The sequence below is a fragment of the Scleropages formosus genome, chromosome 9, assembly GCF_900964775.1.
Source record: "Scleropages formosus chromosome 9, fSclFor1.1, whole genome shotgun sequence".
Taxonomy (NCBI): Eukaryota; Metazoa; Chordata; class Actinopteri; order Osteoglossiformes; family Osteoglossidae; genus Scleropages; species Scleropages formosus.
This window is the reverse complement of record NC_041814.1, coordinates 10,434,839-10,579,017: the sequence shown is the minus strand read 5'-3', so window position 1 is coordinate 10,579,017 and position 144,179 is coordinate 10,434,839. Positions and strand designations below refer to the sequence as shown.

The 144,179-nt window shown below is 40.6% G+C and overlaps 5 protein-coding genes across 10 annotated transcripts; 2 read left to right on the top strand and 3 right to left on the bottom strand.

Annotated features, from left to right (window-relative positions):
- Window positions 1–26,544: 26,544 nt before the first annotated feature.
- Window positions 26,545–34,326, bottom strand: LOC108919087 (cystathionine gamma-lyase-like). The gene is made up of 12 exons (XM_018726850.2): window positions 34,059–34,326; window positions 32,552–32,633; window positions 32,153–32,248; window positions 31,915–32,024; window positions 31,045–31,179; window positions 30,428–30,485; window positions 30,154–30,231; window positions 29,801–29,953; window positions 29,592–29,713; window positions 29,107–29,159; window positions 27,830–27,968; window positions 26,545–26,976 (listed from the first exon to the last, which is right to left on the bottom strand). The coding sequence occupies exons 1-12, from the start codon at window positions 34,230–34,232 to the stop codon at window positions 26,959–26,961; spliced, it is 1,218 nt and encodes a 405-aa protein (XP_018582366.1). The 5' UTR covers window positions 34,233–34,326; the 3' UTR covers window positions 26,545–26,958.
- Window positions 34,327–37,508: 3,182 nt separating this feature from the next.
- On the top strand, window positions 37,509–68,996 carry ankrd13c (ankyrin repeat domain 13C). Its single transcript, XM_018726841.2, has 14 exons — window positions 37,509–37,617; window positions 37,697–38,182; window positions 42,688–42,729; window positions 49,394–49,498; window positions 57,508–57,593; window positions 58,720–58,765; window positions 60,057–60,123; window positions 61,366–61,510; window positions 61,831–61,962; window positions 62,218–62,379; window positions 66,927–67,006; window positions 67,192–67,290; window positions 67,839–67,939; window positions 68,473–68,996. The coding sequence occupies exons 2-14, from the start codon at window positions 37,813–37,815 to the stop codon at window positions 68,601–68,603; spliced, it is 1,566 nt and encodes a 521-aa protein (XP_018582357.1). The 5' UTR covers window positions 37,509–37,617; window positions 37,697–37,812; the 3' UTR covers window positions 68,604–68,996.
- A 2,786-nt stretch (window positions 68,997–71,782) lies between these two features.
- LOC108919057 (serine/arginine-rich splicing factor 11-like) lies at window positions 71,783–80,008 on the bottom strand. 3 transcript variants are annotated; one of them, XM_018726790.2, is made up of 12 exons: window positions 79,665–80,008; window positions 77,919–78,052; window positions 75,411–75,520; window positions 75,195–75,287; window positions 75,042–75,091; window positions 74,658–74,791; window positions 74,468–74,549; window positions 74,204–74,323; window positions 73,617–73,706; window positions 73,393–73,482; window positions 73,081–73,264; window positions 71,783–72,746 (listed from the first exon to the last, which is right to left on the bottom strand). In XM_018726790.2, exons 1-12 carry the CDS (start codon window positions 79,784–79,786, stop codon window positions 72,555–72,557), a joined length of 1,401 nt encoding a protein of 466 aa, XP_018582306.2. In that variant the 5' UTR covers window positions 79,787–80,008; the 3' UTR covers window positions 71,783–72,554. The 3 variants fall into 3 exon arrangements, with proteins under 3 accessions (XP_018582306.2, XP_029110518.1, XP_029110519.1); XM_029254685.1 differs by lacking the exon at window positions 79,665–80,008 and having other exon boundaries at window positions 77,919–78,337; XM_029254686.1 differs by lacking the exon at window positions 79,665–80,008 and having other exon boundaries at window positions 75,411–77,407; window positions 77,919–78,002.
- Window positions 80,009–80,097: 89 nt separating this feature from the next.
- Window positions 80,098–90,352, top strand: lrrc40 (leucine rich repeat containing 40). The gene is made up of 15 exons (XM_018726789.2): window positions 80,098–81,253; window positions 82,280–82,461; window positions 82,617–82,690; window positions 83,024–83,153; window positions 83,421–83,544; window positions 83,969–84,111; window positions 84,359–84,531; window positions 84,846–84,936; window positions 85,023–85,068; window positions 85,402–85,510; window positions 86,541–86,648; window positions 87,464–87,574; window positions 87,800–87,877; window positions 87,978–88,163; window positions 88,716–90,352. The coding sequence occupies exons 1-15, from the start codon at window positions 81,112–81,114 to the stop codon at window positions 88,819–88,821; spliced, it is 1,803 nt and encodes a 600-aa protein (XP_018582305.2). The 5' UTR covers window positions 80,098–81,111; the 3' UTR covers window positions 88,822–90,352.
- Window positions 90,353–94,090: 3,738 nt separating this feature from the next.
- On the bottom strand, window positions 94,091–143,834 carry lrrc7 (leucine rich repeat containing 7). Of its 4 annotated transcripts, none has more exons than XM_018726692.2 (26): window positions 143,625–143,834; window positions 140,956–141,073; window positions 140,366–140,444; window positions 135,735–135,824; window positions 135,225–135,281; window positions 132,437–132,500; window positions 128,461–128,535; window positions 128,049–128,193; window positions 125,781–125,853; window positions 122,931–123,060; window positions 122,114–122,229; window positions 120,583–120,652; window positions 120,269–120,368; window positions 119,643–119,767; window positions 118,031–118,219; window positions 117,683–117,805; window positions 115,402–115,485; window positions 112,255–112,366; window positions 111,427–111,607; window positions 107,672–109,370; window positions 106,221–106,370; window positions 104,876–104,995; window positions 104,126–104,359; window positions 103,378–103,470; window positions 96,171–96,245; window positions 94,091–94,820 (listed from the first exon to the last, which is right to left on the bottom strand). In XM_018726692.2, exons 1-26 carry the CDS (start codon window positions 143,811–143,813, stop codon window positions 94,713–94,715), a joined length of 4,599 nt encoding a protein of 1,532 aa, XP_018582208.1. In that variant the 5' UTR covers window positions 143,814–143,834; the 3' UTR covers window positions 94,091–94,712. The 4 variants fall into 4 exon arrangements, with proteins under 4 accessions (XP_018582208.1, XP_018582209.1, XP_018582206.1 ...); XM_018726691.2 differs by having other exon boundaries at window positions 94,771–94,820; window positions 96,171–96,228; window positions 143,625–143,813; XM_018726693.2 differs by lacking the exon at window positions 106,221–106,370.
- Window positions 143,835–144,179: the final 345 nt, after the last annotated feature.

Genomic DNA, 144,179 nt, shown 5'->3' with positions numbered 1-144,179 from the left:
TCTCAGCAGAGGGATCCCACTCTAGTTAATTACTGTTATTTGGCTACTAATAGCAGCAAGATTAATGTTACACCCGTGTTTTACACCTGTTGCATAGACAAAGTTTGATTAACATCTGGCTCATTTCCTAAAGTGTTGCCCTTTTCAGTCAAAAAAGCAAGCTGGGCTAAGTGGTTTTTAGGGTCATTAGAGGGTCCTGTCTGTTCAGTGTTACGATCACAGAGAAGCAGAACAGCGGGCAAAAGATGAGCTTCTTCATTTAAATTGACAGGTTGCGGCACCCGAGAACTGTGGCAGATGGGAAGATTACGGCTTTTTCATAAACGCTGAAACCGTCGGCCGCGTTTTCCAGTAAGCAGGGATACCGTTTTTGAGTCACTCCCATCAGCTCTGGCCAGGGTCTGAGGATCAAAACGTTTAAAAGTGTTCCTTCATAGTTAAAGGCAACTTTAGCGAGGTTGTTTTTGGCAACAAATAATTCCTAATTGCTGTATCATGAAGAGCACATTTGCATTTACATTTATTTATTTAACAGACGCTTTACTCCGAAGCGACGTAGAAAATACAATGTGTGCATTACCTTAGGAGAATGAGAGACTTAGATGTAGAATGCAGATGCAGTACATATGGTCATTTTTTTCACTGCGTTTTGTTTTACACATCAGCAAGAAGTGTTTACAGAAACAGAGCCGCTGTTGCTACAGAAACCCAGCAATGGACATATCTAACGTCATCCTTATACTAGGTGTTCTGAATGCAAAAGGAACACATAGTACGATTTCCCTTCCCGAAATACTTTTTGCTCAGCAAGTCCTGAGTGAGAAGATCAGCGAAGAAATGTAATATCTGATGCTCCTACCATTACAGAAGCCTTTAAGTTTCGAGTTAAAGTGTTGCTTTAAGATCCAGTTGCCTAGGATACACACTGATGAAAAGGGCAGCAGGCCATTTCAGTGGAAGTAATGGAAGCAATGAAAAAAATAAGGACATCGTGGTGTTTCCTTTTTTATTATTTTCGTGTCTGTCCTCAGTATGCTTTCTAAATGAGCTTCATTGAATCTTTAACATTCTGGATGGTTTCTTGTTTGACGTTGTTCACCTTCATTTTTTATTTGCGCACATTAAATTGCACACGAAATCTTTATTATCAAAAGTAACTGAAACATTACATATCTATTCTATATCATAGTAGAACAGATCCATTTCAGTAAGAAATCTCTGAGCCACTTCTGGTGGAGAGATAGACTTTGGACAGACTGTAAGTCAATAGCATTTATAATACCTTTTCATTATTTCTGCATAATTTCATTTTTGCTGTTAGTGCCATCAATATTTCTTTATTATATTTATAGCTACAATTATTATTTTGTTCTACATGCTGGCAACTAACTAACGCTTGAAATGTCCATCTTCCCTTAATGTTCAATGTTTTACCACGTAAATTTTCAAAGGATTGAGTGGTTTTTAAGATGAGTATCCAGGGGTACATAGGGGTATAAATCAATCCCCTTTGTTGTAAACAGCAGTACATCCATAAATGTATGATGCTCTCTATTGTCTCTATACACATCTTTTAAGTGGTTCCAGGCAATTTTTTCCAGATCATAAACAAATTACAGATCAATTTACCGCAAGAGAGGAATAGAGAATTTATTTGGTCTCAGGGATGATGTTTCACATATTGTAATTAGCTTTGGATCACTGAGCCAGTGCTTTTCAACAGAGCTAAACATATATGAAATCAGTATGGAGGAACCTTCCCCAAACCTCCTTTACTGGAGGAAACTAAAGTGATCGAGACATTAATTTATGCTAAAATGAATTTTCATGAGACAATGGATTTTAAATATAGTTAAATTAATATTTAAATCCTGTAAACAGTACAACCAAAACTTAAAAATCATTAGGAATAATGATTTACACTGGATTTGTTGATGCAGACTTAAAAGTCTATTTCTTTAAGGTTGTGACTTTGCTCTTAAATATTTTAAGATGCATTTGTGTTGTGTTTCTATTATTGCAACATGCTAGTAGTATCTTTGGGATTATATGTAAGATAATAAAATGTTCAATGTTTTCTTCCAACAAAAAAATCCAACAATGTAAAAATATCACAGACATCACAAATTTATTCATGTATGTTGACATAAAATTACTAATGCCTAGTCATAATGTAAATGACTAAGTACCCAAGCAAATATTGCCGTAAAGATTTGGATACTATTTAGTTTTCTTGGTGAGCTCTTATTTTGTTTTGCAGGATAATTGGTAATACATTTTCACCTTTTTTATGGAAAATATAGTTGTTCATTTAATCTTTGGGACCAGAATGAATGCTGATGATACAAAACCTTGAGTTTGCCTTCTGGGAATCACTAAAAACCTCACATTCAGAAATGAATGAGGATGAATGATTTTATTAATAGCATATTAAATACAAACTAACTACAGGATTGCATAACAAGATGATATCACTAACATGTTCCAGAGACAGAAATAAAATAATCAAAATATTAGTTGTTTCAACAAAATATCAGTGAAGAGTTTACCCCAGGTCATCCACAAGCCCCAGAGCAGATGGGAAAGAAGAAGCACTAAGATCAAAAATCTTGTTTACTTACTAGTGTCCACTGGCCTCAGCACAGCATAGAGGTCTTCATAAAACAGTCTGTATCAATGTACCCACCAGTGCGATAGAGTTGGTGCACATGAATTATACACCAGATGGCCAATGTTCGGCCAGGAAAGCCTTGGTAAATAAGGCCAGATTTAGCTGTGGTCGACTGGTGGGTATGTGAGCGTTTCAGTCCATAAAACTTTATGGAATTTCTGTTGCCTCAATAATTAGCTTTTTGTTTTCCTTCTTCTGTTCATGCAGAATTTTTCAGCAAAGCTTTACAAATAATGTTATTCTAGCTTTTTTCTTGGTATGACCAATTCGTCTTTCTCAAGGTTTATAAAGTAATATAATGACCTAGAGCAAACATTTCATTTATTGGACCATGAAAATGCTGTTGTTTTCATGGAATTAGGTAATCGGCCATAGGAAAAAAAAACACTTACAAGGAAATGGAAAGCAGGAACATAATGTTTTAAACTGCACCTTGCATGAACATGCAAAAATATAGTCATCATAGGTATCATAAAAAAATCATTTTACTGGTAATAAAATGGCAGCCATACCAGATTACAACAAGACAAAATATTATTCATGAGTTCACTTTTGGCCTTTGCCACTATTTTGAAATCTTATATTGTATTATATCATAATGCCCCAGCAATTTCATTAAATAAATAACACTGTATGCATTTGAAACTGTGTTTAACTGATTTTCATTGTAAATGCACCCACGAGCAGTTTGATTGAAATGGATCAATTCTGCTGCTCTGTGTTGTACTTTTAATCATGTAAAATCAATAAAATCCTAACAGATATAACAGATATTTCTTAGCAAGGACATACATTTAAACATCTGAGTGTGTGTATGCTGCCAGTGGAACCAAGAGGATACCTGCTTCAGCGAGCTTCAGTTGACAATAGGACTCATTCTTGCCATCCTTCTTCTCTATACATAAACCATAAGGCACTTTATGGCTTTGCCAATGGCTCTTCAAAGGTCACTTGCCAGTAAAACATCTTGGCTTCTATCTCTCTCCCTCACCAGTATCGTTCAAGTGTGGCAAAGGTCAGAAAAGGCCAAGTGTCCTCATTAATTTTTATAAAATCTAGGTCCATTCTACAGTTATTCAGTTATGTGCCAGCATAATGCAATAAGCGTATGCATATGATGATTGTGATTAAGTCAATACATTTTTGTTGTTGAAGTTGGTAGCAGTAGAACCAACAGCAATAGTTTTAGCTGCCATATATTGAAAGTCTATGGCAATGGCAATAATGAAAATAAAACCGAAAGAAGTGACACTACAACTTTATACTGTAGCAGTGTGACAGAATTTCCCCATTTCGCAAAACACTGTGCAAAATAAAACATGTCATTAATTGCACAGATTATATTTAATGTTCCAGATGTTTTTCCAGTAGTTACTCATTGTAGTAGTTTTGCATGTTGTTTATATAGCTTTTCACAGATTACATTTTCCATGCAGTCTGTGAAAACATCTAAATAAATGATGAAATAACTATTTTACCTCTGTGTAATAACTGTAAAGTTCATACATGTTGAATACATGTTGGACATACTAGATATATACAATTCCAGTTACTGTATTCTGTCATCATATCACTGGAGCATTAATATTTTTTGTACTTTGAAGTATGAGATTGCATATATTTTATTTTTAAATTACAAATTAGAAATCTTACACTGTTATTGACATCAAAGAGCATGTCTTTTCAGAAATACAGGCAAAACACCTAATGTCTCATACTCTCCGTCGGTAGAATTTGCAGTTAATACTGGAAATATGTCTTTTGTGAATAGTATGAGATGACCTTGAGTGAGACTGCCTTCATAGGGAATCTGTATAAGAAATAGTTCACAGTTTGCTGTCAAGAACCAGACTTGCTGTATTTATAGAGTGAGCACAACTGCTATTGCTTTCGCAGCAAACTGGCTCCTTTCCAGTTTCTAGCACCATGTGATAAGCACAGCATGCCTGTAAATTCTTGGTGTAGATATCCATGAGATCATGCTTATAGATTAGAGATACATAATACTGTCTTCAAGTGTAGTCTTACCGTAATTTACATTTACATTTGTTCATTTAGCAAACTCTTTTCTCTAAAGTGGTGCACGTCACAGAGGAAAATGCATTGATACTAATGCAGAATTTTTTCTAATATACTTGTGGTATGGATGTTGAGCTACAGATGAGCAGTGTGTATTTTACTGTGGCTCCCATTACAAGTGATGAGGTCTAAAGCAGTCTTGTCAGTGAGTTGCTGGATGGCTGAGTGGCACACATCAAGGAAAGAAGGTATCTTCAATAATTGGAAAGTGGTCTGGGAACGGCTTGTCCTGCAGGACAGAAACAGACTCCACCTGGTCTAGACAAGCAAATGTCTTTTATCAAGAAATATAACAGAATTAGATCACTGACCTAATAAGGTCTTCTTTTGAACAAGTTCATCCTCTGTAATAAGCTTGATATTCCTTGCCTGACAGACTTGGCTGTGATTTCAAGATACTAGTAAGCGCATTAGGTTGATTTCTCTGTAGCTCAGAAATGAAGAAATCTGGACAAAGGGGGGGAGGTCTCATTACAGCACAGAAAATCTATAAATATTACTTTCTTAGTACTGGTGAAGTTTAGCTATAATAAAGTTGAACAGCCACCAAATTGCAATTATACCCATAATTCTTTCTTTGCTCCTTCTTTATGTTTCATTCTCATTAATTCTACTACCCCTCATTTATTCATTAAAATGTTAATGATTTTATCATTCACTTTTGCTTTGCTGTCTATTGTTCATTCATTCCACTTTGCAAAACACACTTAACTTCATAATGGAAATTTTATCCATGTAACACCTGTACTGTTGTCTTCACCCATAGTGCTGGACTGTACTTAGTTTTAACATTTTTGTTGCTTCATTATAACAAAGAGAGCAGTTGTGCCTGTGTTGTTAAATATATTCTATAATATTTTGCTCTGATGGGGTGCGGTGGCGCAGTGGGTTGGACCGGGTCCTGCTCTCCAGTGGGTCTGGGGTTCGAGTCCCACTTGGGGTGCCTTGCGACAGACTGGCGTCCCGTCCTGGGTGTGTCCCCTCCCCCTCCGGCCTTACGCCCTGTGTTACCGGGTAGGCTCCGGTTCCCCGTGACCCCGTATGGGACAAGCGGTTCTGAAAATGTGTGTGTGTGTGTGTATTTTGCTCTGTACAAGGAATGACAACTCCAGTTAGTAAGTTATGTTGTTGTATCCTATTGATTAGACAAATAAGGTTCAAGGTTTATTGTCATAGGTACTGTGTACAAGTACCATGAAATTCTTCTTTGAATGTTGTGGGGGCACTAGCGCTACTGGCTGCACAACTGTATATTCATGTAAAAATGAAAACAACAAGTATCATACTGTGTATGCCAGGTGGTGGCTAGAAGCAGCGTACATTCAACTGCTACACCACTTTCTAATGGAAATGAAAAAAACTGTTGGAATTTCAGAGATGAGTCAGAGATGAGGTGCATAATTGATAAAGGGAAGATAGCATTCAGCATTTTTGCTTCTGGTTTAAACATTTCTACTTATCCATGCGATTCTTTTAATGCTAATGGAATTCTTTTCCCCCAGGAACAGGAGCCTTGTGAGTTACTGCAGCTTGTTGTCATCTCTTGAGTCATTACACTTTTTAAAGGACATTAAAAAAATGATTGTGCTTAATAGCTCAATAAGTAATCACCAAGCAAGAGAATAAGAGGCACATAATTTCAAAGTTTTTACAGTAATGCAGTAAGGTGTCAAAGACGTAACCAAAAATATGGCTCATAGGAAATAATGCCTTCGGACAGCCCTAATGGCAACAATTATTTTAAAGGTTAAAATAAAAATAAAATTATTTTTTGGAAGCACATTTCATTGAAACAGTTGGTGTAACTGTCACTTGGCTTTTGAGGGTAATCTGCGTTAGAACATGGAATTATGTGGACTTGGAACATTCTTCCCCTGAAGTGATAAGACCATTTTCAGTGTTACAGGAAGGTACATAAAGTATTGATTTAAGAGTCATATGTTAACGACTATACATCTTATCTCAACACACTACTCACTCATGCAACAAGTATTCACATTTTCAAAGAGTTTATTTTTCATGTAACTTTTTCCAGATGTCTACTTTTTAAGTGTACATTCATTCATTTAACAAATGCTTGTTAGTAATGTGCAATGATTAATGAGTAACATTTAGCTGACACCATTGTTCAAGGTGACTGTCATGGCGTTGGCATGGTGTTCAGGGAGGCCTCGGACTCAAGCGCAGACAGTGTTTTCCTTTTATTCAGGAAAACGGGGAACAGGCAAAAGGGATGGTCGAGGGACAGGCGATCAGCGAGCGTAGGCAAGAGGACGAGAAAGGAATCGTAGTCGAGACAGGGCAAGCAGAAGTCGGAGAGTTGGAAGGAGTTGCGGGTAACGCAGGTCGATGTGGAAGCAGCGGTTGCTCAGACGAGGTTCCACATTGAGGACTCAGCGGCTCTCCCTTTTATCTGCTATCCCATCAGGGGATGGCAGGTGTTGCTGATGTACAGGTTGATGAAGATGTGACAGTACCCCCCTCCAAAGGGCAGCTCCAGACGCCCAAAACCGGGAAGGCGGGTGTCTGCGGGGAGGGGGGGTAGGTCGATCAGAATGTTCCCTGTAAAAGTTGGAAATCAAGTCAGGGTCCAAGATGTCGGAAGCACTTACCCAGGACTTCTCCTCTGACCCGTAGCCCTCCCATTCTACGAGGTATTGCAGGCGCCCCCGCCATCGGCACGAGTCTAGCAGGGTTCACACAACATAGGTCCGGTCCCTGTCAATCGGCACCAGTGATGGCCAGGTCGCCAGAGCCAGCGGTTGGAGCAGGGAGACACCACAGGACTTTAGGGGGGACACATGAAAGGTCGGGTGCATCTTAAGGTTCAGGAGCAATTGCAGGTGGTAAGTCACTGGGTTCACCTTACGCAGAACCTTAAATGGACCAATAAAGTGGGGCCTGAGCTTCTTGGACAGGACCTTCAGGCGGATGTCCAGGGTCGAGAGCCAGACTCGTTGACCTGGCAGGAAGGAGAGGGTGCGAAGGTGACGATCCGCCTGTATCTTGTACTGGTCTGAACTCTGGCACAGATGGGTCAGCACCGCTTGCCATACCCTCCTGCATTCTTGGTGCCAGGCCTCTACCACCGGGATCTGCTTCTGAGGCATCTTGCTGGGAAACAGTGCTGGCTGGTACCCTAAGACACACTGGAACAGAGACAATCTGGTGGCAGAGTGCGTTGCGGCGTTGTGCGCATATTCCACCCAGGGTAGGAACCTGGCCCACTGGTACTGTCTCTGGGAGTAGTAAGAACAGAGATACTGCGAAACATCTTGCTGGAGCTGTTCGACCTGGCCGTTGACCTTTGGGTGGTACCCTGATGTCAGGCTTACCTTGACTCCCAGTCGCTCCCAGAAGGCCCTCCAAACCCGGGAGATGAACTCCGGTCCCCGATCCGAGACAATGTCTTCCAGGGGTCCGTATAGTCGAAAGACTTGCTGAAAAAGCGCCTCAGCGGCCTCCAAGGTGGTAGGGAGTTTGGGTAGTGGAATCAATCGACAAGCCTTAGAGAAATGGTCGTTCACCAAGAGCACCACAGTCTTACTCTCTAAAGTGGCAGGTTGACCAGGAAGTCCACGGCAACGTAGGTCCGTGGTCAGGATGGTACAAGGAGAGGTTCCAGGAGACCTGCAGGCTTTTCTGAGGGTGTCCGGGTTTGGGCACACGTCGGGCACACCTGCAAATAGTCAACAACGTCATTTATGAGCGAGGGCCACCAGCACCGCTGCAGCAGCACAGAAAGCGTGTGCCAGATGCCAGGGTGCCCCGCTTCGGGGGCATCGTGGGCCCATCTGAGCAAGGAAGCCCTCAGTTGGCTCGGCACGTACTCCTTACTAGTGGGTTTCCCCGGTGGATTGGCCTCAGCGGCCTGCGCAGCTTGGAGTTCCTGGAGGAGCTGCCACCTAACTGGCCCCACCATGCACCCTTTAGGTAGGATTCCCTCAGGCAGGCTTTGCACAGGATTGGGGTTGTAGATCCTGGAGAGGGCGTTTACCTTGGTGTTCTTCGAGCCGGGCCTATAGGACACAGTGAAGTTGAACCAGGTGAAGAAGAGGGCCCACCGGGCTTGCCGGGCGTTCAGCCTGCGGGCTTTCTTGAGATACTCGAGATTCTGGTGGTCGATGAGTACCAGAAACAGGTGAGCAGCTCCCTGAAGTCAATGCCGCCACTCCTCAAGCGCCACCTTGACTGCGAGGAGCTTCCAGTTGCCGATGTCATAATTTCGTTTGGCAGGGGTCATTTTCCTGGAGAAGAATGCACAAGGGAATAGGTTCAACGGGTCACCTTGCCTTTGAGATAAGATGGCCCCCTACCCCGACTGAGGAGTCATCGACCTCTACCAAAAAGGGCGGGGAAGCGTCGGGATGCTTCAGAACTGGTGCCGTGGTGAATCAGGCCTTCAGATCCTGGAATGCTCTCTCCGTCACCTCCCCCCAGGTGAGTCAACGCTCCTTACTGAAGGTGAGAGCGGTAAGGGGCGCCGCCAGCATGTTGAACAATCAAATGAACCGCCTATAGAAATTTGCGAACCCCAGAAAGCGCTGGAGCGCCTTGACCGTGGTGGGTCAGGGCCAGGCAGTTACAGCACTCACCTTCCGTGGATCCATGGTGATCCCCTCCAGGTTCAGGATGTAACCCAGGAAAGAGACCTGGCTGTGGTGGAACAGGCACTTCTCCCGCTGGGCATACAGCCGGTTCTGCAGAAGCCTTTGCAACACCGCTTGAACCTGTCGCACATGTTCCTCGCAGATCCGGGAGAAGATCAGGATGTCATCCAAGTACACGATGACGAACCGGTTGATAAAATCCCCCAGCACATGGTTCACAAAAGCCTGGAAGACCAGGGGATCGTTAGCCAGGCCAAAAGGCATTACCCAGTACTCGTAGTGGCCCAGGGAGGTGAAGAAGGTCATCTTCCACTCATCCCTCTGACGAATCTGGACCAGGTTATAGGAGCTGCGGAGATTGAGTTTTGTGAAAATAGTCGATCCATGTATGTTCTCCAGTGCAGCCCTGATCAGGGGTAATGGGTGTGGATATTTAATGGTGATGGCATTCAAACCTCGATAATCAATGCAGGGCCTTAGCACCCGGTCCTTCTTACCCACGAAGAAGAATCTCATGGAGGCCGGAGATGTGGAAGGCCAGTTAAGGCCCGTGGCTAGTGTCTCGGTGATGTAGTCATGCATGGCCTTCTGCTCTGGCAAGGACAGAGGGTAGACCTGGCCCCGAGGAGGGGTCATCCCTGGCAGGAGGTCAATGGCACAGTCCCAAGGCCGTTGTGGAGGGAGTTCGGCCGCCCGGGACTTGCTGAAGACCTCCTGCAGGTCCCCATGCTCGGGAGGGATCTCCAGTGGTGGAAGGTCCCCAACCCCTCTATGGAAGTTGCCCAGCAAGGGAGCGTCAGGCAGGTGGTTTGGCACTTGTCACCCCAGGCCACCAATTCAATTTATTTTTATAGAGCGCTTTTCTCACACAGTGACACAGAGCGCTTTAACACAGGCATAAGGCAAGAAAAACAGATACAAACAAGGAAGACAGTCGACTAATGGCTACCATAATGAAGTACTTTTTATAGAGCTATAAGTATGCCTACTGGCCACCAGGGAAAGGAACAAAAACTCCCAACTGAAGTTTGAGGGAGAAAAAACCTCTGGGGGTCCACGAACCAGTGGTTGCCCACCCCTCCTGGGCATTCCAGAAAGTACAATTGTAAGCCAGTGTGTAACAAGTAATAATGATTATGTTGCTAAATGGCATTTTGGATCCCCAGCTCAGCATGGAACGTGTTGTTCGTCATGTCAAATGGACATCATCCTCTGTCAGCACGGAATTCGTCTGTCACCACTGGCTGGCCTCCTCAGGTCTTATGTAGTGAGGTAGTGCTCAACAAGGAGATAGAACAGAGTTAGTAATTTGTTACTTAAGTAAATTTAATATGCATTTTTTATAAAGGTGATAAAAAACAACAAAGGCAGGTGGAATTACATTTCGAGGTGGAATGCCTGAGTGAACATGCAAGTCTTTAGTTGGGATTTGAAAACAGAAACAGGCAGGGCATTTCTGACAGTAACAGGTGCTCTATAACTAAAGGCGCGACCCCCTACTGAGGTCTTATTAATCACAGGTACTTTAAGGTAACCTGCATCTAATGAACGGAGATATGACCCTGGGATATAAGAATCAATGATCTAAGTCCTTTGTGTTCCACCAAAAAACCAGGTCATGCCGCACCAGCCGCGGGAACCCTAAAATAACCGGGATGTTTGGGGCTCAAATCAAAAACAAGGGCAACTCCTCCTTGTGGCATGCCCCTAACCCTGCTTGGGGTGCCTTGCAGTGGATTGGCGTCCCATCCTGGGTGTGTCCCTTTGGCCTTGCGCCCTGTGTTGCCTGGACAGGCTCTGGCTCACCGCGACCCTGCTCAGGGCAAGCTGTTCTTGACACTGGTGGTAATTTACTTATTTATTTATTCATTGACATATTTCTCCAAAGTGACGTACAGTGTTAAGAAATGTACAGTGATTTACCCACGCATTCACAAATTAGTTTTAACTAGAGCAATTCACAGTAAGTACAACAGTACAGAGATGTAAGCTCAAGGTGACAGCTCTATCCACTTTGCTACCTGCTGCCAAATAGCGTACTTCTATCTGTTACAGATTGAAAGTCATCTGCGTTTCTGCATCCAGCCAGTAGTTAATAGTAAAACGCAGTCAAACAGAGCAGAATGTATATAATATATAATGTATGTCAGCCAAATGTAAATTGTGTCTATGAATTATGTGTAGTAACATTTCTTGACAATTATCTAATCCACAAGGTCCATAAGCAAGGTACAATTCATATAAAGAAACAGTTATGTTTAATATTGAATCCATTTATTTCATTCTTTCAGAATTGGAGTGTGCTATGAAAATACAGCCATTTGTATTTTCATAGAAGAGCAGAACCCATTTTATAAATTGTGATATTGAATGTGTGTGTGTGTGTGTGTGTGATATTGAAATGTCACTGTTTTTGAAATGAGCAATGATCCTACGAAAAATAACCAAAAATGCAGTGTACTCAAGATGTCCCTAAAACTGTATCATTGTCTTCATGCAGCTACACATCCAAACGGGAGGACTTTATAGTTGTGAAAAACTGTAGAACTATGCTGAAAGGAGAACCTCTTGGTTTTTTCCTTCTACCACCTGCAGAGAGCTGGTTTTTGCCTCTGTACCACAGCCCCATCAACATAACTGTCTGTCTTTAAAAAAGTCTCACAGAAGCAGTCATCTAATAACTGGTATAACCCAATACATCCTTATTGGATGTTTGGGAAAATATTTGGATGGTTAACATTAATATGCACCATAAATATCATGATAAATTTCTAAAAGAGTATTTTACAACCACTTTATTAAATAAATGCTAAGTAAACTAATGTCCTGTGAACATAAAATGAGAAATAATGAATTTATATGAAATATTAAGTGTTTACAAGGTCGTGAACCTAAAGTAGACTCATGTAACTGGTAATAACTGTTTAATTTTATTAAAACAGATTTATGAGTACACCAAGTCTCAGTGATTTATGACTGCTTTCAGGATTTTTGTCAGTTCAAAGAGTCTTTTTTCATCACACATCTTGCAGTGTACCTGAAAACATCCTCAGTGATGTAACCTGGGGTCAGAGGGTCTTTCTGTTCTTTCAGCATCAGACACCCTTACCCAGGTGACCCAGACAGGGTTGATCAGACCACAGTCTGTGTCCAATTAGCACTACGTTGAACCCACAGCTCACCTCCCCTGAGCTACAGTCTGGTGTTCTTGTAGTGCAGCATGGTGGTGCAGCAGGTTGCATTGCTGCCTCACAGCACCTTAGCTGTTCAGGCACAGGCTTGAATGAAGCCCAGTCTGTGTGGAGTTCTCATGTTCTTCCCAAGTTTATCTCAGTTTCCTTCCTCCAGTTTCCTTCCACAATCCAAACACATGTGTTTCATGTTAAGTGGTAACTCCAAATTAGCATGGATTGTTACCCTGCTTGGCCTGGAGCTCTGTGCTTTCAGGATATCATCCACAGCACTGCCACCCTGACTTGGATGAGGTGTTAAGTGAGTGAGTGAGATTATAGCTATGATTGCATTGCTTTGGATATTAGTTAGCTCAGTTATTATGTGAAGGGATCTGAACACCCTTTAATGCTAAAGAGCTTTGTTATGCACAGAAGCAAATTTGGGAATATAGCAGCCACATACTTTTTTAGTAAATAACAGGTCATACTTCCATGGGGGGTGGTGGCACAGCGGGTTTGGCCTGTACCTGCTCTCTGGGGGGTCTGGGGTTTGAGTCCCGCTTGGGGTGCCCTGCGATGGACTGACATCTCGTCCTGGGTGTGTCTCCTCCCCCTCCGACCTTGCACCCTGTGTTGCCGGGTTAGGCTCTGGCTTGCTGTGACCCCACTCAGGACAAACGGTTTCAGTCAGTTCATACTTCAAGGCAGCAGGGTGGTCTGTCTGGGTTTAGTTTCAAAACCAGCTCAGTCTGCTTGCAATTTACATGTTCTCCCTGTGTTTGCATGAGTTTTCTCTGGGTGCTCTGGTTTCCTTCTCCAGTCCCAAGACATGATGAAGTGAATTAGATGCTTAGTGTGTGAATGTGTGTATGTGGCAACCCTGCAATGGACTGGAATCCCATCCAGGGAGTACCCCACAGCCTTGTGCCCAGTGACCCTGGCGTAGGTTCCAGAGCACTGTAACTGACAAGGACAGGTGGTTAAGTATAGTGAGTGAGCGAAATTGCATTTACAAAAAAACTGCACAGAGTAATTCATAGTTACAGTCACTCTCTGAAGACTTCTGTTGCTTTCTGAAGCAAACAACTTCTTTCTAACAAAAATCCAGAAGAAATCACAATACACACACACACACACACACACACACACATTTTCTGTGCCGCTTGTCCCATACGGGGTTGCTGGGAACCGGAGCCTACCCGGCAACACAGGGCATAAGGCCGGAGGGGGAGGGGACACACCCAGGACGGGACGCCAGTCCGTCGCAAGAAATCACAATGGAAAAAGCTAATAATAAATCTTAATCATGATTTAAATACATAACCTCTTGTTGCCGACCTGCTCTTATTACAACAAGCAAATGCATCACAGCACATTATTCATAAACACGTCCCAAATGTCAATGTTCTAGTTAATTACAAATGCAGTCTAATAAGGCTGTACTTCAATAATCCTTCTGTTTTTAGTGCTTTTTTCTTCCGCTATTGATTATTACCTTGTCCAAAATGTGGTTTGTCAACAAATACACACAAGTGCCTATCATTACATTTTGCAAGTGACTAATCAAGGGTAAATAATAGATTTTGTAGCCCCACAAATTCGGATTTATGCTGAAATACCTTCACTTTGCTGCACGTAGCTCTGTAGAGGCCATGCATCAAAGTGTAAATATCCATTATGTGATGCTCATCCCTGCAGCAGGACTCCCTTCCACTTCTGTTTTATGAGGGATAATGGACAGGACAGACTGAGTCAGTTTACATACTGAGAAGGATTTCAGTGGCACTGCGGTTATAATGGGTCCTAAATGAGAACTTGGCTGTAGAGCCAGGACTGCGAACTCTGCTCCTTTGATAAGTGCTGCAGGTTCTTTTATAATCGCAATGAGCCTGGGCTGCACTTTAATATCTCTTTCAACAGGCAATGTGGCCTGTGTTACATGAGGGCATTTTATTTGTGGCAGATTAAATAGTGCCCACTGCTGGCCCACAAACACCACTTCTAGCAGCCACTGCCTTTTCCATAGTGCTCTCAGCAGAAGTACCAAGGCCCTTCAAAGCTTCAGATGTTCTCAGACAAGTATTTTTGGGCACTATACCAGCCTCCTCTCAAGGTAGTCAAGACTGTATTTTTGTGATTCACAACACAGATGACATTTTTTGAATGCATGATATTTGATATTTCTTATGTCAGTTCTGCTGTTGTTGGCGTCCCATCCAGGCCACACTCCGTCTTGTGCTTGGTATTTTCAGGATGGGCTCTGGACTACCGTGGTCCTGCACTCATAGGAAATTAGTGATTATGAAAAATTTGCAATGTTTGATTTTGTGGAGGGGAGCGCAGTGGCACAACGGGCTTGGCTGGGTCCTGCTCTCTGGTGGGTTTGGGGTTCAAGTCCTGCTTGGGGCGCATTGTGATGGACTGGCGTCCCGTCTTGTGTGTGTCCTCTTCCCCTCCAGCCTTGCACCCTGTGTTGTATGTCAGGCACCGGTTTGCTGTGATCCTTCTCAGGACAAGCCGTTGTTGACACTGGTTGGTAATTTACCTATTTATTTATTCATTGACATATTTCTCCAAGGTGACGTACAGTATTAAGAAACATACAGTGATTTACCCACTCATTCACAAATTTAGTTTTAACTAGAGCAATTCACAGTAGGTGATTTTACCTTTTTAATTTTAATCTAGCTTGAAGTTAATAAAGGTTTCAGGAAGTGTGTGTATGTGATTTTGTGAATGTTTTGCAAAACGGTTCTTGAACAAAGAAATTTAAACCAAAATCCCAAGGAATATAAATTGCAGGTGGTTGGAAATAAAATATAATGAAGTATCTCTATGAAAGCACATTATCTTTCTTATATAGTTGTCCAGAAGAAATATATTTAGTATAGCAGCATTTCTGTTTGCATAAGTAAGAGCACTATAATTCATGACAGACATTATTACGACTAAACTAATGCACAGGGTGCTGCTGACTCAGATCTTGTGGTCACTGCACTGCAGGTGGGACTTTCTGCTTTCTATATAATGCTGTAGCCTTTTGATTTATAACCTCACTTTATAAGGCTTTCATGTTTTACTTACGAGGTGTGCTGATGAACAAGAAAAATCGTTGTTCATCTAATCAAGATAAAGCCAGAGGCCTGGTGTGTTGTTCCACTGGGAGTATTAGTCTTCATCCAATTATTTTCATGGATTTAATTTAATTTAATCAATGCGGTTATGGATGGATATGAGATCCCTTCAGTCCGAAATACTGTTGTCCAGTATTTGTGCTCTACACAGAAATTTTTAAAAGTTTTCCCATGTGCGCATTATGTTTACCATCCTGTTTTGACATGGGACCTACATATGCAGTGGGATGGCCCTGCAGTAGTCATCAATCAGGATGACTGGCTGAGTTCCCAAGGGAACAATCCTTATGCCAACAGATACAAATCTTGGAAGCACTAAGACCATCAGGAATAATTGGAACACAACCATCAAGTGTGATTCTACCAACGGTAGAAACCATGGCATAGACCCAAATTAATATAGTACCCTTGAGCGAAGTACATACCCTAAATTGCTCCTGTAAAAATTACTGAGTTGTATAAATCGATAAATCATTATAAGTAGCTTAGTTGCTTTGGAGAAAAGTGTCAGTTAATCTTTCAGGGAGATGTTTCACTTAGTTCATTAACATTTTGTTGTCAAGGACACCCCTATTGTAGCACACAGCACCATGGGTTTGGATTGGGCAAAGAAGGATACAGAAGTGGTATTTATCTCAAATGGTTATTTGAACACCAGCACATAGGGAAATAAGGTTTTTGGTGCAAGGACCCCCATTTCCTCCAGGACTTGCACCTCAAGTCAGCCTTCCAAACCTGCTTAACACCCCTAGGCTCTCTCCTAAGACACTGGCAAACACGGTCACCCCATTATTTCCCCCAGAAGTGCCCCCAGTGGTTGTACACCTACATTACACATTTTTTCCCATAATGCAACTATTTACACCAAACACATCTTCCCGCCTAAACACGTTAACGCAGGTCGTTACAATAATAATGATAAAGTGTGTCTTTCATTCTCAGTTACAGATTCAGGCTTGTAATACAGATACATTCCTCCCATTAGGCATGATGTACAGCTTCTTCAATCCTTCCATAAAATCATATAGTGTTCATTACCGAAATCAGAGATGTGAGATTTGTGGTGGCACCAAGTAGACAGGGAGTAGATGGGCAGTATTTTACATGTTACTGAACTGACAGTTTATTATTCGTGGACATTTCAAGGTCTTACAGTGACCTTGCAATAGTTGTTGACATATGGGAACATGAAAAGCCAGGTTTGATTATCATGGTGCTACAGTTACACTCAGTGCAGTGATTTCTAGTTTATCAAACCAAATGGGGGTTTGGTACATAACAGGTTGATTAAAATGATTCCTGCTGAAGGCCCTAAAACATTAAATCTACACTCTCTCCTTCTAATTAAGTTAACTTACAATGATTTTGGATAAGAAACAAAGATGTATGCAAGATAAAAGATTTAAAATACATACAACAAAAAAGCATTTTATGTTTTTGCAAAACCTATTTTGTTTCATCAAGGACTCACAGCTCTATTAAGAATGTTTTCACTGAATGTAGAGACAACAGTATTTTTTTCATACTATCATGTGGAGAGGAAGTGAGTAAATTGACATTGCTCTTATTTTTTAGATACGCTCTATTTTTTTAGTTCATAACTCATTCGGTGTATAATGCTGCAGTAAAACAGTAGCGTATTTAATGAATTGCACAAAAAAAAATTTGAACAAAGGTGATTCATTAACACTGACTGCCTTTTCAGCATGTACTTTCCATTGCCAGGCTCTTTTTAAAGCTGTTTTATTAACACTTTTTTCTACACACAGTACTATTTGTATTAAACTACCAGAAAGTGATTTTAAGATTAGATTCAGTTCTGTATTAATACCTTTTATCTCGGAACATTATCACAACTCAGAGTTTATCAACCTGTAACATGACTTTTTTAATGAAGTGCCCTTTTAAGGATTTTCACCTCTACTAGGACCTCTGTTTCAGATGAAGGAAACCCGTAGATAACATTCTCATCCTGGCAGTTACTCCCAAAAATGTACAGCCCACCACCAAAAGCTGGTTCACGCAAGTAGTCATTTAAAGAGAAGCACTGGTGGCAATGATTGTGATTGTCCTTAAATGAAGGCTTTGTCCACAGGGCACTTTTGACTGGAGTCCAGGGGTTTTGCATCACAGGCATTGACCTGAAACTCAGCCCAAAGTATTGGTTTATAAAACAGCTCAGCTGGAACAGTAGGTGGAACAAATGGCTAAGATGGGTAAGGCAGCCAAGCAAGATCAAACCCAGCTAAGACCAGAGCAATGCAGTACTGTTTGGAGTTGAATCCTGAAACGAATTCCTCCCATTTCAATTTTGCAAAAAGAATGCCTGAAAACCAAAGTCTTACCATGTTAGGCCTTCATGAACACCTTACCACATTCGTAATAATGGTCTTTTCCAGTATTCCAAGATAAAAATCTTTTCCAGTGTTGCTGTATTAATTTTTCATGAACTGCTACATACCTGTGAGAAAATGTGATGGTAAAACCCTCAAATTAAATTTCTAAAAAACAAGTCTCTGGAAAAAAAATTTTGTGAAGAAACATGACGGATGATTTTGGCATGCCCACGGCTTCCACACCTGCCACCGATCAGAGAGGACAGGTATAAAGGGGCCGCGCTGACACACCTGCTCACGGTACCTATTCCAGAGCAACCACGTCTTCAGTGTATCTTCGGACAAGAGACCTTCTTCCTACCTCTCCCTCATTTCTGTCTCCATGATCCTGACCTGTGCTATTCTTCCTCGACCATGTGTCTCGTCTTGCCTTTCAGAACCATGTCTGCAAATCACCCAATCCATGCCTGTCCTCAACAACGGTTTCTGCCTTTCCCCTTTGGTTTGCGCCAAATAAATGCGCCCGCATTTGGGTTCCCTGCAACACCACCTTGCCTTCACCTCTTGCGAGATGACAATTATCATCAGTTTTCCTTGAATACACTATTATTACTGCATTGTTTTTGCAAATAGTATTAATTGACCTCTACACAGCTTCTGGTTCAGGTCATGGTGGCGGACCACTGTAACTCTCTTCTGTCTGATCTTCCAGCCTCTACCATCAAACCTCTTCAACTGATACAGAATGCCACTGTACGAGTTGTGCTTGTCCTGCCAAAGCTTTTCTGTGTGTCACCCCTCCTTGTTTCTCTTTACTGGCTTCTTGTAATTGCCCGTATCAAGTTCAAGACTCTGGATATGGCCTGGAAGACCATCAACAGATCTGATACCTTCAAGATCTGATCACTCATTATGCCCTGATCAGACTGCTACATTCCTCCACTTCCAGCTGCTTGGTGGTCAGATGCATAAGAAGTCCAAAATCAAAAGCCTGGTGGTTCTCCATTCTGGTTCTAATGTGGTACAAGTATCTCCCTTTCTCACTCAGAACTACTGAATCCATCAAAATGTTTACAAAGGGTCTCAGAACACATCTCTTTCAGACTTACTTCTCTCTCTTTACGAAAAAGATCTCCTATCTGCTCCATATAGAGAACACACTAACCAGGCCTTATGCATGAATTTGGTTTCATTGTTATACTGTAATTGTACAAGTACTAATAGTCAAGTCCTTGTTATTAATTATGCTGTATTGCAGAGTTTTTTTCTGTCTTTTTACATGTACTACAATCATAGCTACTGGACATATCTATCAATAAGATACTACAAATCAGCATTTGCTAGATTGCATTCCGAGTTGCTCTCAAATGTGCAGTCAGACCTATAAGGAATAACTATTTGGGCCACTTCCAGAGTGTGCGACCACTGTATTTCATCAGCCACACTGTTTTGACAGAAGTGTAAGAGGCTTTCATTCATTTACAACACACAAACTGGAAAAGCAAAAGATGACTGGAGCAGGACTGCATTTCAGAAGAAAGCTACATCTTTTGATTTTATTTCCCCATTCAGCACCCAGTTACCTTAGTGGGGATTTAGATTATTGTTCAATTTCCTCATCAGACAAAGAGTCCTTTTTAATTCTGCTATGTAATCCAGTTTCATTGTTTTTTAACTTGGGGAAAAATTTTGCTCTAGAAGTTAGGAAATTATTCCATCACCTATAAAGCAACTAGTTATTTACTAGTATTAATATGTTTAGCCTTCCCAAAACTGCACATACTGTTATAAAAACTTTGATCGCCATACCAGTGTTTTAACAACAAAGATTTTTCTAAAACAGATATAGATATAGCTATATATAGATATGCAATGTCTTAGAGCACACAGTTCAGGATTTGTACAACACGGCATACTAACAAGGACTGAAGCTATTCTAAAGGAAAGTGACCATAATCTTTGTCAGTTACGCTACGCCTGCGTGTTACAAACCAACTCTCAAGTGTCAGTGTTCAAAGATGGATTGCTGGCCCCTTCTAGTGGTGAATGGGAGCCACACACCCAGGATGGGTCAGCAGCATGGTCCACAGATGGCCATCAAGTAACTGGCTGCCATTCGTGGCTCCCTTCTTTATCTCTTTCTTTTCCCTCCGCTTTGGGTTACCTTGGAACCACCTGTCATACAGCTGCACAAGCTCTTGTTCACAGACACACCAGCTGTGTTCTTTTCTGCTCAGTGAATCATTCTGGTTCATCCTTAGTTTCCAGTCAGTGTTTTTCTGTAGAGCGTAAAACTCTGAAATTAATTTACATTTATTCATTTAGCAGATGCTTTTCTCCGAAGCAATGTACATCTCAATTTCATATAATTTATATTTCATATATAGACATACATCTTAATCTCAGTTTCTGAGTACACACACACACACATTTTCAGAACCGCTTGTCCCATACAGGGTCGCGGGGAATCGGAGCTTACCCGACAACTCAGGGCATAAGGCTAGAGGGGGAGGGGACACACCCAGGACGGGACGCCAGTCCGTCGCAAGGCACCCCAAGCGGGACTCGAACCCCAGACCCACCGGAGAGCAGGAGTGTGGTCCAACCCACTGCACCACCGCACCCCCCCAGTTTCTGAGTAATTATAAATTATTAGATATAACAGCTTCATGTACCTGTAACTCATCCAATTTTAAGGGTTAGTCATTGCAGTAGAATGTACTTGTGCAGATATTCACACTTGACACTGAAACACAAGGAAATAAATCTCAAGCATAGATTGTAATAACACTAGATCAAAATAAAAATTCAGCTTACTACAGCTGAATCAGTTGCTTCATTTAGATCCTTCAATAATTTACTGCCAAAATTACTGGGCCTGACCGGGACGGATCTATGCACATATTTCAAGAAAGTGAGGAGATACAGGTAGCAGTTCGTTTACTCCTCTCCAAGGTAATCCAGACATCAGCAGTGAAGTCAATACAGTAATTTTGCCACTCCCTGCCACTAGATCAAAAATAATTGGTTATGCATCAGCCACAGCACTCAAGCAAATCCATACAATACCAAGCAATTCACAAGCAAGTAGAGTGTTCATTGAACTACTGTATTAGACTATTAAAAGTCAGTACATAAATCCTAACATTTCCTCATGAAAATATCTGTAAGCTATGAAGTTCAGTATATTGCAAGGTCAAAATGAACCAACATATAAGGCTCCTTAAGTACGCATGTAATATTTTAACATATGTGTACATCTTATACATGCATAGATGATACATTATTCGTTTAATTATATTTTCAAGCTAGTATGAAGCTTAACAGGGACTTGCAGTGTGAGCACGATCCCGAGCCTGGAAGCGAGAGAGGGAATTTGATAGGTGAAACGCAATTCCCATAGTTGCTGAAGAAGTGAGATGGGGGAGGGTCAAGTCATGATGGCCAGCTTAGGGCAGACACACACACGCTTACATATTTATCTGACCTTTCTCGAAAAGTTTACTTGTTAAATGAGTAAAGGCCCAAATATTCTCCTTTTGAGTTGTTTCCCACGTTGAGTGGTCTGAAATAAAATATAACTCGATAACCGTTTGCTTGATGAACAAGTCTTGGAAGCTCCCAATACTGCCAGATCATATTGCATTTATTTTGATTATCAGAAAGGTGTCATGCAATATATGTAGTTTTCTGCAATTTATAGAGAACTTTTAGCTGTGGAATTTTAATTTTTCCGTTTACATATATTCATTTAGCAGACCCTTTTCTCCAAAGCCACGTACATTTCACAGAAAAGGAGGAGAGACTTGGAATGGGGACGCGTGATTCTAAAGTACAGTTAACTTATCACATACCACCATATGAACCAATGTACATCACACAAGTAGCTGCATAATGGTTTATCCATTAAATGCTGTTTTTAAACGCTGAGCATCAATGACTTGATTATGTTGCCCATTTTATATTTTATTTTTATGTAATATTGATTTACATTATGAGAATGTTCATTTAGCTCTCATGTTCTGCATGGAGTGACACGGTTCCATCGTGGGTAGCACTGATGTCTCACAGCTTATGGGTTCATGGTTCAGATATGGGTTGGATCCAGCTCAGTCTGTGTGAACTTTGTATGTTCTCCTCATGTTCACATGGGCTCCCTGAAGCTGTGCCAGTTTCTCTGTACAAACCAGAGACATGTTTAAAGTGAACTGATGATTCTGAATTGCACTTCGTGTGTTTGTGAATAAATGAGTGTGTGACACTGCACACCAATGGACTTGTGTTCCATCCAGGGTGTACCTTGTCTCGCGCCCTATGCCTCTGGGATACTCTTTCATGACCCCAAATTGGATAAACATGTACTGGAATGAATAAATGAATGAATGAATGAATGAATGAATGTAGGGTCAAAATGTTCTGTGGATTTCTTTATGTTTTACTTGTATTACTCTTTTTGGTACACATGATTATAAACAAAGGTTACTATATTCCAGGTCTGCCAGGCTGAACACCTGCTGCAAAGGACAGATGCTTTTTGATAACATTACCATCTAGAATGATTCTGTCCCTCCCATGTTTCTACCCTAATGGAGTAAAGCCATTATATATTTTTCTCCTACCCTACGCAGTGAGAGAAAGCTAGAAGTTTTATAAGGATCTACAACCTCTGTTTGCTCTGAGATGTTTCAAAATCATAAGTCCTATTAGTGTACCAGAGATTACAGGACCCGTAATTCTATCGTTTAATTTCACTTACAGTACAATATTAACTTGAAATTATTATAGGGCACATACAGAGTAGGTGACATAAGAAGGCAATTCTTCAACTATTCATGGCATAGTTGCTTGATGTCTTGCCAAGATGCCTAAAGATATGCTGAGTTATGACAAACTGCAAACCAAGGGAGGTATAGGAGGTACACAATTTATAGCAATGCTGATATGAATTGAAGAGAGAATTCTAGCCATAAATCCCATGTCTCTAATAAATAACTAAAAAAACAGCTAATTAACTGGAATAAAAATCTTTTTCCATTAGGGAACCAAATTAATTTCTCCTGAAAGGGTTTGGCCTGTGCCTGCTCTCTGGTGGGTCTGGGGTTCGAGTCCCAGTTGGGGTGCCTTGCGACGGACTGGCGTCCCATCCTGGGTGTGTCCCCTCCCCTTCCAACCTTGCACCCTGTGTTGCTGGGTTAGGCTCCGGTTTGCCGTGACCCTGCTTGGGACAAGTGGTTTCATACAATGTGTGTGTGTGCATGCGTGTGTGTGTGTGTGTGTGTGTGTGTGTGTGTGTGTGTGTGTGTGTGTGTGTGTGTGTGTGAGAAAGGGAAGTTGCTTTTCCAAAGTGAGATCACCAAAGACATAAAAAGAGATGTCAGTGAAGTGTAACACTGCAGCAATTGTTTTATTTTAGTGCAGAGGTTAGAAGTTAAATTTAAAAAAAATGTGTTTGCATTTAATTTTCAAATCATGGAATTACTCTGCAGTCAGACTTAAATGAAGCAGAACAAGTTCAATCTCAAGTGCAACAAAAAGTGTGGGAACTAAACCACAGCAGCAGACCAGATGATTTTCTTCCATAATTTTTTGCTTTGCAAATGATCCACTGAGGTCTTGGCAGTGAGGGATTGTTATGAGTCGAATGGCAGTGACACAGACATGAGACTATTAAGGCACCATGGATATTGCCAGTTCCTGCCTGTACACCTAAAGAGATTTGAGATTAAGAAGTGGAAAAAATACGTTTAAGATGTAATGAATTTTAGCTCTACAGCAGAATGTGAAATATTACAAGTCATCTTTCTTTCTTTGTTTTTTTCTTTTCTGGGCCGCAAAGAATAGGCCTATTGCATTTTCCATCAGCTCCCTTCCCCAAAACCAATTATCCACCATTATCACATTATTTACTCATATATACTACGGTATATGGCTGCACATTTTCACAAACTTCAAGCTTCCCCAATAAAATAAAACACACTAAATCATTAATGATGCTGGATTTTATCTATGAAGTCCAGTCAACATCTTACAAAATGTGCCAAATTTTTCAATAACTGCAAACATACAATTATACAAAAAATACACCTTCAGAAAGAGAAAATTGCCATTGCAATTTAAATCCAAATAGTTACTGTAATCTGTTCTCTCAAGAAAGCCGACAGAGTGCTGATATGCCAGTTAGTCTTTGTATCCTGCCTGCCTTGGATGCGTGATCCAGTCAAGATGACATTTCAAGTCGAACACATTAATTAGGCCATGACACAGTTCTTGGGTGTTCATTCAGCTGAGCTGGTTTTCACTTTAACAACCCAGCTTCACAGCTTAATTGCCGCACCATCCACAAAGTTCTTTTCCTCACATTTACTGGCATCAGATAAGCAGTGTGAAAGACATGTATATTCTGAAACAACTGGAAGTCAGAAAAAAATGAAAAAATATTTTTTGTTCACTTTACTGCTTCTCTACAGACCTTAGATGTTGATATGAAAATAGAAGAAATTGCTTGCAAATGATAGATAGATAGATAGATAGATAGAATTACATACTGTACATAACAAACATAAGTATTCATCTAGTTTTGTTTCACTGTATATTCAGCAGGTTGGTATTCTTTTTCAGTTAGACTACAAGTAGCCTCATTTTTTTCTGAATCTTCACTGTGTCTCTAAGTGTTTCTATGGTAGGTTCTCTGGTAACGACAACTGCCTGAAGCGCTAACAGGCATCCTCAAGACATCAGGCGAAAGCACATTGCACATTCTTCTCAGCTACAAAGCAAAAGCTTCAGGCCGGCTGTGAAGGGAGAATGGAAGACATGGAACATTGGATGGAGAGCAATAGCTATGTTTCGATACACACTGCTTCTAAGATCTTCTCGGCGATGCTCATACTCTATTCTCTGATAAAAACTGTAATGTGGTCTGAGGAATCATTGTTTACCATGTCTCAGGAAACGAATGTTGCACACAAAACTTTGTCAAGACAGCCAAGCAGACTCTGTAAATCTGTATCCTCGGTTCCATTAAATTTATGCTGTGACATTTCATCATCATGGCTCAGCTCCACTCATTCCATTACGAAGCAGAGTTAAATACAGTGAAATATGATACAGGCGAGCAGTCATTCACTTTCCATTCCCATTCTGGCACATTTGCCTTCTAGGACAACGGAGTTTATTATTAAAGTTGCATTTGAGCAGCACAATGAAGTTACTAGTCTTCCATTGCCATGCAGAGGACAGAATTTCAGTGTCACTGAACCTTTGCAGAACTGTCTGAAAATATGCACGCATTACTCCCTGAGAGCAATAGCTAAAGTGAATATGTATTATTATTATTAGCAATAATACTTCTTTGTACACTCAACCCTTATACATGGTGTTCTGACAATGAAAAACCACAGTAAGGACACTGTAAATTTGTATCTTTTTTCACACAGCTGGCTTTTTATCCCCTACATGGTATCACTGAATCTATGACATATTTTTGGACTGGGATACAAAGCTTAGTGCCTCTGTAGTGGGTTCAAAACTGAATAGAAAAAAGGGAAGAAATGGCACCCAAAAACAATTTTTTCTTTTGCGTTGCGCTCAGTTGTTGCAGAACAGTTCGTAATTGACCAGTGTGTGAATGCTGTTCAATAAGAGAGCCTGTAGGGGGCGCTGGCAGTGATAATTAACCTCTGGTTCTGGCAAAAGGGTCAAAAGTTAAAGAAATAAAAGTCACCGCCAGAACCAGTTACATGCTAACTCCCAGTTCACTCCCACTCAGGCACCCTTGTCTGTGAGCGGGGTAACACCCCAAACCCAAAAGATTTACAGTGCTCCTTGAAAGTATGTGAACCCATTGTGTCCCTTAATTTTACCACAAAATGGTTGTTGAATGACAGGCAGTTTTTCCTCATCTGCCATAATAGGTGAGTAATTATCAATTCCATGAACTCATGAGTGTATTAAAACAAGAGTAGTGCAGGTACAAAAGTTTGTTGTGAACCCCAAGCTGCATTAGTTTAAACAAGTAGGTAAGTAGAATGAGGTGTGTACAGTAAATCATCTATTTTATACATTTAAAGATTTAGATAAGTTTATTTTAATATTTGATACAAGAATAATGACTATCCCTATAGGGTTGACATACTTTCAAGCAGCATGCTCTAAGTGGCATCAGTGTGGCTATTCTCTGGCTTCAACTTTGTTCTGCAAATAATTTATTTCACCTTCTTTTTGAAAAACCCCATCAGAATTGCTGTACATGTAACTTTGTCTAAATGCTAATGCCCACATAAAGGAATCACAGGGATTTAAACCACACTTTATTCAAGACATGCTGTCAATGACAGTTTGCACACTGCAATGATTTTTAAAAATCCCACAATAAAGAACCAATTTTACAAAGAGACCCAAAATCCTGCTTTATGGGTTTATATATGTGATCACAGTAGCAGCAGAAACAAACAAAATTAGTTTTATTTTGAGCGCAGACCAGAAAAAATATTGTAAGTAAAAATGTGATAACTTTGTGCCACTAGATAAGATTTCATGTAATTCTTTACATAAGTCTTTATTCACAATGTATCATGTGAAGCTTAAAAAAAAAAAAAAACAACAATGCTTTTCCTGCCCATTGATCACTCATTTAATGCCCCTGGACCTTGATGAAATTAGGGTATCCTCAAAATTTAAACAAAAAGATTAAAATAAGTATTACATTTCCCCACACAAGTTTTGCATTAATATGGACAGAAATATAATTAATTTCTTGAATAGTCCGAGTTTTTGACATACTAAATATTTCCAACTTTAAGGAGGTACAATGTTTTAAGTAGGATGCTCCCTGATTCAGCTATATAGATATAACTCACTTTGAAAATGCCCATGTTTGTGAAAGATGGAAACTTTTTTCTGTCAAGTCCTTTGTCTTCTTGATTGAGATACTGAATGAGGCACATCTTATTGAATCTATTTCATCTGTGGATGCTAGAAAAGGAAAAAGACATTTCACGATTTGAGTAAATTCAACACTTAAAAGCAGCTTCAGTTATTTATTATTATTATTATTAAAGTTAAATCTGCAGATGCTAAGTCGAAGAATCTGCAAATAATGTTACTACCACTGTACAAGACAGGGTTACATTTTCTTCAAGATCAAAATAACCTATTTCAATTTATTAATTATTTCAAGGGCACCTGTTTTACTCTGTGTAATTATAGTATTATGTAAGGTTCCAAAGAGAATAATGATTGTGCAAAACAGTTGGTGTTTCAACTACAGGTAACTATATCAACAATTACTAAGCGATTCTGTATCTTCAAGCTGTTAGAAAAAAATGCAGGGGGGAGGTGTGTATAGCAAAATATGGCCATTCTCCATTGACACGAATGCACAGCGCTCTCTCCCAAAGCCAATACACTGCAATTGCTGTGTCAGCTTTGTGTAGGTTTCCAGGGCAACCGTATGGTTGGACCATAAGACCAGGGGATACCCCAGGCGGCTTTTTAGTGCTGCCTTCCTTTAAACAATGAACCACACAAAAGAAACAGAAAAGGGCTGGAAGTAAGACAAAAATGCCTGTACCAGAACACATTTTCCATAACTCAAAAGAGCTTCTAAATTACAGACATTAATTCTCAGTTCCTTTATGTGTTCCATAAAGCTAGGGAACAAAACTTAGATTAGAGCAGACTAATTTTTTGGTCCATGAGCAAAATATCACACCAAAAATATGTGAAGATTTGCCACTGTCTGGTGATATAGTCCCTTATGCATCCCCTGCACATGTCTAAGAAGAAGCATTATTGCTAAGAGGAAATTGCGATTCCAGGCACTTACAGTTTTACTCAGAGCTTGATCCAGATCTTCTATTATGTCTTTTTCATCCTCCAGCCCAACTGACAACCGGATGAGTGTGTCACTGATACCCAGTAAAGCCCTCTCATTCTCAGGCACAGAGGTATGTGTCATCATCCCACTAAAAGAACAAGACGAACAAAAATAATGAAATCGTTTTGTTAACATTTTACATTGCAAGAATAAAAAGTTGGAGTTGGAAGGGGGGGAGGAAAAAAAAAAAAAAAAGCTCTGTTCATTATAAAGGAGGTGTGGTGGCACAGCGGGTTTCACCGGGTCCTGCTCTCTGGCGGGTCTGGGGTTCAAGTCCAGCTTGGGGTGCCTTGTGACAGACTGGTGTCTTGTCCTGAGTGTGTCCCCTCCCCCTCCAGCCTTACGCCTGTGTTGCAAGGTTAGGCTCTGGTTTGCTTCGACCCCACTTGGGACAAGCAGTTTCAGTCAACCTGTGTGTGTTTGTTCATTATAACTGACTGCATAATAGGGCTGAATAATTAATTTTGCAAAACAGGCCAAGTAATCTGGCCACAAAGGACTAACTTTCATATTCATAAGACCCTCACAGCAGTCCATCAGCAACTCTCTGGAGGTCACTTCCATGATAATGCGCCTCTTGTCCGCAATATTATGGTTTCATTAAACTCCTTCTCGGATATGCATTGTTTACTATGTTGGTGAACTATATAGCGAAAATTCAGGGAACTCAAACAAGCACAAAAAGAAAATGTCAAACATCTCACACACGGACTGAAATCACTTTCAAACCTACAGTGTTGAAGATGAGAGAAAACAACTGTCCCTGCGAGCCACATGTATTATGAATTTTCAGTGAAAGGCAGACTGTGGTTAGACAATGATTACGTTTCTTCCATGCCTGCATGAAGGTTAAGTTCATTCTCAACCCTTTAATAGTTTTCAATGGGGACAAAGTTGAGAGCTCATGAAACTTTTATTGCTTCCATTGTGAATTCATGGATTTACTATTACAAAATAATAACATCCCAACCTGCATTGTGCCTTTATGATCATTAAACTCCTTTCTTGTATATCAACCTCATTATCAATAACTGGCAGCAATTCATTTAAGCTGGTGGCAAAGTTTTAACATTTGCATTCATTGCGGGAAAGAATAAATATCCCTTAAATCAAGGTGTAATGATATTTACAACTCTTGACTTAAGTTGTAAATAGACCAACTGCCCAATCCTGTGTTTGAGAATAAAGGCATTAAGATTAAGTTGAATAACTGACACGAAACTTACGGATGCTCCGCCAGGCTTTCATAACCTCCAAGGCTCTCAGCAAGCACAAACATCTGCAAAAATATAGCACATGTATATAAAATGGCATCAACTTTAGCTGTAAAGGACACTAAGGGCATTGAGCAGGTGGAACACTAATCCTTTAAGAACAAACCAAAGTCAACTTGCCTGTACAAGGAGCCAGCAAAGTGATTGCAAAGTAGGCACAATTCATAATGCAGACTAACTTATACTTAATATTTTTAACCCCCACTACTGAGTGCCATTTAGAAATTCTTTAAATTATTTTCTGGGGCTAATTTTCCCCAAAGATTGAATATCGACTGCTGCTGTCCTTGATCTTTCCTCATGTCTTTAAATTGCCACCACAGACAAAATGAACTGCAAAATATAACCTCTTCAAGTGATTACTACAGCAAAATGTCTCCACTTAGCCAGAATTTAAATTGAAAAGATGTACAAAATTGTTGTCATTTTCATGTCACCTTCAGCTGGCGGAGGAATATGATGGCATGTTCCAGATTTCCTTTGATGTAGAAAGTGACCATTCCAGGGCAGCCTGTGCATTGCTTCTTCATTAGCTCATGCTGCGGGTGTGACGGCAGGCCTGTAAAATGCAATGAATTGAAAAGGTCAGAAAAATTACAAGGTATCAGAAGTGCCATGTCATCATACCATTTGCCTCCTTAGCAACCTGGAAAGATGACTTTTTCCACCCGTGGATCAGCCTCCAAAAACTGTGCTACTGCCATGGCATTGCTGAAGTGCTGCTTCATGCGCAGGTGAAGAGTCTTCAGCCCTCGGTTACACAGGTAGCAGTCAAATGGGGATGGGACAGCACCCAGAGCTTTGGGTGGTAAAGGAGAAATGGGGAGAATCAAAAGTCCGTTAAAAAAATAAAGTCACTCCTCAGCTCAGTTAAAACTCACATATACAAAGAGCTGTAAATCAGCAGTGTCAAAATATATTTGTTCGCAAGTTTATAGTGAGCCACCTGAAGGTGATTTGACAATGACATTTGACATTGATTAAATTAAAGTTTCTCACCATTTTGCAAAAATTTCAGCCGTTCATATAGGTGGTCTTGGTTTAGTGACAGAAGTCCCATAACAACATCACTATGGCCTGTAAATTCGAGCAGAAACACACACACACACACACACACACACACACACACACACACACACACACACACACAAAGAGTAGGTGAGGATATACACTGCTAGCCCAGTTCATTTAAACGAAATTCAATTTGCATTTCATAAAAACAGTAAAAAAGGTAAACTTAAAAAGAAACAGGTTTAAAAATCTTTATATTTACCATTCATGTACTTAGTTGCAGAGTACATGCAAATGTCTGCTCCAAGGGCTAGGGGGCGCTAAGGACAGAACAAAAATGTGCAAACAAAAACAGAAGTTTTTAAAGAGTTAAACATGTTTTTTTTCATCCCTACAGTACACATACAGTAGCTTATCCAAGCAGGCTATTTTTTCTACTAGATAGAATGAGTTATTTCTGAGCAACTTTGCAATTGCAGACATTTAAGTCCTGATCAAGACAAATTAGAGTATGTAATACAGGTGGTCTCCGACTTATAATGGGGTTACGGTATGTTTCGTGAAACCGTAAGTTGAAAATATGGCAAGTCAAAAATGCACTTAATACACATCTCTGCGTGACAGTCTGGGAGATGCAGATCGTTGCCGCTACCCAGCATCGTGAGAGAGTATCGCACCACATATCACTTGCCCGGGGGAAAAAAAATAAAAATTCTAAATTTGAAGTACCGTTTCTACCGAATGCCTATCGCTAACTCACCATCGTAAGTCAGGAACCACCTGTATAGCACAATTATAAATATAGTCAGTATTTTAACATTAAAACTCCACAACCAATTCAAAAAACATTAAATCAGCATATATACATAAATACCTCACCTGGAAGTAAGCAGACATGAATGTGTTGTCCACCACTACAAGAATGTCCTTGTTGTACTCATGGGCAATCTTAGAACAGGCCTCGATATCCACAACTTTCATGGTTGGATTTGTAGGAGTTTCAATCCAGAGTAACTAGAGAAAAGAATTCCGTTGCTGAACGGTCCACTTCACTTACAATGGGAAGTCTAAAGTCTGCACTACATTTCTTTTAAAACAAGAACTTATTAGAAAATGATAATGTTCTTTAAACAGTGTTTGGTTATAATAACCTTCTTATTTTGGACATGCTGGGGCAAAAATGTGGAATAGTTAACAATTACAGTAACTGAAGTTAACAACTGTTAGACATTGTATAATGGGGTTCAGGTTCTGTGCTCTGTCCTGAGCTGAAAACTCTGCTCAGGGTGGTAAACATGTATTGACTGCTTGCTCATGTCATGTGGCTCCTGGTCATTATATTACCATGACATAGTTGAGGCGAGAGGAGAAAAAACAAGAAGGTGAGCACAGCACTTTCTGTAGCATACTATACCTTCTTAATACTGTTTTAGGGGATATTTTTCACAGATTTTTAATGAAGCTAATTGCTGCTAGTTTAAAACAGCCACCCTTTCCCATTCTCCACTACAAAGGAATTAATAGATTGCCAGGAACTTCACTTGTTCTCCTGCAATTTAAGAGACATGACTGTTGTGTGTATCCTATTCAGGTTGTAGAAAGTTGCTTAGTTTGTAACAATTCAAGGAGAAAACAACATAAACTTGTCTTTGTTTTTCAGTTTCAGTCTAAGATCACACTAAACTCATTTAACGCTGAACAAAAATGGCATCAAATGGACACAAATGTGGTGCCCAAATGCACTGTTACCTTTGTATTTGGTTTAAGAGCCGCTTTCAGGACGTCATGCTGCGTGCAGTCAGCGAGAGACACTTCAAGGCCAAATTCAGAGGCAACTTTGCTGAAATACCTGTTTGTACCTATTAGTGAGGTAGCATTAAAAAATTATAAATTGTCTTTACACTATTATTTTCATTTGCATACTGTGACTGCTGGTTAAAGTAGCGATATGAACATCTGTACTATCACTTGCTGTGTAATTACTGACCTCCATACACATCGTTCATGCACACAATGCCATCTCCAACCTTCAGCAAGTGTGTGACAGTCATCGTAGCAGCAAGTCCTGAGGCAAGAGCGAGACCTGAAATAAAATTGCACTTTAATGCATCTGCTGTGCCCTACTTAATACACAATTAATAACATCTGGTCAAGCGGTTCTGAAAATGTGTGTGTGTGTGTGTGTATACAGGTACAAGTATTGTACAGTCAGCGTACTATTCTAAGGCAGTCTTTGAATACACACACAACAAATCACAAGTCATGATGATTACAGCAGGCACATTGACCAAAATTATTTATTAATGAAAGAACAACAGATGAGATAACTGGGCACAGCTTGAGACCATACTGTTGGCTTATTACTACATTGAAGCAAACAACTCACAGTATTTGGCACCATCTAGTGCAGCAACTGCTTTTTCCAGACAGTTCCGAGTTGGGTTTCCACTTCGACTGTACTCAAAACCCTGGAAAGTGGTAAAAAGAGATTCCATGAGTTCAGAGATACAATACAGTTATATGTGTGTAATAAAACTATAACAATAACATGTCACTTGTGGCTACAGTTCCCTAGGAATGGAAAATCATTACTGAAATGTTCTGCAGTATTTGTCTAAGTTGAGGTATGTGAGATTGTGCAAGCAATGTTTTTTTTTTCCTTTTTCTTATACAACACCTGATTCCTTGAGGCACTAAAAGCGGTGAATACCAACCATTAGCTATTACGTTAAGTACCCAAACTACTACATATTCACAGTAGTCATCATGACATAAGTAAATATAGGTGTTCTTTAGCAAACTGATGAATACACCTAAGTAAATAAGTTGTTTAATCGGACTGTGTTGTCCCAGAAAAGCTAAACATATTCTTCATTATCACCTTTAGTAACCAACTATTTATCGTGACATTGAACTACCTACGATAGTAAAGAATCACAAGTCGAAAGCAACAGGAACCTGTGTGTTCACATCGAGAAAGGATGGATTTTTGTCACTCTGTCTGTTAGACTGTGGTTAGCGTGTAGCCACCGTCGTGTGTCGACGGGGGAAACGTGCACGCGCACCGCACAGTGAGCCTGACAAAAAGAGGCGCGCGGACGGACGCGCTCTTCCTATCTGCCGCGCTCAGCAGCTCACTTCAAAAAACAAAAAAAAAAATAAAAAGGAAAAGAAAAAAAAAGCCCAGTTTAGCTTTTCTCCTTCAGCCGCCGAACCTGCTATGTCATTAACACAAAAAACCTGCCGTAAACATATTTTATGTACTTATTTATTTTAAAAAATAAACTCGCGGAAACGTTTAAACTAAGTGTCGCTCGTTTCGTTTGCAGCTGTGAAGAACCACACTAGCAGCTGCCCGTTTCTTCCCAGAACTCAGGAAACTTTACACCACGGTAATTCTGAAAGTACAAAAACAAAATCAAAAACAAGAACAAGATATTAAAGCTTTAATAAAAATATATCAGGCCGGGTTTCAAATACACAAAACTAGCCTAGGCTATCATTTCACAATGTATGTGTTGAGTAATTTATCTGGTAACGTGTTTCTGAAAACGTTCATCATGTTAGTGTTACATCGCTTTTGCCGCTTAGTTGGATAAAACAGCGTCTGCTAAATGAATCAAAAATGTACATGTACGTGTAAAACGTAGTAAACAGCTAGAGAGGCTGCTGCGTGTTCAGTCTCGTGTCATCTGTGCTCTGCCTATGCTGCTGCTCTGCCTGTGTCCCCGACGACCCGGCGACCCGTGGCACGAGCCGCTCGCGTCAGCCTCCACGAGACGGCCAATTATCTCCACAGGGCCACTGCACAGCGTCGGCGACCTAACGGCTCGTCTATAACAAATAAGCCACGGTAGCTGTGGCGGCTAACACGAGTTTCTGACGCAACCCACCGCATGGTTTCCCGGTCCGAACTGTTTGAAGGTGGTTGACAGCGATATGGGCGGCACTACGGCCATCGAATTCCACTGCTCCGGCTCCTGACCGACGTGGATAGCGTCAGTTGCGAAGGACTTAAATTCCCTCTGAAAGCCCTCCATGAGATCGGCCGCCCTGAGAGAATCCATGCGGTCGATGTGCGCTCGAATACAGTGCTACCGAGGTATCGGGAAGCTCGGACTCTGAACGTCAGCGCTGGTGACGAGAGAGACAGGAAATTACTATTTACCTCATGTTGAACGGTAATGACAGGGTCGATGACAACCAATCAGAACATCCGGAACGAGAATGACGTCTTCATTGGCTTAGAGAGAGGCGTGTAAGGACCCATGTGACGCCCGCGGTGCGGAGACCTTGCAGTAAAGTGTCATATAATGATGATGATTCAATAAAACGGTGTCCTTTTAAGCTCGCCTTTTTTTTGTGGAGAAGCACTACAAAGATATATTAAACAATTACAAAATACAAGAACACTATAATAACAACAAACGGGTAGAATACACAGAAAAAAATCGAGTTTAGCACATACACGCAAAATGTTCATCATAATCTGCGACTTTCTTAGGCTTTCTTATTAGAGGAGGTTTATATATATATATAAAAAAGTAGGGCCTAAATTTAATGCAACTTGCTTTATGAAAATGAAAATTTACCCAATGAACTGATAAGATTAAAATGCATTGTCCAAACCATTGCTGCCAGTTTCCCCAGCAAGAAATGAACCCCACACACACACACACACACACACATTTCCTGAACCACTTGTCCCATACGGGGTCATGGGGAACCGGAGCCTAACCCGGCAACTCAGGGCGTAAGGCTGGAGGGGGAGGGGACACACCCAGGACGGGACGCCAGTCCGTCGCAAGGCACCTCAAGCGGAACTTGAACCCCAGACCCACCGGAGAGCAGGACCCAGTCCAACCCACTGCGCCACCGCGCCCCCCAAGGCAGAAAAGAACCATACAGACAATAATATTAAGACTGTAAAAAGAGAAAAAACGTTACAGCAATTTGGTCCCAGAAATATTTGGAATGTGGACAAAAACAAAAACGGATGAGGGATTCTTTCCATTTCTGCTGAGCAGAAAAAACTGAAACTAAAGATATGTTAGTTAAATTTAAGTATATATTCCGTCCGAACCACTTGCCCCATACGGGACATGGAGCCTAACCCCGCATACAGGGCGTAAGGCCGGAGGGGACACACCCAAGATGGGACGCCAGTCCATCGCAAGGCACTCGAACCCCAGATCCACCAAAGAGCAGGACCAGGACCAACCCACTGTGCCACCGCACCCCCTCTTAAGTATATATCACAAGGGTAATATTAATAAATAACTTTGAAGTGTGTCTAATTTTATTATGGACCATATTTTGTGGGGAACAAACTCACAATATAATGCTGACAACTTACAATAAGCCTTTGGACTAGCCTTCTGCTGCCAATAATGGCCTTTCTGATAAGTGAATTGGGGCATTTAACATCTGAAATGCAAACGCCAGGTTGATAAGGGAAATAGACCAAATATCATATCCATATATCACAGAGGATTTAGTGAAAAGAGGAAGATTAGTGGGAAAGCACTTCAAAAGTTTAGCATATTCATGCTTTAAAATGGCAGCCCCTGATTCTTTAGCAGTCATTGTAGGAGCAAATGTTCCAGTACAGACAATATTGTCCCAACAAAGACAATATTGTAACTGATCCAGTCCTGAGACTATAAACTGATTATTCAAAATAATGTGGAGGGAAAACTTGTGTTTGAAAATTAGTTTTCAGAATGAAAAACTTTCTTGGCTACATCTAATTTGCTATGAAAATTCAAAGTTTTTTCCAAAGCAGATCTGCTAATAGTACTGGCATAATAACGATCCATGTTTTTAACCTGGATTCCATTGACAGAAGATGCAGATGAGCGGTTTATAGTGGTACAAACATTATTTCACCCTTACTGGTATGGAAAGAGTGCTTTTTATGTAATTCTCTGGGATGACCCAACAGATGGAAGAAAGAAAAAGTGAACAAACATTACTTTGTGCTTTTACCCAAAGCAGTGCTTTTTCCACTGTAATGACTTAGGCCTCAGAATCTTCCTCCCTCACTCACTCACTTACGTTAACCGCTCATCTGGGAGCCCATCCTGAGATCACAGGGTGCAAAGCAGAGGTACACCCTGGACAGGACATGGGTCCAAGTTAGCTGCACATGCACATCGGCAGTTAAACAGCAATTCATCTGAAAAGCACTTCTCTGAGAGGAAACCAGAGCATCCAGACAAAACCCATGGAGACACAAGAAGAATCTGGAAACTGACAGAGGTGGATTCGAACATATGCCCAAACAACTCATACACTGTGAAACAGCAGTGCTACACACTGTGCCACCCAATCTCAGAAACTTTAATTAATTTACATTTATTCATTTAGTGGATGCTTTTCTCAAAAGCAATGTACATCTCAGAGAAAAATACAGTGAGAAGAAGAGATTTGGGTGCAGACATGATTCTAAAGTACAGTCCATTTATCACAATCCACCACATGAACCAGAATACATCAGAAAAGTACCTGCATAAATGCTTCTGAATAAATTATTTTAGAAATATTTTAATATAATTAAAATATAAACTATAATAAATATGTCTAAACCTATGAGTTCATCCGATTATGCAGAAAAAATTTAAATACTAAGGGAGAAAAAATACAACAGTTGCATATTTCCTCAGTATTTCAGGTCGCCAACAATGGATAGTAATTTTTAAAACACAGTGAGCTGAAAGATTTGAATTATTACAATATGTGTGCTGAATTACCAAAGCCTATGGCCTCATCTTTCAAGAGCTACATAACATATGACAGTAAAATTTCCTCATGCGGCCACTAGAGGGAGGAAGTGCGCTGTGCAAACTCTAAAATCACCATAGCAGCGGAGCCTGCAGAATCAAAGGGTGCAGGAATCACATTAAATTTTCATATTTAATGACCTCATATCGTTTGTAGTGTATACTTTTTCTCCCACCAGTGCACCAAAACGTAGCTACTGAAAACCTGCCAGTCTAGGCGTGAAACAACGTATACATTAGAGGTGCTACTTCTTCGCATTATTTGAAAATGATCTATTTAGAATGTGAAATTCGTGTGACAGGTGCTTTGTTTCGTGTTTTAACCAGTTTTACGTATTGCTCAGTTTTGAGTCAAAGATTTTAGAGTCTCCAACAACACAATTCAAAGCTCGCTCCTGGGAATGAAACATTCCTTTTTTCGTGCTGCGACCCCAAGTTTAAAAGGTGAAACGTTGTAGGTTCGACGTTTAAAAATACTGTATGTGCAACGGCGCTCCCTCGATCCCTCGCGATAATAGAGCGGGTCCCGCACCAAAATCTCGCGAGATTATAACCGCAAGATGGCAGTTACAGCTGCTCTGGAAGCGGAGGCTATGCCTCGTAGGAGCCGCCAACGCTGGGACGGAGTAGTCTGAGAGGCGAAGTGCGGTCCTTTTGCCTACATTTACAAGTGAGATTTTGCTGCCGCGCGGTAAAGCTGAGTTGTTTGCTGTGTTCATGCTGTTCGACTCGCGGGTGTATTTCGTCAGTATTCTCCAGGCAGCCGAGCACGGCAGACCAGGCAGCCAGAGCAGAGGCAGTCGACGGCTCGCGCCTCCTCCTGCTCTCGCGGATTCGCGCCCCTGACTCTCCCTCCTCGTGAGAAATGACCGGAGAGAAGATCCGCTCGCTGCGCAAGGACCACCGGCCGAGCAAGGAGCACGACCTGCTGGAGCCGGACGAGGAAGCGGCCGCGGGGACTTTCACGTCCTCCGGCGGCAGGACTAGTAAAGGCAAAAGCAATAAGATCTTCAGCAATCACAAACTGATCCGCTCGCCGTCGAGCCCGCAGCAGAGCCCGCCGCTCAACGCGAACACTAAGACGGCAGCGGGCGCGCTCGACGACGACAACAAGAATCCGGTGGTCGCCAACTGCGCCGCTTTCTACCCGGTGCACGAGTGTGTTTTCAAAGGGGACGTGCGCCGCCTGTCCTCCTTAATCCGAACTCAGAACATCGCCCAGAAGGATGTGCACGGTAAGGCGATTAAGCGCCGCGCAGCGGGAGACGGCCGGGCGGGGGGCCATCAGCACCGGCATCTCTCCCGCTCTCTCTCTCTCTCTCTCTCTCTCTCTCTCACACTCACACACACACACACACACACTGCTCAGTATTCACGCTGTGTCCAGTCTCGTCGCCGGCTCATGATTCTTGGCTGTCCTGCTCCTGAGTGTTCGCTATGATTTGCGCAACCGACTTGACGCGTTATCGCCGTACATGTAACACGGGTATATCAAAGTGGAGACGGAACGCGTTCTGTGGGCTTTCGCTCGTGAGCCGAGTGACGGGTGTCAGCGCGCGCGTATGTGTGTGTGAGGGAGAAGGTGTGGCTCTGAGGTGGGTTGGGGGTTGTGTGACAGGCAGGGCCACCTTGACTCGAGTCCTGCTTTGTTCCCATTCATTCCCTCCCATCCGCCAACACATCTATTAATAAGAATAATAATATTTTTTTTATTAAATATGATTAATTTAACCTTTATCTCGCAAGTTCGTCCAAACCAACCTACTGACTATAAATGTTAACTTTACATTGAGTTACCCATGTATTTATTCTTGGTGCATCATCATCGATCAGTTCAGGGCAGTACCTTGATCATCAAGGGCAGTACAGCAGCAATGGGATTCGAACCGACAGCCTTCCCTTGACATGTCGTGTTAGTATGTAATTCAAAAGTTCATGGCTACAAGTGCAGATGTTACTCTTTCAACAGTTGCAAAGTTGATTTTATTAAGAATGTAAATTATCAGATTTTTTTTTCTCCCCATTGAGCCTGTTTACAGCTTGTACTCACTACAGTTGTTGACTGCGTTAAGGTTTATTTATTTTAGCTGAAACTTTTCTTCAAAGCAACTCGTGATCCTAAGTTACTTTCAATTATCTACCCATTTATACAGCTGGGTAACTTTACTGGAACAATTTAGGGTAAGTACCTTGCTCAAGGGTACCACAGCTAAAGGTGGGATTTGAACCCGCAACCTTTGGGTGCAAAGGAAGCAGCTCTGCAATACATACTTGTTTGCGTTGTCATTGTTTTTACCTCCGCATCCAAATACAGCAGAGTAAACCCTGGTTTTCCCAGCCATATTTTACACAGTCTCATGGATAAATATGTGTGGTTAGTTGCATTATATTCTGTGTAACAGTGGCGCACCAGGTAGCACTCCTCCTCAGTGCCCGAGTTGCTTGGGTGTTGGTTCGACTCTAGGTCAGTCTGTGTGGCGTTTGCATGTTCTGTGTGTGTGTGTGTGTGTGTGTGTGTGTGTGTGTGTGTGTGTGTTTCCTGAGTGCTCTGGTTTCCTCCCATATTCCAAAGACATGCAGTCTAGGTGAATTGATGATGATTTTAAATTGCCGTGTGTGTGGGGCAACCCTGCCATGGAGTGGCAGCCCATCCAGTGTACCCCCCCTCAACCTTGTACCCATTGATTCCTGGATAGGCTCTAGTTCGCTGCAACACTGAGTAGGGCAAAGTTATGGAGAGTGAGTGAGTGATTGAAAAGCAACCGCTATAATGAAAGCTTTTAAGAGTCCTCAAGGTCAATGACTGTAGAAACTGTTGTTACAGCAATAGCAGAGCACTGTAGAGCTTCATTTACCAACTGTCCTAAGTAGCTGCATTAAATTGACTGCATACAGAAAGACAGTTGTTTGGCTATAACAGAGTTATTGAGATGATTGTAATTGTGTATATACTGAGGTTAAATTGCTGTAATGCTATGAGCAATGTATTAACATAATTGCTTGCCCTTTATCCTTGCAGAGAAAATGAGTTATATTTTAATTTGCAATTAGTAGTTTGCTTACTGGTTGGAGAAGTTAGTGCCCTTGATTATTTTCCACTGATTCCAGCAGGCATAACAAGAAATACTGTTGCATAATTGAAGTGCAATGTTTGTTCTGTATTACACATTAATAGCCTTGGCTGTTACTGACTTGTTGCCTCCCCACTGGTCAACAGAGTGAGTTAAATTTGATTGTCAATGGTTTGTGAAACAAGGGCAGGACTGGTGGGTTGTAATATAGAACCAGTAAGAGTGGTTTTTATTTTCACTCAGGAGCCCTTCTCCTAAACTTCCTGTCATATAGAGTCCTTTGAATGGCCTGCACTCATCTGCCAGGCACATAACTCCATCATCATTAAAACCTATAAAATGCATGAATGTTATATGACTCGAATAATCTCTCTCTTATGTACTGGGTGTGCAGCCCACTGGTGCTTCTCGTACCTTGAACAGGTACGATTCAACTTTGCATACACCGTTTTCACAGATGGTTACATCTGTGGCGGGTTTGCATTTGACCACTGTGGTTGAGCAGTCTCGTATAAAACCAAGGAAAACAACAACAACAAAAAAAAATGTTCTTCTCAGCTGCTACCACAACATCTTTAATGAGAAGTAGGCCACAGTCTGCACTGGATTTGTGAAGAGGAAGCGGTGCAGACAGCACTTTAAACAAAGAATTAGTGGTTTGAGGATCTCCCCAGGAGCTTTACCTGCAGAGCGTCCTCCAGAATGACTGCATAAATGCCCTGTGGGCATTTTCTGGCTGGTATTATTTTTAAACGGACTCTGCTGAGCTTGCTGTGTGTGGCCCACAGCATGAATAAACTTCACAGGAATCTAACAGAGCTCTGAAGTGTCTATTAGAGGGGGCAAGGAAGGCCTAGGCAAGCACTATTACAATGCTCTGCCCCCCCCCCACAACAGACCGTGGATTATTAATCACCCCTCATGTGAACTGTATCTTAATTCGCTGTTGAGAAACCAATCTCTGTTGGAGTCAGCAGGGTAGAAAGGTGATGTAGCTGACTTAAAAAAAATAGAATAAATAAATAAAAATACTGCTAATGTTGACATCTGGGCATCATACATTTCTAGATTTTTGTGCATGTTGGTAAACAAAAGCCTGTTACTCTTTTCATGTTTGCAGTTTTTCCTTACTTGCCTGTCTGAGAGTGTAGAGTGAGGAGTGTTCAGGTCTGAGATCCCATGGAATTCATTGATAATGCAGAGTTTTTGGGTATGAGCTAGATCAACTATATTGATTGTAGAAAACAGGGCTGTGGAGTCGGTACACAAAACTTCAGACTCCAGTAACCCAGTAATTGCTTCCGACTCCACATCACTGGTAGAAAATGGCAATGGCTTCAGATTTATTCTGCTGAATTGATAACAAAGTTTCAGTTCTCTGCAAGTTACTTCTACCCATCAAGCATACCTGCATGAGCCTTTTCAAGTTTAATGGGTGTCATTTGATGGTTCACAGGAAAATATGTGTACTATTTTTTTTTTTTTAAAAAAAAATCTCCATATGTAACGTAAGACAAGTGCTTAGTTTTGCCAACAACCGGTGCCACTGAAGCCCCGCAGCAGTGCAAGGAGCCCACATGTGGGGCTTCTGACTGAATGCTGCCAGAGGACAGTGGTGATGTGGCTCTAAGGTTTTACAGGAGGTTGTAAGATTTCACATACCACTGTTAAGTCAAAATCCAGTATGTTTAGGATGTCTACAGCTATGTAAAAAAAAATTGTGTGTTTGTGTAGATATATATAAAAATTCGCTGTATGTATGAACATACTTGGCAATAAAGCTCGTTCCGATTCTGAAATGCTTTTTCCTCATGCCAGTGTGATCTGGCCATAAGCCAGAAGCATGGTGGTGCAAGAGGACATGGGTTTGATCCCACTCAGTCTGTGTGGAGTTTGCATGTTCTCCCGTGTCTGCGTGGGTTTCCTCCCACAGTCCAAAGACATGCTGTTCAGGTTCCCCATAGTGTGCGAGTGACACAGAGAGAGTGTGTTTCACTGATGAATAGATGAGTGACCCTTTGTAAGTAGTGTATCTAGCAGTGTAAGTCACCTTGGTGAATAAGGGGTGTGGGCTGATAACACTACATAGAGTTCATTGGAAGTTGCTTTGGGCAAAAGCGTCTGCTAAATAATAAAATTTAAGGTGTAAACCAAATCATTTTACTTAAGCATGTGAGCTATGATAGGTGCAGGTTGTCTTATTGCATTGTAGTTTATGCAGATATATTTTAATTACTGTTTCTCTGTTCCAGTTTGCATACAGTTTTGTTTTGTCAAGGCTGTGTACCATTTTTTCTGGAAACAAATGCATATAACAACTGCAGAACCAACTGGAACAGCCATCTGGATATTTTTATTTTATTTATTTGATTTTTCATTTAGCAGATGCATGCCAACATGTTGAAGTACAGTTGGCGTATGGGGTGGAAAACAAGGTTTCAGACACTAGTAACACACTGATTTTCACAGAGCTGAGGTGATGCTCAATGTTTGGTCTCAAACAATATTCACTAAAGGGGTCAAAGGAGCTCGCAGTCATATGCTGTTGCACGCCTTGTGGATGTGCCTAGAAAAGGGTTGTAATATGACGGCTGTGAACAGCTAGAATGGATAGGGAACGCTGCAGTCATGTTCTGATTGTGTCCTTGTCTCTCTTCTTTTTGCCACAGGAAACACCCCTCTTCACCTTGCTGTTATGATGGGCCACAAAGGTAAGCAGGAGTCCTCTTGCGCTGTGTGAATTTTTTTAAATATGTGGCTCAGTTAGTTTCTAAATCATTGATTGGAAACCGCTAGTTGTCTACTGATGTAAACAAATGTTTTTTTCCTTGTCATTTCCTATCACAATTGTATCAAGGCATTTGTGACTTGTCGTTTTGTAAGTGCTGCTATACCTTCTTCGTTCTTTTAGTGTGCTTCGTGTACATTTGTGCAGTAGGACTCAGAACTGTTGTCATATCAACAGGAAGGATGTAAAGGCTGTCTATTTTGAATTCAGACTTCTGTAAATTTTCCATTCTCTACCAGAAATGGGAAGTGGAAAGTTGTTTTCCATTCAATAAATAGAGTACTTGAAGAGAATAGCGTTGTACTTGAATGGATGCTACCAAAAATTTTAAAAGAAAGAAATGCCTGCAATATACATGTTTGGTAGTTCTGTCTTGTGGAAACTGTAGAATTACTGAACTATTTCAGACACATTTTGCCCATGGGTGGAACAGGCTCACTTTTTTGCTAAAATAAGATGCTCACTTCTGTGTCATTTCCAAAATGAATGAGAGCATATAGACTTGGTGTTTCTTCTAATAGCAGTTTTAGCATTGGGACTAATGCAAGGAGGACTTCATGCAGCCCTTTTGTGCTGCTGTTTTTTCTAATATTTCAAATGAGCTAATCACTGATTAAATAACCATTTTTATTTGTTGCATATTTGTCTTGAAATGAAACATACGTGCATAACATGCACCTTTTCCTGCATATTTTATAAGGCAATATGCATAGGAGGCAGTAACAGCAATATATCCTTTTTTTAATGGCTAATATGTAAAAAATATTTTGTACCACAGCAGCTCTCGGAGGCTCCTCAACGCAAGGTCTGATCACACTTTGCTAAGCCTGCAGAGTCATATTGTGTTTATTGAGCCTCAGAGTTGCTTTGTTCATTGTTTTGGGTCTGGAAAGACAGATAACAGAATTTGTGGCATTATTATTATTAGTATTATTACTGCTTGCTCAGTTCTCACTTTAGTAAAGTTCACTATTTTCCATACTTGTACAGCTATTTGACATACTGGAGCAGTTGTCTCAGCTGAAATGAGTGAAACTAAAACTTAACTTAGCACAACCTTGTGAGAATTAAAAAAAAAAAAAAAAAAAAAAAAAACTAGAAAATACTTTCTGCTTGGCCAATGGATAGCAGCGAGGTGATAATCTGGCAGCTGAGAAAATATAATTTTGTATTTTTTTCTTATCCTCATTTCACCCCATAAGACTTTTGTCTCAAATGTAGTCCTCTTCATCAAGGTGGCAAATGTGTAGTATGTAGTCCAGTAGACTGCCAGATTATTGCTCTAATTGTTTCTAAGAAAGTGCTTCAATAGCACAGGTATTCACAAGTAATTCCATTACACAGATACATGATGTGTTCATCAGTTTCTATCCAATATGTGAGCCTTTATGCTGTTGGAAGAACAGTTTGTTTTAGAGTTTTCATTTCATAAAGGATTTCGGTTGCCTTACTGTGCTCCGATCTGCAAGTGCAGGAAAAAACATCAGTGATTAAGCCCACAGACAAAGCCAGCACAACTTATGTATGATTCCCGTAAAATATAAGTTGTGTGCAATTCTAACTCTTTCTACAAATAATCCTTCCCCATCCTCCAATAAATGTTCCCGGAGCTCTTTGGCTGGTACTCATCCATTGCTTAGAAAGGCTTTTATATAAATTAAAAAAATCTAAGTGGTCCATTTAACACAGCATATTGTTTTGGGTGAATTTTTTTTAATTATGAAATTTGCGGACAAGTACAGTTTATTCTGGCACTTGGAACTTTAGAGCACATTAACGATTCAACATGGAAATTGTTGCCTTCTGGCTTTTCTTCCCATGCTTATTAAGTATCTTAATTATTATTACCTTGTTAATTGTTGCATGACTGATATTTGTATTTTCATTGTTAAATGCCCTGAGGCAACGTGTTGAGAAGGGTACTGTACAAAAATAAAGTGAAATCTGAAATGGTTGGGTAGATTGCCATTATAGTAACAGTGACTGCTAGGATTCATACCTCAGCTTTTTTTACTGTGCACAGAAGCATCTGTGGTCGTTGAGTCTCGTTTTTCTCTTTGACTGAATTCATGGTTCATAGGACAAGGTGAAGCATCACCATTCAGTATTATACTGTATGTGTCCCTACTTGTTGAATGGAGAGTAGAATTGAATAAAGTATTTCTGTGCACCTTACAGAGAACTACAGCTCCTCATTCTGAGAGGAAGTGTTGAGGGTACAAAATAAGGAAGCGGTTAGGGAAGCAGCCCAGTTTTTACATTTTCTCAGTGACCCAGCCAGAATAGCGGTTCATATCAAGTTCCATCATCTTGAAACGTAGCTGGCTGTGTTCTTTTGTCTAGTGTACTTTACACCAGTGACTCTGGTCCATTTAAATTTCTTCAGCTGTGACAAAATCCAACAAAGATGATAAACATAAATTGAATAGTAGACAGCTGGTAGCGTAGTGGTTAGAGCTACTGCCTTTTGGATCCAAAGGTCGTAGGTTTGATCCTCACCTCCGGTTGTAGTACCCTTGAGCAAGGTACTTAGCCTAAATTGCTCCAGTAACTTTACCCAGCTGTATAAATGGGTAAATAATTGTAACCTTATTGATGTAAGTTGCTTTGGAGAAAAGCTACTTACAACAGCTAAATGAATAAATGTACAAAGATGTAGTTGTACAAGTGTCCCGAAGAAGAACATGAATGATTTTGTGAACTGTATGCACCAGTATCTCATTTTGCTGACACTCATACAGATGTTCACTGTTCCAGACTGTCATGCAATATTTTGCACTTAGTAACGTTACGAAACTTGATAATAGATGCATCTAGTATGCTAATTAGCACCTCCTTGACAAACCTTCGAATAATTTTATTAATGGTTACGTATGTTTTGGGCAATTTTTGAATTAAGTCGTGGCAGTCCTAGAACACATGACAAGTTCTAGTAAGAAAGAGAACAGGAGTAATATCGGGAATAAGCTTCTTTGCCATCTGGGCCTCATCTTGCAAACAAATAGCCTCAGAAAACAGAGATAATGGGTGTGATCCATTTTATGTGAAATTTCTATGAGAAATGTCTTGAATGCAGTAACGCAGTGCATGCTGAAAGTGGAGAATGCAGAGAAGCGGAGGACATCCAAGTGTATGTTAGTGTTTGGAATGTTTGTCCTTTGCAGTCTGTGTGAGTCCGTCCTATTACTCTTGTTCTCAGCACTTCTGTTCCACTGCGCTCAGGTCGATTGGAGCTTTAGCCTAGCTGACCGGGAGGGCAGTCCAGCTTGCGGTGCAAATGTAACGTAGGTTTCTGCTCTTTGGATAGTCCTCAATGTGTGAGATAACCAGATCCTCTTAGCTCCACAAATTAAAGATCAGATGCCTGTTTTCTGCAGCTAAACATGGTCTTTTTATTTTCTAGAGGTAATATGAACTTAAAGGATTTGAGAAAATGAACCTTTAAGCACAGCGAGAAGTGAAGCAGTGTTAGATAGAAATTTGCTCTTAAACAGCAGTTGATGGTTGAACAGGAAAATATATTGTCAAATCAAATGGAATGGGAGTTCTGTATTGGGAATTGAACATTGCTTATTTATTTTCTATGTAAGCACCATTTTTCTGAATTGTTACGACAACGAATAGAAGTTTTGTACACTTGTATTTGAAAATCTGAACAGCCAAGAGGTTTCAAGTGTATTTGTGATTTAGCCAAATGAGAAATCCATGTTTTCTGGTTCAGTAGGAATAAGTAAATTGTTTTAAACTTTCTGAACTGTACAGAGAGAGAGGTTTTGTCACTAACTTTTGAAAAGTGAATATTCCCTGCAGTTACATTTAAATTTATTTTAGCAGACACTTCTCCAAAGCTGCTTCCAATGAAATCTATGTAGTGTTATCAGCCCACATACCTTGTTCACCAAGGTGACTTACACTGCTAGGTACACTACTTACACTGGGTCACTCATCCATACATCAGTGGAACACACTCGCTCTATCATTCACACACTAAAACTATCAGTCACACAGTTATTAGGAATACTATAAAATGTAGAGCTGCATAACATTCCCCCCATTCTCTGACATTTACTGGGTGCTTCTAGAAGTTTATAGAGCTATCTTTTTTTTTCATAGCTTTTGAGATGTCACCTATTTTTATAAAAGTGTGTAAAAGAACTCATGCAAAGAGGTATGCATTGCTGAGGATAAACTGCGGGAGCTGTTGCTGACCTCCATAAGTCAAATGACACCTCTTCTAAAATGTTAGAGATGGTGATGTTTACAAGAAGCTGAAACATGCCATCATCTATCATCAGGTTCCGCTGAACATCGTTCCACAGTTTCTGACCTGCCAGAGGTCTTTATTGGATCTCTCAGAATACATTTACATGGCTAATGTTTTTGGCAGGTGCCGTAGGTCGTGTATGGAGTATGTAAGTAATCGCACTCCATTGAAGTTCACCTGTGCAGGGCTTCTTGTAAAACTGCATGAGTAAAATACTTTTCAGTGATGTTAATGTTTTGTAGCAATTTTTAAAAGGTTTAAAAAAAATGTACAGAGTGGTGCAATGGGTATTGTTTCTGCTGTTATAACTACTTTGGGTTTTGCTTTAAAGGGTTTTTTGGGTCTGATATAAATTGTGATCATGTACTCGGGATCTTGGGCACTCTCACCATCTTCACTAGCTACAGCTTCAGTGAGTTGTGCAAAGATTTACTTTTTAAGTGTTTTTCTAAGTTTATATATATTTATTCAAGAAAATAGTTTCTCTCAGTGAAGCTCTTAACGGTGAGTTTAATGGGGGGGAAGATTTTCTAAAAGTGAACCCAGGCTCAGTGTACTGCAGCCCCCCCCTGCCAATTCACCTTGTGCTGGCTTTTCTGCCCCAGTTCACATTGCGTATCTTTCAGCCTGATGTGATGGATTACTTTGCTGGGCGTAGCAAGGGAACTTCCTTACTTTGGACACTCGGGTGCTTGTTGCGATTGTGACGAGTCTCTGGCAGCTATTAGCTGGAGCACAAATGTGGATTTTTGTGCATCTTTTGTGTCAGATAATGATATGAAATCGGGACTTTTTTGTAAAATTGAAATCACTGATGAGCACATTTTAAAATGATATAGAACACTTTGTTGTTGCAAATGCTTGTTCACTTTTCATTTATGGAGGTTTTTTTTTAGTTGTGCTTACTAGATTATCTTTTGTTTTTGGTAAACTTTCCTTTTTACCTTATATATTTATCTGTTCCATGAGTATTTCATATGTAATGTCAGTAGAACTATTTTTCTGCAGGAAGAGCATGGATCCAGAGATTACTGAACTAGTAGAGAGTAAATAAAGTAAAATTTGGCACCATTTACTTGAAGTTGTGTGCAATATATTTTTTTCTAGTCTGTCATTGACAATACAGGTGGTTCCCGACTTAGGGTGGGGTTATGTTCTGCAAAACCCATCATAAGTCGAAAAAAATGCATTTAATACACCTAACCTACCGAACATCATAGCCTAGCATACGTGCGATGGCCATTACGGGCTTGCTGCCTTCATGCTGGGCAATTATCTTGAGTTTCTTCTCAAGAGTAATTGCCTCCTCCTCTTCTCATCTGTAGCAGGAGCCACAGATGGACATTTCTGTGACATTATGGATGCACAAAAACACAATGTAGATATAGGGGGTACCTGTATAGCGACTGCGTGGCAGACTGGGAGATTCGGATTGCTGTCGCTACCCAGCATCGCGAGTGTCGCACCGCATATCACTTCCACGGGGGGGGGGGGTCAAAATTCGAAGTACAGTTTCTTCTGAATGTCTGTCGCCAGCTCACCATCATAAAGTCCAAAAATCGGAAGTCAAACTATCGTAAGTCAAGGAGCATCCGTAGATACATGATTACCATCTTGTAAAAAGTTGCTTGGAAGGAAAACTTATGTATATTGGACATGTAACACAAGTATACTGGGCCATGAATGGTCACAACAACTTAGCATGCACAATGGTTTACTATTATATTACACACTCTTCTGTTAGGTGCGAGTATTTTCCCTCACACACTCCCTGAGTCGGTGTCAATGGTTCTTTGTCATTAGCAGTGGAGTGAAGCTTGTCCTGCTTGTGCTTGTCCTGCAGTTGTACCCCAACCTGTAAAGATTTCTTCATTTTACTGTGCGAAAGATGAATATCAGACCACAAATCTATTTGGAGTGACAGTCATCTTAAATCTGATTATTTCAGCTTATTGTTTAATATTTTATCATAAACCAGTCTTGAGCCACAACCATAGAAGTTGTCCAGAATTTGGCTGAAAACTTTTAGTAACTAAATGCAAATGGAATAAATACTGAGTATTGCTGGACTTAGACCCATTTTTTTGCCTGGGTGTATTCAGTGACTGAAAATAGCCCATGTAGAAAAATGCCTTTAAAATCTGTCTTGTCATTGATATTTAATCATATATTATTGCTGAATCCCCGTTCAACTCATGTCTGTGCGGTCGAGTACTTGTGGAATGGCCCAACTCACCACTGCCACTTAACCAAAAGGGTCGTTCTCCTGAGGTGTGATGAGATTGGAGTAATGTGTGTGTTATGTTTCCACCTGTCCCTACAGAGTGTGCCCATTTGCTCCTCGCCCACAACGCTCCCGTCAAAGTGAAAAACGCTCAGGGATGGAGTCCGCTGGCCGAAGCCATCAGCTATGGAGATCGGCAGATGAGTAAGTGGATGGGGGAAGGGAACCTCTGTGGGACGTGATACGTCTGTTCTGCACTCCGAAACACGATGCACTCCTTCTTCCACATTCCTTTGCATTTGTGTCATACACCCGCTTTTTTGTTTGTGAGAAAAGGAGCATTTCTAGAGGCCTTTTGTTTTGTGTTCCACTGAACGGGAATTCCTTTAAGCTCTTCAGTAGTTTATGTGTAGGTTGATTTTGCACACTATTGGTTTTCTTTTTCACTTGGCAGTCAAATGCATGTGTCACAGGGGGTCAGTTTTCTTTTCCACAGATGAGTACAGGTTGTTTTGGTGTTAAATCAATGACCAAAACACAGCCAACTATTATGTAGCATGATGAATAGTACCATTATGTGAAACTTAAAAAATATATATAAAGACATGGGATTATGAAAATTCAGAGAAGTGCTTTGAGCTGATTTGATCTCGCTGTTTTGTAAGGAGAACAAAGTTTTTCCTGTGAACAGCCACGTATGAGTTAACAGCTGAGTCCTCTCATTCAACAGGCAGATGGAGATGACTTTTTCTGCTTTTGTTTTATTATTTTACCTTATGTTACTTGAATTATGTAGCATCTTGAAGCAAAGTAGAAAGTTAGTGTTTTTTTTAAATGGGCAGTGAAACTTGTGTTAGAAACACTAGCTAATAAATGTTTCATTTTCTGTTACTGCACCGTGTTCCTAGGCTGCAGTGTGTTGTTAAAATGGGGGTATCCCTAAAAATATCTCCATTGTTCATGCTCGTTTCAGAGTACCACACTACACGAGAGTTCTTACTCCATGTTCAACATCCTTTACCAAGTTCTTTGCAGGAAGTCAGTTGAGTGATGTGATCGACTTTCTTTTCCCAGTGTTGCCGTTGCATTAGCAGAAGGAATATTGCTTTTTTTGCAAAGTGTTTGTGAGGTAGTGTGGGGAAAAAAGCAGTGAAGATGCCCTATGGCACCAGCACATGTGACTTAATGTGATGCAGTATAAGGCTAGGCTACATAGTACTGACCATAATATTGACTCGTCTTTCTGTTACAGGAAAAAGTGTGGTCAAAAATAAGAACTTAATTTAGTTTTGGGTCCGGTTGCCATTACAGGATTGTTCATTTAACATTCTAAATAAATTTTTGAATTCAGTGGCGCAGTACTGTCTGGTCCCAATGCCTTTGAAGATTTTAGTGGTTTTGAAGAAAATTAAGTGTTCAGTTTAAATTTTCTTTTTTCCTATTTTGAAAGTAAATTAAGCCTTGCAGGGGCCTGTACGTATGGGAAGTGTCCTTTTTTCAAAACCACAGATCTGAATAGAAATGGCATGACATGTGGCCAGTCTATTCAGAGTTTCCTAAGCACCAGTGTTTTTGGCATTTCTCTCTGATTATGGAAGGGTTTCAGTTAAATGCAACTTTTTTTAGTCTTGTTCACTTTAAATGGGATTTTGTACCTTCTATCAAGCTCCTTCTTTTATTGTATGTATTTTTATTCTTTTCCCCCATTTATTCCCAAAACCTGTGACCTCTGAAGTTTTTTTTTTTTTTTTTTCTTTTTTTTTTTTTTGGTGATTAGTTTTGTGGCTTCCTGCTACTGAAGACATTCATCATCTTCCTCTTTCAGTTTAAAGCTCTCTGCTGTGCCCTGAACATGAGTCATCAAGTTGACTGAGTCCACTTTGTTTTTCAACTGCCAGTAAAGTGACAAGTTCCTTCTGTACATCAGTCAATATCCCGTAAACGCTTAAGTTGAGGAGAAAAACACCACTCCCATTGTTTGGCCTAGCTTGGACTGGTTGCCAGTGTGACTAGTTCCACAGACTGCTGAGACAAAAACTAGCACACTGGGCCATTAGCAGGACTCCATGGCTGTTTGGAAGGTCCACAGTTCACAAAATGCATTATAAATGGCCTTGTTATTAATGTAATGAGAGTGGTTGTATTCTTCTGAATGTACACAAGTGGACATACTGGGACAGCCAATAAGTTTGTTTTTTTTTCTTTTTTTTTTAAATTGATTGACTCTTAACATATTGGTTTCTCCTTGATGATTGCTGTAGCGGCCGTTGTATTGTTTTAAATATATCTGACTGAAGGATGGAATGCAGTGCCTCACAGCTCCTGGATTTTTGATTAAGCTAGGGTTGTAATCTGGTTTGGTCTCTGAGGAGTTTGCATGTTCTCAAAGTTTGCATCATTTCCTCTCATTGCTGTGGTTTCCTCTCACAGTCCAAAGATAGCTTTCAGGTGGATCGAGGACTCTAAATTGCTCATAGTGCGTCACTGTTTGAGGGGGCACGGTGGCGCAGCGGGCTTGGCCGGGTCCTGCTCTCTGGTGGGCCTGGGGTTCGGCTCCTGCTTGGAGTGCCTTGCGGTGGACTGGCATCCTGTCCGGGGTGTGTTCCTTGCGTGCCGTGTTGCCGGGTTAGGCTCCGGTTTGCCATGGTTTCAGCCTGTGTGTGTGTGGGTCACTGTTTGAGTGACTGAGTTTGTGTAATTACCCTGTGATGGGCTGATAGCCCATCTGGGGTATACCCTCCCTCATGGCTTATACTTCTGGGGTATAACCTGCATTGGACTAGTGGGTTACTTACAATGGGTTGATTACTCCTTCAATTTCTTCAATGAAACATTTAGGATCGCTAATTTGCAACATTTAAGTTTAAAGTCAGTGTGATTATATGCAGCCTTAGTTGCTTATGTGAAATTATTACTCAGATGTGAAAAGTAGATCAGGAATGTCAGCGAGCTACATACTGTATCTATGTAACTTCATACAGGTGATGCTATCGGGTTTAGTTGGAAAACTGTTTGATGGCTTTCTAGAAAAACAGGATGGTAGACGTCAGCAACCCTGATTTGAATAAATCTTTGAGCTACAGGGTATCTTTGGTCATTTCATTGTATTGCTAGGGTGAGTCTAAGTATGAGAATATTTTATTAATATTTTTAGTTTTGCACTTAAAAAAAAAATTGTATTTAAAAAAAAAAAAAAAAACCATACTTTAAAAAATTAACTCCATGCTCACATAATTATGACTAGAAGGAACAAAGAATCTTGGTGCCTACTGGGAAATGAAAGTATTGGCAATCAGTGTTGAATTCAGGAGGTACACTATAGACAAGGGACCCCCATGGGTGCTGGAAGGTGAAGAGATTTGGGTGTCTGAGTTCGGAAAGTCTCATAGTACGCACAGTACTATGTTTATTCTGGCAAGGTGGTTTTCTCAGTCCCTCAACTTGCTGTCAACCCTTCATATTGAAAATGTCCACATTCCCATATTCTAAGGACCAGGCAGTACAACTTTGGTGTGGGGATTCAGAGGTCTTCTGTGACTGCTTTTTACAGGTTTTCTTGAATAGTGTCTCAGAAATGGACAGTTTGACTTCAATATTGTAAAATGGATAAGGGGAAACTTTATTCATCTTTCAGTGGGATTTTGGCTTCCAGGAGTAGTTTAGAGAATAATACAACTGTTGAATGAATATTAAATTCCTCTCACTTGTTTGATACTAATGCTGATTTCCATTACAGTGTGTGCTCGGATTATATGTCCATTTACCTTTTTGCTATTATAGCACATGTGTAGGGTATAATTGCATAAAGTAGGAACATCATTAGGAATTGTTGACTTATTGGTATAAACCTTTATGCAGTTACGTAGGTGATGTACATTGGTTCATGTGGTGGAAAGTAACAAACTGACTGTACTTTAGAATCACGCATCTGCATCAAAGTCTCACTTTTTGTTAATGTAATGCACACATTGTATTTTCACCTTTGAGAAAAGCATCTGCTATATGAATAAATGTAAATCTTACTCTGGTTGTTCTGTATAGGAAAATATAGGCAGAGATAAACTAGAGATGTTTGTTTTTCTTCTTTCTTTCTCCCAGAGAACTCTAAATCCAGCAGATCTGGAGCATTCTGTCTGATCACTGGCTTAGTGTGAGCTCACAGTTAAGCTGTTGTCCAATAAGCCTTAAGCTATCGAACTGAAATCAGGTCTATGCTGATATGAATACCTTTGTTGTTGTCGTCCTGTGGTACTGGCACAATTATATTTGTTTCTGATATGTCATATTTGGCCAGTGACATATATATTTTTTGGGTATAACACCAACCACATTCAATGTGTTTATTCTGCATGGGGCTGCTGGTAACATAATATAATATACAGTAGTGTGAAGGTTCCCATTTCAAATTCCCCACCTGCTGTAAGTACCCCTGGTCAAAGGTGTCGGGAAAAGGTGAACAACATGGGCATGTCATTATTAACATTTCTGTTCAAGTGAGATTTCCATGCTGAGAGTATGCAGTCCAAATGAGTTTCACACAGTGTTATGACACTCAAGCTATTAATAATTTTGCAGAACACATGCTTTTTGAATGTTTTCTTTGGTCTTGCTGATTAGGCCATTTCTGGACAATTTAATGCAGGACCCCTATTAAGAAGGAATGTCAGTCTTTGTGTATCTGATTGGATCCATTGCGTAGTTCACGAGGTTTGGAGAATGATTCCACTTTTCCCCTCTGTGTGGTGACAGTGATATAAGCAGTCAGCCATTATCAAAAAGCTCCTATGTAAAAGGGGGGGGGGGGACCTTTCATATCTTCTCACCACATCATCATTGGGCAATGGTACACATTCTGCAATAATTATTATTTTACATACCCTTTACTGGAGCAATTTGGGGTAAGTGCTCTTCATGAGTTCTACAGCAGGAGTGGTGATTTGAACCCAGGCCCTTCATTAGTTCTGTCTAGTACAGTACCTTCTACCCTAGTGATAAAATTCAGGGCCCACGTATGCATTTCCATGTCCTATATTCTTATCAATTTTATTCTGCACAATTTAACAGCAGTACCCCTTAATTAGTTTTGCGTTCCTCCATCCGTCCACAGCACTGTCCAGGAAAGCCACTGACCACCTTGGCCTTCGTGGCAGGCTGAAGAGACTGGAGCTTGACCACCCTAACCCACTTTTCCGTCTGCAGCTTCTGCTCCCTGTCTTGTCGTTTTCACTCATTGCAGAAAAAGAAATAAGTGCTCGTAAATGCTCATTTTCACTGTCCTTCACCATGTTTCTGGGTAATTGCACTAAATAAACAAATTTGCAGAATGGTTATGGGCCTATCATATAAAATTGTCCAGAGTTTGTGTGTCAAGTGATGGTTTATTTCTGGAAATAGATTAAACACTACTTTTTAGACTGCAGGTTGTGCATAAGTTAGATGTGTCACCTTGCAGTCAAACTCATGTTCAAATTCTTCTCCTGCAGACATACCCTTGAGTAAGGCACATACCTTTAATTGATCCAGTAAGAATTACTCAGCGGTATAGATGGCTAAATCATTGCCTACTGCAGTTAATAAATTGCCCATTACAGGAATCTAATATCGTAAGTTGCTTTGGAGCAAAGTGTCCGCTGATTGAATAAATTAAATTTATACCTGCTTAGACCTTTTGTATGGCAACATACACAAAATTCAGATCTCTAAGGAGAAAAATAACCTTTTATTTCCAAGGCTGTGAATTGTGTCTATATATTGTATTTATACAACACAAAAAACTATAACACTCTTTAGGAATGAACAAACAAGTCTGATGCTATTGAAGACATTGTTTACATGGTGTAGTCAACAGATCAAATCTCTGCAGTCATCGCTGTAGGCAGTTATACCACTCGCTGCAAAGTCTGTATTTGAGGTAGTGCAGGGTGTGAAATGCTGTATCTCATTAAACGGTACGGTTCTCCGACAGCTGCTCACGTCTCCAGGTTTCACCGTGCACACGAGTGAACAGTAAAGATTGCACCTCCTCAAAATGTAAACCTTGCTGATTTTCGCTGCTGCATATTTCCTCCTTTTTAACCTCACAGGAGCTCTTTTTTTGCTAGTTACTACTCAGATGGGATCACACAACATGCCCTTACGTTAAAATTAAAAAAAATGGGCAGAATAAATATATATGTATATATAAATAAAAACATAGTTCAAAGCTGTTTTGTTTTTCTCTATTTATCACTCAGCCAGGATCAGATTTTCGGCAGGGACATTTGCATGGCATTTGGTCAGGACTGCATTCCGCTTTCCTTATCCAATACATGTGATAGTTGCAGCAGTGATGCCACACTGAGTAGCAAGTGACTGTCCATGGCAGGATGCACCCTCAGAGCTTCCTCCTGTTGCAGTACAGACACACCACTTGTCCTTGTGTCTCAGTGTGCAGTGTAATTCCCCCCCTCACGTGCACCTTCAACAGTCTGAGCAGCGAGTTCTTCACTGGTGTAGTTGAGCTGTTGCACACGTCGACAGGTTTGAACATGCCCATTCGTTCAGTTTGCCCATCAGTTAACCTGCGTTCCACTGCGGGGGTCCTTCTCAGGAACAGGCTGTTGTGGTCTTTGCTTCAGGAACACTCATGTTGCTTTAATTCCCCCCCCCCCCCACTGTTGTGCCATTTCTAACTTGTAAAGTCTGTAGTTTGTTGTACATTATCTGAAGATTTTACTTTTTTTTTTTTTTTTCCATTTAGCTGATGCTTCTCTCTGAAACGACTTTTTTACCCTTTCATACAGTTGGGTAATTTTACTAAAGCAATTTTATAGGGTAAGTACCTTGCTCAAGGATACTACAGCTGCTGGTAGGATTTGAGCCCATCACCAAGGTTCAAAGGCAGCAGCTTTAACCACTATGCGACCAGCTGTCCCATTTTATAACAGAAAAGTCAATTTTTTTTGTTAGTCATAAATCTAAGATTTACTGCATTTGTATTTCATAAGTGACAATACTTCTCTTAAATATTTATTTTCAACAAATAACCCTCAACTTGTCAGTCTTGTTTTAACCCTCTTGGTGGTTCATCTTGAAAAAGTTTTCCCTTTTACCCCCTAGAGAACATTTTCATCTCACGTTTTATAAAACAAGCTTCCAGCTCCAGGTATAGAAACAGCAAAATGAAGACTATTTGCGAGCGAGTGTTGTCCTGTACCCACAGACTTTCTGTCCTCAACAAGTGATGTGATGATATTGCCTGTGTTAATCTCCATCTGTTGCCTGCAGTTTTTATTCGGCTTCTACTTTTATGCACAAATTGAGGTTGGAATAAGAGTAGAAGATTAGAGAGGGTATGAAGTTAAGACAACGAAGGTTTAATGTCCAACTGTCTCATTCGTGCTTCTTTGTTGGTCTTTTTAGGATTTCGGTTCACTTGGGTTGCCTGTCATTTGAGGGAGATTGCAGTAAAACACTCGGAAGAACCATATCCCTTTCTCCGAGTTGGTTGACAGCCCTCTGGAGTTTTATACACGTTTGCAGTTGTTTAGATGTCCTTTCAAATGAATTGAACTCAGAACAGCAGCACAGGCAGGTCTTTAATACAGTTCAATGGCCACAGTCAGCTTTAAAACTGCATGTTTCACATCATTCATGCTCACTCTTGGCTTTGTGTTTTAATTGCATCCTATTGTAGAACATGGACTTGGTAGGGTCATTAATTTTCTTTGCAGTTTATTTTTTTTTTAAATGTGGTCTTCATGATGCACTGTCAGATTGCTGGAAAAAAGTTGCGTTTTTATGTTAATGAAGTGAAAATGAATGGTCAAAAATGCGACTGCACAATTTGTGATGTGCTTGTGTAATTGATATATAATTATACCTTTATTTTTTTTAAAAATGTCCTTTTTGAAATGTTCCCAGCATTATAGTAAAACACAAACAGACTTTTTGAAGTGTGAGGGGGTTTGTGTAACCCTCTGCTTTCTTGTTGCTGCCATCATTCTTAAACAGCTGTATGTCAAAGCTTCTGACACTGGTATAAATATGAAGTCTGAATTTGGTCTGTTCTTTATTTGCACAGAATTTGTTTGCAGTTTATTGGAAGAAATTTTAGTCTTTTTTTCCATAGATGAAGTAAAAAGCAATGCTGTGTGAAATATCTAGTTCCAAACCTGTCAGACCACATTTTTCTTCCTTCATAATTGACCGCTGTTTTTGTTTTCCACTCGTAGTCACAGCCCTGCTAAGGAAACTGAAGCAGCAGTCCAGAGAAAGCGTGGAAGACAAGAGACCTCGACTCCTGAAAGCTCTTAAAGAGGTGATGCACCCCGTTGCCACCATCACCGAGACTATCTGTACATCTGTCAGTCAAGAGCCGTTCTGTGTTGGCGTTTCAGCTGTGCTCCTGTGATAAGTGTCAAGTTCTCCTTCTAGCCCAAGTCGCAAAGACTTTGGTGTAGGAATTCTTGCCTGTTGGCATGTTCAGGTGGGGGTATGCACCTACTCGAGCAATGAACATCGGTGCATCACGTGGAGAATGACAAACTAGGTTTACTTAAGAATCACATGTCTGCAGCTATGTCTCTTTCTCTTAATGTAATGCACAAATTGTATTTTTGCTGAGAGGTATGTCGCTTTGGAGAATAAATGTAAATGTAGGTAGGTCCATCAACAGAGAGGCATACCTGCTTGGAAGAGGTCTTCCCAGATGGCCAATTGAGGCAACAGGTAGCAAAGTGGTAGAAGTACCATCTTGCAATCTGAGGACTTGAAGTCCAGTCCCTCTTCCTGCTCTAGTATACTTGAGTACTTACCAAGGTACTTACCCTGAATTGCTCCTATATAAATAATCCATCTGTAGAAATGGGTAAATGTAAGTCACTTTGTCAAAAAGCATTAGCTGAATAATGGACAAGAGCTGAAGGCCTGTTCTGTTGGCCGAGTACCTGCCCTGCCCACATTCTTATTGGCTGCTGTATCAACAATGTAGTCGATCCTTGGGAGGGACAAGAGATACCCAACACACAAATTCACCATGCCAGTAATGAATGAGCACGAAAACAATTTTTTAAAAATATTCCTCTTTGAATCATGAGTGTGAAGCCGTTCTCAAAGGCTGTTTCCAGGAGGATTTGGATCTTCTATAAGATACGCTGAAGGATTATCACGCTTACAGTTTGTACTAGAGTACAAAGTACTGTTCATCTCTGGGCGCTCTCAGGTGTTACCAAAGCATTGTATTTAATAAGTCAGGATGAGTGTGAACTCAGCAGTTGAATCCTGCATCCCCCATTTATCCATAATACCTCCAGATCAGAACAACATGACACATAATAAAGCAACATCATTTCATTAACATCTATATATTCACCCATTTTACAGGCCTGGAATGATTTTTCGGCTTATACCGCTGTCACTAAACTAATTGAATGTTTATTTTTCAGTTGGGAGATTTTTACTTGGAGCTCCACTGGGACTTTCAAAGCTGGGGTGAGTTCTAAGCTCAATCGATAAATATAGATATAATTTGAGATTGTGAAGGACTTTCACTTTCATCCTTCTTAGCTTCTCACAGCTAAAGACTTTTAATGAATGGAATACAGTTTACCTAGAAATATTTCACAGAACAAAGCCTTTAGGCCCTCAAGTGTCAAATTGTGACAATTGAGGTCATTAAGTTTTCTAAAGACTTTTACTGTCCATTTTATACAGTTGCTTAGTTTTAAGATGGAAATGAATGAATAAATGTCGGTGAACTGTTTTATGAATCTTTAATAAAGAAGCAGAAAATATAACTCCAAACAGGAGTTGCAGTGATAAACTTCAGTTTTATTGCATCTCGGCAAATTCTCGTTTTCTGTGCCGTAAACAAATTTTGCAGTGATACTTTGTATGTAGAAACCTTCAACACTGAAAGTTGACGTTCACTCTTGAAAGTCTTAACAGGGACTAGTAGTGAAGTGAGCTCAAAAATTCACTTATTTTATGCTCATTGAGCTGTTCAGGAAAAGTTTTCTAAAGGCTATAGCATTAACATATGGAAACATTGTTCAATGTATGAAAATTACTAATCCATGTAGTCTCCATCATATCCCACCAAAGGTACAGAGTTACAGGAGAAAGGGTGGCAGAAGGCGGCCAGTAATACAGTAACGATACAGAGCTGCAGCACCTTTGAGTACAAGGCAGCAGTGTGTGTACAATATGTTCCTTTAAAAAGGTTCTACTGTATTATTGATTCTTTTAGGGTAAAGAGGAAGTCACTAGGCAGCTGGGGTTTTTTTTTTTTTTTTGTGCAGTGCTCCAACAAACTGTTTTGTCCACGATTGAGAAGTGCTCCATCATGTGGTTGCTTAAAGAGGTTCTTTGTTTTTGTTTTTAACATTGGCGGTGCTGAACATTTTCTCTTTTCATATGATAAACATTTAGTTTTGTAATTATTTATTCATTGTCTAGTGGTATTTTGCGGAAGCTCCTGTATTTCTGAAGAATCCTAATTTGATTGTTTTGAAAAGAGGAGAAATTTTCATGTGTGTTACAAATGAAAATGTTATTTACAGCTAAATAACTTGACAATTTTAAAAGTACATATTAATCATTTACAGACATGATGATTGAAAATCAAGTCCTTTGAAGCTGGGAAAATACAGTATGAATATTTCTGTGTAAGGGAAAATGTTGGTGTACTGCTGTCGAACACATAAATGTGCAAGTAATATTTTTCAACATTCAAGCATTAACTAACCTAGCTTTCATTTTCATATTTATCTTCCTGTTGTAGTGCCTTTGCTTTCCCGAATTCTGCCTTCTGATGCATGTAAGATCTACAAACAGGGGATCAACATCAGGTGGGTTTTTCCTGGATCCTTGTTTACTTTCCCATTAATTTCCACCTTCCCCAGTTTTGCCCTTGAGGGAAATGTGGGTAGTAGATTGGTGCTGAAGTTGAGTGGGACCTCCCATTTTTTGTATCTTATTTATTTAACGGTGTTGTGCTTAAACATCGTTGCAGGTGTTTACTCTGAACTTGAACTTTTTGAAGACCTTGGGGAACAGGAAGTAGCAGGAAGAATGCAATATTGAGGGGAGGGTGGGGGGGCAGTAATTTCAGTAACATATTGGGAGACTTTGTGCAGGATTTGTGCTTGTGCACCTGGCCCTTTGCTGCCTGCCAGGATATGTGCTCTGGTCGCAGCTGATGGGGTTTGGTTCCAACGTAGGTATTGTCTTGTTTTGCCAACGCATTGGTTCATAGACCCTTGCAATGTTGCTTCTGTATGCAGTGATGTATTTTACCAGAGCAGTTCAGCTTAAGTATGTTGCTGAAGAGTATGTTAAGCTCCATGCTACCTGTGCGTATCAATGGTAATTATAGTCCGATTGTTACTAATCAAATGTCTTGAAATATTAAGTCTCTGCCAGTGTTAAACTGCCAAATTCTATTGTTTCCATTGTTTAAGATCCTTTTATTCCCTTGTACATTTATGTAAATGCACTCGCAACCACATTAGGGATCTAGTGCTGTGAAAACATGAGCTACAGCACTTTCCATCCATACTCCTAAAGCATAGGCTTCAGCTTTGCAGATGTTTAAAAAAAGACACAAAATTAATTTACATTCCATACTTCATGAACTGCCTCAGTTCTTTGAAGCTGCAAGCAAAGATGCATATTTAAGCTGTAGCTGTGTAACAGTCGGACGTAGGACTATCTCTCTTCTGAGTTGTAGTTTCTGTGCCTTATTGGAAATTCTGCAGGGCTCTTCTCTCTCTGCTTTCTTGTTCATTACTGCTGAGCATCAGAGACACTAGGCTAGGAAATGGTGGCCTGAATTATTTAATGCTTATACCAGTTGTATACTGGCTTTGAGTGTTCAGCTCAGTGTGTTTTAGAGTGGCACTAATTTATTTTTTTTTTTAATACCTGAGTGAGTGTGCAGCCCCCATTGACAAATGCATACGGCCAGATGTATGTAAACCAAACATCTTTTGAGAGAAATGGGTGTCAGTGGGTGAATCAGAGTTGCTGCATCAGTTTGCTTTGAGAAGTGATATTCTTTCCATGCTGCAAGGTCTCATTGTCTCCTCCAGGCTGGACACCACACTTTTAGACTTCACAGACATGAAGTGCCAGCGTGGGGACCTCAGTTTCATCTTCAATGGAGACGCTGCACCCTCCGAGTCCTTTGTGGTCCTTGATAATGAGCAGAAGGTCTATCAGAGAATACACCATGAGGTTAGAGCATGGGGGATACATCACAAGTTATTTTACACTCTGAATCCTGAAAGAAGTCCGTCTTCCTTCAGGACCCATTGGTCATGGATTATGAGAACTGTTTTGTTTCAAACCAGTAGGAAATTTACATGGATCTGCTGCCATTATTTACTATAATTTAAATTCATAGTGTCCTCTTAAGGTAAAACTACACTGTGACCACTAAACAAATAAGGTATTATTGCATTAATATATCTGGTTGCTTTCAAAGAATTATGTAGCTTGTGATATTTGCCGTTTTGGTCCCTTTCTGCATGCTAATTTGGTCAATTTTGTTTCAGGAATCTGAGATGGAGACAGAAGAAGAGGTGGACATTTTGATGAGCAGTGATATTTATTCAGCAACCCTCTCCACCAAATCAATAACCTTTTCCCGAGCCCAAACCGGCTGGCTCTTTAGAGAGGACAAGACGGTGCGTTGTTTTCATTCCATCTTTATACAGTTCTATCCTAACTGTAAACATCTTCAGAAGTACTTCATCTTTTTTCCCCAGGTTTCAAAAGTAGTTTTTGTGGGTGCACAATATTGATGTCTGTGATTTAATGAAAGACATATCTTTGGTCCCTCCTGGGGGCTGCACATTCATAAATCAATAGAGTTTAGCCCAGATCTGTTTTGTCAGCTGCTTGATGTAATAAAGGTCTTGTTGTTCCCTTTGTCACTGTAGGAGAGAGTAGGGAACTTCCTTGCAGATTTCTACTCTGTTAACGGTCTAGTGCTGGAGTCCAGGAAGCGGCGGGAGCACCTGAGTGAAGAGGACATCCTGAGGAACAAGGCCATCATGGAAAGCCTAAGCAAAGGGGGGAACCTCATTGAGCAAAATTTTGAGGTGAGCCTCAGTTTTCAATGCCCTTAATCTTGTTTTTATACTAATATGTCAGTACCCCTTTAACCGGTCCCTGTGAAAATCTGATGGTTATTGGCCAACGCACATGGCAAACCAGTCATCAGCAAAGCAATGGGAAAAAAACTATGAAGTGTGCCCCATCCCATAATTAATTCCATAAAATCCCTGTTAGGCAAAAGTCTGTTTTAAGCAGATCAAATTACCATTATTTTTTTTTTTGCGAGAGAGGAATAATTGATTCCCAAATGAAAAAATTAAGCAAATGCCAAAATGAAAGGTATTTTTACACATGAAAGTAAAATCAGTGCATTTTTCAATAATTATTCCCAGTTTACCATTTAATAATGTGGATACCTCCATTATAAATTACTGCTTGTCCACTGCAGGGTTGCAGTGGTTCAGTCTACCTTGCGAGCACAGTGTTAGACACAGCATGTTTGACAGCCATTGTGATAATGTGGCTTATTCTTTAATGTATAATAATAAAAGTTCCAAAGAACGCTTTCATAGTAACACTGCAAAGCACACAGGCACTGTGCTGTTCGAGTCACTATTTAGTTTTACAAACAAATGTTTCACTGTCTTTTCATTTCATCACAAGATGAAGGCTTTATTTACACCGGTGTGAGAGTGCTGGTTTTTGTAAACCTGTTTATATGATTGTGGAGCATAACCATAAAAGCAGAACACTAGGAGCGAAGAGAGACACTGTCCTCATCACCCTTTATTTAAACCGTCCCCTGGCAGTAAGTCTGTGTGCATCCCTGACAGATAGAACCCACTCCTCATCTCTGTGTCCTCTGTCTCACTGCTGTCCCTCCCCAGTTGCCATTTCTGTAAATGCCATGAATAAAACACACGTTTCATACGCAACTTGCCTCAATCCTCAGCCCTCCTCCCAGAAAAAAACATATTGTCAAAATGATTTCGGATACATGTGTATAGTTTATTTCTATAAGGATTCCAAAGACCTCAGTTTGAATTCCACCTTCTGTTGTAGTGCCTTTTAGTAAAGTACTTTGCCTGAATTGATGCAGTAAAAATGTCCATGCTATCCAAATTGGTAAATAATTATAAGTAAATGAATTAATAATGATGGATCTGCTCCTTCAGCTGTGATGTTTGACATTAATTGATGCTTGTGATTGGTTGAAATTGTCAGTGTGATAGGACATTGTCCCGTGTTGCCTTACACTAGGCATACCCTTCTGTACATAGTTAAATGACTTTATTGTATTCTGTAGTTTCCTTAAATGTTCCTGTGACTGCTCTGAATTTATACGCGGAGACCGGCGTTTTGTCGGGAATCACATTTGTGGGGTTGACTGCACTTAGGTGGTTCTGCTGTTTGTAGCATCTTTGTCAAGATGGCAGAACACATTTATGGAAAAAGAATGACACTGAAATGTGCAAGAAGGCCATTTTACAGAATTTATAGGTCAGTTATATGACAGAACAGTATATATTCTTAAGTCGTCATTGTGAGGTTTCATTATACGGGACCCCATTATGTGACGAATGAGTGTATTTGGAAGAGCACAAATAGAAACCTTTCCTCTGTCCCAGTTTCCCAGTATGCATCTAGGCCTGCACCGTGAACACAAATGAGGGTGAATCAGCCATAGCAACAGCTGAGACTGTTTTGAGGAGAACAACAGACTGTTGCTGGCACATTGAGTCCCTGTCACATGTGGTTTTTAAACATTTGTTGTATTTTTGTGGTAAGATGTCCATAGATACAAAGTCTTTGCACTGCCATTTGCAGCGTTCCGCAAAAATCAGTGTATCAATGGAGAGTGACATGTACAAATGTCCAGCGATGCAGCACAGCCTTTAGCGATGCGACGCATTTTAGCAGTGTGCTAATGAAGTTGAGCTCAGGTTAGTCCTGACATCATCGCATTGAGGTATCCCTTTAGGAACTGTACGCTCCAGAAAGCCTGGTCAAAAAAGAGCTTGTGACAATAAGGAATATGATTTTTAAATAACGCTTTGTAGATGGTGCTCTGTTTTTCAATGTTGCCATAGTCTAACTTCCCTCTTCGTGTTAAATATTTGTTGCGTTTCTTCACTAGCCAGACTTGTTCATCAATAACTGTGTCAGATCATTACTTTTTGGGAATTGTGTGCCCTTGGGCTGAATCTTTTAGGTCCAAAAGAGGTGCTAACAGGTGGTTCTATAGAATCCCCATCACTTCTGCGTATTGTCTGAAGGTCCTGCTTGGGTTCGTTTCTGGAACATGACCGGACTCCACCGGCCAAAATGTGACTTTCCGTCTGTGGAACTGTAGCCCGGGTTCCGTCTTTCTCTAATCTTTTTCTCAATCGCAGATCTGTCTGAGCCCAGACATCCCCTGCTGCAGGACACTACACGCCAGTTATATAAAAAGTCATCTTTTGCATAGTTTACCTGCCACTAGTTTCATGTTGGTCCCCACCCTCTCTTTTTCCCTGGCTTGTGACTTGTGGCTGTAATGAAAGAGATTCCTCATTGCCTGCTTGGAATGTTTTTATTTGTGTATTGAGCTCAATGTGCCAGGTGTAGCACTCCCTGCAGGCTTGTAAGGTGCATCATACATACAAGGCTCCTCAGCTCCCATGGCCCTGTGAGCCCAGCTTGCTGAAGTGTCTACATCAGTGTGTGTACAACTACAGGCTGCCTCATCCTCTTCAGACATATAGAATGGGTTTAGCAGAGCGGGTGCACTTTAACCATGTTGTTTGCTTATACTGCTGCTCTGTAAAATAGTCCCCCTCGAAAGTGTTACTAGAAGTGTTTCCTCAGTCTGTATTCAGCAGTTAGCTTTTTTTTGCACTTGACAGTGCAGGCTCTGTATCACTGATGTTACTCATAATGATGGACTTGTGCACCCACAGCTAATATCTGTGTGAAGTTTTCACAGGTTGTGGGAAAGTGGAAACCTGGGTCTTCACACTCATGTGTTGAGTGTTTTTCTGTTGAAGCGGATCAGAAGGTCATTATTTTGCCTGTTAACACAGTAAGGGGATGTCTGGGTTTGAACTGGGTTTCACCATGAGCCCAAACTATTGATTCAGTGGATGAAAATTAAATCCCTGCTGCTGCGAAACGGGGCGCAGACGGGCAGTGGCATACCAGGCGACCATAAGGCCGAGGCTCTGTGTACTCTATCCCGTCACAACATAGCTAACAGGGACCACAGAGACAAGACGGGAATCGCCCAGAAGCACACGGTCTGCCCCACAAGCCCAGCGCAACTGGGGTGACAGGCGGCACTGACACCAGCCTAAAATCACACAGAAGCAGCATTTCTACAAACGTAAGACAAGTTTCAGATCTCTGGTTACAACTAATACAATATGTTGACTTGATGTTTAAATCTATTTACAAGAACGCTGGTCCTCATTGCCGTTAACGTTCCTCAAGTCATACTAAAATATTGATTTTAGGCAAGTGTTGAATTATTTAGGAGCCTTTTGGATGGCCCGTGGTCTCATTTACTGGCTATAGCGGCAATCGTATGAATTACATTAGATTTGAAGAACGTGGAGAGTCGCTGTTAAGCGCAGGTCTGCTTTGACGTCAGAACGTGCACAAGATTACATGAATTGTTTTACCGGGGTGTTTCGGAAGAACAGAGGACAAAGTGAAACGGGAGGAGAGCGGATGGATGAGGGATGTGACGAAGACCAGGTGGAGTCGACAAATAAAATGCGCTCAAATGCTTGGACGGGGTCGAGTACGAGAGGAGTCTCCGCCAAACCCGTCGTCTTGACTTCAGCTCGGTTTGCCTCGACATTTCCAAGACCTGCGTGTGTGGGACCGGTCCCATTACATTACGTGATGTTGGAAAGGAGAGTGAAAACAGCCAGTTGTTTGTAATAAGTTTATCCCTTTAGTGCTGTGAACTGTGCTTGGTTGTACAGGCTATTAAGCAGTATATTCAACCTCAACTGAAAATCAAACAGCCGTGTCCAATTGGTGCTACACTGGGACACATTCGCAAAGCCTTTGTTTTGGTTCTCAATCAGACTGGGCCTTGGGGTAATTCCTCTTTAATTTGCTAGCCTAAATCTTGTTTGATTGTAAATCAAATGAGAGAAGAAAAAAAAAAAAAAAAAAAACTGCATAGAAGTATACTACAAAGAAATGGAAAAGCTCCAGAAAACTTGATTCTTTTTGAAACACTTTTAGTGCTCTAGGAAGAACTAAATCTGATGACACAAAGCTTGAGTCCTTGTATTAGACTTGCTTATATTTAAGAGTAGTGCTCTTGACTTAACTATTTATACATTAACTTTTAAGGGAGGCTGTTTATTTTGCCTTCTGCTTGGCAGTAAATAATCAAATGTCTGTGCGGTATACAGTATTGGAAGATGTGGTCTTATGTAAGGTGAAATTAATGACATCTGGATGCTAACAGGAAGCAGGAGGAAAGCAGCTCAGGTTGTCTGTGCATCTAGCCGGGCCTCCCAGTATAAACAAGCCACAGCATGATCCTAATCGAAATCGTATTTTCTGGTGACCTCAACACTTTCTCTCCGCTCAGCCGGTGAGGCGACAGTCTCTTACAGCACCTTCACCCAACACCATCTCCTGGGAAGAGTACATCAATGCAGAAAACGGCAAGTATGTATAATCAGAAGGCCTTTGGATTGCTCTCTTGATGCAGTATTCTTTTTCTACTTGTAAACGTCTTGCATATACCTATGCTTTGGAATAAAGACATTTTTCTTACTGTTTGACATGTGCTCCAGTTGACCAACCTTCTCTGGAACATTTGTATGAGATGTGAACTTTCCTCTCTGTTCAAGGGCTCCCCATCTAGGGCGGGAGCTGGTATGCAAAGAAAGCAAGAAAAGCTTCAAAGCAACTGTGGCCATGAGCCAAGACTTTCCTCTTGGCATTGAGTCGTAAGTGTTTCTGCCCTTTCTGCAGCTCAGCATTGAAGTGCTCGATTTCTTCTTCTAATTCTAACGTGACCACAGCAGCCAATGACAGCTTGGCACCCAGAGCACAGAACTAAGAAGGCAAACTTAGAACATCTGACATGTAAACCATATATGTCTAAAGGTGAACGTTTTTGTAGTTCTTCTGATAGTGCTACTGTCAGTTTTCCCCGAGAGCCAGCGTACCTTCTTTTGTGATAGTAATTCTGTTTTCAGCAGCTAAAGGTAAATTTTATTTAGCGTATATATTTTGCTATAGCTGATGGTCCAAGCCTACACCAGTACTGCTCAATAAAGTATATTATTTAAAAACTCGATAAAGCCTCTAATTGCTAGATTTTATTCATTAATGGTTATTCTGATTATTGTCATGAGAATTTTAGCATTAAGTGTTTGTTTGTCTGGATGATTATACGAAATAGCAGTATACAACGATGGCCAAAGTTTGTGGCTGTGTCCTTTGGTACAGAAAATGTTGTATTTTGTTGTAACAGTGTTCTGCCTGTTTTCAGGTTATTAAATGTGTTAGAAGTCATTGCACCCTTCAAGCACTTCAACAAACTCAGAGAATTTGTTCAGATGAAACTCCCGCCTGGTTTTCCGGTCAAGTTAGGTAAGTCTGTTGGGCCCATGTAGTTTTGTTACATGCCTTATATACGTGCTGAGAGGATAGTACTTTTCAGCCATGAGTTTGTACCGCGCTTACTATATTTTACAGTGTATATACATGGACAGACCCAGTTAACAAATATTTAAATACTGTCACGTTGCACATTTGCCTTCAGCTAGAAACACCATTAAATGAAGGGGTCAAAGTGTCACAAATGGAGTACTTATTGAAACACAAGGATGTCTGTCATTTTACAGCCAATAGTATGGTTTTAATGTTCCAAATTCTAAATGGAAAGTATCTTTACAGAAGTGATAAGGCAGTTAAGTTTGGACTGTATTGTGAGTTTAGTGACAGTTTTATCCCTTTCAGCTGACATTAGCTGTGACTGTGTGGTCATGAATAGTCTTTAGTGATTCATTGTTTTAATATATAATAGTGGGAATTTTATGTTCACTAATCAATTGTTTCTTGTTTCTAAAATGGAATGCTGATTTTGTGCCTTTTAACTCGTGATTCGTCTCCCTTCTGTGTAGATATCCCCGTGTTTCCAACTATCACAGCAACTGTGACATTTCAGGAGTTTCGCTACGATGAATTTGAAGAGTCCATTTTCACCATCCCTAATGACTACAAGGAGGACCCGAGCCGCTTCCCAGACCTTTAACTTTCTTCTGAGTAGCATCTGGGGCCTCCCGTTCAAAAGTATGGAACTGTACACAGAGGCAGCCATCGGTAGGCCATTGGGATAAGCAAAATGCTCTTAGTGATGTTCATAAAGGGATTGTGCTGAAATGACCTGGACTGTGGCACTGAATTTGTGTAAGATTTCTTACATGGTAAAGAATACTATGTCTGTCTGGCTTTTAAGGTTATATGTACTTGGGAGCTTGAAGAAGCTTCTTCGAGTTTGTGACACATGCACTACTTAAAGTAAGCACTTTTCTGTGCCAGTTTTTACTCTTTGGTACGTACTTTCAGAAAAGTTAGACATACGATCATTGAAAAAATTTCACGTCTTGACAATACTCAACAGGTGTGCGTGTGCGCATTAGTGCGCTTGCGTGTGTGTAAAAAATAAATATATATGTGTTAATTAACAATTCAAGTAACAGAACCAGACAGTTGTACACTTCAAGGTAGAAAGTTGTTTCTTAGATAATTAGGGAAGAATAGCAAGACCTAAGAACAGTGTAAACTGACATTTTTACAATCTTACCTGTTTTTTTTTTTTTTTTTCTTTTTCCAACATGCAAGGTGTAAATACCTTGTTTCAGTTTTGATAAGTGTCTTCAATTTTTGACATTTTTCATTCTGTGTCTGAGGTAGAGGTGGAGATCCTCCTGCCTTTTTTTTTTTTTTTTTTTTTTTTTTTTTTTTTGTTTTGTTTTTGGAAAAGATGGACTAGCAGATGTTATTTCTGCAAAGAAATGTATGTGAGTATGATAACTGAAAGTGGTGGTATTACTGTGGTGGCCAGTCGATGTTTTGTGCATAGTGTGCTCATCCATTGTCACGTCTGTGCATCGTTGGGAATGGTTTGGACAAGCACGCTGTTAACGTGTACACTAGTGTGTCCTTTTTTCTTCTAGAAGGAATCACACAGTTTGCAGGAAGCCCTTAAACTGCAACAGAAACCCCAGCTTACAGATAACAGGTACCGTGCAAAAGGAAAGTTCACCAACTTTGAGAATTTGACAGGTCTTCACTATTGCAGTCATGAGGTTAGGTACTCTAAATGTTTTCAACAAAGTGCTCTTCACTGTATTAATGAATGGATTTTGATAAGAGTCACATACATGAGGCTGTAGTGGAGCAACCTGGTTATAGGCCTTGGAAAGCTAGAGCCCTGTGCACTTGGGTATTATTGTAGTGGCTATTTTCCCTTTTTTCTTTGCTTGATGGGTGCATTAACTGCAAGCTCTTTTCATGCCATAACTTTTTATAACATTAAGCTGCAACTTTAATTGCAGAAAGGAGGCTCAGTTTAGAGGATTGTAAGATTACCAATTAGCTCCTCAGGAAAAGGCACCGTGGTTTTGATATTAATTTATTTTTGCTGTGTGCTTTGACAACTTGAACAAAAACTTGTCTTGATAAGTAAAGCACCAGCGGTTTCCATTTCTTGCCCTTCATAATGTTATGCACATTTTTGATGTTAAAATGCATGCTATGGTGATTCTATTGCAGTTGTTTGTTGACTACCAATATGACCAGGAATATCTTAAATGGTACCATTATATGCTTCCATGCCTCACTACTGGATAGTGTAGGTATTTTCTCAAACTGAAATGTTCGGTTTCATTTTTTAAATACGAAGTATCCTTGTGATTTTTAAGTTGGTCTTATATGTCTGGTGTTCAGTCATTTTTCCTTAACCATTGCTTGAGCTTTTAGGTCCTAATATATACACTTTCATGTATACTGGCATCTACATAAAGATTGTACAGCAAGAACATTGTATAAGCCTGACACTATTTTCATATGAAAATGTACTAAATAAAATATCAACGTCAAGGTGTTTTATTTAGTCTTTGCGTTAAACGTAACATTTCCAATTTAAATGATGTTTTGGAGGGGCAGTCATAAGTATGTTGCTACTACTATTCTGTTTACTCTCTTTAAATGTGTTAAGTGCTACTGAATTAGGTAGAACATAATTAGATCTGGATTTTTGTTCTGGTCAGTTGTAGTCAAGCACAATTTTGATATAGTGCAGGAACCTTTAAATTTATGACTGATTGCACAGCAGCATTTGGAACTGCAGTCCAGTTTATATTACTTCTACACAGCAAATAGAATGTGAATTAACTGCATCCTAACAAGATATGTAGTTATGTGATAGTGCTAGATGACATTCAATGTCTCTAGTATTCAATATCTTAGTTCAAGTTACAAGCAGACCATCAGATCTAAGACAGGATATCAATTCACTGCAAAAAAGAACACAATATATTCCTTTAGTTATTGGTTCAGTTTGACTGCATGCCATGTGACCTGTTTTCATAAAATACTTCTGGATCGCTGTAAACTTAGGTTTTTTGCTGTATGAAGCACAGAGCAGATGAGTAAGTCTTTTATTAAACAGGAACACATGGCCTGCTATACAGAGAAATCTTATTTTGAAACACTTATGCACAGGTGATTATGGAATATCAAATCTAGCAGGAATTCCCTAGAGTATGTTAAGGTTTTTCCTCTCCAAACACATTTAGTGAAATCTGAAATTCCTCTTTTTTTAAAACAAGCATGCTACTGTTAAACCTGCAATACTGCTCTTTATTCCTTTTCAGATGCAGATACGAGCAAAGGGAACACCGTTTTTAAATGAAATGTTGCATTGTGTTCTCCACTTGACCGATCCTGATGATCTCAAAGTACCTGTAGAACCAGTTTTCCTAGTTATTCTTCCAGTGCATCACATTGTAGCCAAAGTCCCAATTCTGACTGAGCAGCTACTAACATCCTCCATTATCTGGGTTGGATTTAATTTCCACTGACCTATTAATCTACATGTATACAGTATTCAAACAGCTGTTTTTTGTTAAAATTCATGTATCCTTTACCTTCAAGGTGCTGACAGAAAAACTGTATAGTCAGACTCCATAAGTACTACACTAAGTTACTTACTATTATAGACCAGTAAAGGCTGTTTTGAGTAATTTCAAGTGAACCTGTCTAGGAGAGGATTAAGATGTTTCCCCTTTAAATAATGGTAAGGGCACCTTTCAGGAATGGATCAGGTCTGGATACCCCTGCACCACTTTGGCATCTAAATTTGTTTGCAAGTGTGCTATAAAGCAGCTCTAATAAAATGACACCACAGTCACTACATCTCACAGCAAAGCCTTTTTCTATCAAGTTTTATTATCAAATTTTAACTGATGAAACATTACAAATTTTACACTGACAGTCTAACCCACAAATGTTTTAACTCCATATGTATTGTGTCAGTGGGAAACGGTATATGCCTTTAAAGAAATCACAAGACTTAATAGGGACAGGTTTGAATTCACTGAGCATAGCATAGTTCAGCCCAAGTCAAATACAACTGTGGCAGAGGTTCAAGTGGTGGAAAAAAGTGAAAACAAGCTCCAACTAATCTAATTCAGCAAAATATTAAAGTATACAAGACATGTACTGGAACAACTTAAGTATTTTGCAACATACTGAGATCAGACTGTTTCACCAATTAGTATTGTACAAGATTAAGTCAAAGCAAAAAATAGGATTTATGCAGGAATATCAAGGCTCACTTTAATAAATTGGCTCTTGATTTAATTACAGCAGTAAGAAATGAATGAATATCATTTCTAATAATGCCATATTATCACACTGCTAATTTACAAGTGTAAATCAGGACAAAAATCCAACATGCACAAGTCATTCTACCTTCTGCAAATGAAACCAGCTAATTCTACACTGTATTCTGTGAAAGATGAATATTGTATTAAAATATTAAAAACTATACACTGTAAATAAGACTTCACCTGCTACCCTTTAAGGACTGCAAAAGGTTTACCATAGTTGTTGCTTTTAAAAGGAACAGAAAACCTGACAGAGGAATACTATCTTCTAGATACCTGTTCACCCTGAGGGTGGATTTCAGGGGGTTTCTTCATTCACTCATGTCCATGTCTTCCTCGTGATGATCATCACCATTCACTTTGGGCTCCTTCACAACCTCGCCTGTGCCCTTCTCTGGTGACCCCTTGAGATCAGGGGACATGGCAGGGTCCAGATCTTGCTTCTCCCCTCTCTCCTTTTCGCTGTCATAGCCCTGTTCTTCCTCATCGTAGTCTCTGGTTACCTGAAGCAATGAGAAGACTGGGGTTATTGTCACAGAAACAACAGCAAACCAGTTTTGCTTTCTGTTGAGGAGGAAAAAAAAAAAAAAAACCAGGTACTTAGTTGTGGTCCACACATTTCTACTAACCATAACAACTGTTCATAGCAATTCTCTGTCCATTTCTTCTTAGAGGGCCGTGCCAAACAATAGCTTTGACCCTCACCAGCTGAAATTTACTCAAGTCAAAACCAGAATCTTCCAAATGTTAGCTTTACCAAAAAGACAGGGTATCAGTCACGCTACTTGGTCCATTAATACATGGAGAATACACCTGACTAGCGTACAAAACACTTACCTTAACGTCCCCCTTTTCACTGTCAGATTTCTTCTCCCGGTCCTTGTCCTTGTCTTTATTCTTCTTCTTTTTGCTGGTGGACCGCTCTCTTTCCCCTCTGTTCCTGTCCTTCTCCTCCTTCCTTTCCCGATCCTTGTCACGCTCCCTCTCTCTGTCCTTGTCCTTCTTCTTTTCCTTCTTGTGCCTGTGGCAAAGTGACAGAATCAGTTAAGGTGAAAAGTAAATGCACCAGGGACAAGTAGAAGTACAGTACTAGAGTAGTACTTCCCTACACAAAGTTTATTTTGTTTAGACATTAAGTAGTCAGCTTACCTTCGAGGAGAGGGAGACCTGGAGACTTTTCTCTTCGGGGACCTGGACTTCTTTGGCGATCTGGATGCACTGCGACTTCTTCTGCGCCTACTGCACGGGGAAAACATTACGCTCACAAACACTAATGTTTACAAAGAAATAAGCAATCAAAAACCAACTCCACTAGCTTCCCAGATTTTTTTCAACAGATCACTGACCACCTGCTGACTGACATGGACACTTACCGGCTAGTGCTTCGTGATCTCCTGGTGGTACTGTAGCTCTTCGGGGGGGTTCTAGAGCGCTTTTTAACCTTCTCCTCTTTCTTTCTATCCCTGTGCAAAGGAAACAAGACCATCATGCTCCTGCCACTGTTGCTCTATGAATGTGTACATACACACGTATAAACTGAATAACAAATGCAAAGAAAGAAAATTTTACACAGTAAGACTACTGTATGCTGTGTATAGCCTAGAGAAGAAGTATTTGCCATTTATCAGAAACCAAGTTCTAATACTGTTAGACAAAATGAAACCAAAAACCCCCCTGAATTCCCTCAGAATATTTAATAGGTAAAACACACAAGAAATATAGCTATTTAATGTCACTGCCACATGAATTCTCTGTGTTAAAAAGGTAACATTAAAACGTGTTTACATATTTACTTACGATGTGGAGTGAGAAAACCACTTACTGAACCGAAAATAAATCCTGCCTGCCACACTTTTCATAGTAAAAATATGCACTGATGTTTACGAAAAAGCCTGCTGCTTTCACAGAAATCAGAGCTAAGGCAGGTTTACAAAGTGGATGTACTGCAAAGATTTCATACCTGGATTTACTGCGAGACCTCCTGCCTCTCTCCTTTGAATGAGACTTTCTCCTCCGAGGACTTTTCGAGCGCCTTCGACCCCTTGAGTGGGACCGCCGTCTTGATCTGCTCTTTGATCTCCTGCAAACAAATAACAGCCCCTCAATACAATCAGCATTTAAAAAAAATAATGTTGATACCACATGCTTTATAATAGCTTTTCATATATGTTAAATACTTTAAAAGAGTATCCCAGGAACCCTTCTTTACAAGACATAACCTTACCTATGTCTTGACCTAGACCTGGACCTCCTTCTTCTTGATCTTGATCTGGAGCGTGAATGCTTCCGTTTTTCATCCTTCTTATCTGGTGTTGAAGAAAGAACACTGTGAAATGTCTATCAAGTTACTACAGAAATATGAGTTGAATATAAAAAAATATAAGTTCTTAAATCAACACTTTCAGAAAACTCACTTCCAGGTTCAATTGCAGCGGAAATCAATGACTGTGCTTCCCTAACGCGCTTCATAGCCTCCTCGATTTCTTTGCTGGAGGAGTCTGCTTTCAAACCAGGATTGAGATTCATTCCTGCAGCCATATGGTTCAACCTAATGCCAAAAATGCATTCAGTGGGTTAAATACATCCAGAATACAGCACAATTCTGCAATTTCGCATATGTAGACAGAGCTTCACAAATATCCAGAAGTTAACAGTTCAACATTTAAGTGAATTTTACTGCAAAATTCAAAGACCCAGTTGGAAGCTTTACGTAAATCCATTTAAGAACTGCAGAGAAATACTATCACAGGTATAAGCTGGAGAGGTGTCAACAGCGTAAATGGAAATAAAATGCTTACTTAGGATCAACAGTTGTCATGAGCTTCAGAAGCTGATCAGCAGTAAGAGACTAAAAGGGAAAAAAAGATTATATGTCACAGTTTATACAATGATTAGAGTTCAGGATTCTGATTAACAATTTTTTCCTTTTTAAATTGTTACATTTAACTAACCTGGGAATTCATATTGGACCCTGGTAAACCCAGTGCAGCCAAGGCAGGGTCAAGAGTGGGACCTCCAAGGGCCGCCAACGGGACACCCCCGATCTGCAGCAAAAAAAACTTTTTCAACTCTACATGTATTATGTATCTTCATTTACATGTAAGTTTGAAGAAATTTTAAACTATACAGGAGGCAGCATAAAAACTGAACCAGAACAGAGGACTGACCGATGCCAGAGGGTTTGGAGTTGGAAGAAGACCTCCACCAGGAAGAAGTCCTGCAACAGCATTGGCTGGTGCCAAAAGTGACAAAGCCTTGGCCTCATCAGGAATGACTCCTGCAGACAAACAAACAGGAGTTAACAGATGCCAAAGTAAGCATCCAAGACACATAACACACCAAGAAATGTCAGCTCCTTAGGCAACTAATAAATCTTGTGAAATACATACGTACAGATATCCCTTTCACATCTGTAAGTCTGAACGTGTTCCCTCATTCTACGCATTATTGTAGAAAAACTAAGAGAAAAAAAATGTCACAATACACACTACTGCGGTTAACACTGCCAAGATTTTATCACCTGTACTTGTTTTTTAAGTCATGAACCAAACGTAAGCAAGCACAGCCGGATCTCCAGTGGGGTGTGCTCTCAAGTTTCATAAGATGTTTTATGAACAAGCGACTCGCGTCGGCTGCTTCGCTATAAAGTACACAAAAAAATCAAGATACACAAAACAAAAGTTTATGACTTCGGAGTCAACAGCATGGTACAGTTTACTGTTAATGGTTTATCTTACCACAGAACAAAGAGAACATTTAATAAAATCCTCTATTGTCTTTTGCTGGCAACTAGTTTGCTCCAGACAAGTCAAAAGACATGTCAACATGATTCCTTTTTCCTTACCTGATAAAATGAATGTCATCCCCTTTCAATAACCACTAAAGTTTAATTTAGGCAGTCATTAACACTACACTGTAGACTTCAAAAAGCATTTAACATGCCAGACAGAAAGACCAAGAGCACAGAACACTGTACTCGTTCAGAAAACTAGTTTAAGAGCCAGCAAAAGCCATATCTATAGAGAAGGACATATGTCCAATGCTGAAGGAAAAAATGAAGGCAATTTTATGAGATGGTCCATGGGTGTGCATAAATCTGAAACCAATTTAACTTCAAACACTGTCATCTTTACAGACACACACACACAACACAGAAAAGGCCACTTGAGAAACAGGATTAGCTGCTGAAGACAAAACTGTTGGGTGGTATTTTCAGCAGGGCCTGGTATATGACTGGTTGAACCAGGAAAAAGAACTGTAAAACACAACAACAAAAAAGAAAAACCACCGTTAAATATGGTATCAGACCCTTTTGTTGGTGTCATGTGGAGTGGATTAATGAGGGCTTTCTACACCGTAATGCTGCACAGTGCAATACACGCTGTCAGTGTAAATACCACTTGGAGACGGATTTATATTACATATACAATCTCCCAGCACTATAAGAATGGCATATAAGTAGAGCGCCAAAGTCTCTGCCACATGCATGAACTTACATTTCAGCGTGCATAACGTTCTTCAGGCTAAAAACCAGAACAGCAAACACATATTCACTGCTGTAGATAAAAGGGGCGCTGCTAACTAAAGATAAAATGGAGGTCAAACAATAAGCTACTTATATTTTCCCTGGGCAAACAGAACTAGAAAAAAAAGTAACTTGTTTACATGTCTCTTTTTTACCCAACTTCTCTAAAATTAGAAATGTATAATCCTGGATGAATACATTTGAGGATTAAAATCCCCCCCATATTATTTTAAACATAAATCAAGACTACACTATTCCATGCTTCTTGGAATATGAAAATTTTTGGGAGCAGTGCTATGGAGATGTATAATGACAAGCCTCCACCTGTATCCAAAGCACTCACATTAATAACCAGAAAAAGTAATCTCACTACAAATGCATATTTCTGTTATTTCTTTATAGAAACTATCCTGTGAGGGGGAGGGAAAAAAAAAAAAAAAAAAAAGCTTTGTGTCCACTTTGATTATAATGGATGGTCTAAAACACAAGAGAAGAGAAAACAGTTAAGTGTTTACACCAAGAAAACAGTGAGGGGGGCTTGAATGCTTGCTGGCCTTTTGTAATTGTCTACAATCCCCTGTTGGCTGCAGAGGACCACTTTCAGTCATCAAGGAGGGGGCTCTGCAATTGCCTTCTCCACTACAAAAATCACACACACAAATAACAGAGAGAAGTTTAATAGTGAATAATCTAAAGTGGAAAAGCATGGCTGCACATGAAAGCTAATTCGCTCCACTATGGTGTGCTCAGTCTCAGCATCTCACTATATGCTTTTCCAAGCATCCCCAGCTTCAAGCAGACCTTGGTATACAGCACAAAGTCAAATGAATTCTAAACCACTGTCTGGAAATTAATTTCCAGATAATAATGTATACATACATGAAATAAACACTGTTCTAAGCAACAACTGCGTTAGATACAGAGGCCTGTAATGTCACAGCTGAGAAATTCTACAGTGAAGTGCTTTTAAAGTTACTGTTATGAATTCACTACTTTTGTCAGGAAAATCTATGGCAGACTAAACATTTACTCAGTTATCCATTATGCTGTATACCAAGGCACCGCCAACAGAACCTATCTATTTCAGCGCATTGTTTTACAGGGAAAAAGAAATCTTACAGATTGAAAAGAAAGAAAAATTTGCACCAACCTTCAGCGTAAGGAACGACGATCAGGGCTCTGTCCACGAAGACTGTGTTTGTCAAATGCTGAGAAACTCCCACCGACTCAGACTCAAGGAACTTTACAAAACAGACACGTGAAGTCACTGGCAAGGGAGAGTCACTGGAAGAAAATACAGACTGGTTGTGCAAGAAATACAGACAAAGTGGACAGCATGTTTCACATTCCTGACAACAGCAGCTCTTGAGAACAATATGGCTTTGCATCTCTCTGCGAAACCTTAAACAAAAAAAACACACACACATACACACAACGTTATCGTTAACGGTACCACTTCCTGTTCCAAATACAAAGCTCACTAGTCATGCTCAGCTGACTTTTGGATTTCATTATATCCATCACTGTTGACTGAGTAGCATTAAGGGATCAACGTCAAAGGCTGTCTCTTGTCCTTGCCTTGAGAGTGACAAGAGATGTCTCAGGCTTCCTACCTTCAACAGCAGTTGCTATGAGGTGCAGCCAGTTGTTATTCGACAGGTGAAAAACAGCAAAAGCACAGAACACAGACATTAACGTTTTGCCTTGCTAACGCCACAAAATGAATGTATACCCCCAATGAGATGTTAGGAAGCTCTCTGCAAAAATACACGCTCTCTATAGGTCACTGCACTACTTGGAGTCTCTGCACAAAGACAGAAAAAAAAAAAAAACACTATGAAGCTTGCAAAAAATAAACAGCACAGTGAAACACATGAAGGCTGAATTTACACAACTTACACCACCCCCGCCCCAATAAATAAATAAAAAAAAAAGATGGAGCCAAATCATTTTTGTGGACATGCCAAGATAATGCTAATCCATGTTCACCCTAAACTGTGGGAGGGAACCAGCTGTCATCTGGCCCTCATCCCACATGGAGGAGTGAGCTTCTTGGGAGGACTGCTCCAGGGACTCTTTCATTGCCCCTTTCTCCACTGCCACGCTACAGTACAGCGGAAAACAGTACGATCGGACTAAAAGTAACCCTCAATTGTTTGAAATTGAACGGAAACGTGCTCTCGCACACGCCACACACACAGGTCCTCAGCCCGACACCCTCGACAGACGAACGGGTTATAACGATCACGACTTTTCCTCGGCGGTGCGGGCGGACGGACGGACTCGAGTCGCTGGTTGAATGGAGGTGCGAAACGTCGCACGAGAAGTTGAAGTGAAAGCAGAGTACAGGAGAGTACAGTACACTGCTCCCGCCGCCACGATCACGTGCCAGGCAACACACAGGAAGAGCAGAGCTCCGGAAAGGACATCGCGTCACACATCAAATGCTGCTTTATGTGCCATATATGCGGGTTCATGTTCCCGAAACGTCCACGTCGCACGTGACGGAAAGCTTTCTTTCATAGCGGGAGGGAGCCGGGGTGCATTCGGAGCGCGCGGCCGGGCTACGGCACGCTTCGTTCACGTCAGGAGGGGGGGGGGAGAAAAAAAAAAAAAAAAAAAAACTACAAGTATTTTTGCGTCACCCCAAAAGACGTGTATTTAATTTTATTCACGCGAACAATATCCTACATCCCCTGTTCTGTTGACGTATTCGAGAGGTTTAGAGCGGGGCTCGTAGGAGTACTCTGAGGCGGCCGGCGGAGGGGTGGAGGGACGGGAGGGCCCAGCAGGCCTCGACGGCCTCCTCTCTCCGCACCGCCAAGAGAGCGCCTACAAAACACACCTCACACACCGCCTCACTTGGCCACAATCTCCACTGCTCTCTTTTACTTACTCTGGAGGAAAGAGTTTGAGCTCTTCGATTTTGCCCAGGAAGCCGAAGAGCGTCCTCATCTGCTCCGACGTCGTGCTGGGAGACACGTTCGTCACCTGGATCACGTTCGTGTTCGAGTTCATCTTCGGTTCCAAGCTCTGCTTTGCGGTTGAAAAGGAAAAAGGAAACACAACAAGCAGAAAGCTCTGTCGAACTTATTTCCCTCGTGACGATATATACAGTCAACGAACGCGCCGCATGTGGATGGCTATGTGGTAGAGAAGAAAAAGCGGTGACTCGATGGGCCACAGGCTCGCGTTCACTCGACCGCCATTGAGCTTTGAGGAAGGAGCAAGTGCGCATGCGCGGCGGGAGAGTGGCGCGGATGAATACGGAGCATCTGAAGATGTAACGGGCATCTCTCGAGAAGTACCGAATCCGAGTATCTGAAAATTAATTTCGCAATAATCGATCTACGAGTAATCCTACTTCACCTTGACCATGTTCTTTACTAGTTTAGTATTAACCAATATGTTTGCAAATATACCTCAACTAATATTATCTTAATTAATAGCCTCAAACCATTGCCGAGAGAGTTGCTGCATTTCGCTAATTAATCCCTAATTCTGTCTGCCCAGTTAAAAATTTACACATATAAGAAGTTCATCGCGCCTCGGGCCTTATCAAACATTTCTGTTGCTATCTCCGTCTGAAATTTTTATACTTTATAAGTGCCAGAACCTTACCGCGCTGTAAATAACACGGCGTGTTTGTTACGCAGTCCTGGCGTCAGCTGTGAGTGGTGCGAGGCACTGGAACCTACTCGTTACAATGACTCTCCACGTTAAGTCTCGTGTGTAATGGCCAGTTCAATATCCCTTTTTTGGTATTTTAAACATCCAATTCAAAAAGATTTAAAAGTAACAGATGAGTGTATAAGGACTAAATTAAAAACGTTATGTACGAATAACCGGCTTCCTCAAAATCCACTAGTATAGTAAAAACCAGTGAACTAGTGCACTAATAAATGAGTACTGTACTGGGTTATCCTGAACATGGCCATTAAATCCAGTAGCGAAACGGAAATGTGGGACTGCGGGATCGGTGCTGCGCATGCGTATCTCTCACTTCCCGTGGTACATTGCGGCGTGCCATCAGATCGCCGTGGGCTCCGCGAGCGGTTGCCCCTTCAGTCAAATTCGCGCGTGAACCGAGGTTTAAAGAACCTGTCAGTTGTCTTTATTGAATAGATATTGGCTCCGTTCGTGTATTATTGCTTCTCGATACTAGCAGACGTAGAAAACTTCTGAACGTTGTCTGGGACGCTGCATCACACTGAATTAGTTAGTCTGTAAACATAATATTTTTTGTTTTTCTGGTTCCGTTGGCGTTGACTGAGTCACTCGACTCGCTGCCACTCCCCGTCCCAGCCGGCGCAAAACACACTGACTGACTGACTGACGACGTGATGTCGCGTTTTAAGAGAGGGGCTCACATCGACTCAAGAAGTGGGTTTTCCAGGGAGAAGGAGCCCCCTGTTCCATACGGGCTACTGAAAGCAGCGAGGAAAAGCGGGCAGCTCAACCTGTCTGGCCGAGGACTCACAGAAGGTGGGTGAGAGGGGCGGCATGATGATGGCGGACAGTCGTACCGCTCAATCGATGCGTTCTGATTCTAACAAATCTGCTGTACACAGTCAGTGATCACAGAGTGTTAAGCCGGTTAATTATTTACCCATTTTAAGCTGCGTAATTTTACTGGAGTAATTCAGGTTCAGTACCTTGGTACTACGGAAAGTGTGGGTATCGAACCTGCAACCTTTGGGTCCAAAGGTAGTACCTCTACCACTAGGCTACCAGCTGTCCGCTATGCAGCAGACATGATTGCTACTGAATGCTGTCACTGCGCTGCACACAGTGATCACGCTGGTACTCTGCACACTGACAGCTGACAGTACTGGACACCTGTATGAGCTTTATCGTGGTGGACTTGCACTCTCTTCCATCATGCACTGTTCTCTGTTGTTCTGATGGCTGTCAGAGACTCACTGACCATCTGTGCAGGTTTTTTGGTCACTCTTGGTGTTTTGCATCAGTAGATAGATTGCTGTCGCTCATGGGACTAGAGGATTCCCCGGTGTGATGGAGCTAACGAAACGCTGTTTAGGCCGCACGCTGCTGTGGGGAAGAGCACTGCAGGAATTCTAACACATTTAGCACAGATCGTATCTGAGAGGAGCCAGCTGAGGTGGTTTGGGCATCTGGTAAGGATTTCCCCTGGGTGCCTCCCTTTGGAGGTATACCAGGCATGGCCAAGAGGGAAGAGACCCTGAGCTTGGCCCAGAACCCGCTGGAGAGTTTGTATCTCCCAATTGGCCTGGGAGCGGCTGGGGATCCCCTGGGTTGAGCTGGAGGAAGTTGCGAGGGAGAGGGACGTCTGGGCTGCTCTGTTCTCCCTACTGCCACTGCGACCCTAGAAGGACTAAGCAGCCTACAAAATGGATGGATGGATTTAGCACAGGTCATATGTTGGCAGCTGCTCCTCTGCTCACTTGCTGCCCTTTTGTATGGGTACAAATCTCCCATGTTCATCTGGTTCTGTCATTACTGTAGTACGTTGTGTTACCCTGTTTTCAGTCCCACAGAGTGTGTGGAGGCTGAATATAGACACACCGCAAGAAGCACAAGAGAACATATCATTCGGAGGTGCAGACCGATGGTGGGAACAGACAGACCTCACCAAGCTCCTCCTATCTTCAAACAAGCTGGAGGTTCTGTCAGAAGATGTTCGCTTGCTGGCTGCTCTGGTTGTTCTGGACGTAGGTACCAGTATTTCGCACGCAGCTGTCACGCAGCCTCGGTAACATCAGCGCTTTCACGTTTATGTTGCATGGCTTTTCTCACTCAAAAAAATAATGAAAGCGTCTTTAATTCTGGAACATCCGTTTCAGTTTGTCTTTTCAATTTAATGAAGGTCCATGACAATCAGCTTACCGCCCTCCCCAAATCTATTGGAGAGCTCCAAAACCTGCAGAAACTCACTTTGAGGTATTTATTTATTGCCGTTATTCCAGTGGACTTTACTAAAGCACGTGATCACATGTAATCACTTACTGTCAAAGAATTGCCATTAAATGTGTCTCATTTCCATTAGTTTTGTTAATTAATTGTTGTAATAATGCCTATAATTACATTGCAATGTGTACGCAGGCAATATCTGTCGTATCTTGTCATCTCCTGTCATTAACGAAAAGCGCTTTGCGTTCAGTAGATGGTAAAAGGGAAGAGGTTTGCTAGGACAGTAGAAAATGATGGCATGGTGTTTCGTTTAGAGTCTTTCCTGCTCATGGATCGTGGTGTGTGTGTGTGTTTCCTCTGTAGCCACAATAAGCTGAGGGAGCTGCCTGAGGAACTCTGGGAGCTGAAGAACCTTCGCAGCCTGCAGCTACAACAGAACCTCTTGGAGCATCTCCCCCAGGGGGTGGGAGAACTCACCGCTTTAGATGACATTGTGAGTCCTCGGATAGATCCGCCCACAGCCTCACATTCCCCTTCACCGCGGTAACATTAATTGTGTGCGTTGCTGTGATGTGTGGACCTGACAGGCTGAAACAGCCCTTTCACTGGTGAAATATTGTTGTAGATCAGGCAGCAGTATGGCGTGTTTAATCTTTTAAGTGAGTTTAAAGGAGCTTCTCCTTCAAGCACATAGCGATCGTCTGATATAGAGGAATTTACACTGTAATTAACTCCTGCTGTTTTACTGTGTGGGTGGAAGGATCTCTCTGACAACCAGCTGACAGAGGTCCCTGACAGTCTGGGCAATCTGAGCAACCTTGTGAAACTGAATCTTTCCCACAACAAGCTGAAGGGCCTTCCTCTTGGGATCAGTGGCATGAAGAGTGAGTTTTCTCTACACAGCGCTGTGTAATGAAACGCACTGAAGCTGCGGGTCTTTAGGAAATGTTCAGCTTATTAGTATTCAGATGCAGCAGTCTTCACAATACAGCAAAGATAAAAAGTCAAGTTAGAATGCAAAGTAATTGTTACTGTGTGTCGTTTCAGATGAGGACCTGTGAGGGACTTGCTTTAGCGAAGTATCCCAATGAACTGTGGAGCTTAATGTGACACTTTAGACATAGATGGTGTGTAGCTTGTAGGCAAGGAAGTTGTACTTACAGTATGTACTTCACCTGGAATCAGATTTATGGAAAAAAGGCCAACATTGGAGAGGAAAGATCAGTAGTGACCATGTGGTGACAACCTTGAGCAGATGGAAAGCTGTACAAGATGAATGATCAGTGTGTGTGTGGTAAATTCCTGTAGATCTAAGACTTCTGGACTGTACTCGCAATCATCTCGAGAGTGTCCCCCCGGTGCTGGCTCAGATGACTTCTCTGGAGCAGCTCTACTTGAGGCACAACAAATTGTGCTTTCTTCCTGAGCTCTCCTCATGCAAAATGCTCAAGGTGTGTCTGACCTGGAAAACTACTTTTTAGTCACAGACTGCTCCATGCATTAAGCTAGCATTTTATCTGTATTATCATTGGGTTACAGGTTTATTGCTTTTCAGTTACTTCATGGGAAAAATATTAAGTGTGAAGTCCTAATGTGAGAAAAAATTACTATTGCCCTCTCAGTTTAAGTTTTGAAATCTGTACGTTGTAGACAATTTGGTCATTTTTCCTTTTTCCTCCTGTTGTATTGTTGTGGCAGGAGCTCCATGTAGGGAACAATCAGATTGAGATGGTGGAGGCAAGGCAGCTGAAACACCTCAGTGCTCTGAGTGTCCTGGAGTTGAGAGACAATAAGGTGAAAACTCTTCCTGATGAAATCACCCTCCTTGAAAGCCTGGAGCGACTCGACATTGCCAATAACAACATCAGCAGGTTTATTTGGCCGTAATTTGTATTTTTTTGTATCTTATTTTTGGGCAAAGGACCCCAGGAGTTTTATAAAAGTACATGCTTTCTGCTAGCACTTAATTACAATTACCATTTTAATTGTTATTTTAAGTAGCATATTGGCTTTAGAGTCTTTTTTTCCCCCAGTTTGTTCAATAGTTACTACTGATACTCAGTTTTGTACGGCTTTTATGGATCTGTTTATGTTCAATTGGTTAAGTTCATTGGTTTATATAATCAGACTACATTGCGCTAGCAGTGTTCAGATAGTTGTTTCTCCCTCCCTATATTTGGATCAGTCTTCCTTGTGCTCTTGGCAACATGCCCAAGCTAAAGATCCTGGCTCTGGAAGGCAACCCCCTGAGAACTATTCGCAGGGATCTCCTGATTGTGAGTTGAACGCAACCGAAGTCATTAGCCCGGCACATCTGATGATACTGCAGCATAAAAGGAAGCCTTTTCTGTTTCCTTTTCAGAAAGGGACTCAGGAACTTCTGAAATATCTGAGGAGTCGTATTCAAGGTAAAATGATACTAAAGAATTATTTTACTTGCCCCTATGCTTAGTCCAGATTGTTTATTAAATTTTGAGAGAAAACAAAAAATGTGGTATTTATATTAAATTATTTTATGTATTTCTTTAGCAGACTGCTTTATTTACATTCATGTTCATTTAAAATATAAGAAATTGCATGTTCTGTTTTTTAAATGTCACAGTATCAAGCAGAGAGAAGATTTTTATTAACACAAACATCTGCAGTAGTTTCTCCGGTTCCTCAAGATTACAACACTTGCTAGCTAATATGGTGTACTCAGGCTTTGTGACATTTCATTTGTATTTTTGCTGCATGTGTAGAACAACCAGATGTCAAAACTGAACAAGATTCTCATACTGCAATGACTCTCCCAAGTCAAGCCAAGATAAACGTGCACGCCATTAAGACACTAAAGACACTGGACTACAGGTACTGTGTAGTCGTGTTTCATGACATCCTCACAACCAATCACTTATTCAAATTTACATTTATTCATTTAGCTGACGCTTTTCTCCAAAGCAACTTACAATGTTAAGGTTACAATTATTTACCCATCTGTGCAGCTGGGTAATTTTTTTTACTGGAGCAATTCAGGGTAAGTACCTTCCTCAAGGATACTACAGCTGGAGGTGAGGCTCAAACCTGCAACCTTTGGGTCTAAAGGCAGTCACTGTAACCACTACACTACTAGCTGTCCAACTTTTAACCCAGACTAATAACCATCAAGGAGATCAGCCGTCTGTATTCCTCCTCCAGAATGGTTACAGGTTGCCCTTTGCACAGTTTTTGACAGAAAAGGGAGGAGGGAGACTGGCCTGTAGTTCTGGACTGAGTCTAGATCCAGAGTGGGTTTCTTTAACAGTGGTGAGGTGAGGGCAGTTTTGAAGGCAGACGAGAGCAAGGAGTTGATGGTTATGGAGATAAAAGAAATAAATTGTAGAGAAATGGCCTGTAGGAGAGGTTAGGGGATAGTATCAAGGCAGCAGGTGGTGGCTCTATGAAAGCAGAACAGTGATTGGGGTTGAAATGTGGAGAATGAGGCTTTGCAAAGAGACCCACAATAACTAGGGTCGGTGGATGCTGAGATTTTGTCAATGATGGACTTAACTTTGTGTCACTGCGTGAGAAGAGTGCTCTATAAAAAATAAATTGAACAAGGTAAAATCTTCAGTAGTAAGATAGGAGGAAGGACAAGGTCAAAGTAGAGAAGAAAAGATGGCGAAGAGGATCGTTGACTGTAACTGTAGTTGTTGTGGAAGAAGGTAGTTTTGGCTGAAGGAACGGTAGAGTGGAAGGACACAAGGAGCTCCTTGTAAAAAGCTAAGTTTCATGTCAGTTTATGGTCAGTAACAAAAATTCCTCTGACTTTTTAAATAGTAATTATAAAATCTTTTTGATAGACATGTGACAACCATGGGAATGAGTCATAAGTTGATTTTCTAAATGACATCTTTTCTAGCGGGAAACAGGAGGCATCAGTCCCTGACGACGTGTTTGATGCAGTTGGAAGTGATCCTGTTTCCGTTGTGAATTTCAGCAAAAATGAGCTGAGTGCAGTGCCACCCAGGTACTTCAGCTACCATCCCCCCCTAACATTTGTTAGAAATATTACACAGCTCCTCTAAAAACATAATGTCTGTCTGTTTTACAGAGTGAAGGGAACACACTGATTTTATCAATTTTTTTTTTTTTTTTTAAATCATAAACATCACTGAGCATAGTTATGAAAGTGATATGTCCAGGGTGTATCCTACTTCTTGCTTGTGCTTCTAGGATAAACTGCAGAGCTCTCTGTTACAACAAACTTTTGAAAATAAATGAATGAATGAAAATATAACATTAAAAAGTCAAGCTAAAAATATTGTAAAATAATGCATCACAATGATGTCAGCTTATCTTGACATTATCTTAGTCTCTTCATTTTTAAGTGGTTTAACTTTGTTCTCATAATAATGGTAATTTGATCTCCTTATAAAAGGAATTAACCTAACCATATGATTTTATGGCATTAATTAAGCGTTATGTGAAGAATGGATTGATTTTTGTTTTCAGAAACTTTGTTGGTCTTGATAGTAACTTTTATTTTATTTTATATTCCCTATTTTTGTTTTTTCTGCTGCTATTTATTCCATGCTCTGCATGTGTTTTCTTTTATGGTCAAACACCAAAGTCTCATGTAATATTTTTGATTTTTAAATGTATTTTAGAAGTGAACTACCACAATTTTTTTTTTTTGCTCAAGTATTAAATTTAACTGCTGTCAGATTAGGAGGAACAGGTTGTGCTGTGTTGTGACGGTGTGTTTCTGATTGGTGTCAGCAGGGAAATTATAAATCATAAAATTTCTTATTTTATGTAAAGGCGTCTCTCATTTGATTGTAGGATTATAGAGTTGAAGAGCACCGTGTCCGACATTAACCTTGGTTTCAACAAGCTAACCAGCATCCCACCGGATTTCAGCATGTTGCAGAACCTGGCACACATCGACTTCAGGTACAAACAGCAGAGAAATACCATCCTCATAGTAGGTCATACAATTAAACTTAGCAGTAACCGCCTGGTGTGAATGACCAGTGAATGATTAATTCTCTGCTCATTCTGTTTCCTCTTTACCAGAATTGGTGTTTAGCAAAGCCAGTTGTACTGAAGATATTAGAAAACTCTCAATATCATGTTAAGAAGGAAACAAACAGTAACTGACTTTCTGTTTCACTTCAGGAACAACTTGCTGGTATCACTGCCTGAGGAACTGGAAGCCTTGAGCAAACTTAGAAGCATTATATTGTCTTTCAATCGGTGAGTTGTGTGCCCTGCTGAGCATCTCATCTACAGGGCAGTGGTGAAGCAGATGGATGGAAATGCAGGACTCTTCTCATTGAGTGTGACTATTCCACAGGTTCAAAGTATTCCCAAATGTGCTCTACCAGATTCGAAGTCTTGAGACCATTTTAATCAGCAACAACCAGGTGGGCAGCGTTGACCCCATCAAGCTTAAGGGCCTGGAAAGACTTTCTACCCTAGACCTGCAAAATAACGACATCATGCAGGTACCCCCCGAGCTGGGAAACTGCACCAGTTTGAGGTAGGAGCAGCACGGCATTCAAACGTTCTCCTCAGGTCAATGTTACCCGAGATACAAACATTCAACGGCATGTACAGTTCATTATTTACTGTGTAATGAGGATATATTCTAAGCAAATAAGAATTAATAATATTATTATTATTATTATTATTAAGTATTTAATAGCTTCTGTTTTATAATCTCAATTATTTTTGACATTTTGGCTTCAGTGTTAAGAGGGGTTGGTAAAGCATAAGGTCTTGATCTTGTGTGCAGAATCGTTGTCTGTGGCCAAGGCCTTTGCAAAAGTTCTGTAATGTAGCACTGGTTTACTGTTGTTTGTGAAAGTGGATTTCCATACAAACACTGTACCGATTACTTTTGGTACATTTCCCATGTCTGCTTAATGCCAGCTCTAGCCTGGTAAATCTGGGTGAAGAAACTCACCTCATTGCCCGGAATATTCAGCTTTCTCCTGTGGAACCTAAACTGTGTGTGTTCCTTTGGGTAACTTGCTGTGGGTGCTGCTCTTCTTGGGGAACTTGCCTTCTCTCTTCTGGTTTGTCCCAACAGAGCGTTGATGCTGGATGGAAATCCTTTCCGCAATCCCAGAGCAGCAATTATTGCCAAAGGGACAGATGCACTTCTGGAGTACCTGAGGAGTAGAATTCCTGCTTAATTGTTGGTTAAGTGCAGCAGTAGCAGAACTTTGACCGAACCACCACCTTCCTGTTTGGTCATAGAACTTGCGACATTCATGAGTGGTGCTGAACACCAGAAAGTTTCAGTTACACATTAAATACGCAACAGCTCTGTTTTGTTTTCAACTGCCAATTCCAAGATATTATAAGCATTTGGTTTCAAATTCCATACACTTTCTTAAAGTATGAACAATGTTACCATTCCTAGACTATAATACAGCACTTACAATAAGTGCAATAAGCAAAAATAGTAAGTGTAGTTGACAGCAAAGCTCACAGAGAGAAATGACTTGGCACAGTCATTAGACTGCCATTGAGTAGGGAGCACATACTTTAATCACATTTTAAAATTGCAAATTGACTTTTCTATTGTTCAACATTTTCTATGAATGCAGCGTCATTACACTACACTGAGCCGTATTTGATAGTAGTTCTAAGTTTTCCAAATTCCATAATGAACTGAATTAAAATGATATTTTGACAGTAGAGCTTGTTGTAGTTTTCCTATGGACTTTTAATGGTTGTTTTTCAAATTAATTAGCTTTTGTGTGAAACTGATAATTGAATAATTTTTATTTCAATAAGACAGTTTTCTGTAAAACGAATGTCAGTCCTGATTTTAAGGTAATGTTACTTTAAGGATAATATGTTTAGAAATAAACATACCTGTTCACAAGCTACAGAACCATGTGCATCCGAAGGTATTTGTACCAGATTCTATCCATCCATCGTCAACAACCGCTTGTCCTGAGCGGGGTCACAGCAAGCCAGAGCCTACCCAGCAACACAGGGCGCAAAGCCAAAGTGACGCACCTAGGACAGGACTCCACCCCAAACCCCTCCACAGAGCAGACACCGGCTGAACCTGCCATGCCACCACACCCCCCTGTACCAGATTCACTTCTGTTTTTTTGCCTCTTACATTAGCTCTAGTATTTTTGTTTACACACCAGTATCTACGTGTACAAATGGCAGTGTTTGATACTGCTCAATGTGTTTGTCTGAACTACATGAAGGCCAAGTATCATCTGGTTCCTTTTCTAAACTTGACTTATCAAAATGAACAGATGAAGGGAAAAAGTGCAGTACAGTCATACCTCAAAATACTGATTTAATACCCCTTTGGCTCTCATTTATGAGAACTGAATTTGGATTTTGAGCATCTTGCAAATCAAGAAAAGAGCAACCCTGTGATGTTCTTTGCAGTTCTACAGTGGGTATCTGAATATTTCATTGAGTTGTCCTCTCAGAGCACTTGTAGGTTGCTAGTTTATAGCAGTGATATTCTTGTGCATCATGTGCCCCTGAAATGGACAGTAAGGAGCTCGAAAAGCCAAAACCGTTGTGACTGTCCTTGCAGTCTCTCTCCTGTCATATTCTCGCCTTTCTACACAATGTCAGTGTACAGCGATAATATTGCGTTGTTTTTGCTGTTGTTTTTTGCACTGAAAGCTGAATTACATAAACATTGTCTTGTGTATGTTTTGTTTGTGAGTAGTCAAGTGTGCAATACATAATATCCACTGCTGTAAAACAAGTGCACTGTTACAGCGAGTAGTGATGAGAAAATGCCTAATGGTAGCTAATGTTAACTACTGAAGTAATTGTACCCATTTTAATAGGACTTGGGTGACATTTACCATAAATGGGTGTACATTGTGGCAGTCAGGCATACATAGAAGTTTTTAACAAATGAATAGTAATTACATTTTTGACTTATGAGAATTTTCTCTACGAGAAAGGTATAAATGTATTACTTTTATAGGGTGGGGAAAGACTATCAGCTAAAAATGCACAGGCACATACTTACTACCAACATACAACTACTACCACTCAGTTTCCAGCACAGTTTTCCTAAAGAACCCAGCTGTGGCTGATTTACCTCCAAGAACAGCAGCATTTGGAATTGTGGCTAGAGTGGAGAGTTTACGGCAAGATGTCCTTCCTGACGTCAGCCTTCACCATGGGAAACCCACGCAAACTCCACACAGACTGAGCAGGGATCAAGCTCAGGCGCTGTAAGGCAGCAGTGCTTCTGGCTGCTCCACCGGCCAGCCACATAATATTGCTACAGAAAGTTTAAAAATCATATCCTTGATGCTATGAGCAAAAAAGTCCACTTATACAATAAAGTGACATTTTTATTTATACAATACTTTCATACATTATTCAAAACACTTCTTAAATACTGAAAAAGTTTCTGTACTTTCAAAGCCGAAAATGGCTTATTTGTTGCACAGCATTTTTGTTTTTCATAATTTTATAACAACGTCTTAAATATGTACAGATAGTATCTGCAAAATGCATTCTAGACATGGAATATATACTTTACCAATTACATGTCTTTTTCAATACAGAAATAAAACTGGAAGGTTTAAACTTGCATGTGCAAATCAATGAACAGGATAATAAATTCTCACTAAATCTCTCTCAACTAAATTTTTTTTTGTTAAAATTACTTTCTTGCACATAAAATGAAGCAGCATTCAAGTCCAATAAGTCTTCGTACTGCAAAAGCTTGTAATACATTCACAATCTATATGAATAAATAATTTAAATGTTTTCATTCACAAATATTTACATCAATACTGCAGTTAGACTGAAAAGTACCATATATTTGCTTTTTTATATATGCAATTGTATTTTAACACATACAAAAATGACCGATTTTATATTCATGTACATATATATATATATGTATGTATAACACAAATTCACAATTACTGTAGAAATTTTACAGGTTAAATACTACAGCATTTCCCCCCACATCCTGAATGCTTTTCCCCCCAATAGTTATAGAAACTTAATCAAAGTATATCAATATTTACAAATAACCTGAAAATGCTCAGTAAAAAAATCAAACAAAGTTTATAACTTGGCCATTTAATTTACTGTAATTGATTTATCTAAACTTAACTGTACCCTGTGGTACCTTGTGCCAGCTTAACTAGGTGCAAGTTGTTTGTATATGGTGTCACAATTAGAATAATTAGATTATCTTAAATAATGTCACATTAAATGCTACATTTGTATATATTAAACAAGTTGTGAAACATTTTCAGGGTTTTGTTAGTGATACACTTTCATCGGGATATGACAAATTTTAACTGCCTCCTGCATGTTCAAAACAATTTTCAAGTTCCAAAAAAAGAAGTGTATGAAACAATCTTAAATGTCTACTCACAGAAAAAAAGATTTTAATCAATCACATTTCAAGACAAAGTAAAAGCATGCTATAAAGCTTACAATGGAAACTGTGTTTAAAAGAAATGCCTTCAATATGGGAATGTGAAAGAGAATTACTGGTTTTAAACAAATACAAAATCATCGATACCCAAAGTGTCATCTCTACTTTCATACAGCAGCATCCGATTCTAAGCTGTCAGTTGCAATTGGAATATAACTTGGAGAAACACAATTTAATTAAAGAATTTTTGACATAAGTTGTTCGGACAGTTAAAACATTTCAGTTTAAACATTATCTAACCAAAATTCATATGGGTCCCGCCTGACAGCAGGTAAATGAGCTACAAAGTATGGATTCTAAACATGATGAGCAGATAAAAACAGTGGAACAGTGCAGAGCCCTGACCTCAAAACACTTTTCCTCATTACTGGGAATGCAGTAGTGGTTTTTGTCCTGATTTAAATGAGGAGTAAAGGATAATATCACCAAGTTTCTAACAGAAATTAATACAACGTCTGACATAAGACAGTGACATCATCGAGGGTAGAGGTGAATCAACATGCAACTGGTTTCTCAGCATAAAGATGTTTTATTATTCTGTACACCAGGCCCTTTTAGGGGCATGTGTAATGATAATTAAGCAAACGCACATAACCATATGTAGTTCGGACAAGCGGTTGTTGAAAATAGATGGATGGACAATGATTATGTTTCTTGCTAGATTCTTGAGGCTTCTTCTGGTGTTAGTTGTTCAACTGGACACACATCTGTTTTCATAGTGCGCTAAACCATCACCCACTGCCCCTGAATGGTTTTATCCCTATGAAAACACATGGCATACTGTGACATATTTTGTGTCACAGCTTTTGTATTAAATTAAGCAAGAAATGCTATGGTATGAATTGTATTCATTATATTGCTGCCACTCGTACCAACTGTCACAAAAGAACATAAGAGTGTCCTGTCTTTTTGGATGTATGATATTGACACCCACAGTGTCTTCAGACAGCACTGCAATACGGAATCTGAAAACAATTGTGTCAGAGTATTTAGGGTTCAAGACTAGCAATACAACTTCAAGTTCCATCTTTTTTTCAAGTTTGTTTAAGTAAAGATTCTCAAATCAAAATTTAAATCAGAAATTTAAACTGTTTAACTATACAAATGTTAATAATTACAGCCAATATATATTTATTGTATGGCTTCAGCAGCATGATCACTTTAGTAAGGAACACAGTTCCTGGGTTTGAATCTGGCTCTGTCCATGCAGAGTTTGCATGTGCCAATCCATGTGTTCACATAGGTTTCTTCCCAGTCTGAAGATGTGAGTGGAAGGAGGCCATGGTAAACCACTTCTGTACCCTTGCTTACCATGAAATCCACGAGTGCTCACTATGTGTTAACTTTTACTCAGCAACACTTAGCTGTAAAAAGTCATTGTGAGAAGATATGTTGACCTTTATCTTTCAATGTGTCTGTCTGATGACAAACTCAAGTAACATCTGAAAAGATGCCTTTAGCGTAAATGACGGTGTTCGCAATGTTTCAGTAGCTGGTGGCGATCATCTCTTGAGGTTCACCAGCAGTCTAGCTGGCGTCACTCACAGCTATAATTACTATGTCTGAAATGATACTGCCTTTGGTATCCTTTAAACTAAAAGCAAAGTGATTCCTACCTGCAATGTGATCGATAGTGTTTCTGACAACTGAGGGTGTCCATTCTGCAGATACTTAATGCAGGGGAAAAACTGGAAAAATTCCTTTTCTGCTTCTACTGGGAAAACACTGGAAGCTGCAATATGTTTTACGAAGAAGAAACTTGGATCAGGCTATCCTTTGATTCTTCAAGATACAGTATGGCTACTGTCTAAAAAAACCTTTCAGAGTAAATGTTTGTGTAACAATCAATTAAACTTTCTTTTCACAGACTGTTCAACAAAATACATTTAAAACATTCTAGTATATGGCAAAAACAATGCAGTGACTGGTTTAATATACTGATGAAAATCAATATATTTGTTTTTATACATATGTGATTTGCAAAAGAACTGGTGGTGTTAGTATAAATGGTCATAAAGGTATTTTCAAAATGTATTTAAAAATTTTTAGCAGATTGTATTTAATGTCTTAAAATGGCACTGCAAGATAAATTATTTGGTAAAGAAAACATACATTTCTTCCATTATCATCCTGAACTCAATTCTCTCCAACCTTAATTTCATATTTTTAATGTATATATTTACAAAAGGCATACACACAGTTGAGGCAGTGTTTATGGTGAATGTAATTCCTAGAGCCACTGTGCTTTCATGCGCCAAAATATAAATTAAAAGTTCCATAAAATAAAAAATGAAAAACAATTATAAATTAGGACATTAGAAAGTAAAAGAAGAATCCAAACGAAATATACAAAAAAATCAATAATTGCACCAATCTACAGCCCGAGGCTGATGGAGACACAGTAAATGAATTGCACTCACATCAACATAATATTTAAACAGTTCTTTCAATTTGATCAATGTTTAACACGTGACTTTATAGTACATTTGGCACTAATATTTGCCATTGGTCCAGCAATTGGCAAATGTTACTATTCCTAGATAAAAACAGATTGGAGTAACTTATGCACATCTCAGCACTCCATAGTTGTAATAAGTCATGATTTAAAAAAGAAAGAAAAAATTACATTGTGCTCTCCCTCAAGATTACCAAGTCCACAGTTTTCTGGAAATTCTTCAGCAGAGAGACAGCCGTTTCATGCTCCATGTGTAAAAAACTATGTCCGTTGGCCTGCAATGTAAGAGCGAAGCACACAGTGAACAGTGAGAACAGGGATGGCGGACGCAGGACAGGAGGCAGGAGCTTGGTGGAGGTTAAAGGAGACATAACACGGTCACTGTCAGGGAGAAGAGAAAAGAGCAACAAGTGCACAAAGGAAGAAGGAGTCATGCTGTAAAGGAGAGAAAGGGAGAGAAAGCTGGTTTTTAGAGGTCTTTTCTTCAGCTAATACTTCCAATCTGTGGAGAGAGCAGAGAGATGCCTGGCTCCTCAGGCTGCGGTGTACGGGTGGGCCTCTACTTGCGCACATTTAAAGCCACACAAATACTAGGACATGCCAGCAACAGTTGGGAATCATCACATTCCCATACAGTCACTTAGGCACAGAGATAATTCGTTCATGTAGGCTGTCATGCAGGCTTTTTTAAGAGTCAGTGAAAGAAAGTTCCTGAATTGGAATGGCAGCCATACATGGACTGAGGGCCTGCAAACCACTGCAAAGCCACTGATCTCTGAAGGGAAACCCAGCTTCATAATATCACCTATTGGTGGGACTGACAAAGTTTTTACTAAATATGAAGTAGTGTGCATTTTTTTATCTATTACCCGGTAAAGCATTAATAGTGACTAAATGCCATCTCTTTGCTTCCTCTAACAGGAGTTGAAAGCTGAGGACAAGTTCATTGAGCTATACACCTTCTGAGCCAGTGGCACTGGAGAACACAATGTGGCAGGAGTGGAGTAGCAGTGGCAAGAATGAGGGAGCCCTTTATTGGTTTTTTGGTAAAGCAATACCAATATTTACCACTTTGGTCACAAGGGCCTATGAGGATATAAAATTCTTTGCAATCAAGTGCAAAAATGAAAAGATACAGATGGAGGGGTTTTTGTAATCTATACTGGTCTCAAAAGGTTGAAGGAATGCTTTAATCCAGCCCAGTATATCCTTTTGAATGGTACTGATATAATATAATACATCAATCTGATATAATACATCAACGTTACATCTGTGAATGGCAAAAATGCATGTTCACTAGCAACAAAATGTGTTCTTGAGAAAACAGAAATATTTAAATGTACTCCTTACACATAAGTGAATTGCTGTGCATCACATATATAAATACATTTTTCTTTGTGAGTGTTAGCACAGGACAGACACACACCAGTTGGCCTGGTAAGAAGTGTGACTAAAAACAATCTAGCCTTTGTAAGTAAGACAGATACAGATGTAGAACAACATGCAGACTCACTGAAGCAGCACGAAGCAGGACATGCTGCAAGCAAAGCATCTACTGGCAATGTGTTGGGCAATGGCAGGTTAAACACTTGTGAACAATGCAGCAGGATGGGGAGCAAGGTTACCTTCAGAATTTTGTCCCCGGGCTGAAGAATGTTGGCGGCGGGTCCATCAGGCTGTACCCTAGTAACAAAGATACCCTATAAGTCAAAAGTGATATGAGGTTAGGAATCGCATGGTTATGATGGTTTAGAATTTTGCCCTTTACTATGGATCTATTTTGGAAAAACTACTATTAATAGTGTTTTTGTAGGTATCAATAGTATGTGGATCAACAAATAGAAAGATCAGATGACCAGAAACAACAACCAGATGTTAAAATACGTTTCTTCGCGCTACAACCAACATTACTAAGAAGTTGAAGCAGTTCAAAAGATAAGACTGTTTTAAGAACAGATCAGCTCATGTATGATATTCTACATGATTAACAGTTTTGTGTGATTCAGACAGAGGTACAGACAGATGTTTACAGCAAACCTGCCGGTGCCCAGGCAACAATAAACTGCAATAATATGAAGTAATTATGAAATGTCTACAATCCTCACTTATTTTCACAAAACCAAAAGACATTAATGGACTCAGTTGTAATTCTTCTCTGTAGTGTAAACAGTTTTTTGTTTTTGAACAGTTTGTGCCAAACAAAATACAGTGAATTTAACATAGCTGTACAAAATGTTAACTGTGGAAGTCAAGATTTTTATTTGCCTCAGACATCAGAATAAGATAAGTAAATAAGCTTTGTTTGAGAATATCTTAAAAGCCTTACATTTTCTCAAAAGACCTGCAGCAGGGCTGCGGCAGACTTTTCCATGAAGAGAAACTGTTTTTGTGTAACACCCTCCCCGTCAAGACAGAATTCATCATGTGGAACTGTGACCTGCTCCACTAAGCCTGCCCTGGCCTGCAAGTCTGGATGAGGTCAGGTCAACCAGCAGCTCAGCTGCTCTTCATCCTCTCCTCTGCTCAAGGCTCTAGAGAGGAGTTGGACTGTGCTCTATGGGAGGGGGTCCTCACTTAGTCCCATCTACCGTAGTGATACAGCTGGACTGCCCACACATTTAGTATAACCCACTCCAAATGCAATATACTGCTTCTGCTTTGGGTTCCACAAGTAGAAGCTATTAATTCAAATACAGCATATATTTTCAATAGCATAATTATGACCAGTTAAAAATGCAAGCACAAACCTAAAAAGGAAAATATATCTTCATTTTGACTTGATACTTGAGAACACATAAAAACAATAAACAAGGATACAAAGGATACTGCATGTAAACAACTCTGGGGTGTTATCTTTTACAACAAGTCGAGGACACCTACACCACACGCTGCCTCAGAAAGACGATGCGCATCATGAGAGACCATAGTCACCCCACACAGGCACTTTTCTCTTCCCTGCCATCTGCAAAACGGCTTACGTCTATTCGAACCCGCACAGCTAGGTACAGGAAGAGCTTTTACCCCACTGCTGTAAGACTATACAACACTAACCAATGTGCCACCTTTAGTAACTAGCGTTGGACTGCTGCACACAAGCACATTGGTAAATTACACTGTGACTTAAAGCATTCTCATTCTCTCGTTCTGAGTTCTCTGACTGTCAACTGGCATTATTGTTACTACTGTTACCATTATTTATTGTTATTGCTGTCATTGCTGCTATTGTTATTTACTGTCATTGACACTGTTTTGTTTGTCATTGTTTTGTTTGTGCAGTATTTCTATTGTCCTTGCCCATAGTCTGTGGAGAAGCATTCAGGAAGATTTTCATAATACATGTACATGGTACTTGTATCTATGACAATAAACTCGAAACTTGAACAAAAGCAAAAATGAGAACTTGAAACAAGAAATTACTGAAATCAAAGTTGCATGATTCATTCATTCATTCATTCATTCATCTTCCTCCGCTATCTGGGGCCGGGTCGCGGGGGCAGCAGTCCGAGCAGAGTCCTCCAGACTTCCCTCTCCCCGCACACCTCCTCCAGTTCCTCTGGGGAAACCCCAAGGCGTTCCCAGGCCAGCCGGGAGACATAGTCTCTCCAATGTGTCCTGGGTCTGCCCCGAGGCCTCCTCCCGGTGGGACAAGCCCGGAACACCTCCCCAGGGAGGCGTCCAGGAGGCATCCGGAACAGATGCCCGAGCCACCTCAACTGGCTCCTCTCGATGCGGAGGAGCAGCGGCTCTACTCCGAGCTCCTCCCGGGTGACTGAGCTCCTCACCCTATCCCTAAGGGTGCGCCAAGCCACTCTGCGGAGGAAACTCATTTCTGCCGCTTGTATCCGCGATCTCATTCTTTCGGTCATGATCCAGAGTTCATGACCATAGGTGAGGGTAGGAACGTAGATCGACCAGTAAATTGAGAGCTTCGCCTTATGACTCAGCTCCCTCTTCACCACAACAGACCGGTACAATGACCGCATTACTGCGGACGCCGCACCGATCCGTCTGTCAACCTGCCGCTCCATTTTTCCCTCACTCGTGAACAAGACACCGAGATACTTAAACTCCTCCACTTGAGGGAGCAACTCCCCCTAACCCGGAGGGGGCAATCCACCTTTTTCCGACTGAGAACCATGGCCTCGGATTTGGAGGTGCTGATTCTCATCCCCGCCGCTTCGCACTCGGCTGCAAACCTCCCCATTGCACGCTGCAAGTCTTGACTTGATGAAGCCAGCAGGACCACATCGTCCGCGAAAAGCAGAGACGAGATCTCGCGGCCACCAAAACAGGCACTCTCTGTTCCCTGGCTGCGCCTAGAAATTCTGTCCATGAAGATAATGAACAGAATCGGTGACAAAGGGCAGCCCTGGCGGAGTCCAACATGCACCGGGAAGAGGTCTGACTTACTGCCGGCAATGCGAACCAAGCTCCTGCTCCGGTCATACAGGGAACAAACAGCCCGTAACAGCGAGCCCCGAACCCCATAATCCCGAAGCACCTCCCACAGGATGCCACGAGGGACACGGTCGAATGCCTTCTCCAGGTCCACAAAACACATATGGACTGGTTGGGCAAACTCCCACGAACCCTCCAGCACCCTAGTGAGGGTATAGAGCTGGTCCAGTGTTCCACGGCCAGGGCAAAAACCGCATTGCTCCTCCTGAATCCGAGGTTCGACTATCGGTCAGATTCTCCTTTCAAGTACCCTGGCATAGACTTTCCCAGGGAGGCTAAGGAGTGTGATCCCGCTGTAGTTAGAACACAATCTCCGGTCCCCCTTCTTAAAAAGAGGGACCACCACCCCGGTCTGCCAGTCCAGAGGCACCGTTCCCGAACTCCATGCGATGCTGCAGAGGCGTGTCAGCCAAGACAGCCCCACAACATCCAGAGACCTGAGAAACTCGGGGCGGATCTCATCCACCCCCGGAGCCTTGCCATCGAGGAGTTTTTTGACTACCTCAGCAACTTCAGCCAGGGTAATGGACGAGTCCCCCTACAAGTCCCCAGCCTCAGCTTCCTCTACGGAAGGCGTGTCGGAGGGATTGAGGAGATCCTCAAAGTACTCCTTCCACCGCCCGAGGACATCCTCAGCTGAGGCAGCAGCGCACCACTTCCACTGTAAACAGTGTTTGTGGAACACCGCTTCCCCCCTCTGAGTCGCCGGACGGTTTGCCAGAATCTCTTTGAGGCCGACCGAAAGTCTTCCTCCATGGCCTCACCGAACTCCTCCCAAGCCCGAGTTTTTGCCGCGGCGACTGCCAGAGCCGCGCTCCGTTTGGCCCGTCGGTACCCGTCAGCTGCTTCAGGAGTCCCATGAGCCAGCCAGGCCCGATAGAACTCCTTCTTCAGCTTGACGGCATCCCTTATCTCCGGTGTCCACCACTGTGTTCGGGGATTGCCGCCGCGACAGGCGCCGGAGACCTTATGGCCGCAGCTCCGAACCGCTGCCCCTATAATGGAGGCGTGGAACATAGTCCATTCAGACTCGATGTCCCCCACCTCCCTCGGGACCTGGTTGAAGCTCTGTCGGAGGTGGGAGTTGAAGACCTCTCTGACAGGGGCCTCCGCCAAACGTTCCCAACAGACCCTCACTATGCGTTTGGGCCTGCCAGGTCTGTCCAGCTTTTCCCCCCGCCATCGAATCCAACTCACTACCAGGTGGTGATCAGTTGACAGCTCAGCCCCTCTCTTCACCCGAGTGTCCAAGACATATGGCCGAAGGTCAGAAGAAACGACTACAAAGTCGATCATCGACCTCCGACCTAGGGTGTCCTGGTGCCAAGTGCACTGATGGACACCCTTATGCATGAACATGGTGTTCGTTATGGATAAACCGTGACTAGCACAGAAATCCAATAACAACTCACCGCTCGGGTTCAGATCAGGGAGGCCGTTCCTCCCAATCACGCCCCTCCAGGTGTCACTGTCGCTACCCACGTGGGCGTTAAAGTCCCCCAGTAGAACGACAGAGTCCCCAATGGGAGCGCTTTCCAGCACGCCCTCCAGGGACTCCAAGAAGGCCGGGTACTCTACACTGCCATTAGGCACATAAGCACAAACGACAGTGAGAGACCGTTCCCTGACTCGAAGGCGCAGGGAGATGACCCTCTCATTCACCGGGGTAGACTCCAACACATGGCGGCTAAACTGGGGGGCTATTAATAAGCCCACACCCGCCCGCCGCCTCTCACCCTGGGCAACGCCAGAATAGTGGAGAGTCCACCCTTGGTCGAGAAGAGTGGTTCCAGAACCCAAGCTGTGAGTGGAAGTGAGCACGACTATATCTAGACGGTATCTCTCAACTTCCTGCACCAGCTCAGGCTCCTTCCTCGCCAGTGAGGTGACATTCCAAGTCCCAAAAACCAGAGTTGGCGCCTGAGGTTTGGGTCGGCCGGGCACTCGGCCTCGACCACCGCCCAAATCACAATGCACCGGCCCCTTACGGTCTCTCCGGCAGGTGGTGAGCCCACCGAAGAAAGTTGCATGATATCAAAGTGAAACTAAGGAATATATTTATGAGCAATGCACCATGAATTATGTTTTAGGTTTGCAGAAACAAATTCTTTAAACATGTAATCACAGTGATAAGATCCTAATGGTTTCTCAGTCAGTGACTGGTGCTGTATGCAAATACAATTCTTAAGTTTACTTAAAAGCTAACTTTACGAATGGAAGTGTTTCATTTAACTGTTTTAGCAAACAAGAAATGACCCTAATGATGTCACATTCAGTTAACAAGCAAATTTTGTTTATCAAATAAAGATATGCTTATAATATCTTTATATTGACAATTTTATCAATCACTAGAATTAGGGACAGAACAGCTTCTGTTGGGAAGCAAAAACAATGTCTATATTGGCTTAAAAAATTATGATCAAACCGAGGATGAACAGATTTTGCTTGGGCATGTAAAATAGACCCTATGCAGAGATTTGGTATAAATTATCTGGATACAGTATAATATAAGCAGTACTTCCATTTAGTTGCCACTTTTCTCCAAACCAACTTAGAATGTTAAGGTTACAACTACTACAAGCTTTCAATTATTTACCCATTTACACAGCTGGATAACTTTACTGGAGCAATTCAAGGTTAAGTACCTTGCTCAAGGGCACTATAGCTGGAGATCAAACCTGCAGCCTTTGCATCTTAAGGCAGCAGCGCTAACCACTATACTATCAGCTGTCCTCATTTCCAGAAATTCAGCAGCTTGCTAAAATTCTGATGACTGATGTTTTAAGTCAGTCCTAAGGTGACAGTGTTCACAGTGTCTGCTCTAACAGTGAGAGAGTAACAGGACCTGTTATTTAAAAAGACTATGTCTTGACAATTAAGATACTTTCTCAATCAATAAGGGGCTGTCACATATAAGAACACGCTCCATTTCCTACAACAGCACCTACCTGCATTAGAGGGGTAATTACTTGATTAGGTCAAAATTTAGCAGTTTAATCTTTGGCTAAAATCTCAGTTCCATCATTTAGGAATTCACTGAAGTAATCTGGCTAGACTCAATGAAGTTGCTCCCTTTAGAGTTGGTGATAAAAATACATCCATCTGTCTGACTATGAATGACCTCCTATTGGAGGAGCGTCTCACTTCTCAGCACAGACCACCAGAAAAGTTCACACATCTCTGATAAGCATTTAGACAGTAACACACTGCCCTGATGAAACAATGTCCTGGATGAAACACTTTAGGCACTTGACTCACAATTGGTTGACAATTACAGTCAGACTCAAACTACATTATATACAATTGTATAAAACATGAGCAACAATTCTTTCTGAACCACAAGGAGACCCTCACATCTGGACCTTTTATTTAAGCAATTCAAGTTAAGTATGTGTTTTTTACACTCACAAGGAGAGCACCACTTTTCCCTCACACATTTTATAATCTCAAAATTTCCCACACAAAGATTTGTGTAAACCTGTTGAGGTTCCCTCGATGAAGGAAGCCTGACATACTCCGCCTGCTCACAGACATCAGGTATTGCTACAGTAATGAAGAGGGATCATGTTCTCAAGGGCAATCGGCTTCACTAACCCTCCTCTACCAACTCTGTGTCACTTGTTGACTGTTATGTGGCTGATCACTTCTGCTGCTTTCATATGACCAAAATAATCCAAATTCCTCTGTTCAGCTGCGAGTACAAACATCAATCCTCAATGGAATTAAAAACCTTCTTGAAGCTAACTGAAGATAATTATGAAGGGGAGACCAAACAAAATAATGTTAAATGCTTTCATCTTCATAACAGCATATGATAAAACAAAAACACTAGAATTAAATTAACTACATAAATCTCAAAAGGAACACCATGCATTTGTAAAAGAAATTACTGATACTAAACCTGACGGAAGGAATCATAACACTGAATATTGATGTATTACTACATAAACATTTATTTATGAACATGGGAAGTTCAGCAATGTGATTTGAAACCACCTTATGATAAACAATCTAATCAATTATTCATATGAAAACAATTATAATAAATGCATTCCTGGGGGATGCAATTATAGAAAATACTGCCCAAATACTTGTCAATATCTGGCCCTAGAGTTGCTTCCATTTGCAAGAAAGAACAATGACAGTTCAAAGGCAATATACTAACGTAATGTGCAGTACTCTGCAGCAGTGGCTGTTTCCATGGCAACTGTGAATTTACCTGGATTCATTTTCCTTCAGAGCAATACAGGTTTATAATTCATTTTAAAAAGAACTGACAGTTCAAATCCTAGTGTTAACTTCATATGCACAGACCTACAAAGAGTTGTGAATATTAATATCCAATCACAGCAGAAGAGAAGGACTCGGTCTTACCATGTCTGAAGGCTTGAAGGGGTTCCCTTGCCCACTGATCCCCCCTGAGATGCTGAAACCCAAGCCTGGGTTTTTCTCTATCCGAACACACAGCTAAACGCAGCACAAAGATAGCAATAGAGCAGCACTGAGAAAACGATAATTTCCAGCACCAGCAATACTGAGTAAATGAGCTCTCGGCATAGAAATATCCTAATTTTCCATTTCTTGTTAAAAACCCACCGCATTACCTGTGACAGGGCACAGTTTTCTATGCTCTGAAGATGTACCACAAACCAGCACAGTGACCAGATGACTGTTAAACAACCTGATGAGCAACAAATTTTCTGTTATATCTCTAACTTTTTCCATTATACATTTAGGAAGGGAATAATTTTATGGATCTTAAGATCTTCTGCATGCTTGAGTTCCACAATCTTACTTATATGCCAATTAAAGTATGTGCTATTCACAATAACCTGCTTTACAGTAAGCGCATTCATCTCCACTGTTGAAAGGTCTTCTAGTGCTTTACCCCACTGCAAATTTATAAAGGGTTTTAATGGGTTCAGTCACTTCATTAAGTTGGATCAGGTGTCAGGAGGTTTACTACCAGGTGGGAATAAAAACTTCCTGTACTCAGTGTTCCAGTTAAAAAGCTTGTATTATGGTTTTCCCTTCGCAGTGTCAAGGGAAGACGATCTGCATCGGACGATCACTGGCATGTCTGTGTAACAGATAAGGGGCAAAGGCAGATGGTAAGACCAACCTGCTCCTGGTACCCATCCATGCTCTTCTGGCCCTTGGTTTGAATGAGGCAGCGGGCACTCTGGGGCCGGGGGCTGGTGGCAGAAATGGGCATGGGTAGTGGAGACTGGTACTGCTGGATGGAAATCCTGTTTATGGGTCCCTCATACTGCTGGTCCCGGGCAGAGCGGTGTGGTGGCGTGGCGGACACTGAGGTCATGACCATTGTCTGCATCTGGTGGGGATGGCCACCTGCCTGTGGGCAACGCAACCCATCAAGTAAACAGTCGAGGATCTGTAATATGCAACAGTGTGCGGAGAGATCACAGGGAACGTGTAGAGTGTTCTCCCTTCACAGCCTTAACAAACTCCACTGACAACCAGTAGCAGGTTCAACTCACTCTCAAATCACAACTGTGCATTTCTTAAATAAATGTTGACTCTCTCATCCTGCCTCTGTTTTACTTCGAAATGTTTTCTCAAACACTCTGTGTCCAGCAGGAGAACTGCTCTACATTGAAGCATCTGTCACAGCTAGCCTTCTGCATCCTGCAGGTGCCTGCCAGGACTGTAGATCGTTCAAAAAATGAACCAGAATGACAGGAACAAATGAAAATGTGATGATAATAAATAAAAAAAACACCCACACAAAAACAAGTATAGATAAGGGGTTTTCTTCCCATTTAAACATTAGGGGTCATGGCAATGGGTGGAGCAGTTGCAGTGTGGGCCAGAGGTGCCTCCCTCCCCAAACAGTCCCCAGCTGGCCTACCTTTTTTACAATATTCTCTGGTGGTACATCCCTCCTGCCAAGCGAGTAAGGAGCCCACTGGCTGGTTGGGGAGAGCTCCTCCTGACCGTTATCTAGAATGCTGCTCTGCTGCGATGGGGTCTGGCGAGAGATGCGACAGGCAGAACTCAGCATGATGCTGGGGAGTTCAGGGTAGCCTGTAGCCCTTCTATTGTGCAGTGGACTCCACATTAATAATGGCACTGGCAGCTAAAGCAATCTCATAAGAACAGTTTGCTTCAAAAAGCATTGTGTTTGTGTGTGTGTGTGTATGTTTGAGGCTTGACTAAAGGATCACGCACAATTCTGTTAACAATTAGTACTGACCCATTAATACCCTCCCAAATACTGACATCACTTTTCGGGCAGTGTTTGTAATCACTGAAATATAATTTGAATTATGTCTTTTTTATAAAAAACAAACTTGTTTTCTTTGTGTATTGTTTATTTATGCCACTCTTATATTGTGTTAATGTTATAATGTACATAGCCTGTTCCAAATATGAAAGGAAACACTGCCCCTGGAGCAGAGGAGGATGTCTGGTAGTGATACTGTAAATAGTAGTAACCATGTGAACCGGTACAATACCCTACCACATATGTGGGTAGACACTTTGCTTGGGTGGGTAGACATCACTGCACCCATACCCAACAGTGGGTAGACATCACTGCAGCTGACACAGGGTGTAGACAAGCAGCACTGACACTTTCATATATCAGACAGAACATGACAAAAGCTTTTCTTTGGAATGGGTGGGGTTCCTTGTGTTGTTCCCAAACATCAATGTTTGCCATACAAGCCATAAGGCTTGTTCATTACTGTGTTCCTCATTTTAATGTACACTAAATCAGTAAGATAAGTCATAAATATAGGTTCCTTTTCTTCACTTCACCAGAAAATATTTATGGTGTTTCTCTGGTCAGTTTATCGGCTTAATTTGCAGTTTCTGACTGGGGATCTGTTGACCACAACATTATAACAGAGTCTAAAATTTGATTAATGATTCTGCAATATTTTTTGCTTACAAAGAATATTATGTTCCATGTAAGCAAAAATATTAGTATGTATGCAGTTTAGAAGGGCAATGACAGGAATATATTCTAAAGAAATGGGAATATCCAATGTTGCCTTCCATAGACAAATGACTAGAGTTAATGCAAACTGATGTATTTTAACCTGAAAACCCATGGAAAACTAGACCCTTTACAGTTCAGTTGTTTTAATACAAACAATTGCTCTATAAACCCAAGACAGGACTTCTGCACAAATTCAACTATACTGCATTGTGTTGCACTCAAACGTTAACAATGTGATGTTAATACTCACATTTGGAAGAGGTAGCCACTGTGTTGTTTGGTTTTCATGCTTTGCATTATTGTAAAAGTTTATGGTCATGCTTCTGTTGGCATGCGGATCAGCATAGCGTCCAGAATACAGCATGCCGAAGTTTACTGTGTTGTGCTTAAGGGCAGCGCTCTGATTGGGAAACATTCACGTGACATGAGTGAATGAGTGAGTCAGACAGAGATCAAAAGCAGCAGATTTACATGGTAACAGTTACATCATACATGGGGTGTAGCTGCAACAGAGTGAGCTTGACAAACAGGGCAACAACAAAACATCATTAATACTGAACACAACACATTAGTACACACAGCAACACAGCAATATCATATTTGAAAATACAGACAAAATTTATAATAACATTGATAAAATTAGAATGTAACTTCTACAATAAGAAAGCTGATTATCTGTTGCTTGCACTGTGAAATTTAGGTGGAATTTTTTATCTGATCATACTATATTTACAAATATATTTTATATGCTTAAGTGCCTGAAATTTTTACCTGCATATGCTTGGGAACAGCATACAAGTTTTCAAACAGACAGGTAAATAATGTATACCCTTCTCAAAACAATTTTTAATTTAATTAAATCATAAGAAACATTTGTTTCAGCCAGACTATGTCAAAATGAACACTGTGATTATACCCTCAATGTATTTACAGTTTTTAATATAGTTTTGTATTGTAATATTGTTTGCCACTGTACAGTATTTGACACAGCCAGCTATTATATCCAAATATAATGATTTACATATTTTAGAGTTAGTTGATGTAAGTAATCATGGTAGTCATATAAAAAAAAACTGATTGAATATATTAGCATTTTTACCAATAACACTGAAACAAGAAACAATAATAAAGCAATCAATATACCTTAAACAATCAATAATGATGCTCTCTCCAAAATCTTTATGATTCTGTTACACAGTGGGTGTATGTACATACATACACACACACACACACACACACACACACACACACACACACACACACACACACACACACTGTCTGAACCGCTTGTCCCATACGGGGTCGCGGGGAGCCGGAGCCTAACCCAGAAACACAGGGCGTAAGGCTGGACGGGGAGGGGACACACCCAGGACGGGACGCCAGTCCGTCGCAAGGCACCCCAAGCGGGACGCAAACCCCAGACCCACCAGAGAGCAGGACCCGGTTAGCACACTGCGCCACCGTGCCCCCCTCTGTATGTACATATTTAGTGACAAATTGTTGAAGTGCTGCCGAGGTCCTATTGCTTCAATTGCACACTGACACACGCTTGGTACGTGTACTTAAAGTGATGGTTATACAGACTCTGTGGTTACAAAGTGGAGGATCTGACAGAGAAGTTCGTGGCGGTGTGAACTCTGGAAAATGTGCTGAGCCTGGTGATAAGTGTGAGTGGATGTTAGCAGGAGGCATCCGCCTTACCCGGTCTAATCTCTTCGCTTCTATGTGTCTCAGCAGCTGCTGCCTCCAGTCCACTGGCATTTTAGAGGAGACATCCTCGGGTTTCTGCACTATGGACCGGAGCTTCATGTCTGTGTCAGTGCTTCTCTCAGTACAGGTGCTCAGGTTGTAATCCGAAGGCATCTTCTCCAGCAAGGCTGCCATTGTGGGCCTAGCCGACACTGGCCGAGCCTGTGAGGCACCATAGGTCTCTGTGCTGTAGCTTCTGGCAGACAGGGGTCGCCTCTGAGTCAGGCTCTTGGTGGGGTAGCCCATGATTGGCTTTTTAGGCTCCGGGTGCGACGAGTAGTCCTCCTCGTACCTACCATTCCTTCTATGGAACTGGGAGTCCACCACAGGGGACAAGCTGCTCTGATGCTCTAACATTCCCTTGAAGTGTGGTCTGGTGTAGCGGTCACTAAACTGGAGCTCTTGGGCTTCAGCTACCCTGCGGAAAAGTGCCATCTCTGTGGAACTGACCAAGGAGTCAGCCCTTCGCAGGAAGCCTGGTCGAGACCGTTGGCTTGAGAATGGCTGGCTAACAGCATCCTCATTGACGGATGGCTGCGAGAAGGAAAACATCTGCTCCACTGGGGGATAGCCCCGATAGCCCCTGGGACTTACCAGTTCTTTTGGAAGGGTCTTTCCTGGTTGATTCACATACTCAGGGGTGTTGGGGAAAGGGGGTGGGACTCTCCTCTCAGGATTCAAAACCTCCATAGCCCCCTGGGGGTTGAAGCTTTGGTCAAACTGATAAACCTTTTTAGGGATGGAAGGCTTCTGTTGCTGTAAAGTTTTTCCAGTTCCAAAGCCATCTAGGTCATCATCCAGCATAGGCGCAGACTGGCTCCGGGACATGCTCTGCTCCATTGGAGGAGGGAGGTCCGGCCTGTCGACACTGCCTTGATTTTCTATGCTGGAGCTGTAGCTATCCAAGGGAATGCTATATACTTTGTAAGAGCCAATGTCAATCTCGTCAATACTCTGTGACTTTTTGAACTTTGCCTTTACCTCCTTCATCATGGGCGAGAGCCTCTCCGTGCTCTTACTGATGACCATGCTGCTTTTTGCAGAGTCAGGCCTGCACTGTACGTGTGTGAAAACGTTAGAGTGACTCCGCGCCATCCCTGAGTCCCGAGAGTCCAAGAAACCCCATGCTCCCGTGGAAGGAAAGGTTCCAGGCAAGTCACTTATCTCCTGCTCAAAGTCCTTACGGTCAGGATTAGGGCTATTGGCAGGGGTGATCTCCAGCTTGGAAGGGAAGGCTGTGCGGTCCTCAAAAGGGCTAGGGGTCCTCGTCCAGTTCTGCCATGGGTTTGTGGGAGGAGGAGGGGCCTCAGGTTCAGGTGTATTGCGTACAGGGTGGAAGGTGTGGGGGGACTGTTCCAGCTCCAGTGGTACCCCTACTATCCGCTCCTGCCGCAGCAGGGGCCGGCGGCCATGCGCAGAGGAGCTCCTGGGTTTGGAGCCCAACATGGGGTTTCCACTGCTTGACGTCTCCACTGGGGGCTCCTCAGCAACAAAACCCGTGTTGTCATAGTGAGAGGTATCATTCCAGCTGTCAAAGGTGTCGCTAAGAGGACGCCTTTCACTTCTTTGCTGCAGGCTGCTGGAAGGAGGGGTCTCTCTCTGACTTAGCAATGGCTTGGACTCTATGGGCTTTGGGAATGACTGGGCCAGCCTACCGGAGAAAAACAGTTGTGACAAACTGTGCATTTTGACAACAACAGAATTTTTCTGGATTTCTGAGGTAGACAACATATCATGGCCTGCCTAACTGCATGACCACTCAGTAGAAATTCATGAATGAAAAGCATACATTTGGTTAAAATCCCTATTTGCACAACTGGGAGCATGAAAAAATTGACATTATGTAAGCCTTTCCAGCTTTTGCAAATAGCTGACTGGGGACTGGGCCGAAGCTGGAACAAGTTTCATTAGAGTTCATCAGAAACGCCGGGCATTTAATCTGAGGAACATGCTAATATTTCTCTCTCTCTCTCTCTCGCTCTCTCTCTCACACTCACACACACACACACACACACACACACACACACACACACGTCTGAAACCGCTTGTCGCAAGCGGGGTTGCGGCAAACAAAAGCCTAACCCGGCAACACAAGGCACAAGGCTGGAGGGGGAGGGGACACACTCAGGACGGGACTCCAGTCCACCGAAAGGCACCCCAAACAGGATTCAAACCCCATACCCGCCAGAGAGTGGGATCCGGCCAAACCATCACGCCCCCCACATGCTAATATAAATGCTTTAAATTGTTGTAGGAACTGTGTACTAGTGTACATATTTTTATTTGTGTTCTTTATCTGTCCTTTTAAGTAACACACTTAAACCTAAGCAAGAAGAACAGATCTAGAATTCCAAAAGAGGTGAGGTCACAACCACTGTGTCCACTATGGAAGCTAAAGCACTGAATAACAGAATAACAGAAACATGCGAATAAATGTTCAATTCCCCAAAGAAAGGTGAATTTGAAGGTTATGGTCCGATGTTCTTGCTAGAGTTCAAAATAGTATAAAGCACTCTGAAACCTGTTTAATTCAGAAGAAACATTTCTTCTAGGAAGCCTTCATCTTTTACACCCTCTGTCCTCAACTGACAATCAGGGAAAAAGCAGTATGGTTACAGTTAAATCAAATACAGGATACAGAAATACAGAACTAGGATTTGTCTAGGAGAACACAAATAGGTCCTTTGAAGCCAAGTTCCTGAATAAGTAAACATTTTGAGAGCTGCAGTGTACTGCATCTGAATGTCAGTCTCCATAGGGGGAGCCATTCACCTGACCTTCACTTTGTGTGCCCACTGCTGATAAAGGAGACCCATGTGACTGCTCGCAGCATGGACATCTGTGTTAATGAGCAGCTAAGGCTCAGACAGGACATTCCTCTCTGAGACAGCTGCTTGATAGCTGGACGCTCATCTCCTACAAATCAGAGCTGCAGCTGAGGAGCACTCTCTTTGCTCCTGCATATACCATCAGTGACAATAAGGAGGAGTGATATCCTAGGCATTGTTACTAAATCAAAACAATTGCTTGTGGCATTCCCAACTGTCAGAGTGTTCCTTTTGATTCGCAGCCCTCTATGAACGAGGCTCATTTTGTATCCAAGGGCAAACTGTGGATCTTTCAAATGCAAAACGAGACATTCTAGCTCTGAACCACACATACACCGAGAACTTCTTTCAATAAAAGAAATGGTGTGCAATAACATTTTCAAGCAAATGACTCTGTGGACTGACCACATTCAGTAATAATAAAGGACAAACAAGTGGCCTGTGTGGTAATACAGGGCTGTGTCACTTATGTCTCTCACACAGAGTCGACAGAAATCCATGATAGTTATGATACAAAAAACGTGCAGCGTTTTTACAATATAAGTAGCTTCTGACCTCTAATCAACAAACTTCTTGTCAGGGTGAATGTTCTTCTTTGCCAGTGTCAGTCGGGTCTGTACCACTGGGATCTGACAAACTGCTGACGGCCAGCCAGTTCTATAAGGAATTGTTTATGGCTCTCACAGACGAGATGGAGTGGCTGAACCTTCCTGGTCCCTGCTTGCCACCCCATGATATAATACTGTGTGTCCCATAGCCTGATGGTGCCACACATGCCCAAACCACAACCTAACCCATAGGACCAACCCTACAGCCCTGCAGCTGAGTCCCTTCAATATGCAGGAGTTAGTGCAGAACAGCCATACAGAGGCTCTCCACCTGTTTGTCCAGTGCGCTGGCGGTGCTCCCTCTTTCCCCACAGGCTGCAGGGCGGTCACAGTGCCGGGGGGGTTGGAGGACCCTGAGGAGCCCTGAGAGGGGGAATAGTCTGAGTAGGTGGCCGAGGAGCCGCTGTTGTTGAGGCCATGAGTTTTATCAGCATCTGATTCATCCGTAGACTCTGACACAAACAGAAGGGAACATATTTTGTTGACATTTAAAATAAAGCACATAATTGATTCATACCATTGTAATACATTAACACTCAAGATTTTAATCTGTTGTACTATACTCAGTAACAATTGTAACATATACATGTCACATATATTAACATTCAAAAGATTTAGTACACTGGCTGGAAACTAGTGTTTTTTCATAAGGTATTTGGGAGAGTTTTGAGCAGGAGTTCTGCTGATGTTCAGCTGCCAGAAATCATCCTGAGCTATGATTCATAAAACCGATTAAATGAAGAGCAAAAGTGTAGCTGTCAATAGTATGATTATTAGACAGGGGATTGAACTGCGTGTTTACTGATGAAATTGTATAAATGTAAAATAACATTTCTTCAAAAGAAAAATTTTAAATTTATTTATTACAGGAATAACTGGGATTGTTATACTTTCAGTAAAGTTATTTCTACTAAAGTTGTAAATAAAACAATAATAACATTGGACAAGACATTCTGGTGTTGATTCAGGTCAAGCTGTTTAATACATAAAGATGATTTTGAGACTGAATGATAAGAGGTCATAAAACAACACATAAAACTGGCAATACTGCATTGCTTTCACACAAACTATGCACAGCACTCAATTACTGAGCACATACCTTTCTTCTCTTTGCCCAATAAGACCACCTTTGGTTTGTACATAGGGGTCTCGACCAAGGTCGGTCTCATGTCAGAAATGCGAATGTCATTAGGAGATCCTCCAAGGGAGTCCTGTGGAAAGTGAAGACTGTAGATGATGGCATCTACTGCTGCGAGGCACGGATGCCCATCACATCTGTGGATGACTCTAAGACCTGAGATCCATTATCTTTCTGGCAGCTGTATGCTCATCCCACTCTTTTCATGCGCTGCAATTCCTAAAAGGAGGCCGTGAATTCAGACCTCTTTCACAGCAGTTTCTGGATATTAGAAGATCAGTGGCAGAAGAAGGGCTAATACAAGAACGCATGTTTTGCATGCTGTTGTACTACACTGAAATCAAAAGCTACAGAAGTTCCCGCTTCTTGTAAAGACACATTAGTTTTCAAAGAGGATAAATTTTATATTACCCAGGTAATGGCAACAAAAAGAACCCTACTGATAAGCTTAGCACAACATTACTGTTGTGTCTGAAGAAGCACAAAGAGAATTATAATGTAAAAGCATGTTATTTGTGGTACTACCTCAAATTCCCAAATGGGGAATAATTTAAAATCTGATTTTCTGAAAAATGTTTCGATTTGTTTCATTACTTACAAATACACACACACACACACACACACACACACATTTTCTGAACCGCTTGTCCCATATGGGGTCGCGGGGAACCGGAGCCTACCCGGCAACACAGGGCGTAAGGCCAGAGGGGGAGGGGACACACTCAGGACGGGACGCCAGTCCGCCGCAAGGCACCCCAAGCGGGACTTGAACCCCAGACCTACCAGAGAGCAGAACCCAGGCCAACCCACTGCGCCACCGCGCCCCCCTACTTACAAATATAAATAGAATAATAAAATAAAAAACTCATATTTAACATAAAAGATATATATGTGGATTAATCTAACGTAGGGATACTGTACATCTGTATATTTATTTGAGTTCTTTGGTCTGTTTTACCCTATGTTACATAAGTAGCTTCAATGCCAGAAGAGCATGTTAAAGGTTTTTATTACAGGTACAACAGCAGATTAGCCCTGACACTTCGGTGATGAGTCCAAGTCTTTACTCGGTTCACCGCCTGCCATGTAACATAGAGCTGTTGTTAATTAGTTGTTACACTTTTAATATTAATTGAAAGTGTATTAAGCTATGCCATTTTTATCTGTTCCGGGAAATAGGTGATCATACGTAATAAATCTATAGCATAACAGAGCACATATATCTATATTTGTAACAGTGCATTTTCAGTCAACATATAATAACGACTTCCACTTTCTGCCAAGGTACTAAAATTTTCAATAATCCAGTCCAATACACTCTGGTTTCACGTTGCACAGATTTTCAGATGTTTTCTATGCAGATTCCTGTCAGAAACAGCCTAGGACAGGAAGAATTAAACCGATGCATTGCCCAGTGAATGGTGAGCGAATTCCTCTCAAGGTGTCAGGATGCTGTAAAGACGCAAGTCAGAGTCATGACACTGGGTTGGCAGATTTTTTCATTACTATCAAAATGAATCCTATACTGAGTTATTGTGCAGGATGAGGCAGGGAGAGAAGTGGAAGTGCTCTACACACTTTAATGCAACATGTACTTCACAGAGCCTCACTATACTGATGCATTTTACATTCTCATATGCTTGCATAAAAATAAATCTAGCTGTTTTTGTGAAATTCTTTCCTTTACACCCTCTCAACCCTTTCGGACAAATAAAAAAACAATTAAAAGCAATATTGTGCATAACTAGGCATAACTAGTTATAACTAGGTATAACTAGGCATATTGAGAACGAAAGCTAATTACGTTAAGACGATACAGTAAAATCTTGTTTCATTATTCATTGGACACTTTTTTAAAAACAATTTTATTCATTGATACCCTTTGCAGGGTTTACTGGAGAAACTTCAAGGTAAGTGTAGAGCTCAAAAGTACTGCGGAAGGTCCAATTTTGGTATTTGAAACAACAGCCTTCCGGTTTTAAGTCCACTGTCCTGCATGTGTCTATTTCATTTTAAGTATTTCGAAAAAGTGTGAAACAGGGTTTAAGCAATTACTGATTTATGTGTCTGTAACAGGACAGTAGGCTATCTCATAGAAGACACCAAAAGCTTTCAGTCTTAGTCTGTGGGCACAAACTAAGTTTTCTATGTTTTTGACTGAACCTGATACCTAATGTGAACCCCTGCAGGTGACTACAGCTGTCAGACAGGCAGATTGGATCTCAGTGCAGCTGGAGTCTCATCCTTTTCTCTACAGGTTTAGGTTTCTGCAAAAACATAATGTTGCAGGAGGACAAGCCTGCAGGCACACTGACAAAAGACTTCTTTGTTGCAGCAAAACATACTGAAGGCTTTTGCAGTAATTTCGTTAGCTATTTTAATAGCAACCTGGCTACACAGTAAATAAAGAGCATGAAAAAAGCCATGTGTGAATAATTATCACTCATTATTATTATTATTATTATTTAAACTTTGTGTATACCAATAGCACAGTGTACAATAATTTACCCATTTATACAGAAGGGTGTTCTTACTGGATCAATTCACGGTAAGTACCTTGATAAAACATAGTGCAGCAGGAACAGGGGTTTAAACCTAGGACCTGCAGATTTCCAGGTCAGAACTCTAATGACTATGCCAGCCCACTGTGTTACTAGGTTGCCTGTTGTCAGGTTACATTTACATTTATTCATTTAGCTGACGCTTTTCTCAAAAGCAACATAATGTTAAAATTACAATTATTTACTAGAGCAATTCAGGATAAGTACCTTACTCAAGGGTACTACAGCCAGGGGTGAGGCTCAAACCTGTAACCTTTAGGTCCAAAGGCAGTTGTTCTAACCACTATGCTACCAACTGTCCTACAAGAACAGCTGGGAGAGCTGTTAGGCTCCAGTTCGGCACAACTCCGCTTGGGACAAGCAGTTTCGGCCAGTGTGTGTGTGTGTGTGTGTGTGTGTGTGTGTGTGTGTGTGTGTGTGTGTGTGTGTGTGTGTGTGTGTGTGTGTGTGTGTGTGTGTGTGTGTGTGATTCCCTGAAAGGCAGCAGCACATTTCAAACCATAATGCCAGGTGTCAACCTGCTTCATCTGTTCTCACAGCCACTTACTATGAGGCAGAAACAGGAAGATGCTACAGACAGGTTCATATTCTCTGGCTGTGGCAGCTTGGTATCGATGCGATGAAAAGAAATCTAAGGCAAACAAAGAAAAATGGGAAGGAATTTCATGTTTTAGAAAGCAAAACATGCAATATTCCTGGAGCATGTGTTATGGCAATTTGACCCTTAGCTCATCCCACTCCTGAGTCCATTTCCTCAGTCTTTTGGGGGATCAGGCTAAGCATGACTTGGGAAGCACAAGAGGTTCGAGTCAAGTCCAGGTGGTGATTGAAAGGATACACACTACACATTTCACAGTTTGGGATGTATGTTGCTGGAAACCGAACAGGAAGAGAGGGTTTTGAGTCTTGCAGGTGAAGAAGAGCTGTTTGGCCTCAGTGAACAGAAATGAATGCTCTCAGGCAGCTACAACACCTGCTTGTTGACAGACTTGCTAAAGCCCTGAGACAGTCACCACTGACAGTCCCCAGGGGCTGCAGAGGAACCCAGTCACTATGGAACAGCAGAACTGATTAAGCAGTGTTCAGAACCTGCTCTCAAACACAGGGACCAAGATTTTCAAATAACCTATTCAGATCAGACCCTTCTTAGTCCCGTGCATACACTTAACATTTAACGCTGACCTTTACGTAGGTAAACTTCATAGACTGAGCCATGGATTCTGTGGTTTTTTAAAGTCACGTCATAGGCCTGGGGTTTAGCACTTCAGCCCCGTTCATCAGCACAAGCAAACCCGTAACAATGTTAACAGCGCCAAGTTTCTCTGAAAGTTAGAATAAAGAGTTGTGGTCAAGTGCTTATCTTTACACATCATAAAGCCTCTATGGATTTTATAAGATCACAGTATTCATTTATAGAAAAATCTCAAAATATCTAAATAAACAAATTTCATTTCTTTAAATTAAGATGCTCTGTAAAAGAATGTCAGACTTAAGGTAATATGTTATTCTTTAAAATTCTTGCACTGATACATTTTGTCCCAATTTATCCCCATTTTATATGTCAACTAGAGCATGTTTGGGCATGTTTAAGTAAAGATGTTATGCTTTATTGAACCATCCACCCCGTCATCTTCTGCTGTCAGACTGTACTTTAAAGGATGCATAACATCGTTATTTAACATGCTCAAATGAACAATTTGAGCACAAGACATAAGTATGATACAGTACTGTACAAAAGTCTTAGGCACTAAGATGTTTCACAAAAATATTTGTTTTAGATGACTATTTAATGTCTTCTGCATTAGTGTCAATGGGAAAGAGCATATTTTAGATTTCCAAGCATTCCTTTTGCAAAAAAGTTCCAGTATTACAGTAAGGGTTTTGTATGTCATTAAAAACAGAAAGTCCACACACACACACACACACACACACACTGTCTGAGACCGTTTGTCCCAAGTGAGGTCGTGGCAAACCGGAGCCTAACCCAGGAACACAGGGTGCAAGGCTTGAGGGGGAGGAGACACAGCCAGGACGGGACACCAGTCCATCACAAGGCACCCCAAGCCGGACTCAACCCCCAGACCCGCCAGAGAGCAGGATCTGGCCAAGCCCACCACAGCCTTGCTCAAGACAAGCGGTTGTTGACAATGGATGGTTACTAAGCTTTGTAGAAAGTTTATTAATTAAGAGAATTATTTTTGGAAGCATTCTCAAGGTATAGCTTTTTTCCCCAAGTGCCTAAAACTTTTGCACAGTACTGTATGTACCCTAGTATGGTCTGACAAAGGAAGAAGAAAGAAGGGACTTTCCAATAACCAGTTTCTCAAGAACTCTCACGATGTGGATATCAGGGGGTCTGAGCATTGGAGAGATGAAAGGTTCCCCTGATCTCCACAGGTCTTTAGAAACACATGCTGTGCTGCTCTGTACTACTGAAAAGCTGGTTTAGCACTGATATATCAGCAAATCCAAAACTGTTTTAAATAAACACAATTCAAAAATACAGAAAATCTGGGATTCTAACCAACTTCCAGCCTGTTCTTTTTCCTTCCTAGCCTTCAAAGTAGATCTATTCATAAGTTTCTTAGATCATACATGTCAGTAGAACGTACAACTTTCAGCTAAAATGCCAAGTTCTGCTCATAATTAAAATTTTGAAAGAATTTTAAGGACACTAAAATCTGCCTGCAGCACTTCTAAAACTAAGACTCAGCCTTTTCTCATCAACATATTAATTTAATTTTGCAGCTGACTATCACATTCTATATGATAGGTTTTACACTATCTCACATTTATCTAAAATGTCTGCAGTCAGGTCTGAATGCTACCTCTGAGCTCTCTGTCAACTCCTCCTTCTCCTTGAGCTTTGGGATCTCCATCACTGAGTTCAGGATTTTTCCCTGCTCTGTCATCTGTGATTTCGGGAAGTCTTTGGTGTCTCTGTCGGTCACCTGATTTTAAAAGAAACAAAGCCAGCTTAAGATTGGAATTCTTATATATTCAGTAAAGATATAGTACTTATGACATATTTTTATGTTCATATCAAAAAAGTTCTGGGCATAACAGCTTCTCGAATAATGCAACTGTGTCTTGCTTCATCTGAATTTATCCCTGGGTGACCTATGATTTTGAGCCCTCGTTGCTCCTAACTTACGGCGTGAGACATAAACCATTACCTCCTTGGGTGCAATGGGCCACTTGGGCTCGTACTTTTCAGTGCTGTGGTGCTCCATGTTTGTGCCCGACGAACACTTCTCTGTGCTGAGAACATGAGATGTCTTTCCAACCAAGTTCTGCACTGACTTCACCATGTTCTTCAGGTCTTCTGGATAAGGGGTTGGGTAGCGCTTTAGATTGATTTCCACCTGAGAAAAGAAGAAAGAGTATCAAATCTATTCCCTAAGCTGAGTTTAGATTTCACCTTGCAAATTGAATTAGTGCCCTAAGGTGCAAAGGACACGAGCTCCTCGCAAGTGCAGCTTTTACATAAATTATTCAAACACTTTGTTAAAAAGTTAGATACAAAAACCTCATTGTTTTTCAAAATGACTTTACCCTAATACTCACCTTTGCCAATAAATTCTGAATATTTCCTTGGGTTTATACTTTTATGGTGCCTGGAAAAACCATTAAATCTTATCTAACAAAGCTCTTGTATTTTTTCAAAAACCTTACAAACAATTCAGAAATATTTATATCCCTGTTGTTTTAAAGACACTATCTTTGAACACAAAACATTTTACCTTTACAAAGAACAGACAAGCTTAATCTAAATCAGCTTCTAAGTTACCAGTTATGCTACAAATAATGACAACCATACACTAGGCCCTATGTAACAGATATACTTTGCTTGGTCATAACCCAGCAGAACACACACTGTCTGAAACCGCTTGTCTCGAGCAGGGTTGCAGCAACCTGGAGCCTAACCCAGCAACACAAGGCGCAAGGTTGGAGGGGAAGGAGACACACCCAGGACGGGACACCAGTCCATCACAAGGCACTCCAAGCAGGAATCAAAACCCTGACCTTCCAGAAAGCGAACAGAAGCCAAACTTGCCACACCACCGCGCCCCCTCATAACCCAGTAGTATATGATCTAAATGTCAAGCCTTCCTGAAATAAACAAAAGGCATGTCTTCAGCGGAGGATCTTCTGCTCTCTAGAACAATGGCAAGTACATCTCAAAGGCAGAGCTTTGCTCTGTGTTTTATAATAACCTTCAAATAAAAAAGGGACCTGCATTATCAACTCCCAAAAAGGAGAAGGACCAGATGTAAAGAATGACAATAATATACAAATATATATGTGTATGTATATAAAGACAATCCTTTCTACAAACAACTGCACACATCTGGGTCCTGAAGAGTGTAGCTGTATCTGAGATTTATCTCTATTGTTCAGAAGAGAGCACTTGTTACAATCACCCACTTTGTCCATATACATGTCATGCTCCTTGGAGGCAGAGGAGTGGCCCTCAGTGAAGTAATTTTTACCCTTTTCCTCCAAATTACAATTACCATTACTTTTCATGCTGATATTATTGTGACTATAATCCTCCTTTCTAATCCTCATTTGAAAATTGCATTGTAAATTTCTAGTCTCTATGGCAACAACGCTATGTAAAATAGAAACAGGCTTCATAACTCTCATCTGTAGACTACATTCAGTGAGATCAATGAAGACTTTATGTATTACAACAGAGTAAAAACAACTAACTGATGAATCAACGTGGCAAAATTAAGCAAATTATTGTTACACAAATTAAGCAAAAATCCACAAAGTGAGAACCTTGACTTTTCCAGAACTGTCCTCTTCCTCCTTCTTATCCTCAAAATCAAAGGCCACAGTCATCCGTTGCTGCCTCTGTTCCTCCCAAAGGGTGGGGTTAAAACTGTCACTGTCTGACTGATAGTCTGTATAAGAGAGAGGAAGTGAGATCAGCAAAGTGAAAAGAGTGTTAAGAGGACACTAAAGAATTGGGGTCACACTGTTGTTCAGTTTTGAGCAACCCTTGAGCAACGTACTTACCCTAAATTGCGTCAGTAAAATTACCCAGGTGTATAAATGGGTAAATAACTGTAAATAGCACAATGCTGCAAGTCGCTTTGGAGAAAAGCATCAGCTAAATGAATAAATGTAAATGTAAAGGTAAGACTGACCCTTGCTACACCACCTTACATTAACAGGAAAATTATCAAACTTGGCCTATCCATGGCCAAGAGGTCAAAGATAATACACATCTTCATCTTATTGTATAAGTTTGATGACAAAAGCATCTGATTTTCAGTCTCAGTGCAGAGGTCAAACTGTATGCTACTGTATGTTGCACCACTATACCAGCACATCTTATATCAAATACAACTGCCAACAACAAAGAAAAGGTGATGTGATACAGATGTGCTAAAACAACTGACCTTCGTCATGCCGAGGCTGTTGAGGAAACATGTAGTTGGTGAGAACTCTCTGTTTGGTCTCTGGGTGGGCCTCTGTTTGGAGTGGGATAAGGGCTTTGGACTGAAATGACACACAGGGATCAAAGGTGAACGATGTGAATCTGAATTTGAAACTTGTTAATTTAATGGAGAGTACATATCTTCAAACCCATAAGAGCAACTGCATAGTAAATATACTGTGTTGTAGCATTTGATTGAAGCAAACTGTAAAAAGTTAAAGTCACTATGTAAATGTAGAGCACTTTTGATTGTAAGGACCATTATGCATAACATACCTGATTGTCTGATAACCAAAGTGCAGCAAGATCCTTTAGTTTTGTGAAACTAAATGGTAAATTCTTTAACCTGTTAAAGAAGCAAGAACAAAAACACAGCCATGAGTAAAAAGTAAAGATGTGATTATTTTCACTTTTATACCTTAAGGGGGCGCGGTGGCGCAGCGGGTTTAGCTGGGGCCTGCTCACTGGTGGGTCTGAGATTTGAGTCCTGCTTAGGGTGCCTTGCGGTAGACTGGCATCCCGTCCTGGATGTGAACCCTCCCCCTCCAGCCCTGCTCCCTGTGTTGCCGGGTTAGGCTCCAGCTTGCTGCAACCCCATTTGGGACAAGCGGTTGTTGACTGTGTGTGTGTGTGTGTGTGTGTGTGTGTTTTTTTATAGCTTACATTTTAAAACTGTGATAATGAGCAATCATTTGTACCCATCTGAAAAGATAGGAGTGTTTTTCTTCCTGAAAGCAAACATTTTTTCCACAAGAATCAGATCCTGTCTCCTACTAATATGACACTTAAACACCTTACAAAATTATTATGTGAAAAAGGACAAGAAACAAAGAGAAATTCTTTATCATCCCTGCAATGAGCATTATCTTTACAGATTACATTCTTATAAAAACAAGTCTGAAAGAGTTCTGACAAAAAAAGTATATGAACAAATGACATGAACAAAAACAGGAAACAAATATAGATAGGGTAATTCTTCTGACACTTTTGAAAACAGAGTATGTCCCATCATTGTGTAATACTCCAAAATATCATCCAAATGAAATTTCATGTTTGCACATTTTGTGGTAAACAATTACTTGTTTAATATAGTTAAACAGCACAGACAACACAATATAGTCACAAACAAACACAATTATTACAAACATTTCTAATAAAGGAATATAATAAAGAAATTTTCCTTTAATAAACCTGGATTCTGGATCCCTTTAATCACAGACACAATGTCCAAATATCTCATACCAAGAGACCTCTGAGATGTACGTCAGTTTCTAGATAAGTGTCTGCTAAATGTGCCTGCACTGGGGGAAATTTTTTCGAGGTGGCATCACCTTCCTTATGTGACATTGGAAAAATTATAGCATAGTTCCCCCCTAGTTTACATACAGCATGTGATATAAGAAGACTACAATGCCTCAATGCTAGTAGCCTCTCTAATGAATATGTAAATACTAACTTTTCTGAGACTTGGGTATGAAATGCTTGAGACAAACAGGAGAAGCTAATGTAGCAATACTGTGCTGCACCGATCCTGCACTAAAGTTAAAAAAAAAAGTTCTGTCTAAAATTCTCATACAGACAAAAGTGACCCTAAAATAGTGCTGAACCTCAACATACTGCATCACATTTATTGATTTATTACAAACATTTATAATAAAGGAATTCTCCTTTAATAAACAACTTTCCAATTCTATAAAATTAAATAAAACAGCCCTTATTTAGGGCCAAGCTTATAGTTAACACCAATGGCTATACTGTAATGTAGAGCACATAACCTCTGAGATGTACAATGGCTTGTGGAGGGTACCTGTTGTCGCTGAGGTTGAGAACCCGCAGTTTGGTCATCTGTCCAATCTCTTCTGGTAGGAATTCCAGCTTGTTGGAGCGTAAGGACATGACTGTGACATTCTTACAGTTGCCAATCTGGAAACAAACCCAGATACAAGATAAAGGAGCAAAACAAACAGGGGTTTGGAGTTGTAAACACCAGGTAGTGAAGACCACAAGGATCACAGTCACCACAGGCAATGTGTATTTCACCCCTGTCAGATGAGTCTTTTAAGCCAGTTGTACTCTTACAAAGAGAAAGTTTGAGGAAGCCAACTGGTCTAGGTGTCGCTGTGCTCATGATGTATTTTACAGTGCTCGTGAGGAGGACAGCCAAAGTCATCGTGGTAAAACCATCAAGGTGAAAGCATGCAGAAAAGCTACAGTGCTCCAGCTCACCCAAGCCTGCAACCCCCAGTATAGTGGCCAGTTGAGGTAGTTCCACCATGCATGGGTCCTGGAGCAGAAGGTTCACTAAGGCCAATCATCGCAGCATTTTTGCAGTAATATGAGGTTGCGCAACTGCACATGTGACCAGTGGTATGGCTGCCCTTTGCTATTAGGGGTTGTACTGTTCAAATCACTTTTTCTTCAGGCCAGTTTCAGATCAAGCTAAAAAGCTTTAAGGAATCTCACTAATTGTCCCAGTTTCATGAAATTATGTCCTCAAAATGCTGTAATTAGACAGTAACTGCTAGCTAATAAAAAAAGTTGGCTGGTATGTTTCCGCTTTTTTGTTCCCTCTATTATCTTAGAGCAAATGAGTACTTTTTATAAATAAGCCAACTAAGTCTTACCTCTCTGGGCAACTCTGTAAGGAAGTTCTCATCTGCAGCGAAAGTTCGAAGGTTGTGTAGGTAGCCAATGGTAGGAGGAAGGGACTCCAGTTCATTACAGCTACAGTCAAACTCTTCTAAAAGTGATAAACTAAAAAAGGAGCATAAAGCATTTCAGTTTTTTCCAAACACATTTCAAACCACATTTCAGTCATTACTATAAAACAAAATTTCAAAATTAAGCCTTACATTACCACAAAGCCTTAATTCTGCATTTATCCTTTATCAGTATTTTTCAAAGAATATTGTTATATCTGAAATAACTGTACCATAAATAATAAATAAAACTAAAGTATAAATGACATCATTAATTGTTTCTCACAGAAACCAGCTCCTTCTATTTCAGTAAAATGAGCAGATGAGTCCAACAAAATTAATTAAATCTGCAATCCAAATTAGTCCAAACTCTTTTTGTTCCATGTGCTGGTATGGAATACACACTTAGAAAGTGTGAAATATACAGAATGCACAGACAGAATATTTTTCAGATGAAAAATACACATTCAACATTACAACCACAGATGGGTTTTTAATGCTAGAGGCTGCTACAGACTCTTTTGTTAGATATTAATAAAGACTTGTTTTCCTTTTCTAGTACCATCCATAACTAAATCAGCCTTGAAACCTTAACATTTTATTGCTTAAAGTTTACAGCACCATGATTAAGACCTTATCCTTGTTAATATCTAATTTATAAAATCTAGGCATATTTTGACAGACACAAAAACCTAGTACATTGTAGTGTAATTGGAGTTTAAGGTTTGGTCAAATCATAATCTGCTGTCCAAACGCTCTGCATGATATATTGCTTTCGAATCTGATGCAGGAATATAAAGCAAATGCATGCAAATGCAATAGGGTTGGGCAGGTTTCATCTGTATTTATTAAAGGCAACGGAGTCATTACCAGAACACTGGGACAGGCACAACCAGCTGGCCTCCCCAATGCATGCCCTAAATGCATGTGGTATAATGTCATTTTCATACAATACAATGCATATGCCCCCTAAGTGAGTACCTGCCTATATAAAAAAACTGTTACAGTGTGTTGAACAGGTGGGGTGGGGGTGTTTTCAGTCAACTTACCCAAATTTGGCGCGTCCACTAAGTAGCCCATTTTAGATGCATGTATAATAAACACAACACACAAACCGACCAATGACAAACCAAGAAAGAGATGCTCAGAATACAGTATCACAGGTGCAAGGCTGCTAATGTGCTACTGATGAGCGAGACGGGTGATGTCTGAAATGGCAAGAAAGAACTGTGTCATGGTGCACTCAGACTCTAACCCCGGATTTCCCTTGTCAAGCCAAGCAACACATGGTGTCCAGATAAATTACAAAAAACCACACAGTTTAATATATAATTTGACTTAAACTTATACTTACTTAAAGTTACTTTATACTTACTGTATACAATTTATATATACACCCATCTCTAACCTAACTGCAGCCATGAAATCACTCAGTTAGGCAACTTCCCATTGTGAGGGCGCTGAATCAACTTTATTGTTGCTCCCCAACTTGTGAACTTTCCAGTTAACAAACTTTTGAATTACAGGAACATTTCTGAGAAGTATTTAGTCTACAGTTTTTATAAAAAGAGTGGTATACCAATTCAAATCATGTGCCAAAGCTTTATCCGACGTGCTGACAGATGGCGATTGAAAACAGTAAGTGCTGCCTTGAGCGGAAGGTTTCAGGTTGATAGAAAAAGCTGTAGCTTGTTCATGTCAGAAGTCCCCAATACACAGAGATTGACTGTAGTGTCAAATTTAGCACATAAGCCCTTTATATACTATAAAGTAATTTACAAATAAAATAAAACCTCATGGATACATTTTTAATAAGAGTGAAGAAGGTGGAAAAGCAAACAATGTAAAAAAAATTGTACATCGGGGATGTCCAACCTAGAACCCACAGCAGCAAACCAAATTCTATTCGATTATGTAATAATAAAGTTATAGTTAGAAACATACAGCACACTCTGACTGGTAAGGGAAAACGAGAGTGCAGTGAACAGGGCACCATAGACCCTAGCTGTATAATCATTCAAACAGAAACTGATTTCATGCTATCCATTTAATTTCCTTTTACTTCACTGATGAGAGCATGACAGCTTGACAGTATTCCCAGAACCCTATACTCACGCAATTCCTCTGACTTATTTTTGTAAAACCCCACACTCTCCGAGCTTTTATTTAACTGTGGAGACATAATGTGTGCTCTGATCCCTAAAACAAGTTTTTTTGGAACAGGGACAATATCGATAAAAAAACTGAACCAGACAAATTTGGTTTCAATTCCACACAACCTGGATCAGAACAAAATTGAGAACAACAGAAGATGATTAAGAGTCCCTGTAACTGTCACTATAAGCCTGCTGTACTTTATTAATTTCCTTACACTTCACACGTTTGATGCCCATCAGCATTTCTCAAAGAAAGGTGAGAAAGGACAACATGGTTGAGGTGCCAGCTAGGTTTGAATCACTGTTAACTACGGGCAATTTGAGCTTGGCAAAGTATGAAAGACATGCAGGCTTTTATTACAGGTGTGAAGTAGATATCACTACAATTGTCCAACAGTAGTCTCCAAAACCTCCAATATAACTTCCACTCACTATGCAAACCAGGAGGCCATTTTTATAATTAACGACAAAAGAACCGATTTTTAATACAGTGTGTGGTGTCGAGTTGTATTGGTTATAGTGCTCAACTCTCAGAGGGAAATTTCGGGATTTTGATCTGAGAAAAGTAGAGCAAATCTTTCACCCATGCCGACAAGCAGTGCTCTCCTGGCATACTCACCTTCCAATGGTGCTGGGCAGTGAGGTCAGCTGGTTGTCATCAACTTTCAGAGTTGTCAACCTCTTCAACATCCCTGCCATTTAAACATGCATTGACATCCAGTATTTCTATGTTTACTACAGGGCATTCACACTAAAATGTAGGACATAGTGGGATATCAAAACAAAAAAGAAAAAAACTTTCAGATGTCAGAGTGTAATTAAGTTTACCAATACTTTTGGCCTTTTGCTTATCTAATAGCCAGTTTGTTATAGTTCAGTCATGAGTTCTTCAGTTACATATATACATAGATATTTACATTTATTCACTTAGCAGACACTTTTCTCCAAAGCAACTTACAAGGGATACTATGTACTGTCATCAGCCCACACACCTTATCCACCAAGGTGATACACTAGTTACGCTACTTACAATGGGTCACTCATCCATACATCACTGGAACACTCTCTCTAGCACTCACACACTGCAGGGAACCTGAACAGCATGTCTTTGGACTGTGGGAGGAAACCCACACAGACACAGGGAGAATACACAAACTCCACCCAGACTGAGTGGGGATTAAACCCACATTCTCTCACACCACCCAGGCACTGTGAGACAGCAGCACTACTCACTGTGCCACCATACCACCCAGATATACAGTTATTACATCATGCCTGCTGTTTCCCAGCTAATACTGACCGAAGTTCCAATGTTCTCTGACAAATCATCATTTTGTCTTTGCAGTCCCTTGCCCTTGTGCACGCAGTCAACAGAGCAAGATAAATTTACATGTCTCCATGCAAGGAAGATAATATGACTTCATTGTTCCAAGACAAAAGTGTCATTAATGTCAGTGGACAAAGTTTCTATGTGGTATATGCATTTACATGCTGTCGCAGTCTAGAGCTGTGCTGTGATAAAATGATGTGTTGCACAAGAGAGAAGATGAATTTCACTATTTTAAATTCAATACTCCTTACAATAAAGTAGGTTTTTCAGGCTTCCGAGTGCATTCAAACATGCTGTCAGTATACAGCATATACATATACAATACAAGCTAAAAAATTTGTCTGTATGTACACACGGAATTTTGACAAATTGAAACTATACATACTAACAATATATTTTTGTTGTTGATACTCATTGTTGTGGACTGTTTCAGGTGAATAAAATATATGGACAACTGATTGTCTGTATTTTTATGTGCAGTTTTTGCAAACTCTTAACTATACCCATCATCTAAGAGTTTAACAACTTTGATAAATGTATACCGTAATACCATTGCACAGTATATATAACAATAAAAATACTTTCATTATAGTCAGAAATTTGAAGAAAACAATACCTGAAAACTTTGAAAAATTGTAAACTTTAATGTAAAGCAATACAAAAATGTTAAACCACCAAAGTCTACAGGTACTTAGCTGTACTGCGTTTACGTACACTGAGTTCAGTATATGCTGAGCCACTGTAAGGTACTTTTTCTAGCATGTCTAGTAACTCAATTTTTCTTATTGAATGGTGAAAATGCTTTCATTCATTTTATTTCTCTCACACTCTTACAACAGAAATCATAATCTTATCTGGCTTATCACCAAATAAGTCTTTATACAGCCGCTACTCCAGCATTGTACGTAATTGTTTGTGTATCTTATAAAAAAAATGATAGGAGGTTATTAGGATTCATCTATCCTGCATTGTATGCACCTACTCGAGCAATAAACATTGGTGCTTCAAGTGGAGGGTAACAAACTAGGTTCACTTAGAGTCACATGTCTGCAGCCATGTCTCTTTCTCTTAATGTAATGGACAAATTCTGTTTTTGCTGAGATGTATGTCGCTTTGGACAAAAGCATCTGCTAAATGAATAAATGTAATGTAAATGTAAATTTTGTTTTAACTAAAGGATAAAATAATACAGAGTGGGGCAGTCAATATTACTCACTATCTAAAGCAGAGGTCCGAAATAATAAGGATGAACTACACATCTGCATATAATGTGTATGTACACCCCAGGAAAAAAAATCTTTTTCTTAACCATCTAAGTGAACACAAGCATTATAGAATACAGAATAACAGCAGTATTACAGAACTGTGTTCTCAGGTAAAGACCTGAGAAGCAAGATTAAAATAATCATTAAAAAATTAATTGAGAACATTATCTAACACCAGAAAGGAGTGACCTTAATGCCCTTTTACTAAATGAAGTATATGTTGTACTTTGGACATAGGCATAGAACGGAACACGATGTAGTGTACACCACTGAGATGTCCACCTTTTCTTACCTATAGAATCAGGCAACTGCTGCAGCAAGTTAGAGGAAAGCAGGAGGTCTTCCAAGGACTCACACCCAGAGATTTCAGAGTCAAGGGTCTCAATTCTGTTCTTGGCCAGGTCCAGGTATCTTAGCTGCCTCAACTTCCCTATAGACTTGTGGAAAAAGAGAGAGGAAATCAAAAGGTGAACAGTGCTTCAGGGTCGTGTATGTACATGACTTACAAAGGCACACGGGACTATAAAAACGACGTAACCTGCTCAGTATTTGATGCAATAGCGGGGACCTAAAATTTATTGGTGTTTTATTAATCTATAAGTACCACAAAAGGTAGCCTATAAAAATCTACAGTGCAAAAACATGATCAACTTGAAATATAGTGATCAGATGTTTGGGTGGGTTTCAGAGATTGATTCACTTACACCAGGTACTGTCTGCAGTGAGTTGTTGTCCATCCATAGCTCCTTCAGGTTATGCAGCTGCTCCAGGACCTCTGGCTGAAACATCAAACAGGTCTGTAGCACAAAATCCGATAAGATGCAATGATATTAAACTTAACATAAGGCTTTATTTCTCATAGGAAGAACATGAATCATGGCATTCCAGATTCAGTGCTGTTATTTCAAAGTGCACAAAGATATTATCTGGCCATCGAGCAAGGCAGTCAACTAATATACTGAGCTGTAAAAACTGATAAAATATTGCATCACTGTAAACAGAAGTACCAGTTAATCAATGAAATTATGAGTCTATAGTAATTTAACACACCAGTTGTAAATGTATGCATTAATGGCAAACAGGCTTTATTTTGAACAGTTTATATAGATGAAAACCCATGAATGAATATTGGGCCTGTCCATATTGATTTTACATACACACATAGAGCTGAGCTTTTTGAATTTTTTCCAGAGCACCTTGAGTCTTGCTATGTATCACTCCCAGTTAGAGTGTGTGAGATGATGGTAATTTGATTGAAAACACATCTCTTAGAGCTGCCACAATCAATTCACAGATCTGTGAGCTTACTTTCAAACATAACATTTATCAGTGCCCCAGGGGCAGGTATGTTTTTTTTTTGCTTTAATATTTTTCAAATTTATGACACACGGCACTAACACATTTTAACACTTTTATCCATAAACATGAATTCATGAAAACTCTTGTAATCTTTTAACTACATATAGCTACCACAAAAAAAAACCCAGTTTATTAGAATCTGAGAGGATCTTCTCAAAAATGAGTTTCACAAAAGCTGTCCTGACCAACCTATTCTGTTCAGGCCAATAAGTGCATTAAGAGAGTCAAATTCTTATTAGGCATTTCCCAGTGCTTAAAGCAAAAAAAGGAAAAGTTAAAAAAAAAAGTGAAATCAGAGTTTAAACTGGACAAAATGTATTTGGAATACAAAAGATTTTACTGCCCAAGATTCAAAACTTCATGAGGTGCATAATCAAACCGCATAAAAACATTTATAAACATAAAGTTCACTCTAAAGTTTTAAAAAGTCCTGGAATACTAATACCACACATCATGCAAGATTTGTTTGTACCAATAATGTGCTTCCTTTCCACTGTTATCCCTGTTACATTTGATTCAGTCCGATGCAAACACACAATGTGACAGAGTCTGGATGGCAATAAATGCCTCCTGGAAAGAAATGAAATGCTTGGCCCATGTTGTGAGCTTCCCGTGCTCAAGCGCATCTTGTCTGTCTTTGGTCCTTGTGCTTATTTCTTTTTTGTTGCCACTGACTGTTATCATTAGGCAAATTTACATTGTATTATTAACTCTACCAACTGAAGTATAAGTTTATAATTCAAGAGAATTATGGAGATACATGACTTGCTGTTAATGTAATGTTAGAGTACAGTAATTTGTACAAAATGTACTGCTATTCTTAAATATGAATTATTACAATACTACTGCAAATATTTTTACTATATAAACATATTAAGAGCAAATGAGAGCATTGCTTTTATACCTTTATTCAACTGCAACTTCAAATGCATTGCTGTTATAATTGGAATACAGTAAATATGTGTCTGCCATTATATTTTCTTTTTAAAATACTGTATATTGTATATACTAGTAATTGATTTGATCATTTCATTGTAAATATGTGAACTTTGCACATGACAAACAATAGACTTACTAGAAATTCTAATCTCTATTGTAGTTAATATTTTATTCATTGTCACCTGAAAAGAGGGGGTGCAGTGGCGCAGCGGGTTTGGCCGGGCCCTGCTCTGTGATGGGTTTGGGGATGGAGTCCTGCTTGGGGTGCCCTAGGGCGGACTGACGTCCCGTCCAAGGTGTGCCCCCCTCTCCAGCCCTGCGCCCTGTATTGCCGGGTTCGGCTCCGGCTTGCTGTGACCCCGCTCGGGACAAGCGGTTATAGCCAATGTGTTTGTGTCATTTGAAATAAGTGAAAGTGTGAACTTCAATTACTTTTATGATCAAACTACTGAAAGAGAAGCAAAAGCTAAAAAAAATTGTGAAAATTATGTTTGTTCAACAGTGTCTTTTCTTCTACCGCTCACCTTAGAGGTCACATTTCTTGTCCATTTAGAAAGAGGAGTCAGTTAAGCAGAACTGGGGAGTGCTTTTTGAAGGCCATCTGTGAAGTCTGAATAGGACTGATAAAAATCTATTCATCGTCCATGACTCAGAGAAACAACAGTCCACACTCCACTGTAACAAATGCCATCTGAGTAACAGTTCCCAAAAGAGCAAGGAGATAAGCATTCTAATACAAGCAGAAAAAGAAACACAGCTTGGGCGACTGAAAATCTTTTTTAACCCGAACCACAGGTAACCTAACTAAAGAGCTCTCTTGGTCTCTGTCTCTCTCTCTCTCTCTCTCTCTCTCTCTCACATACACACACACACACACACACACACACACACACACACACACACACACACACACACACACACAAAGTGAGCATCCCTGAGGCTTTGGAGAAGCTAAGCCTACTAACAGAAGGTCACCACAACAAGTGCAGATTAAATGTTCAAGTGCATGTCATAAATAATGCAATTAATCAATGGGATTACTTTAGTTTTGGTTCTTATAAATGGGGAAAAGATAAGAATATCCACACAATGTATTTTTCAGTAACAGACCTTTGTCTACTAGCAAAAGTAGTGGTTCCCTGAATGCATTTTAGCTATATGTGACATTGGAAAGAAACCTATATACAGATCGTCCCCAACTTACAATGGGGTTACGTTCAGCGAAACCAATCGTAAGTCGAAAATATTGTAAATTGAAAATGCATTTAATACAGAACTCTGTGTGACAGACTGGGAGATGCAGATCGCTGCCGCTGCCCAGCACTGAAAGAGAGTATTGCACCGCATATCGCTTACCCGGAGAAAAAAATCAAAATTCAAAATTCAAAATTCGAAGTACGGCTTCTACTAAATGTCTATCGCCAGCTCACCATCGTAAAGCTGAAAAAATCATGTCGAACCATTGTAAATCAGGGACTACCTATATTAATGCTGCCTGAAACACATAAATGGACAACAGAGTCAGCAGTTTTTGTAGCGCTGTGCATGTACAACCTATAATAATAGGTAGTTGGCACCCCATGCACTGTATCTCTGATGCGGAGTTTAATGAGCTTTGCACTAACAGCCTTTTTACAAGCGACAGACCCACATACTGAGGTTTAGGACATTTCAGGGACAAGTACTGACAGCACAGTTACACTTCAAACCCAAAGCTGTCCCAGAAGAATCCTGTCACACACAAGATTTTGACAGAAAGTAAAAACAACTGTCTTTTGAAAACTGCAATTTCACTGAATGTTTTTTACAATCAGTGAAAGGAATAAACACCTGCACTTAATTTAATACTTAGAGTTGAGCAAACAGACTTCATTATCTCTGGCTCCATAAAGCAAGGCTCAAAGGCAACTGCTCTTCCATCTTGTGAGCTTACTTTCAGTCACACTTTTAAGAAGTAAACTATAATCAGCAGAAGTTCACAATTACAAGCAAATCTAGAGTTTCAGTTGGAGAGATCCCCCTGACACAGCAGTCATGTGTTGTGTGGACTGAACGATTGATTGGGAAAGCCACTAAGTTCATCCTTCATAGCAGGTGACAAGCAGTGTTGAGGGATTTGGCTGAAACACTCGATAAATTCCCTGCCATTGTTTACTCTAGTTCTTCAAGCTAATTAAAATCTGCCTAGTGCACAATATTCTGTTGTGTCATTTTAAATGTCTTCTGAATAATACATTTGTGTGAGGCGGTGTAGTAAAACTAAGGTAAAGCCCTAATGAGAAGTTAGATACACTGGGAATAGACCCCTTCCCCTGGGTCTTGTAGGCTAAAAGGTCCTGTGCACTGATGGTAGTCAAATTGACTGGTGCCTCTTTTACTTACCAGCTCAGCAAATTCATTGCTTCCCAAATCTAATCGTTCCAGCTGTGTCAGCCTATGTATTGACCTGCAGGAAGCAAGAGAAAAAAAGCCTCAGATCCTGGGATGGACAAAATGTCACAATTTGCTAAAATTAATCTCTAAAAAGGGATGAAAAATGGTTGTTGAGACACTTTTGGGCTATCGTAATATTGATGTTCTTTTGGGTAAATGACACACAAAGGATGCACACAACAAATACTGTTGAAAGAAAGTACATAAAAACTCTGATATGGTAAATGTGCTTGTTTGTACATTGTTAATTAGACAGGAAAGACAACTATTACAAAACTGAAAGTGCAAAACACTGTCATTTTATTCAAACTTCTTATAAACGTGGATCTAAACAGCATATGGAAATAAGCTGCAACTATATTTTAACAGTAAACTAAAAAGGAATAAATAAAATACAGTCACAGGTGGATACAAATGCAAATGTTTGGCCTATGTGCAACACCATTCACAAAAAGCTCAAGGGAAAAGAGAGATCACTAGGAGCGAAAGTTATTCTTACCTAAACTCCTTCTATATCCTTTAAATATCTATCTCCATCTGATTAATGACTGATGCCACATTTATCCATTAATGCACTTTACACAGATTGTGACTGTGAGCTAACGCAAGGTTGGAGTGCAAAAGTCGTAATACAAATATGTCATGTTCATTTTGAAAGGATACTGGCCATATTTTTTAAAAATTCCACTGGAGTTGAAGAGGGTCTGTCTGTGGCCTTGTTTAAAGGAAGTTAAAGAACTAAACATTCACACATCTGGTACACATCACAGTGCATGTCAGCTTGGAGAAACAGCAATTAAAAAGGAACTAGCAGGTTATTCATTTAATGGCATCAAACAGTTCTAGACAACATATCTTCGCATTTATGAGATTTCACTATGAACCTTTCTCAGCAACATACGTCTGTTCCAATCACAAAACGAACTTTGTTTTTTGACAGTGCCGATATCACTGGCTGGGGCAAATATCATTTCAAGTTATTTGTTAAGGGGGGTGCGGTGGTGCAGTCAGTTTGGCCTGTGCTTGCTCTCTGGTGGGTCTCGGGTTTGAGTGCCGCTTGGGGTGCCTTGCGAAGAACTGGCGTCCCGTACTGGGTGTGTCCTCACACCCTGTGTTGCCAGGTTAGGCTCCGGCTCGCTGCGACCCCACCCGGGACAAGCAGCTTCACTCAATGTGTGTGTGTCTATGTTATTTGTTAAACTGTCAGTTGTTTCTTAATTAATATTTTCCACTTTCATAAGTTGCCTATTTTGCTCATGTGGTGTCCGTTTCAAACTAGGATATGTAATAGAACCAGTGTTCACAAAAACAATACATACAAACACAAATGAACACAAGCAAAGTAATAAACTGCAAGATCTCTGCTCCTACTCCACATTGGTTTTCACCATCACAGATGCTCCAGCATGTTTTTTCATGATTCACTGACATATATGATGTAAAGAAGAGAATCTAGGCACTTATAACCCACAACATCCATTTCAGAGAAACTTATGGCCCAACTCACACACACACACACACACACACACACACACACACACACACACACACATACACATACACACACAGTCTGAACCGCTTGTCCCATACAGGGTCGCGTGGAACCGGAGCCTAACCTGGCAACACAGGGCGTAAGGCTGGAGGGAGAGGGGACATACCCAGGACGGGTGGCCCAACCCAGTTAACTGTAACTTATAAAGTTTCACTTGTCATGAAATTAAGGCATTTAAAATCCTCAACAATCATAAGGTTAGATGACAAACAAAACAAAAGTAACATAGCATTTGTGCAGTCATACAAAAGGCCTGCAAGTGGAATTCTTTTTCAGCAGTGTCCATCATTGAATTACATGTCCATCAGTAAGAGAGGCATGTACAGCAATATTCAGTGCGCAAGATGAATGCAACATGAATGCAACATGAAACCGTAACCATGAGGATACGCTGTCAGCACACAAACTGATAGTGACAAATGTGTGTTCAGGGACAATTTCTTTATGTGCCATGAAAAGAATGATGCAGCCTCACCATACCTTATGGAATCATTTGCACCCTCTTCAGATTTAATGATTCACATAGGCTATATAAGCTTACTGGGTGCTAAGCTGTCAGTGCTTATATTAAAAGCTATATTTCACAGCCACATCACCTCTGTGGGTGAGAAAAGTCTTCTCCACCACTTGGTGTTTAGGCCACACCAAGTGGACCTTAACAAGTGACTGACATTGTGAGGATGGCATAAATAGTCCACATAAGCTGTGGATAAATTGCTTTCCTTTCCAGCAAAAAAAAAAAAAAAAAAATGGATCAGCCAAATTAATACTTAAGGGGAAAAAGCAAGAAATAAATCTAATGACGACAAATAAAAGGAATACCGGGAATGAAAAACATCTAGGCTTTAAATAGGAAGTATGATTTTTGTAGCAGCCCTCACAGATGCAAGGACAGACATGTGGTGTCCGCAGCAATATTTACAAACTTGTAAATCCTTAATATTGCCCAAAACGTTTATGCTAATTAGCTCAACACTGTTCATATACTGAAGTCACACTTTAATTTTCAATTAAAATTTTATTTTTTAAACATGCCACAGATTAATATATACATTATCTGCTGCACATACATACAAAAAAGATACTTTACATTCTTTGCTCATTACTGATACCTTAAAATTTCAGTTCAGTTCAAATCACTTACTGGCATAGAAGTGTAAACATCTTGATTAAGGATATACTCACTTTGGCAAGGTTTTAAGGTGATTCTCGCGTAGCTCCAGAATCCGTAATTTAGACAGTCTGAAAAAATAGAATGATTTGAAAGACAATCATGCTGAGGTAATGATTTAAGTATTTGTAACAAGCATTCTCCTTCCTGAAAAGCAGGCAGAATAAAAACTCCAAGTTACAGCAGTCTCTACTGTAAGACGTGGTAATATCCCCACCCAGGGGAAACATCGCTGAAATCGTAATAAATAATAAATTTCATTTCCCCTAAAGAAACATTCATCATTAACTCTAGTATGAGAAGCTTTGCCACAATCACTGAATGTAAACCTCAGGCAAGAAATACTCACCATCATTTTTGATTACTGAGCAGTAATTGCTGTGATTTTCTGCCCCACAATTGAATGTGGCAATTACGGGCACATAAGAGAGCACATATCAAAGCATTCAGATCCCATTAGAACCCTTGAAAGAGAAAGAGAGCACATGCATTCATCATGCACAAGCCCCCCCTGCCAGACTCACCTCCCAAAGTTTGCTGGGAGGTATTCCAGAAAGGCATCGTTTAAGAAGAGCTGGGTCAGGTTGAGGAGTTGTGTGAAACCATCTGGGAGCCTGAGGAAAGATGGGGCGGTCAGAGCAGACACAGGTCCTGTCTGGGGTTGGGTGGTCCAGCCCCTCAGCAGCACTCAGAGACAGGAAATGCAGGAGAAAGTTTTAATCTCATGGCAACTTTGCAACTGGACTCTAAAGACCGGAAAAAACTACTCAGAATATAAATGTTGACCCATCTCACTGTACATCGAAGAAGGTAAAATTTACAATGAAACAGAATAGTATTATGGGAAATGAGATTAAGGGGAGGTGTGTTTTCAACAAAAGTAGAGGCTTCCTTTGTACAACTAAGACTCATTTTAGAAGAATTCAGTCGCACATGCAAATATGACTTGTACCCTAAAACTTCCATAACAAGCTCACAAGAAATGCCTTATGAGAAGATAAATGTCATCATCATGTGGAGTACCATGCAAGCTGGGCAGAACCCCATACCACTCAAGGCATGATTTGTGCTGTACATGTTACTTGTCTCATAGCTGCTTGCCCTCTTGCAAGAAGATCAAAAACCTCCTGATATTTTACCATTTATAATAATACTGAGCTCTACGGCAAAAGAGTTTTAAAGTACAAAAAAGTCTTAAAATATGAAACCATGCTGAAAAACCAAAAAAGCTAAGGAACACCATACCTCTCATCTTAAAATCTGGAATAAAATACATAGAATTCTCTTGAAAGTCATTATCATTACAAATGCATTTGTTCATGTCCATTCATTAGCTATTCATTTATCGCAGATAAGGTGAATAGCTCAACACAGAGGGATTACAAGTGTTGCAAGTGATTGCACTCATTAAGAGATAATTAAGAAATAACATTCCAATTTTGCAAAGACTGTGCCAGAAATTGCGAGGTTCCCGCTGCACCACTGTGCTGACCAAGAACAACAGAAAAATACAACAAAATTCTGACTGATGAGAGGAAAAGGAAAACGGGAAGACAAATGTGTCATGGATAAATTATTTTGTATAAACATGAAATTGCTATGTGAATTGTGAACCGGAACTGTCAAAATTGCCTCGAAGATGGGAAAGTGACACCTGGACTGTTGTGCACTGACAATTTTTCTTGCACATAATTTTATCCATTCACAGATGTAGGGAAAAACAAACACATTCATTTTGGACTTTTTCATCTATGCATAACAAGCTCACAAGAAACGCCTTATAAGAACATAAATTTCAAGTAAAAAAAAGAGCCATGATCATGCTTCGTGTGTATAAAGTCAGCACAGTCATGGTTATTGGTTGTGTTCCCTGGTTGCTGATTGTGTTGCGGGTGGTCAAGTTCAGGAGACTGTTTTTTGTGAGTACTGGTAGCTTTTGATGAACTTGGTTAATGGGTTGTCTGGAATTATATATATATTTACTTCAGATTTGTTCCTAGAGATCTACTCATAAAGTTTACTCTTACAAAAACAACTTTTCATTCAATTTATATTGTGGCACGTAACGCCAGGGGTTTGGATGGGGCGAAGAAGGACGCAAATGCAGCGTTCATTTTGAACATTTTATTTGAACACCGGTACGCAGGGAAATAACGCTCTCGGTCCGAGGACCCCGTTTCCTCCACACCCTGCACATCTAGCCAGCCTTCCCAGCTTGCTTAGCTCCCTCAGGCTCTCTGCTCTTTCTCCTTTTGGCAGATGCAAAAACCCCCTTATATTCCCCGTACGTCACCGAACTCTAACCAATTACAATTAAACACATCTCCCGCTCAGAACAGTAACGTGGGTCGTTACAATATATATATACTATCAGCTGGTAGCGTAGTGCTGCCTTTAGACCCAAAGATCACAGGTTCAAATGGTTCAGTAAAAAATGACCCTGCTGTACAAATGGGTCAATAATTGCAGCTGCTTTGGAGAAAAGCAGCAGCTACATTTACATTTATTCACTGAGAAAACACTTTTCTCCAAAGCGACGTACACCTCAGAATACATATTAATATTTAGGTATTCCTCAGTTTACAAAATGAACCAATTCCAGAAAACTTTACATACATCAAGAGCCTATTTCCCATTATCTGAAATGGAAAAAAAAATAATGCATTCCTTCCCCATCCAAAAACCATAAAAAAGCTTCCAAAGTACCACCAAACATCTACATAATTTTACAAACCACTTTGACTGTGTTATTGACATTCAGCACAGCAGAGTTTGACGATAGCATTCAAAGAGCACACTGATGCAAGAACACATGGAACAACACTGCGGTCAGCAATTCCCTCATACTGCTCAAAAATAGTTGCAAAATTCAACTAGTACACACAGTTGCAACACTGCATTACAAGCACAATAACTATTACAACCCATGATTTCAGAATGATATAAAACACCTAATGGTTATGAAACACTTAATGAAGTCAGAAATAAGAGGAAAGACTGGCAACCCTGCAGGGTTGAGATGGTTACAATGTGCACACAGGACTAAGTGGTTTAGTAGCAAATGTTCCAACATCATGCAAGATGTGTTCATTAGCACATTTGAAGTTATGAAAGTGGTAGAAAATGTGACTGGTATTCAAATACGTTATGGGTGACCTTGATCACTGGACAGCCATCTAGTTCACCAATAACCTATTTAAACAGACAGCTCACACCTCTTACCTCCTTCATAACTAAACGCACTGATGAAGGCATCTTGTGTAATGTTGAAACATTCACAACTAAAACCCTGACCCCCGTGAGCACTTAGTAACCAAACTAACTAAACGACTAAACGTAAATAATACACCCATTACGGCCGACAGACACTCCTGTGCGATTTCCTACACTTCCCAAAATAAAACACTTGCACATTCCTAAATCAAGAGACAGAAAGGTCTGGATACAGACACGTGGATCACTCCATGATTATCAAACACTTAATGAGGTAATCAATGGGTAGGTATGTTTCTGGGCAGCAAGTTTTGGAAACAAATGGTGTTTTCCTTTAAAATATCCAGTAAACAGCAATGAACATAGTGCCAACAACAGTACATTACAGCCCTTTCGCTGCAGTCACACAATGCACGACTTCAACATTTTTCTAATAGGCTTCCAATAAATTTTGTGAGACTGACTTTTTTTGTTCCATAAACTAAAAATTGGGTATTAAAGTCCAAGAGCAATAATACCACAAATTCAAATAAAAGTTTGTAAATAGAGGAATGCCTGTACTATGCACATATACTGTATATATAAATCTATATAGTATATACAAATACCCAATGTGCTCCTGAGCTACAAAGGGTACACCAATCCATATTTTACCGTTATTTTTCCTTCGCAGCTATGACAAGAACCACAAGGAAAAGAGGGAGAATGGGTCATTTAGTTTATGACACAGCAATAAATATTCATCTTCCGGTCCATACTAGGACACTGGTGCACACTTTCACAGCAAACATGAAGACTGCCTATTATCTGTCAAACCAAGATCCTGAATGACCTGGTCTGGACACGTTTATATCTAAATTCCTTGTATGCGCAAATGTACTTGGCCAGTAACCTTAACATTGATATTGTCATAAACATAAATTTATACAAACACGAAGCCAACAGAAGGGAGTACTAAAGAGACACAAGGAGCCAAAACTTGAACAACAACGTAAGCAAGATTCAGCCTTTCTTGTTTTGAAATCACTTGCACATCACAAAATCACCTTTGTTTGATAATTCCTTCACCGTTTACCTTATTGTTCCATTTCACTTTTTCTATTATTATATTGCTCTTCAGCGGCACAATGTCACAGCAGGCCCCTCACAGCTCTTAGTCTGCAAGTTCAGTTATGGGTTTCTACAGCTTTGAGAAGCTCCATTTAAATGCAATATATAGCTATTCATAAAAGATTTGCAATAAAAGGAAATCAAATCATACAAGTTATTTGCAATAAATTATTCATTTAGATGACACCTTTCTCCAAAGCAACTTAGAATGTTAAGCTACCAACCACTATGCTACCTACTGCTTTCAAGAGAATTCAATGCATTTTTTCACTTAAGTTTTAAAGCCAGTAAGCTTTATTTGCAACTGACATGGAGGAGATGCCATGCATCTTGCAGGGAAGGATCTCTGGTCTAGTGTGACTTCATCAAAGTTTGCATTTTGAAATGAAGTATCTGTTCTTTTTAGGCATGTCTCACAAGAGATGACAGCTCATTATTCAAATTTTTGAGTACAAATTACATTTGCTTGTAACTTGGAATTCTCATGCAAGAAGCTTTTTGTTGTGATATGAGCAAAAGTATACAGATAGGCACTTACATTGGCTATGGATTTTTTTGCAATCTCCATTATACTTGTCATAATAAATTCTTACGAATAAACACAAGTTTCCTAGTCCTCCCTTGGTCAGATCTTTTACACACTTCTGATGTAATTGTTGAAACTGCCTATCTGATGTGTTTAGAACTTTGATCTTGCAGAGATTAATAACACACACATTTCTAAATATGTTGAGAAAATGTGCAAGATTTGTCTGATTTCTGTACCTGACCTTTCTGCAATTACATTTGCATTCACTGTATCTTAAAACACCCACAGCATTCATTAACTTACTTGGTAATTGGGTTGACACTGGCTTCCACAATCGTTAGACATTTACAACATTTTATGTTATCTGGAAATTCTTGAATACCTAGACAAAGAGATTTCAGTTTCAAAAGTAAACAACGCACATATATTCATATAAACAATACACACATCACTCTTTTTCATGGGAAAATGTATCCAGAAACAGCTAATATACTTTGGAAGGAGAGTAGTTTCTGACAGTAGCACTACATCACACGTGTCCAAATTTCATAACATGCTACTACTGTTGTAGATGTGGAAATGAACATCTCATGAAAGTTGAGTGCCCTGTATATGTCAGAGTACAAGTTTCATAATTCTCACATTTTGAAAAACTGCAGATGGCCATATTTGTCAGATCAAAAGCAAATCCATAGTAGAGATTGTCTATTGCCCACTATCTACCAATATCTATCACTACATCACCCAAAACTATTTAATTCTTATTTACCCAGACTGCTGAGCAATTAAAAACACATTTTAATACTGTTGTTAAATTACTACTTAAAGCATAGAATAAAGCACACATCATGCTTCTGAAATGCATGTGGACTTGAGATCAATGAAGACCTTACCATTTTTACTGATGTCTAACTCCTTCAAATTTACAAGGCTTGCAATGGTGGTTGGCAGACTGGAGAGGTCATTGTCAGGCATGCTCAGTTTCCGAAGTGCTTGACAATTAAAGAGTTGCTGTAAAAAAGAGAGAAAGGTCTTCTTAAACACAGGTCAAAGACATTTAAAAAAGGCATTTGCATCTGCATTATCTTGGTATTCAGTCTACAAAAATCAGCCTTTCCCCATCTGCATGTCTAATTCTGTAATCTCAGGAGATAATATTTCTTCATTAATGAAAAACAGTATCTGCCGAACTCATTTTAGAATGTCTCATTTAAAAACACCAAGCAAGAAGGGCAAACATTCAGATGAATTTTCTCAAAAAATGAGCCAACAGGGATTTCTTCTTTAGTTTACCATTGAATGAGTTGGCCTTTCAGAGACTGGGGTGAGACAGCGAGGTAAATCAAGTTCAGGTATGAAAATAACTACACTTATTTGCAGGGATGTGACAGACACCACATAGGAGAAATAATGGTTATGTATGTGGATGAAACTGTTATGCAACATGTGTTTTTGTCACAGCAGGCACCCAAATCCTTAAACATAAATTCCTTTCAAAAGAGTAGTATCCTAAAGCCAAGCACTCATTTCTCTAGAGGACCAGCTGCTTGTTTCACATGAGAACAATGTGCCACCAATGGACATGTCAGGCGCATTTTCAACAGCTGTCAGAGCCACTGGCTACACAACTTAATGGGCCATATCACAGAGAAAGGGCAGAGACCAGAATAGCTCAAGGCTTTAGTCCCATACAAATTATCTGAACATTTTGAAAGCCAGTAAATACTCCACTTGTCACTTACTTAGAGAACACTATAAAAATTTCTATTCATTTTTAATATCAGATTATTATTAATATGAGTTAGTTATTTTTGAATTATTTCTGAAATGCCACTATCAATAATGGGAAAGCGTTACCTAACTGACTCTTTACATAACTGCAAGAGTTACATTTTGAATTAAAAAGATCTGAACACCAGAAAACACAAATTTTTCAAAACAGTTTGACTCACATACACACACACACTGTCTGAACCGCCTGTCCCATATGGGGTTGCGGGGAACAGGAGCCTACCCGGCAACACAGGGTGTAAGGCTGGAGGGGGAGGGGACACACCCAGGACGGGACGCCAGTCCGTCGCAAGGCACCCCAAGCGGGACTCGAACCCCAAACCCACCAAAAAGCAGGACCAGGACCAACCCACAGCACCACCGCACCCCCTCACAGTTTGACTCATTTACCATTATGTATGGTGCTGTGAAAAAGTATTTGCCCCCATCCTGATTTCATCTGTTTTTGTGAGTCTCTTATACTAAATTGTTTCAGAAATTAAAACAAAGTCTAACATAAAACAAAGGCAACCTGGGTGAACAGAAAATCCAGCTTTTAAATGATGGTATTATTTGTTGAAGCAAAAAAGTTTTCCAGTATCAACTGGGCCTGTGTGAAAATATACTTGCTCCTGTAGTGGATTTCCTAAAATCTATGCAACTGCTTTCATAATGGGGTTCACCTAAACTAGACGCCTACTGCCAGTCCTGTTCAATAAAATCAACACTTAAATAGAACTTTTTCAACAGCATGAATTCCACAAAAAGAACATCATACCTACGATCAAGCATGGTAGTGGCAGTGTGATGGTGTGGGGGAGCTTTGCTGCTTCAGGGCCTGAGTAACTTGCAATAATTGAGGGAAATATGAATTCTGCTCTCTACCAGAAAATTCTAAAGTAGAATGTCCGGTCTTCAGTCCATAAGTTGAAACTCACACGCAACTAGATTATGCAGCAAGACAATGATCCAAAGCATAGGAGTAAGTCCACCTCTGAATGGATCAAAAAAAGCTAAATTAAAGTTTTGGAGTGGCCTAGTCAAAGTCCTGATCTGAACCCAATTGAGATGCTGTGGCAGGACCTTAAACGGACAGTTCATGCTTGAAAACCTTCCAATGTGGCAGAAATAAAGCAGTCCTGCAAAACAGAGTGGGTCAAAATTTCACCACAGCGCTGTGAAAAACAGATCTCAAGTTATTGGAAGCGTTTGGTTGCGGTTATTGCTGCTAAAGGTGGAACAACCAGATTTTAAGTTTAAGGGGGCAATCACTTTTTCACATGGGTGATACTGTAGGTATTGGATAACTTTTCTTTTTTGCGTTGATAAAAAAATAAAATTTCAAACCTGTATTCTGTGTTTACTCAGGTTGCCTTTGTCTTATGTTGTATTTCGTTTGAAGATCTAAAACTATTTAGTATGAGATAAACACAAAAACAGAAGAAATCAGGATGGGGCAAATACTTTTTCACAGCACTGTATTTACTTAGTGGCCCACGGATTCCCTTCCAACTTCAATCAATATTTCTTACAGGTTCCATTGTTTTTGTCTTCGAACCCTTGAACATTGCATGTGCCAGCATTCACTCAGATACTCAGATACTCATTTCACAGATGAAAGGCACCATGAAACACTTATAGCCTTGCTTCTGCTTAAGAATAACCTCCTCCACACATGTGGATTAACTGAAAACTAATTTCAAAGCAATACTCTATAAAGAAAAAATATAACAAAAAAAAGTCATAAAGAAAGTCAAGACCTGTAGAAGTTCCAGTCCATCTCATTGCCTACCTTGGGCAGCTCCTCAATTTGGTTGGCATCCAGATAAAGTTCCTCCAGTGTGCGCTCAAAGCTGAAGATCTCTTTGGGCACCTGCTGTAGGCTGCAATGAGAGTAGTCCAGCACGGAAATGACTTCCTCTTCTCCCCGGAAGCATCGGCAAGGCACCAGGCGGCCGATGATCTTCCTCTTAGTTGTCATCTCCAGACACTGCACTGATAGGGCAGATGGATGATGAAAGTGTAAGTTGTAAATAAAATACTTGAAAAGTACACACACACACACACACACACACACACATTTTCAGAACCGCTTGTCCCATACAGGGTCACGGGGAACCGGAGCCTACCCGGTAACACAGGGCGTAAGGCCGGAGGGGGAGGGGACACACCCAGGACGGGACACCAGTCCGTCACAAGGTACCCCAAGCGGGACTCGAACCCCAGACCCACCGGACAGCAGGACCGTGGTCCAACCCACTGCGCCACCGCACCAAGTACTAATAAATAATTTCTCTTCCATACCTGACCGTGGAAATTAACTGTCATGCTTCATACTACCTCTCAA

Bases quoted from the DNA above. Each gene is read 5' to 3' on its own strand.
- LOC108919087 (XM_018726850.2), bottom strand. From the start codon at position 34,232: ATGGATTCTCTCAGGGCGGCCGATCTCATGGAGGGCTTTCAGAGGGAA. The intron at 32,249-32,551 runs GTGAGTTGTTTG...ATTTTATTTCAG, and splicing joins ACTAGATGGTGCCAAATACT to GTCTCGCTCTTGCCTCAGGA. The intron at 32,025-32,152 runs GTCAGTAATTAC...CCTCACTAATAG, and splicing joins CATGAACGATGTGTATGGAG to GTACAAACAGGTATTTCAGC.
- ankrd13c (XM_018726841.2), top strand. From the start codon at position 37,813: ATGACCGGAGAGAAGATCCGCTCGCTGCGCAAGGACCACCGGCCGAGC. The intron at 61,511-61,830 runs GTTAGAGCATGG...ATTTTGTTTCAG, and splicing joins ATCAGAGAATACACCATGAG to GAATCTGAGATGGAGACAGA. The intron at 67,007-67,191 runs GTATGTATAATC...TCTCTGTTCAAG, and splicing joins ATCAATGCAGAAAACGGCAA to GGCTCCCCATCTAGGGCGGG.
- LOC108919057 (XM_029254685.1), bottom strand. From the start codon at position 78,195: ATGTGTGTGTGTTTTTTTTGTTTAAGGTTTCGCAGAGAGATGCAAAGC. The intron at 74,792-75,041 runs GTAAGCATTTTA...TTTTGGCATTAG, and splicing joins ATGACAACTGTTGATCCTAA to GTTGAACCATATGGCTGCAG. The intron at 74,550-74,657 runs GTGAGTTTTCTG...CTTCAACACCAG, and splicing joins CGCTGCAATTGAACCTGGAA to ATAAGAAGGATGAAAAACGG.
- lrrc40 (XM_018726789.2), top strand. From the start codon at position 81,112: ATGTCGCGTTTTAAGAGAGGGGCTCACATCGACTCAAGAAGTGGGTTT. The intron at 84,112-84,358 runs GTGTGTCTGACC...TTGTTGTGGCAG, and splicing joins CCTCATGCAAAATGCTCAAG to GAGCTCCATGTAGGGAACAA. The intron at 84,532-84,845 runs GTTTATTTGGCC...TATTTGGATCAG, and splicing joins GCCAATAACAACATCAGCAG to TCTTCCTTGTGCTCTTGGCA.
- lrrc7 (XM_018726692.2), bottom strand. From the start codon at position 143,813: ATGACAACTAAGAGGAAGATCATCGGCCGCCTGGTGCCTTGCCGATGC. The intron at 120,369-120,582 runs GTATGTTATGCA...GTGTCATTTCAG, and splicing joins TTTGGTTATCAGACAATCAG to TCCAAAGCCCTTATCCCACT. The intron at 115,486-117,682 runs GTAGCATTCAGA...TGTTTGCCTTAG, and splicing joins AGTTGACAGAGAGCTCAGAG to ATTTCTTTTCATCGCATCGA.